Source organism: Symphalangus syndactylus, chromosome X, assembly GCF_028878055.3.
Source record: "Symphalangus syndactylus isolate Jambi chromosome X, NHGRI_mSymSyn1-v2.1_pri, whole genome shotgun sequence".
In the NCBI taxonomy this organism is placed as follows: Eukaryota; Metazoa; Chordata; class Mammalia; order Primates; family Hylobatidae; genus Symphalangus; species Symphalangus syndactylus.
The window spans coordinates 67,781,436-67,925,614 of NC_072447.2; the positions used below are offsets into that span (position 1 = coordinate 67,781,436).

At 42.9% G+C, this 144,179-nt stretch overlaps 3 protein-coding genes, 1 non-coding gene and 1 pseudogene across 7 annotated transcripts; 3 read left to right on the forward strand and 2 right to left on the reverse strand.

The window, feature by feature from the left end:
* The first annotated feature begins 1,007 nt into the window (after window positions 1-1,007).
* On the forward strand, window positions 1,008-1,601 carry LOC129475820 (phosphoglycerate mutase 1-like; annotated as a pseudogene).
* An 11,361-nt stretch (window positions 1,602-12,962) lies between these two features.
* LOC129475611 (vesicle-associated membrane protein-associated protein B/C-like) lies at window positions 12,963-13,877 on the reverse strand. 2 transcript variants are annotated; one of them, XM_063635145.1, is made up of 2 exons: window positions 13,515-13,877; window positions 12,963-13,152 (listed from the first exon to the last, which is right to left on the reverse strand). In XM_063635145.1, the coding sequence occupies exons 1-2, from the start codon at window positions 13,727-13,729 to the stop codon at window positions 13,068-13,070; spliced, it is 300 nt and encodes a 99-aa protein (XP_063491215.1). In that variant the 5' UTR covers window positions 13,730-13,877; the 3' UTR covers window positions 12,963-13,067. The 2 variants fall into 2 exon arrangements, with proteins under 2 accessions (XP_063491215.1, XP_055123745.1); XM_055267770.2 differs by having other exon boundaries at window positions 12,963-13,871.
* A 36,692-nt stretch (window positions 13,878-50,569) lies between these two features.
* On the reverse strand, window positions 50,570-93,720 carry ITIH6 (inter-alpha-trypsin inhibitor heavy chain family member 6). Its single transcript, XM_055268202.1, has 13 exons — window positions 93,574-93,720; window positions 92,407-92,561; window positions 87,465-87,575; window positions 86,376-86,623; window positions 84,019-84,188; window positions 69,583-69,699; window positions 61,406-61,577; window positions 58,615-60,645; window positions 56,672-56,764; window positions 55,587-55,622; window positions 55,308-55,421; window positions 52,659-53,036; window positions 50,570-51,760 (listed from the first exon to the last, which is right to left on the reverse strand). Exons 1-13 carry the CDS (start codon window positions 93,673-93,675, stop codon window positions 51,549-51,551), a joined length of 3,939 nt encoding a protein of 1,312 aa, XP_055124177.1. The 5' UTR covers window positions 93,676-93,720; the 3' UTR covers window positions 50,570-51,548.
* Window positions 93,721-103,111: 9,391 nt separating this feature from the next.
* Window positions 103,112-111,475, forward strand: MAGED2 (MAGE family member D2). 3 transcript variants are annotated; one of them, XM_055268219.2, is made up of 13 exons: window positions 103,112-103,236; window positions 104,737-104,810; window positions 105,155-105,646; window positions 106,257-106,565; window positions 106,686-106,749; window positions 107,010-107,089; window positions 107,588-107,682; window positions 108,374-108,453; window positions 108,552-108,594; window positions 108,922-108,984; window positions 110,121-110,235; window positions 110,708-111,150; window positions 111,341-111,475. In XM_055268219.2, the coding sequence occupies exons 2-12, from the start codon at window positions 104,766-104,768 to the stop codon at window positions 111,140-111,142; spliced, it is 1,821 nt and encodes a 606-aa protein (XP_055124194.1). In that variant the 5' UTR covers window positions 103,112-103,236; window positions 104,737-104,765; the 3' UTR covers window positions 111,143-111,150; window positions 111,341-111,475. The 3 variants fall into 3 exon arrangements, with proteins under 3 accessions (XP_055124194.1, XP_055124197.1, XP_055124195.1); XM_055268222.2 differs by lacking the exon at window positions 103,112-103,236 and adding an exon at window positions 103,770-103,867; XM_055268220.2 differs by lacking the exon at window positions 103,112-103,236 and adding an exon at window positions 104,493-104,657.
* Window positions 109,808-109,938, forward strand: LOC129476599 (small nucleolar RNA SNORA11). The gene has a single exon (XR_008655023.1). It is a non-coding gene; the product is annotated as a small nucleolar RNA SNORA11 (small nucleolar RNA).
* Window positions 111,476-144,179: the final 32,704 nt, after the last annotated feature.

Here is a 144,179-nt window from a genome sequence, read left to right on the forward strand (position 1 = left end):
AAAAAGATCTGGGGGGTTAGGGGGGGTTTTAGATTTTTCTACATGACTACTGTTGATAGGGAGAGGCAATCTGAATGATTTAAGTAACAAAGTGAAAGTTTTTAAGGGTGCAAGTTCATGTTGATGTTTCCAGTTTAACTTCAAGTCCTTTCTTTCTTACTACTATTATGAGAAATTTAAGTAATTTATTCTTTTCCTTTTTCATTTGTGCTACAATCTTTAATGCTGTTTTATTTATATTCTTCTACTAACTCAAATATATTGTTGCATATTGTCATACCAAACCATGTATTTAAATTATAATACTGTTCTGAGTTTGAGAAATATCTATTTCTTTTTTGCTCCCTGGCAAAATAGGTTTCAAAGCATACGAGTTTAGATAATCCTTTATCACCATACCATCCAAACACAAAACTGGCTGTGGAAAGAAATTTTAACCTCCTGCCCATGGAGCCTCAGGGAATTCTGAGGGCATAGGGCACCCAGCATCAAAATAGAGTCCCCATGCACTTAATGGAAGTTAATGGGAAGGACAGCTAAGCAAACACTGGCTTGTGAGGTTTTTAACTAAAACCTTCCTCCAGCTTTTCTTTCCCACGTGCTAAAACAGTCTTGGCTTTTTTCGTTTGAGCCTCACTACTTCAACTTGTTTTTTTTTTTTCATATTTTTCTTCACTGATGCTGCTGTTCATTTATTTGTTATAGGCAGTTTCAGCGCTGAACTTCAATTTTTCATAGGACCTTGACTTCTTTGTTGGCTTGAATGACTTCAAGGTTGTCCTAGTTTAAAGCCATCTAAGACAGTAAAAAAAAAAAATCCCAGAAAATACATTATCAAGAACTGTGAGCCCGCTGCCACGGCCACTGCAGGTTCCAGAGCAAGAGCACCCAGCAGACCATGAGGAGGTGAATCACGGTGGGCAGGTGCTGCCAGATGCTGGCTATGAGTTTGACATATGCTTCCCATCAGTGCAGAAGAGAGCAATCTGGACTCTCTGGACAGTGTGCATGCTATCGACCCAATGTAGTGGCCTGTAGTGAGGACTTGGCACCTCAATGAATGGCACTATGGGGGTCTGACCAGACTCCATAAAGCAGAAACTGCTGCCAAGAATGGTGAGGCCTAGGTAAAGATGTGGATGTGCTCTTATGATGTCTTACCACCTCCGATGGAGCCCTACCACCCCTTCTGTAGCAGCATTAGTAAGGATTGAAGGTATACAGACCTCACTGAATATCAACTACCCTCTTGTGAGAGTCTGAAGGATACTATTGCCAGAGCTCTGGCCTTTTGGAATGAAGGTATAGTTCCCCAGATAAAGAAGAGGAATTGGATATTGATTGAAGCCCATGACAACAGCCTTACAGGCATTATCAAGCATCTGGAGGGTCTCTCTGAAGTGGCTATCATGCAGCTGAACCTGCTTACTGGTATTCCCATTGCCTATGAATTGGCCGAGAACCTGAACCCCATCAAGTCCATGCAGTTCTTAGGGGATGAAGAGACTATGTGTAAAGCCATGGAAGCTGTGGCTGCCCAGGGCAAGGCCAAGAAGTGAAGACCATCAGGCAGACTACTGTCCTCAGAAACACCCTCCCTGCCCATCCCTTCTTCTGCCCCTCCTTCCTGTACATGTCACATTGACCACATCTGTAGGCATCTGAAGTTGTAGATGCAGATGGGGACTGATGGCTCCCATTTTCATTTCAGCCATTTGTCTCCTGCACCCACTCTCTTCATACAATCCAGTCAGGATAGCACCTCTGGGGCATGGGGCTCAGTCCAAGCCCAGGGAAAGCTCCCTTTATCCAAGAGGGCTGAGAGGTAGTGACTCGGGTTTTTACCAGGGCTTTGTGTGCAAAGGACCTGCCTTAGTGAGGGATAGGAAGAAACCATACTAAGGCATGGCCGATGAGGAGAAGCAAGAGGGCCTGTTTGCCCTCAGGAGGCAATCTTGTGTTCTTCTGTAGTCAGGCCACTTACTGGGGTACTCTAGTCATTCCAGTGGAAGATGAATATAACCTGCGTGGTGATGTAAAATAAAAAAGTCCCCAAACCAAACAAAAAAAACCCCTGTTTCCTTCCTGACCCCAGAGGAGCTGATTCCACTTGAAGGTTGAGATCAGTCCTGAATTAAATTTCTGTTGCATTTACTTTTACAAAAATAATAATATGAAACAAAAACCCTCCTGGTGTTTCTAGTGGTGGTTGAAATAGTCCCACATGTGGTTATCAGAAATAAGCCCTTCCTCACACCAATATCAGATAATCTCCTTGACTTGTAGGGGATAGGAGTGCATCCTGCTGTGTATTTTAGAATTCCTCCCTGATATGGTTTGAATTCGTGTACCTGCCCAAATCTCATGTGGAACTGTAAATCCCAATGTTGTAGAAGGGGCCTGGTGGGAGGTAATTAAATCATGGGGGCAGATTTCCCCCTTGCTGTTCTCATGATAGTAAGTGAGTTCTCACAAGACCTGGTTGTTTGAAAGTGTATGGCACCTTCCCCTTTTCCCTCTTCCTCCTTCTCCAGCCATGTAAGATGTGCCTACTTCCACCTTCACCTTCTGCCATGACTGTAAGTTTCCAGAGGCCTTCCCAGCCATGCTTCCTGTACAGCCTGCAGAACCATGAGTCAATTAACCCTCTTTTCTTTATAAATTACCCAGTCTCAGGTAGTTCTTTATAGAAATTTGAGAACAGATTAATACACCCCCCACCACCTTGTTTTGAGGCAGTGAAATGCCTCTTGATCATGTTCCAGTGTGTTTTTCATGGCCTGATTTCTTTCTGTCTTTTTTATTTCAATTGTTTTTGGGATACAGGTGTTTTTTGGTTACATGGATAAGTTCTTTAGTGGTGATTTCTGAGACTTTAGTGCACCTGTTACCTGAGCAGTGTACACTGTACCCCATATGTAGTCTTCCCCTCTGAGTCCCCAAAGTCCATTATGTCATTCTTATGCCTTTTCAATGCCTGATTTCTGAATCATGTTCTAGTTGCTTGGCCCTGCCACATGGACCCAGTACTCATTTTGGGCATAAATATACTAAATATTTTTTTTCCAGATCAGTATAATAAAGGAGTGATGTACAATTACAAAGTTGTGATGAAAATGTGCCAAATAATAATTTTAAAATCTACTTACTAACCTCATGTGGCTCAATTTCAATAAGGTCCTATAATTTTCACAACACTGGGTGTGCTTCATGAAGACCAATTCAAAAAAGACAAAAGCACAATTGAATTATCTACATTATAGTTACAATTTTACATTCTTAATATGCCCAGGTAACTCGTGACACCATTTCAAATAAGCTTCAGTCATATTTGGCATATACTGAGGCTGGCATTTTTTTCCACATGAAAGCAAATGGAAAATTGATAAAATTACAGTTATAGAGAACCTCAGCAATTCCAGGTTTGGTGCAAATATCCATATTTTTGCGAAATATTCTAGAACTGTATCCCCAACTTTGCACTGGGGATAGATGTAGAAATTATTATTTATTTACCATAGGGATAAAACCTATAGTTACTTTTGAAGAATTAAAGCCAACCCCAAAAGATTTATGCACCTAACAAGGTTTTTTTTACACTTTATTAGTTTTGTCTAAAGAAAAGGTTTTTAGTACGAAAATTTCCAGTTGTCTATGTATAAATGTAAATCTTTAAGAATCACTTAATATAAGATATTTACCAAAGATATGGGAACTGTGTAGCCCTATTCTCAGCACAGAAGCAGTGACTTCTAGTGAAGATTTAAAATGGGCTCAGATGAGAGGAAAAAACTCAGAACCCTAGCCTTGGAAAAGAACTGTTAAAAGCCCCATCTCTGAGCATGTTATCACTTATGGATCTTTCTCTTTTATCTGCTATTGAAGTATTGTGAGTTTCAGTCCAGCAAGGTCATATCTTTCTTCAAAAGAAAAATCAATGCCCCAAATATGAAAATTACACAACTTATTGACACACTACTAGCTCCCGTCCCAGTATGGCCAAATCTTTCTCTGGAAAAAAAAAAAAAGTATACTAAAATACAAAATTTCACAACCTTATTTCTGCTAACACTTTAGTTTAATTGTCACACGATTATTCAACTTCAATAACTTAGATATTTATGGATCATAGCAGAACTGGTAGTGCTTGTAACTTTGTAACTTTCCATGCATACAACCCTTCTAGGTTAAGCACATATATTTCAAAAAGAAGTTTCAAAAAACAGTTTCTGAAATAATATTAGGAATGAGAAATAAATAAAGGACATCCAAATAGGAAAAGAAGAAGTCAAACTACCCCTGTTTGTAGATGATATGATTCTATATCTAGAAAACCCCACAGTCTCAGCCCAAAGGATCCTTAAGCTGATAAACAACTTCAGCAAATTATCGGGATACAAAATCAATGTGCAAAAATCACTAGCACTCCTATACAACAACATTCAAGCTGAAAGCCAAATCAGGAACGCAGTCCCATTCACAATTACCACACACACAAAGTAAAATACCTATGACTACAGATAATCAAGGAGGTGAAAGATATCTACAAGCAGAACTACAAAACACTGCTCAAAGAAATCAGAGATGATACAAACAAATGGAAAAACATTCCATGGTTATGGATAGGAAGAATCAATATCATTACAATGGCCATACTGCCCAAAGCAATTTATAGATTCAACACTATTTCTATTAAACTACCAATGACATTCATTCCAGAAATAGAATAAACTATTTTAAAATTCATGAGGAACCAAAAAGCAGCCCGAATAGGCAAAGCAATCATAAGCAAAAGAACAAAGCTGGAGGCATCACGCCATCTGACTTCAGACTATATTACAGAGCTATGGTAACCAAAACAGCATGGTACTAGTACATAAATAGGCACAAAGTCAAATGGAACAGAATAAAGAACCCAGAAATAAGACCACATACCTACAACTATTGGATCTTTGACAAAGCTGACAAATACAAGCAATGGGGAAAAGACTCCCTATTCAATAAGTGATGCTGGGATAACTGGCTAGCCACAGGTAGAAGATTGAAACCAGACCCCTTCCTTACACCATATACAAAAATTAACTCAAGATAGATTAAAAACTTAAAGGTAAAACCCGAAATTATAAAAACCCTGGAAGGCAACCTAGGCAATACAATTCTGGAATAGGAACAAGCAAAGATTTCATGACAAAGACACCAAAAGCAACTGCAACAAAAGCAAAAATGGACAAATGGGATCTAATTAAACTAAAGAGCTTCTGCACAGCAAAAGAAACCATTAACATAGTGAACAGATAACTTACAGAATGGGAGAAAAATTTTGCAAGCTATGCATCTGAGAAAGGTCTAATATTCAGCATCCATAAGGAACTTAAACAAATGTACAAGGTAAAAACCTCAAACAACCCAATTAAAAAGTGGGCAAAGGACATGAAAAGACACTTTTAAAAAGAAGATATGCATGTGGCCAACAATCATATGAAAAAAATCTTAGCATCACTGATCATTAGAGAAATGCAAATCAAAACCACAATGAGATACTGTCTCATACAAGTCAGAATGGCTATTATCAAAAAGTCAAAAAATAACATGCTGGTGAGGTTGCAGAGAAAAAAGAATGCTTATACACTGTCTTCAACCATTGTGGAAGACAGTGTGGCCATTCCTCAAAGATCTAAAAACAGAAATACCATTCGACCTGCAATGCCATTGCTGGGTATGGAATCAACCTAAATGGCTATCAGTGATAGACTGGATAAAGAAAATGTGGTATATATACACCATGGAATACTATGCAGCCATAAAAAAGAACAAGATTTTTGTCCTTTGCGGGAACATGGATAGAGCTGGAGGCCATTATCCTTAGCAAACTAACACAGGAACAGAAAACCAAATACCACATGGTCTCACTTATAAATGGGAGCTAAAAGAAGAGAACACATGAACACATAATGGGGAACAACACACACTGGGGCCTATTGGAGGAGGGAGGGTGGAAGGAGGGAAAGGATAAGGAGAAATAACTAATGGGTACTAGGCTTAATACCTGGGTGATGAAATAATCTGTAAAACAAACCTCCATGACACATGTTTACCTATATAACAAACCTGCACATGTACCCTTGAACTTAAAAGGTAAATTAAAAAAGAATGAAAATGTTGTGTTCTCAGTTAAATATTATTAATTGTTTGCTTAAGGATGCCTTTCCAAGCAAAGGATTAATGTAAATACTTTGAAGCCTATGAACACTATTTTTTAGCCCAATTAATTAGTTTCAGTTGCTTTTGTACATGGCACAAACTCAATGTCAGAACCTCTTATATTTACTCTTATACTTCGAAGATCTAGATGCTTGCTAGCAAGCAGATAAAAATTAAGAACACACACTTTAAAAACAGAGTTACTCTCAATAAAATAATGTTTATAATGAGTTCTAGCACTCAGAAATAGTCACAGTTTAAGAACCTAGCTGCTTGTTTAAAGAAGAGCTGGAACATCATTTATTGTTTATCCTCATCACTTCCCCTTACAGTTTTCTATAGTTTTTTTTAATATATGTAGTTCTCCTTGCTTTGTGGGCCCTATGTCATCAACAAATGTCAGAGATTTCTTCCACTTTTCCTCGAGAGTTTCCTTGTAAAAGGCCGGTTCATTTCCCCCTTATCCTCAACACTTCATCCTTGGAATAAAATTCCTAAGGATCTCTTACACATATATATTTTAAAATTTCCATAGGTTTTGGGGTGATATTTGGTTACATGAGTAAATTATTTAATGGTGATTTGTGAGATTTTGGTGCACCCATCACCGAGCAGTATACACTGAATCCAATTTGTAGTCTTTTATCCCTCATCCCTCTCTCACCCTTTCCCTTGAGTTCCCGAAGTCCATTGTATCATTCTTATGCCTTTGCATCCTCATAGTTTAGCTCCCACTTATGAGTGAGAACATACGATATTTGGTTTTCCATTCCTGAGCTACTTCACTTTCTTTATCTATCATTGATGGGCATTTGGGTTGGTTCCATGTCTTTGCTATTGTAAATAGTGCTGCAATAAACATACATGTGCATGTATCTTTATAATAGAATGATTTATATTCTTTTGGGTATATACCCAGTAATGGGATTGCTGGGTCAAATGGTATTTCTGGTTCTAGATCTTTGAGGAATCACCACACTGTCTTCCACAATGGTTGAACTAATTTACATTCCCACCAACAGTGTAAAAGCATTCCTATTTATCCACAGCCTTGCCAGCATCTGTTGTTTGTTGACTTTTTAATAATCTCTATTCTGACTGGCATGAAATGGTATCTCATTGTGGTTTTGATTTGCATTTCTTTAATGATCAGTGATATTGAGCTGTTTTTAATATGTTTGTTGGCCTGAATGTATGTCTTCTTTTGAAAAGTGTCTGTTCATGTCCTTTGCCCACTTTTTAATGGGGTTGTTTGTTTTTTTCTTATACATTTGTTTAAGTTCCTTGTAAATTCCGGATAGTAAACATTTGTCAGATGGGTAGATTGCAAAAATTTTCTCCATTCTGTAGGTTGCCTGTTTGCTCTGATGTTAGTTTCTTTTGCTGTGCAGAAGCTCTTTAGTTTACTTAGATCCCATTTATAAATCTTAGTTTTTGTTGTAATTGCTCTTGGCAGTTTCATCATAAAATCTTTGCCTAAGTTTTCCAGGGTTTTGGGTTTTACATTTAAGCTTTTAATACATCTTGAGTTAATTTTTGTATAAGGTGTAAGGAAGAGGTCCAGTTTCAGTTTTCTGCATATGACTAGCCAGTTACTCCAGCACCATTTATTAAATAGGGAATTCTTCCCCTATTGCTTGTTTTTGTCAGGTTTGTTGAAGATCAGATTGTTATAGATGTGTGGTGTCATTTCTGAGGTCTCTATTCTGTTCCATTGGTCTGTATGTCTGTTTTGGTACCAGTACCATGCTGTTTTGGTTGCTGTAGCCTTGTAGTATAATTTGAAGTCAGGTAGCGTGATGCCTCCAGCTTTGTTAATTTTGTTAGGATTGTCTTGGCTATACAGGCTGTATTCAAGAGACCCAACCAACTTGCAAAGACGCACATAGGCTCAAAATAAAGGGATGGAGAAAAATTTACCAAGCAAATGGAAAGCAGAAAAATCAGGGGTTGCAATCCTAGTCTCTGACAAAACAGACTTTAAACCAACAAAGATTAAAAAAAAAGACAAAGAAAGGTATTTCATAATGGTAAAGGGATCAATGCAACAAGAAGAGCTAACTATCCTAAATATATATGCACCCAATACAGGAGCACCCAGATTCATAAAGTTCTTAGAGACCTACCAAGAGACCTACACTCCCACACAATAATAGTGGGAGATTTTAACAGGCTACTGCCAATATTAGACAGATCAATGAGACAGAAAAGTTAACAAGGATATTCAGGACTTGAACTCAGCTCTGGCTCAAGTGGACCTAATAGATATCTACAGAACTCTCCACCTCAAAACAACAGAATATATATTATTCTCAGCACCACATGGCACTTACTCTAAAATCGACCACATAATTGGAAGTAAAACACTCCTCAGCAAATGCAAAAGAATGGAGATCATAACAAACAATCTCTCAGACCACAGTGCAATTAAATTAGAACTCAAGATTAGGACACTCACTCAAAACCACACAACTACATGAAAATTGAACAACCTGTTCCTGAATGACTCCTGGGTAAATAATGAAATTAAGGCAGAAATCAAGAAGTTATTTGAAACCAATGAGAACAAGGACAAAACATACCAGAATCTCTGGGATGCAGCTAAAGCAGTGTTAAGAGAGAAATTCATAGCACCAAATGCCCACATTGGAAAGCTAGAAAGACCTCAAATTGATATTCTGGCATCACGATGAAAATAACTAGAGAAGCAAGAGGAAACAAATCCAAAAGCTAGCAGGAGACAAGAAATAACTAAGATCAGAGAGGAACTGAAGAAGACAGAACACGAAAGACCCTTAAAAAAATCAATGAATCCAGGAGCTGTTTTTTTGAAAAAATTGATAAAGTAGACCACTAGCTAGACTAACAAAGGAGAAAAGAGTGAAGAATCAAATAGATGCAACAAAAAATGGTAAAAGTGATACCACCACTGACCCCACAGAAATACAAACTACCATCAGAGAATACTATAAACACCTCTATGCAAATAAACTAGAAAATCTAGAAGAAGTGGATAAATTCCTGGACACATACACCCTCCCGAGAGTAAACCATGAAGTCGAATCCCTGAACAGACCAATAACAAGTTCTGAAATTGAGGCAGTAATAAATAGCCTACCAACCAAAAAAAAGCCCAGGACCAGATGGATTCACAGCTGAATTGTACCAGAGGTACAAGGGGGAGCTGGTACCATTCCTTCTGAAATCTTTCCAAACAATTGAAAAGGAGGGACTTCTCCCTAACTCATTTTAAGAGGCCAGTATCATCCTGACACCAAAACCTGGCAGAGACACAACAAAAATGAAATCTTCAGGCCAATATCCCTGATTAACCTCAATGCAAAAATCCTCAATAAAATACTGGCAAACTGAATCCAGCAGCACATCAAAAAGCTTATCCACCACGATCAAGTCAGCTTCATCCTGGGATGCAAGGCTGGTTCAGCATATGCAAATCAATGAACATAATTCACCACATAAACAGAACCAACGACAAAAACCACATGATTATCTCAATAGATGAAGAAAAGGCCTTTTGTAAAATTCAACATCCCTTCATGTTAAAAACTCTCAATAAACTAAGTATTGATGGGACATATCTCAGAACAATAAGAGCTATTTGTGATAAACCCACAGCCAATACTGAATAATCAATAGCTGCAGGCATTTCCTTTGAAAACTGGCACAAGACAAGGATGCCCTCTCTCACCACTCCTACTCAGCATAGTATTGGAAGTTCTGGCCAGGGCAATCAGGTAAGATAAATAAATAAATTGTATTCAAATAGGAAGAGAGGAAGTCAAATCCTTAAACTGACAAGGAACTTCAGCAAAGTCTCAGGATACAAAATCAATGTGCAGAAATCACAAGGATTTCTATACACCAATAATAGACAAGCGGAGAGCCAAATCATGAGCGAAATTCCATTCACAATTGCTATGAAGAAAATAAAATACTTAGGAATACAGCTAACTAGGGACATGAAGGATCTCTTCAAGGAAAACTACAAACCACTGCTCAAGGAAATAAAAGAGGACACAAACAAATGGAACAGCATTCCATTCTCATGGATAGGAAGAATCAATATCATGAAAATGGCCATACTGCCCAAAGTAATTTATATATTCCATGCTATTTCCATCAAACTACCATTGACATTCTTCACAGAATTAGAAAAATCTACTTTAAAATTCAACGGAATCATTCACTCCTTTCATTCCTCTTCATGAGTGCTGCAGACTGCAGCTGCTTGCAATTGGCATTTTGGCCTCTCTGAAAAACATTTTTTTCAATATTAACCTGGTATTTTGCAGCTTCACTAAACTCACATCTTAGTTTTAGTTGCTCTTTTATAAAGTGCATCGAATTTTCTGTGTAGATGATTGCATCATTTGCTAATAAATACATTTTAAATTCTTTCTTTTTAGTCTGGATGCCTTTTATTTCTTTTTCTTTCCTGATTGTACTTGCTACCACCTTCAGTACAATGTTGGAAAGAAGTAGTGAAAGTAAACATCCCTGTATTGGTCCTGATGTTGGCTGCAGATTTTTTTGAAGATGTCCTTTATCAGGTTGAGAAAATTCCTTTCTATTCTTATTTTTCTGTGAGTTTTTAAAAAACAGAAATGAGTGTTTGATTTTATCAAATGCTTTTACAGTATTTATTAGTATAATCAAGTGATTATGTGATTTTTCTCAGTTTGTTAATATGGGGAATGTCAGTGTTTGATTTTTTTTCTTTTCTTTTTTTCTTATTATACTTTAAGTTTTAGGGTACATGTGCACAACGTGCAGGTTTGTTACATATGTATACATGTGCCATGTTGGTGTGCTGCACCCATTAACTCGTCATTTAACATTAGGTATATCTCCTAACGCTATCCTTCCCCCCTCCCCCCACCCCATGACAGGCCCTGGTGTGTGATGTTCCCCTTCCTGTGTCCATGTGTTCTCATTGTTCAATTCCCACCTATGAGTGAGAACATGCAGTGTTTGGTTTTCTGTCCTTGCGATAGTTTGCTGAGAATGATGGTTTCCAGCTTCATCCATGTCCCTACAAAGGACATGAACTCATCGTTTTTTTGGCTGCATAGTATTCCATGGTGTATATGTGCCACATTTTCTTAATCCAGTCTATCCTTGTTGGACATTTGGGTTGGTTCCAAGTCTTTGCTATTGTGAATAGTGCCGCAATAAACATACGTGTGCATGTGTCTTTATAGCAGCATGATTTATAATCCTTTGGGTATATACCCAGTAATGGGATGGCTGGGTCAAATGGTATTTCTAGTTCTAGATCCCTGAGGAATCTCCACACTGTCTTCCACAATGGTTGAACTAGTTTCCAGTCCCACCAACAGTGTAAAAGTGTTCCTATTTCTCCACATCCTCTCCAGCACCTGTTGATTTCTGACTTTTTAATGATGGCCATTCTAACTGGTGTGAGATGGTATCTCATTGTGGTTTTTCTTTTTTTTTCTTTTTTTTTAATTTTGGGGCTTTATTATAATTTTTCTTTTCAAGATGCTACATAGTCAAACAGAACTGGATTGGTCTTTTATGGCATAAAATTAATTCACAGTCAAACTCTCAACTAGTACTAGAAGGACTAGCTGAAGAGTTTTTCTCTTCCCCTGCTCCCCACCCCCAACTGCTGGTGCCCTCGCTTCTAACCCTCTGCAGCCCGATCCATTCGTCCTGACTCCAAGCTAGGTCCCCGAGGGGAGGTCAGGCTCAGACTTGGGCCTGGGCGCTGGAAGTGTGAGTAATGGTTGAGAGGTGGTGTAAGAACAATCTAGAAGACTGACTACTCTTCATTAAAAAAGGTAACCTAGAGTTGACTGTCACTACTGAGAATTTCCCTCCCTATGACAGTTGTTATTTACTGATCCAGAAAAAAACACTTCCTGGCAGCTCTTCTCCAACATTCCAATAAACCCCACTCCACATGACCAGACTCTCCAGAGACAGAGGAGCCCACAGCTCTCCAGCAGCAATACCAGTTCACCCAACAGAGTTCGGCAGCATGCAGCATTAACTGTACTCTTGTGACAATAAGAAAACATGAGATGAAATACATTAAATAAGTTAAATATGCATTAAACATCTCTGAATAACAGTTCGACTTCACTACATGAACCAATACAAATTTAGCTTGGTCCCTTTAAGTGAACAAAGCACTGCCATTTATTTCCAAAGCGCTGGGTCAATCAGCCAACACACGCCTCTCACTTATGATGAGTATGTCTGATGCTGCCACAGTGCTATTCCTTTGGGCTTCTGACTCTGTTCATCAGTCCCAAGGAGCTGATGGCTTGGACAGAACTGAAGACACAGAAAGCAGCCTGGGCCGGGAGTGGGCCACGTGGGGACTACTGTGTGGAGCTGACTGCACTCCCCACCATGCTGGGCTCCAGCTCCCCAAGGGCCAGCATCAACAGGCGAGGAAGGGTGTCATTTTAAGAGAGGTAATCCAGCATCATGTACCAAGGCCTACCAATGTTTAAAATGACATTTACAATATGCCATTATGGCATTACTCATGGTTTCCCTTGTCATTAATAAAGATCATTCTTTCCCCCCCAATCAGTTACTATACATTTTTAACTTTCTAAAAGATTGTTACATTATATTTGTGTGTGTGTATCTGTGTATGTGTGTGCAGGGAGGGGTAATTTAATGGCAAGACCTGTGAGATGTCATCATACATTAATTTCTTTTCACTCATGGTTATGATAGATTTACCCATGATACGATGGATCCATCAGTCCAATTTACCATCCTGTGCATGCCACCTCTACAAGGCAATCTTCCCAATAATTACACCAACGATAAAGAACAAAACCACCAGAGCCAAGAGCCAGGTGCTAAGGCCTTCTTCCTTCCCAGTTGGGGTTAATGCTGAAATGGGGCTGTTGCTCTGCACTGTCTTCCTCATCTGCAGTCCATCTTCTTCCTTGAACTGCTTGTTCTCCTCCCGTAGCCTCTGAATTTCACCTTGCAGCATCTTACATTCTTCCATAACCTTCTTAACTTCGGTGTCATCCAAAGAAGAACTCAGAGACTTAGACACTATTGGTGTTTCTGTCTTTGATGCAGTTGTGGATATAATTTTATTTATTTCTACATCATGTGGTTTATCATTCTCTGCTGGCAATTCAAACACACATCTAAGTTTTGAATCCATAAGGTCTTCTGGTTTTGCCTCCTTCCATACTGCTTCCATATCTGAAGTGTCAGTTGGAGCAAACATAGACTGAACCATAAACTTGTGTTTACTTTTCTCACTGGGATCATAATCGAAAGGCTGTAACATCACAGATACATTAATTGACGCCCCTGCATCGATGATTCCGCTGTTGGGCCTCACACAGTACCTACTTGGTGCTGCAGTCTTCACCTTAAAACACACATTTCGGTCTGTCGGGTTGCCAAGCTTTAGGTTGGTGGTGACAACATCGGTGAAGGGACCTCGGAATTTGAGCTCGTGCTGCGGCTCAAGGCTCAGGACCTGCTCCATCTTCGCCATGTTCCTTAGCGGCGGAGCACCTTTGGCGGGGAGACCCCTGAGAGGTCACCGGGGCGGAAGCGTTAATGCTGCGCCCGCTTTAAGTTTTACAAAAAGGCGGGGACCGGTCGGGGCACGGGCGGGGGTCTTCTACGGGGTGCGTGCGCTGTGGGGGTCGGTCTAGGCGGTGCAGGTGCAGGGGTGGAGGGCGAGGGCGAGGCCGCAGTGCCCGGTGAGCTTCATTGTGGTTTTGATTTGCATTTCTCTGATGGCCAGTGATGATGAGCATTTTTTCATGTGTCTTTTGGCTGCATAAATGTCTTATTTTGAGAAGTGTCTGTTCATATCCTTTGCCCACTTTTTGATGGGGTTGTTTGTTTTTTTCTTGTAAATTTGTTTGAGTTCATTGTAGATTCTGGATATTAGCCCTTTGTCAGACGAGCAGATTGCAAAAATTTTCTCCCATTCTGTAGGTTGCCTGTTCACTCTGATGGTAGTTTCTTTTGCTGTGCAGAAGCTCTTTAGTTTAATTAGATCTCATTTGTCAAATGACATGATTGTATGTCTAGAAAACCCCATCGTCTCAGCCCAAAATCTCCTGAAGCTGATAGGCAACTTGAGCAAAGTCTCAGGATACAAAATCAATGTGCAAAAATCACAAGCATTCTTATACACCAATCACAGACAAACAGAGAGCCAAATCATGAGTGAAGTCCCATTCACAATTGCTTCAAAGAGAATAAAATACCTAGGAATCCAGCTTACAAGGGACATGAAGGACCTCTTCAAGGAGAACTACAAACCACTGCTCAATGAAATAAAAGAGGATACAAACAAATGGAAGAACATTCCATGCTCATGGGTAGGAAGAATCAATATCGTGAAAATGGCCATACTGCCCAAGGTAATTTATAGATTTTTTTTTCATAGCGCCTCCCTGCATATGCAAGTTATTCTGCTCTCATGACATTTACTATTACCTCCAAGCCATTAAATTCCATCTTTACATCTTGTACTGGAAAAGCATTAAATAGAGTTTAAATGTGTGGAGACAGAGAACATTTTGTATCAGTGGAAAGATTTTAGTTTCAAGCCCTTAAAGGGAATCCATTCTGTTTATACAAACTTTTTTCCTAAACTACTCCTCATCACAAACCATTGATAAAAGGCAGATTGCTGATGCTTCCTTTACCTCTTTTCAAAAATAATTCATGTGCAGAGGTTTTTGATGAGCTTCCAATTTTTAGCTTACTTATTTTAGTTAACTGAAGTCCATTGTTTACATTAGAGTTAACTATTTGTATTGTACGTTCTATGGGTTTGAGCAAACATATAATGTCATGTAGCCACCATTAAGTATCATACAGAATGATTTTACTGTTCCAAAAATTCCCTGTGCTTCACCTATTCATCTCTCTCCCCTGGACTCTTGGCAACCACTGATCTTTTAGTTTCTATAGTTTTGCTTTTTACAGAATGTCGTATGGTTGGAATCATATAGTAGGCAGTCTTTTCAGATTGGTTTCCTTCACTTAGCAATATTTATTGAAGGTTCTTCCATATCTTTTCATGACTTCAAAGATTACCTCTTTTTAGTGCTAAATAATATTCCATTGCCTGGATTTACCACAGCTTATTTATCCCTTCATCTACTGAGGGGCATCTTGATTGCTTCCAAGTACCAACAATTATAAATAAAGCTGCTATAAATATTTGTGTGCAGGTTTTTGTGTGGACATGAATTTTCAACCCATTCGGGTAAATCCAAGGAGCACAATTTCTGGATCATATGATGAAAGTTTGTTTAACTTTGGAAGAAACTGCCAAACTGTGTTCCAATGTGGCTGTACCATTTTGCAGTCCCACAAGCAATGAATCAGGGTTCCTGTTGTTCCACATCCTTGCCAGCATTTGATATATAGTGTTTTGGATTTTGGTCATTCTAATAGGGGTATAATGGTATCTCATTGTTTTAATTTGTAATTCCCTAATGACCTATGATATTGAGCATCTTTGCATATGCTTATTTGCCATATCTTTGTTGGTGAGATGTATATTCAGGTATTTTTCCCATTGTTAAAGTAGGGTTACTCATTTACTTATAGTTGAGCTTTAAGTGTTCTTTGCGTATTTTGGATAACAGTCTCTTTTACAAGTATTTTCTCCCAATTTGTGACTCGTCATTTCATTCTCTTGACAATGTCTTCCATAGAGCAGAAGTTTTTAATTTTTTATGAAGTCAAGCTTATCGGTTATTTCTTTTATGTATTATACCTTTGATTTGTTACCTGAAAGGTCATTCCCATAACCAATGTCACCTAGATTTTCTCCTATGTTATCTTCTAAGAGTTTTATAGTTTTGCATTTGCATTTTACTTTTAGGTTTATGATTTAGAGTTTTTTTTTTGTGAAAGATGTAAGGTTTGCATCTATATTTGTGGGTTTTTTGTGCATATGGGTGTCCAGTTATTCCAGAACTACTTGTTTAAAAGGCCCTATTTGCTGCACTCTATTGCCTTTGCTTCATTGTCAAAGATCAGTTGACTACATGTGGGTCTATTTCCGGGCTTTCCATTATATTCCACTAATGTATTTGTCTATTTTTTCATCATTACCACACAGTCTTGATTACTATAGCTTTATAGTAAGTCTTGAAGTCTAGTAGCGCCAGTACTCCAACTTTGTTCTCCTTTAATACTATGCTAGCTATTTTGGGTCTTTCACCTCACCTTACAATTTTTAGAATAAGTTTAGTAATAACCATAAAATAAAATGCTGAGATTTTGATTAGGACTGCTTTGTACCTATGGAACTAGTTGAGAAGAACTGACATCTTCACAATATTGAGTCTTCCTACCCAAGAGCATGGAATATCTCTTCATTTATTCAGTTTTTCCTTGATTTCTTTCATCACAGTTTAGACGTTTTTCCTTTCCTTTTCTTTTCTTTTCTTTTCTCCTTCTTCTTTCTTTCTTTCTTTCTTTCTTTCTTTCTTTCTTTCTTTCTTTCTTTCTTTCTTTCTTCTCTTTCTTTCTCTCTTTCTCTCTTTCTTTCTTTCTTTCTTTCTCTCTTTCTTTCTTTCTTTCTTTCTTTCTTTCTTTCTTTCTTTCTTTCTTTCTTTCTTTCTTTCTTTCTTTCTTTCTTTCTTGATGGAGTCTTACTCTGTCACCTAGGCTGGCGCGCAGTGGCGTGATCCGGGCTCAGTGCAACCTCTGCCTCCTGGGTTCAAGTATTCTTGTGCCTTAGTGATCCGAATAGCTGGGACTACAGGTGTGTGTCACCATGCCTGACTAATTTTTGTATTTTTAGTAGAGACAGGGTTTCACCACATTGGCCAGGCTGGTCTTGAACTCCTGACCTCAAGTGATCCACCCACCTCTGCCTCCAAAAGTGCTGGAATTACAGGCATGAGCCACCACGCCTGGCTGTGGGTTTTGCAGTTTTTCTTATACAGATCTTTTACAGATTTTGTTAGATTTATACCTGTGTTTCATTCTTTTGGGTACTAATGTAAATGATGTTGTGTTTTAAATTTCCAGTTCTACTTGTTCATTGTTGGTATATAGGAAAATGATTGAATTTTATATATTAAGTTTATATCCTGCAACCTTGTTGTAATCACTTATTAGTTCCAGGAGATTGCTTTTTTTTGTATCACAGAAAATATTTATTTTATATTTATTGAAACAGCACTTTGAGTTAAACAGATTTTTATCACATCAATCTTGTGCATATGTAAAGAAAATGTATGAAGTAAATTGGTTAAGTCATAATTATAACTTCATATTCTGAGTCCAACTCTTCTTACTCACTTTTCAAACCACAGTCATTGATGTCTACATTTTTTCACACAATGTCTGCCCCGGTGTTGTCAAGAGTACTGGTTATGCAGCACTTTTTGACAGAGTGCTCCAACAGTGTCTTCTGTTTAATGGCAGTGGGGAGCTTTAGACAAAACGATGTTTGATGCCTTAATAATAGTACTGCTCAACACTACTGTCACACCAGCCTCTTGTTCGTATGAATTTTGTTTCGTCAATTCACAGGGTTTTGACAATTTCTAGTTCCAGGAGATGGTTTAATGAATCTTTTGGATTTTCGACATAAACAATCACATCATCAGTGAAGACAGACAGCTTTATTTCTTCCTTCCCAATATGTATACCTTTTATTTTCTTTCCTTATCTTATTGCATTAACAATATTGATTTCCAGCATAATATTGAAAAGGAGTGTTGAAGTCTCCAACTATAATAGTAGATTCATTTATTTCTCTTCCAGTTCTATCAGTTTTTCCTCATATATTTTGATGCTCTGTTATTAAGTGCATACATATTAAGGGTTGTGTTATGTCTCTTTGAAGAAATGACCTCTTTATCATATGTAATATTTCCCCTTATCCCTGATAGCTTTTCTTGCTCTGAAGTCTTTTCTGTCTGAAATTAGTATAGCTATTCCAGTTTTCTTTTGATTAATGTTAGCATAGTATATCTTTCTCCATCCCTTTTTAAAAATCTATTAAGTCAGTTTCTCTAACACAGGAACAGAAAGCCAAATACCACATGTTCTCACTTATAAGTGGGAGCTAAATGATGAGAACACATGCATTCTAAGAGAGGAACAACAGACACTGAGGCCTATCAGAGGGTGAAGGGTGGGAGGAGAGAGGGGATCAGAAATAACAACTACTGAGTGCTAGGCTTAGTACCTGAGTGATGAAATAATCATTACAACCAACCCCCATGACATGAGTTTACCTATATAAAAAATCTGGACATGTACCTCTGAACCTAGAATAAAAATTAAAAAAATAAAGTGGGTTTCTTGTATACAGCCTATAGTTGAACCTTATTTTCTGATCCACGCTTAATATCTCTTTTATTGATATATTTAGACAGTTGATGTTTAATTATTGATAAGTTGTATTAATATCTACTCTTGTATTTGTCTTCTACTCTTTTTCCGCCTTTTGCACTGCTAATTGATCATTTGATGATTCTATTTTCTCAACTTTCTTACTATATCAGTTATACCATTTGGTTTTCTGCTTTTTCAAGTGGTTGCCTTAGACATTGCAATATGCATTTAAAACCAATCCAGGTCCATTTTCAAATAACATTATACCACTTCACAGATAGTGCAAATACCTTATAATCAAATATAATAAAAATACTATTCCTCCCTCCCATTCTTTGTATCAGTACTGTCATTCATTTCACTTATACATATGCATGCCCACACACACATACACCCATCCCTACACACAAGCATACATAATTGAAAAAAGATGCTCCTTGACTTATGATGGGGTCACATTTTGAGAGTATTGAATGTATATCACTTTCACATTATCATAAAGTTGAACATCATAAATGAGACCATCTAAGTTGGGGACCATCTGTACGTTATTACAATTATTATTTGAACAAACTGTTTTATTAGTTAAATCAATTAAGAATAAAAAAGTTTTTATTTTACCTTTACTTATTCCCTCTCCAGTTCTTCTCCTTTTTAAAATGCTGATCTGAGTTTCTGACCTAGATCATTTTTTTGTGTGTCTCTGAAGAATTATCTCTTAAGATTTCTTGCAAGGCAGGTCTACTGGCAACAAATTTCTTTCATATCTTTTTGTCTGAGAAGTTCTTTACATTTGAAGGATAATTTCACAGGGTAGAGAATTCTAGGTTGTTGTTTTTTCCTCTCAACACTTTAAACATTTCACTCTACTCTCTTCTTGCTTGCATGGCTTCTGAGAGGTCAGATATGTCTCTTAACTTTTCTACAACTAATATATTTTTCTTTCTGACATTTTCTTTATTTTTAATTTTCTCCAGTTTGAATATGGTATACCTGAGTGTAGTTTTTGACATTTATCCTGCTTGGTGTTCTCTGAGCTTCCTGGACCTGTGGTTTGGTGTCTCACGTTAATTTTGGGGAAGTTTTCCATCATTATGGTTTCAAATATTTATTGAGTCCCTTTCTCTCTTCTCCTTCCAGTGTACTTATTAATGTGTATGTTGCACTTTTTGTAGTTGTCTCACAGTTCCTGGATATTCTGTTCTTTTTAAAGTTTTTTTCTCTTTGCTTTTTCATTTTGGAAGTTTAGCTCAGAATTTTTTTCCTCAGCCATGTCCAGTCTACTAATGAGCCCATCAAAGACATTTTTTATTTCTGCTATAGTTTTTTTCTAATTTTAGCTTTTTAAAATTCTTTCTTAGAATTTCCTTCTCTGTACTTGCATTGCTCATCTATTCCTGCATGTTTTGTACTTTACCCATTAGAGCCCTTAGCATAGGTAATAGGGTTCTCCAGAGAAGCAACCAATAGGAGATACACACACACACACACACACACACACACACACACACGTGTGTGCACGTGGCCGGGTGCGGTGGCTCACGCTTGTAATCCCAGCACTTTGGGAGGCCGAGGTGGGCGGATCACGAGGTCAGGAGATCGAGACCACGTTGAAACCCTGTCTCTACTAAAAATACAAAAAAAAATTAGCCGGGCGTGGTGGCGGGCGCCTTTAGTCCCAGCTACTTGGAGAGGCTGAGGCAGGAGAATGGCGTGAACCCGGGAGGCGGAGCTTGCAGTGAGCCGAGATTGCTTGCACCACTGCACTCCAGCCTGGGCGACAGAGCGAGACTCCGTCTCAAAAAAAAAAAAAGAAAAAAAGAAAATGGCTCATGTGATTATGGAGGCTAGTCCAGTCGAGTTCCTGGAGGTAAAACTCACAAAAGTGTAGAATCTTCTCTATGCCTGGGCCCCTCTCAGGTTTTTTACTTTCAAACTTGTCTATGTTGAACTTTAGCAATTAGTCAATTAAAATTCAGGTTTTTCTACCCCTGTACTGGTTCCTGTGGAAGTTTCAGCTCATGGTTTTCTGCTTTGATAAGTTGTGATTCTTTGTCCTTGCCTGTCTGTCTCTCCAATTTTTGGGAAAATGATTTGTTGTCTAACTTAACTTCTCTGAAAGATCTAAGATGAGTTGGTGATTTTTCCATTTGTTCACCTGTTTATGTTTTGTTAGGATGGAGCAACAACTTCCGTGCTAGCCTGGCTCTTTTATTATTGTTATTATTCTTTCATCACTCCTGCATTTCCAAACATCTTATTGCTTTGAGACATGTTCTTGTTGACCAAATCATATTCATCCAATCCCCCCAAATCAATATATTTTGCTTCTGCCAGTGAAACATAATGTATGAAACATTCTCAAAATGCTTGATTACACAGAATCTCTTACAAGTACTTGTCTCATATATACTTCTGAATCTGACAAGTTCTCCTTATTTTAATATATTTCCATCCTTAGCAATGCTACCCATGAAATCTGATTTTTGCTAAACTTATGTAAGTGGCTTCATTATCTCCAAATCAGTGGTAAGAAAAGGAGCCTGTGTGGCCTTCAGGTACTGATAACTCTGTGTCCCAGAAAGGGATACTCCAACTTTACCACCATGACGAATGAGCAGAGTGAATTGAAACCTAGAAGAATCTGGGGATAGAGCTAGAAGGAGCCTGCTACTAGTGGGAAATTAGGTCCCTTCGAGATCATGTGTTTTATCTTAAAAATTTATTTAAGTTTTGTATTCTCCTTCACGCTATATCAGTGTTATTGTCATGCAAACATAATATTTTTAATGCGTCTTAATGCATAATCCTGTGATCTGTCCCAAGCATGTGTACCATAAGGTACAAACACTTTATATCAGTAAGAATATAACTATGACCACATTTGACAAAGACTCAAAATAATAGAAACTTAAACAAGACAGAAATAGAATTCTCTGTCATGTAGAAGTTCCAGGCTGATATGGCAGGTTGGCTCTGTGAAGTCTATCTGGGGCTCAGGTTTCTTCTGTCTTGTTACTCCGCAATCCCTAGGCAATTGACTACATGCAAATGATCCATAAGATAAGGGATCAGTGCAGAGGCTATTGTATTGATACAATGATGTTAGCTTGGATTAGCCCAGTGAAGGTAAAGATGGAGAAACCTGAATAGATTCAAGAGATGTTTAAGAGAAAAATAGACATAACTTAATGGTGATTGGTTATGAGGGGTGATGAGGTGAGAGACATAAAGTTACCAAGGATGTGTTTTACATGGTAAGAGTAGATGGTGATGATTGTCATAGAGACAGGGAAAGCTGGAAGAGGAACAGAGTTGAGGAAAAAGATCATGAGTTCGATTTTGAATATGTTGAGATAATACTGAGTAGTCATTAAGAACATGGGTTCTGTAAGGACAAAAACCACATGATTATTTCAAAAGATGTAGAAAAGCCTTTTGATAAAATTCAACATCCATTCATGTTAAAAACTCTCAATAAACTGAGTATTAAAGGAACATACCTCAAAATAATAAAAGCCATATATGACAAACTCACAGCCAATATCATATTGAATAGGCAAAAGCTGGAAGCAGTCCCCTTGAAAACTGGCACAAGACAAAACATGCCCTCTCTTGCTACTCCTATTCAACATAGTATTGGAAGTTCTGGTCAGGGCAATCAGGCAAGAGAAAGAAATAAAGGGTGTTCAAATAGGAAGAGAGACAGTCAAACTATCCCTGTTTGCAGATGTTTATGGCTTTTATTTTCTTTTTTTTTTTTTTTTTTTTTTTTTTTTTTTTTTTGAGACGGAGTCTCGCTCTTTCACCCAGGCTGGAGTGCAGTGGCGCGTTCTCGGCTCACTGCAGGCTCCGCCCCCCGGGGTTCACGCCATTCTCCTGCCTCAGCCTCCCGAGTAGCTGGGACTACAGGCGCCTGCCACCTCGCCCGGCTAATTTTTTTTGTATTTTTAGTAGAGACGGGGTTTCACCGTGTTAGCCAGGATGGTCTCAATCTCCTGACCTCGTGATCCGCCCACCTCGGCCTCCCAAAGTGCTGGGATTACAGGCGTGAGCCACCGCGCCCAGCCTATGGCTTTTATTTTCTAATCCCAATTCTAGAAAACCCCATCATCTCAGCTCAGATACTTCTTAAGCTGATAAGCAACTTCAGCAAAATCTCAGGATACAAAATCAATGTGCAAAAATCTCTGGCATTCCTATACATCAACAACAGTCAAGCAGAGAGCCAAATCATGGATGAAGTCCCATTAACAATTGCCACAAAAAAAAAAAATACTGAGGAATACACCTAACAAGGGAAGTGAAGGACCTCTTCAAGGAGAACTATGAACCACTGCTCAAAGAAATCAGAGATGACACAAACAAATGGAAAACATTCCATGCTCATGGATAGGAAAAATCAGCATCCTGAGGATGGCCACATTGCCCAAAGCAATTTACATATTCAATGCTGTTTGTATTAAACTACCATTGACATTCTTCACAGAACTGGAAAAAACTATTTTAAAATTCATACAAAACCAAAAAGATCCTGAATAGCCAAGGCAATCTTAAGCAAAAAGAACAAAGTTTGTGGCATCATGCTACCCAACTTCAAAGTAGACTACAGGGTTACAATAATCAAAACAGCATGGTACTGGTACAATAACAGACATGTAGACCAATGTAACAGAATAGAGAACCTGGAAATAAGGCAGCACACCTACAACTATCATATCTTTGACAAACCTGACAAAAACAAGCAATGGGGAAAGGATTCCATACTTCATAAATGGTGCTGGGATAACTGGCTAGCCATATGCAGAAAATTGAAACTGAATCCCTTCCTTACACCATATACAAAAGTTAACTCAAGATAGATTAAAGACTTAAATGTAAAACCCAAAACTATAAAAACCCTAGAAGAAAACCTAAGCAATACCATTCAGGACATAGGCACGGGCAAAGATTTTATGACGAAAACACCAAAGGAAATTGCAACAAAGGCAAAAGTTGATAATTGGGATCTAATTAAACTAAAGCGCTTCTGCACAGCAAAAGAAACTATCAACAGAGTAAATAGACAACCTGCAGAATGGGAGAAAATTTTTGCAAACTATGCATCTGAAAAAGGTCTAATATCCAGCATCTGTAAGGAACTTAAACAAATATACAATAAAAAACAACCCCATTAAAAAGTGGGCAAAGGACATGAAAAGACACTTCTCAAAAGAAGGCATACATGTGGCTAACAATCATATAAAAAAGCTCAACATCACTGATCATTAGGGAAATGCAAATCAAAAACCACAATGAGTTGCCATCTCACACCAGTCAGAATGGTGATTAAAAAGTTAAAAAATAATGTGCTGGCGAGGTTGTGGAGAAAACAAAATGCCTTTACACTGTTGGGAGTGTAAACTAGTTTAATTATTGTGGAAGACAGTGTGGTGATTCCTCAAAGACCTAGAGACAGAAATACCATTTGACCCAGCAGTCATATTACTGGGAATATGCCCAAAGGACTATAAATCATTCTATTATAAAGACACACACACATGTATGTTCATTGTAGTACTGTTCACAATAGCCAAGACATGGAATCAACCTAAATGTCCATCAGTGATAGACTGAATAAAGAAAATATAGTACATATACACCATGGAATACTATGTAGCCATAAAAAGAGTGAGATCATGTTTTTGCAGGGACATGGATGGAGCTGGAGGCCATTATCCTTAGCAAACTAACATAGGAACAGAAAACCAGATATGGCATGTTCTCACTTATAAGTGGGAGCTAAATGATGAGAACACATGAACACATAGAAGGGAGCAATGCACACTGGAGCCTACCAGAGGGTGGAGGGTGGAGGAGGGAGAGGATCTGGAAAAATAACTAGTGGATGCTAGGTCTAAAACCTGGGTGATGAAATAATCTGTTTAACAAACCCCTAGTGACACAGGTTTACCTTTGTAACAGACCTGCACATCCTGCACATGTACCCCTGAACTTAAAATAAAAGTAAAAAAAAAAAACATGGGTTCTCGAATCAGATTGGCTCAGATTGAATCTTGGTCCCACAAATTACTACATGCATAATCTAGAGGTGAGTTGTTAACCCTCTCTGTGCCTGAGCTTTATCTGCAAAATGCAGCTAATACTACTTTATGTGATTTTCCTGAGGATTAAATAACTTAGTATATGTAAAGTGCTTAGAATAGCACCAGGGACAGAGTAAATTTTCAATAGTTAGTAGCTATGATGTCAAATCTGAAATACCTTTGAGAGTTTAGTAGAGTTATCAAGTAGGCAGTTGGATATATGGGAATTCAGAGTGGCCACCAGGGCTGGAGATATAATTTATAAGTGGGCAGAGTTAAAAGAGTTAATATAGCAGGTCTGACAACGATCCTTTGAAAGGCCGTATTGCAAGGTTGGCCCTTGGCTGACATCAGAAAACTTGGATTTCAGTTTTTTCACCATTCCTAGGACTGATAAGAGCGGCTCACTGTGCCTAAATTGTTTGTATAAACAATGTGGTTTTATGCTAAATACTTGTTTTCCTCATGGGAGTCTGGAATTTTTGGTACATGCTAGGCAGAGGGTATCTATATGACCCATCTTCAATAAAAACCCTGGTCACTGAGTCTCTAAGGAGCATCCTTGGCAGACGAGATTTCACATGTATTGTCACATTTTGTTGCTGGAGGAAATAAGCATGTCCTGTATGGCACCACTGGGAGAGGAATCTTAGAAACTTGTACCTGATTTCCTCCAGAGAGCACTCTGTTATAATTTCTGTTCTTTTACATTTGCTGAGGAGTGCTTTACTTCCAACTATGTGGTCAATTTTGGAGTAAGTGCAGTGTGGTGCTGAGAAGAATGTGTATTCTGTTGGTTTGGGGTGGAGAGTTCTGTAGATGTCTATTAGGTCCATTTGATGCAGAGCTGAGTTCAATTCCTGGATATCCTTGTTAACTTTCTGTCTTGTTGATATGTCTAATGTTGACAGTGGGGTGTTAAAGTCTCCCATTATTATTGTGTGGGAGTCTAAGTCTCTTTGTAGGTCTCTAAGGACTTGCTTTATGAATCTGGGTGCTCCTGTATTGGGTGCATATATATTTAGGAAAGTTAGCTCTTCTTGGTGAATTGATCCCTTTACCATTATGTAATGGCCTTCTTTGTCTCTTTTGATCTTTGTTGGTTTAAAGTCTGTTTTATTAGAGACTAGGATTGCAACCCCTGCCTTTTTTTGTTTTCCATATGCTTGGTAGATCTTCCTCCATCCTTTTATTTTGAGCCAATGTGTGTCTCTGCACATGAGATGGGTCTCCTGAATACAGCACAGTGACGGGTCTTGACTCTTTATCCAATTTGCCAGCCTGTGTCTTTTAATTGGAGCATTTAGCCCATTTACATTTAAGGTTAATATTGTTATGTGTGAATTTGATCCTGTCATTATGATGTTAGCTGGTTATTTTGCTTGTTAGTTGATGCAGTTTCTTCCTAGCCTCGATGGTCTTTACAATTTGGCATGTTTTTGCAGTGGCTGGTACCGGTTGTTCTTTTCCATGTTTAGTTCTTCCTTCAGGAGCTCTTTTAGGGCAGGCCTGGTGGTGACAAAATCTCTCAGCATTTGCTTGTCTGTAAAGGATTTTATTTCTCCTTCACTTATGAAGCTTAGTTTGGCTGGATATGAAATTCTGGGTTGAAAATTCTTTTCTTTAAGACTGTTGAATATCGGTCCCCACTCTCTTCTGGCTTGTAGAGTTTCTGCTGAGAGATCAGCTGTTAGTCTGATGGGCTCCCCTTTGTGGGAAACCCGACCTTTCTCTCTGAAATATAACCTGTCATCTCTTTTCCAGTTGTTCTGTTTCTGCAGTGGGGATAATGAGAATATTCAGTTACTTATTGAGGTCCCTTCCAACTTAGATACCCGGGAAAGCAAGCTCCAAATATATTAACCCTCCATTCCTTGAGCTGCCCCACCCCATCCCCCATGTCAGAGTCATGCATCATAGAGTATCTTCTGGGTATTCAGCAGTCATGCAGTTGCATTTCCCTCTCTTGCTCCTGGGGCTCCTCAAGGAAGTTGAATGGCATCAGAGGTTAGAAGGGTAGTAGATGGTGTAGTAAGATGAGCCCAGGTCCCAGGTAGGGTATAGTCCAGTGTGAGTAACAACTCAAAACCTCTGCTAGGTCCTGTAGGTTAACAGACCCCATCAAGACCAATAATAGAGCTTCCAATCTTTTTTTAGAGGCAGACAGGAGGAAAGACCAATTGATAACATCATCAGCCCAGCATCTCAAGACTGGAAAAGACCTTGGAATTTATGTGAAACCAACTGCCTACCCAAAGAAGGACTGCCTTCCACTACTCCCCCAAGGTTCCAGTCAAGGAATAATCCACACTTCTATATAGCTCCATGGATGGAAACCATCATTCCAGGGGTCAGGGCCTTAGGCTGACAGGGAATTGGCTTCCAGATTTGTGTTTGGTTAGATCCAGTAATATGGACTGCCAACTGAGAACTCCCTCCCGTGGTTTTTCTGATTGATCTGTCTTCTTTGAGCTTTAAACTCCTTATCCCGTCATCCACAATACCACCTGATTCCCTTGAAAACTCTTCTCTGCCATCATAGCCTGCCCCTGTTCAGAACCATTTAGTGGTGACTCATTGCTGACAGAGTAATGTCCGCATTCTTTAGCCTGGCATTCATGCAAGGGCATAGCAAAGAGAGGACATAGGTCCATGGATGCAAGTTTATGAAAGTGCCACAAAGATGCCAGCCAATAATTTATTTCAACATTGCACTGAGTAACTATCTATAGATTTGCTGAACATCAGGTGTATGAATGCACTCTTGTTTTGCTATCTGTTTATTCTATTCTGAGCTTTTCTATCACCAGTGTAAGGAGAGAGGGCACAAACACATTACATTGAGCCTAGGCACCATTTGTGTTCCCCAATCTTTTCAGACTCACTCCTTCCAGTTTCCTTCCCTTTTAGCTGGGTTGTATGTAGGTACAAGTGCTGTGAGGGAAAAGCTACCTCCCCATCCTGCTGCAGTGGAAGAGGGAAAGAGTGAGGTGGAATGGGGCTATTCCTTTTATCTAAGTCACTTTTTTCTCGGATAATTGAATGGTTCCCTTCCTTAGCTCCTTTCTTTCCTAGCGTGAGTGACTGCCCTGGTTTGCCTAGAACCAAGGGATTGCCCAAGGCATGAGATTTTCAGTGCCAAAACCAAGACAGTGCTGGGAAAACCAGATGGTTGATCACTCCAGTTGCTCAATTGTCTACTTAACGGAGGGCTTCCCCTGACCAGCCACTCTGTCTAAAATAATGCACACTCCCTTCCCCACAATCTCTTTTGTTTTACCTTACTTTATTTTTCCACTTCAGCTCTGTTTGTTTGCTTATTTTCAGTCTCCCTGGCTGCAATGTAAGCTCTATGAAGGTGGAATTTTTTTCTATCTTGTCACTAATATATCCTTAACACATAGAACAATACCTGATGCATATACATAACAAGCAATCAATACCTACTGTTGCCTGACATTCATCCAGTTTGCTTCTAGAAAGCTTGAGATATTTTTGTTGTTTTAAAAATTGCTGAACTCCAAGGCTAGGAGGACTTACTACCTGTCATGGCTACTGGCGATCACTTACTCTGCCAGGTGTCCTACTAACAGGGTTTGACCTGTCATTTAAATGTAAATATGGCTTAGGTTCCACTCTGTAATTTTGAGCTGTTTATCCTGGCAATCCGACCTCCTTAATACCTCTTGTATTCCTCTCTTCTTTAAACCCCATTGTCCTTGCTCTAGATTAGGCCTTAATACCTCTAAAGCACTGAATCTTAGATCAAACTCATCACGCTACAATTTGGTTCTAGCTTCAGGGTTTTGCTTTAGTTATTTATTTCCTCTTGCTTAGAACATTCTGTCCCCAGATCTAGTTGTGGGTGGGCCCATCGTTTCATTTGGGTCTCAACTGAAATGTCACCTCCTCAGGGAGGCTTTCCCTGACTTACCTATCCAAATAAGCCCCAGCAGTCACTCTTCTTTTATCCTATTTCATTTTCTCCATAACATCTATTACTTTCTGAAATTAATTATCTTTATTTTTCTTATGTGGCTATTTACTGTTCTCCCTGCTACTAGCTTCATGAACACAGGATTTTTGTCTGTCTAGTTCACTATTCTAACCCCAGAGGCTAGCACAATGCACAGAACATACTAGGAGCTTCCAGGCTAGTCCCCTCCAATCCACCTTCTACAGCAGCCTCTAAAGGGCTGTTCCTAATCTGCAAATCCGATGTCAATCTTCTGCCTAAAATCTTTACAGGATCTCTTACTGTCCCTGGGATAAAGTCAAAGCTTCTCAGTCCAGTGTTCAAGGCTCTCCAGGAACTGTGGGCATGGACAGTCCACAGCTTGTTTTTGGCTTCCCTTCCCCTCTCCCCAACTTGAACCCTCTAATTCAGATGTACTAAACTGCGTACAGTTCTTGAATCCTCCAGGCTTTTGAAACCCCATATACTTTCATTCATGTTGTTTCCATTGCCTGGGATACCATTACTTTGCCTTGGCACTGAGAAAATCCCTACTCCTTCCTGACTGAAAAGAACCATGTGGTTTATGAACAGCAATCTAGTTGGAAGGAGGAGTGTGTTAAGACTTTCTTACAGTTGTATATGTGCACCAAAGCCAATGAATTTACTCATCTGGGATGTTACTGACTTGAAAATTCAGCCAAGTCTTCTTAGGATGACTTTTTAGAAGTAGCTATATTGAGGTATAATTTACATGCCATAAAATTCATGTTGTAAGTATACAATGCAAAAATTTTAGTAAATTTATAGGGTTGTGTAATTATTACTGCAATCCAGTTTTAGAACATTTTCATCACCTCCGAAAATTCCCTCCTGTTTACATTTAATCTGAACTCCCACCTCCAGCCCAAGGCAACGATTGATCTGATTTTCATCTCTATAAATTTGCCCTTTCTCTGAATTTTGTATAAATCATATAATATGTAATCTTTTGTGTGTATCAGTACTTCATTTCTTTTATTGATGAATAGTAATTCTTTTTTGTAATTTCAACTTTTATTTTAGATTCAGCAGGTACATGTGTAGGCTTGTCACATGGGTGTATTGTCTGATCCTGAGGTTTGGGATGTGAATGATCCCATCACTCAGGTAATGAGTATAATACCCAATAGTCAGTTTTTCAACCTTTACCCCTCTCCCTCCCTCCCTGCTCCAGTAGTCCCCAGTGGCTATTGCTGCTATATTTATGTCCATGAGTACCTAATGTTTAGCTCTCACTTATAAGTGAGAATATGTGGTATTTGGTTTTCTGTTCCTCTTTTAATTCACTTAGGATGATGGCCTCCAGCTCCATCCATGTTGCTGCAAAGGACATGATTTTATTCTTTTTTATGGCTGCATAGTATTCCAAGGTATATATGTATCACATTTTCTTTTTCCAATCCATGATTGATGAACACCTAGGTTGATTCCATGTTTTTGCTATTGTGAATAGAGCTGCAATGAACATATGAGTGCATATGTCTGCTTTGTAGAATGATTTATTTTCTTTTGGATATATACCCAGTAACAGAATTGCTGGGTCTAAACGTAGCTCTGTTTTAAGTTCTTTGAGAAATCTCCAAACTGCTTTCCACATTGGCTGAACTAATTTACATTCCCACCAACAGTGTATAAGTGTTCCTTTTTTGCCACAGCCTCAGCAGCGTCTGTTATTTTTTAACTTTTTCATAATAACCATTCCGACTGCTGTGAGATGATTATCTCATTGTGTTTTCATTTGCATTTCACTGATTATTAGTGATGATGAGTATTTATTTATTTAATTATTATACTTTAAGTTCTAGGGTACTTGTGCACAATGAGCAGTTTTGTTACATAGGTATGCATGTGCCATGTTAGTTTGCTGCATCTATCAGCTCGTCATTTACATTGGGTATTTCTCCTGACGTTATCGCTCCCCCAGCCCCCAACCCCGCAACAGGCCCTGGTGTGTGATGTTCCCCTCCCTGTGTCCATGTGTTCTCATTGTTCAACTCCCGCTTATGAGTGAGAACATGTGGTGTTTGGTTTTCTGTCCTTATGATATTTTGCTGAAAATGATGGTTTCCAGCTTCATCCATGTCCCTGCAAAGGACATGAAGATGATGAGTATTTTTTCATACATTTGTTAGCCGCCTGTATGCCTTCTTTTGAGAAGTGTCTTTTCATGTCCTTTGCCCATTTTTTAAATGGAGTTATTTGTTTTTTGCTTGGTGATTTGTTTACATTCCTTATAGATTCTGGATATTCGACCTTTGTTGGGTGCATAGTTTGTGAATATTTTCCCCCGATTCTGTAGGTTGTCTTTTACTCTGTTGCTGTGCAGAAGCTCTTCAATTTAATTAGGTCCCACTTGTCAATTTTTGGTTTTGTTGCAATTGCTTTTGAGAACTTAGCCAAAAATTCCTTGCCAAGCTTGAGGTCAAGAAGGGTATTTCTTAGGTTTTCTTCTAGGATTTTCACAGTTTGAGGCCTTACATTTCAGTCTTTCATTCATCTTGACTTAATTTTTGTATATGGTGAAAAGTAGGAGTCCAGTTTTGTTCTCCTGCGTATGACTAGCCACTGAATAGTATTTCATTGTATGTATTTATCACATTTTGTTAATCCATTCATTTGTCAGTGAACACTTGGGTTACTTTCATCTTTTAGCTATTGTGAATAATGCTGCTGTGAACATGGCTGTCAAATATCTTTCCAATAGCCTGCTTTAGCTTCTTTTCAGTATATCAAGCAGTGGAATTGCTGTACTGGGCAAGGATTTTTTGAGTAAGATCTCAAAAGCACAGGCAATGAAAACAAAAATAGACAAATGGACAAATGTGATTACATCAAGCTGAAAAGCTTCTGCACAGCTAAGGAAACAATCAGTAAAGTGAAGAGACAACCTACAGAATGAGAGAAAGTATTTGCAAACTATGCCTCTGACAAGGAGTTAATATCCAGAATATATAAGAAACTCATTTCAATAGCAAAAAAACCCCAAATAATCCAATTTAAAGTGGTCAAACATAGACCAATGGAACAGAGTAGAGAACACAGAAATAAGACCTCACACCTCACACCTGTAACTATCTGATCTTCAACAAACCTGACAAAAACAAGCAATGGGGAAAGGATTCCCTATTCAATAAATGGTGCTGGGATAACTGGCTAGCCATATGCAGAAAACTGACACTGGACCCCTTCCTTATACCATATACAAAATTTAACCCAAGATGAATTAAAGACTTAAATGTAAAACCCAAAACTATAAAATCTCTAGAAGAAAACCTAGGCAATACCATTCAGGACATAGGCACGGGCAAAGATTTCATGATGAAGATGCCAAAAGAAATTGCAACAAAAGCAAAAATTGACAAATGGGATCTAATTAAAATGAAGAGCTTCTGCACAGCAAAAGAAACTATCAACAGAGTAAACAGACAACCTATAGAATGGGAGTAAATTTTTGCAGTCTACCCATTTGACAAATGTCTAGTATCCAGAATTTATAAGGAACTTAAACAAACTTACAAGAAAAAACAAACAACCCCATTAAATAGTGGGCAGAGGACATGAACCAACACTTTTCAAAAGAAGACATACACGCAGCCAACAATTACATGGAAAAAAAGCTCAACATCACTGATCATTAGAGAAACAAATAAAAACCACAAAGAGATACCATCTCACACCAATCAGAATGGCTACTATTAAAAAGTCCAAAAACAACAGATGCTTGCAAGTTTGCAGAGAAAAAGGAACACTTATACACTGTTGGTGAGTGTGTAAATTAGTTCAACCACTATGGAAGACAGTGTGGCCATTCCTCAAAGACCTAAAAACAGAAATACCATTTGACCCAGCAAACCCATTACTGGGTATATACCCAAAGGAATATAGATTTTTCTATTATAAAGACACATGCATATGTATGTCCATTGCAGCACTTTTTACAATAACAAAGACAGGGAATCAACCTAAATGCCCATCAATGATAGACTGGATAAAGCAAATATGGTACATATATACCATGGAATACTATGCAGCCATAAAAAAGAATGAGATTATGTTATTTGTGAGGACATGGATGAAGCTGGAGGTCATTATCCTTAGCAAACTAATGTAGGAACAGAAAAACAAATATGGCATGTTCTCACTTATAAGTGGGAGCTAAATGATGAGAACTCATGAACACAAAGAAGGTAACAACAGACACTGGTGTCTACTTGAGGGTGGGAGGAGATAGAGGAGCAGAAAATAACTATTAGGTACTAAGCTTAGTACCTGGGTGATAAAGTAATCTGTACAACACACCTCCGGGACACACATTTACCTATGTAACAAACCTGCACAAGTACCCTTGAACTTAAAAGTTAAATAAAAAATGGTCAAAAGACCTGAATATACATTTCTCTAAAGAAAACATGCAAATTACCAAGAGCTATGTGAAAAATGTTCAACATCTCTAATCATCAGGGAAATGCAAATCAAAACCACAATGAGATATTACCTTACCCTCATTAGAATGGTTATTATCAAAAAGACAAAAAATAACAAATGCTGGTGAGGATGCAGAGAAAACAGAACTCTTACACACTGTTGGTAGTAATGTAAATTTGTACAACCATTATGGAAAACAGTATGTAGGTTTCTCAAAAAATTAAAAATAGAACCACCATTTGACCCAGCAGTCCCATTACTGGGCGTGTATCCAAAGGAAATGAAATCAGTATATCAAAGAGACATTTGTACTCTCACGTTTATTGCAGCACTATTCGCAATAGCCAAGATAAGAAATCAACCCAAATCCCCATCTAGAAATGAATGGAGAAAGAAAATGTCACACACACACACACACACACACACACACTCACACACACACACAATGGAATACTGTTAAGCCATAAAGCAGAATGAAATCCTGTCACGTGCAGCAACATGGATGAGCTTGGAGGACACTATATTAAGTGAAATAAGCCAGGCACAGGAAGACAAACACTGCATGATTTCACTCATATGTGAAACCTAAAACAGTTGATTTCATATAAGTAGGGAGTAGACTAATGATTACCAAACACTGGGAAGTGTAGAGAGGGGGGCCGGGAGAAGTTGATCAATGGGTACAAATTTATAGTTAGACAGGAAGAATAATTTCTGGTGTTCTATAACACAGTAGGGTGACTATAGCAAATAACAATGTAGTATGTATTTCAAGATAGCTGGATGAGAAGATTTTGAGTGTTGTCACCACAAAGAAATGATATATGTTCAAAGTCATGGATATAGTAATTACCCCAATAATTACTCCAATTTGATCATTATACAATGTATACATGCATTGAAACATCACACTGTACCCCAGAAGTATGTACAATTGTGTCAATTATACATTTAAAAACTAATTAATTAAATAAAGCAAAGTTCAGACTGTTTCCAAAGCTGCTCCAGGTTTTAATTTATCTTTTGAGTCACCTAGGTGCATGCACACAGCCTCAGGACAGGGCAGGATGCTTGTGACCTCTCAGGCTCCACCCAGGAATATGCTTGTCCCAACCATGACTACAGCCTCAGGATAGTAGAGCCTGAATTGTTAGGTTCTCACCCACTTGCCCACTGTCAAGCAGTCACTTCCACTGACAGTGATGCTTGTCATGGGCATTGTCTACTGCTCCAAGTCAAGTGAGATCCCATTGACAGTGGTAGGGAAACTGCAGGTGCTCATTGCCTGCACCACCCTTGCAGAACTTCTTCGCTTGTCTAGCTAAGGGATGGGGATGGGAGCAACCCAAGGCCAGAATGCCATAGATTCCCACTGTTCTTGTTCCAAGTTCGGCAGTTTTTAAAGTATAAACACTTCTTAGATTGTTGTATGCCTTTGGGCTCTGAAAGAGTTGTGTTTCATCAATTTTGTCTAGCTTTATAGTTACTTTTTTTTTTGGTAGCAGGATTTGCTGATCTCCTTATTTAGCCATAGGAGGAAATCTCTCAGGATTATTTTAGTCACACTACATAAAATTGAGAAACTGCAGTTATCTATATTGAAGAATTTAATTAATTATCATTCGATTTATGTGGGATGGATGAGCAGTTGATGGAGCTTATACTGGGAAAGGCTAATATTCCACAAAGCCACCCCTAAGCCCCTATATTACATGGTATACACACAAATCTCTCTTTTTTGTTTGCTATAGTCTGTTTATATCTTATCTCCTCTCAGGTCTTGGAATGTCTCAGGCCTAGGGATGAGGTCTGAGTGCTCTCTGATTCCCAAACTTCTCCAGCAATAGCCTAGCACAGAGAAGTTTTCCGTAAAAGTTAAGATGAATGAATCCACCAACTGGGGAAGTGACCCATTGGAGGTGTGACCCACTGACATTATCCCCACAGTGTGGATTATCCCCAGCATGACTCAGCTAGACAGGATGAAAAACAGCCTTGGAGAAGGACTTGGCAAGTTTCTCTGCCACTAACTTACTGTGAGATCCCAGGCAAAGTCTTTTCCCTCTCTAGGTCTCAGCTACTGCATCTGAGAAAGGAGAGTATTGGAGTCGAGAGTCTTTAAGGTACCTCTTACCTCTGCTTGTCTGTAAGGAATAATAACATTAAATACCATTTATGTATTGGAACTTGCGTTTGGTACTATGAATACATATATATATATAAATACATATATTTCATCCTTAAAACCCTGCAAAATAGGACTGATTCTCTCCATTTTACAAAGCAGAGACAGACTTAGAGGGGAGAGCTGACTGACCTGTAGTCACATAGCAGGGGAGAAGGAAACGATGTGTGCCCACACCTACTCGAGTGGATGACAGTAGAGGAGACTGGACACTCTGTTCTGTACCATCAGCCTTTTGTACCATATGTCTGTTTGGTCTTAGCCCTAGTGGTGCTTGAGCTCTAGCCCTGGAACCCTGGAGGCACAGGTTTAACCATCCCCTATGCATCCTAAGAATTTTCTGGCTCTAATATGAGCAGACAGTTAGTGACTAGGTAGGGACCAGATAAGAAAGAAGAGGATTAAGGATAGAGACCAAATGCAATGCTCTCTTCCACTTCTCTCGCTTTTTGAAGTCTATCCATCTCTGAAGGTCCAGAAGCTTCACTTCCTCTAGAAGCCCTCCCAGTCTTAAACCTTGTTCGAGAGGATTTGGTGCTATTTTCCTAAGCGTTCCTATGTGGGTGAAGCACTCACTCCAATCAGCCTTGAAGGAGGACAGGGAGGACATCTCTCTCGTAATCTCCACATTTTTCTCCTAGTGTTACTAGTTTACCATACTTGGGAAATGCTTATTGAGCAACTGGTCGCAGAGTATGTGGTTCCACTGTAGAAACCCTGGGTAGACAGCCATCCCATTACTGGGTATATACCCAAAGGACTATAAATCATGCTGCTATAAAGACACATGCACACGTATGTTTATTGCGGCACTATTCACAATAGCAAAGAGTTGGAACCAACCCAAATGTCCAACAACGATAGACTGGATTAAGAAAATGTGGCACATATACACCATGGAATACTATGCAGCCATAAAAAATGATGAGTTCGTGTCCTTTGTAGGGACATGGATGAAACTGGAAACCATCATTCTCAGTAAGCTATCGCAAGGACAAAAAACTGAACACCGCATGTTCTCACTCATAGGTGGGAATTGAACAATGAGAACTCATGGACACAGGAAGGGGAACATCACACTCCGGGGACTGTTGTGGGGTGGGGGGAGGGGGGAGGGACAGCATTAGGAGATACACCTAATGCTAAATGACGAGTTAATGGGTGCAGGAAATCAACATGGCACATGGATACATATGTAACAAACCTGCACATTGTGCACATGTACCCTAAAACCCTAAAGTATAATAAAAAAAAATAAAAAAAATAAAAAAAAAAAAAGAAACCCTGGGTAGAGTGACAGGCCAGATATAGTGGGTATTTTACTTCTATTTTTGGTCACCAATTCTTTTCTTGTGCTTGATAATACACTATCTTATGAGGCAGAACCTATCTACCACTAGAGAAGCTGAAAAAGCCACCTACTCACTACCCAAACTTCTTTGAAACTAGGGCTTGGGCACATGACCACACCCCACCAGTTACATTAATATATCCCTTGGAATCAGGAGTTAATGCTTAAGGAAGCAGGGAATGCTTTCATCCATCTTGAATTAATTTTTGTATAAGGTGTAAGGAAGGGATCCAGTTTCAGCTTTCTACATATGGCTAGCCAGTTTTCCCAGCACCATTTATTAAATAGGGAATCCTTTCCCCATTGCTTGTTTTTGTCAGGGTTGTCAAAGATCAGATAGTTGTAGATGTGTGGCATTATTTCTGAGGGCTCTGTTCTGTTCCATTGGTCTATATCTCTGTTTTGGTACCAGTACTATGCTGTTTTGGTTACTGTAGCCTTGTAGTATAGTTTGAAGTCAGGTAGCGTGATGCCTCCAGCTTTGTTCTTTTGGCTTAGGATTGACTTGGCAATGCGGGCTCTTTTTTGGTTCCATATGAAGTTTAAAGTAGATTTTCCAATTCTGTGAAGAAAGTCCTTGGTAGCTTGATGGGGATGGCATTGAATCTATAAATTACCTTGGGAAGTATGGCCATTTTCACGATATTGATTCTTCCTACCCATGAGCATGGAATGTTCTTCCATTTGTTTGTATCCTCTTTTATTTCGTTGAGCAGTGGTTTGTAGTTCTCCTTGAAGAGGTCCTTCACATCACTTGTAAGTTGGATTCCTAGGTATTTTGCTCTCTTTGAAGCAATTGTGAATGGGAGTTCACTCACAATTTGGCTCTCTGTTTGTCTGTGATTGGTGTATAAGAATGCTTGTGATTTTTGCACATTGATTTTGTATCCTGAGACTTTGCTGAAGTTGCTTATCAGCTTAAGGAGATTTTGGGCTGAGACGATGGGGTTTTCTAGATATACAATCATGTCATCTGCAAACAGGGACAATTTGACTTCCTCTTTTCCTAATTGAATGCCCTTCATTTCCTTCTCCTGCCTGATTGCCCTGGCTAGAACTTCCAACACTATATTGAATAGGGGTGGTGAGAGAGGGCATCCCTGTCTTGTGCCAGTTTTCAAAGGGAATGCTTCCAGTTTTTGCCCATTCAGTATGATATTGGCTGTGGGTTTTTCATAGATAACTCTTATTATTTTGAGATATGTCCCATCAATACCTAATTTATTGAGAGTTTTTAGCATGAAGGATTGTTGAATTTTGTCAAAGGCCTTTTCTGCATCTATTGAGATAATCATGTGGTTTTTGTCTTTGGTTCTGTTTATATGCTGGATGACGTTTATTGATTTTTGTTTGTTGAACCAGGCTTGCATCCCAGGGATGAAGCCCACTTCATCATGGTGGATAAGCTTTTTGATGTGCTCCTGGATTCGGTTTGCCAGTATTTTATTGAGGATTTTTGCATCAATGTTCATCAAGGATATTGGTTTAAAATTCTCTTTTTTTGTTGTGTCTCTGCCAGGCTTTGGTATCAGGATGATGCTGGCCTCATAAAATGAGTTAGGGAGGATTCTCTCTTTTTCTATTGATTGGAATAGTTTCAGAAGGAATGGTACCAGCTCCTCCTTTTACCTCTGGTAGAATTCGGCTGTGAATCCATCTGGTCCTGCACTTTTTTTGGTTGGTAAGCTATTAATTATTGCCTCAATTTCAGAGCCTGTTATTTTATTGGTCTATTCAGAGATTCAACTTCTTCCTGGTTTAGTCTTGGGAGGGTGTATGTGTCAAGGAATTTATCTATTTCTTCTAGATTTTCTAGTTTATTTGTGTAGAGGTGTTTATAGTATTCTCTGATGGTAGTTTGTATTTCTGTGGGATCAGTGGTGATATCCCCTTTATCATTTTTTATTGCATCTATTTGATTCTTCTCTCTTTTCTTATTAGTCTTGCTAGCGGTCTATTTTGTTGATCTTTTCAAAAAACCAGCTATTGGATTCATTGGTTTTTTGAAGGGCTTTTTGTGTCTCCATGTCCTTCAGTTCTGCTCTGATCTTAGTTATTTCTTGCCTTCTGCTAGCTTTTGAATGTGTTTGCTCTTGCTTCTCTAGTTCTTTTAATTGTGATGTTAGGGTGTCAATTTTGGATCTTTCCTGCTTTCTCTTGTGGGCATTTAGTGCTATAAATTTCCCTCTACACACTGCTTTGAATGTGTCCCAGAGATACTGTTATGTTGTGTCTTTGTTCTCGTTGGTTTCAAAGAACATCTTTATTTCTGCCTTCATTTTGTTATGTACTCAGTAGTCATTCAGGAGCAGGTTGTTCAGTTTCCATGTATTTGAGTGGTTTTGAGTGAGTTTCATAATCCTGAGTTGTAGTTTGATTGCACTGTGGTCTGAGAGACAGTTTGTTATAATTTCTGTTCTTTTACATTTGCCGAGGAGTGCTTTACCTCCAACTATATGGTCAATTTTGGAATAGGTGTGGTGTGGTGCTGAAAAGAATGTATATTCTGTTGATTTGGGGTGGAGAGTTCTGTAGATGTCTATTAGGTCCGCTGGTGCAGAGCTGAGTCCAATTCCTGGATATCCTTATTAACTTTCTGTCTCATTGATCTGTCCAATGTTGACAGTGGGGTGTTAAAATCTCCCATTATTATTGTGTGGGAGTCTAAGTCTCTTTGTAGGTCACTAAGGACTTGCTTTATGAATCTGGGTGCTCCTGTATTGGGTGCATATATATTTAGGATAGTTAGCTCTTCTTGTTGAATTGATCCCTTTTCCATTATGTAATGGCCTTCTTTGTCTCTTTTGATCTTTGTTGGTTTAAAGTCTGTTTTAATCAGAGATTAGGGTTGCAACCCCTGCCTTTTTTGTTTTGCATTTGCTTGGTAGAGCTTCCTGCATCCCTTTATTTTGAGCCTATGTGTGTCTCTGCATGTAAGATGGGTTTCCGGAATACAGCACACTGACGGGTCTTGACTCTTTATCCAATTTGCCAGTCTGTGTCTTTTAATTGGAGCATTTAGCCCATTTACATTTAAGGTTAATATTGTTATGTGTAAATTTGATCCTGTCATTATGATGTTAGCTGGTTATTTTGCTCATTAGTTGATGCAGTTTCTTCCTAGCCTTGACGGTCTTTAAAATTTGGCATGTTTTTGCAGTGGCTGGTATCAGTTGTTCCTTTCCATGTTTAGTGCTTCCTTCAGGAGCTCTTTTAGGGCAGGTCTGGTGGTGACAAAATCTCTCAGCATTTGTTTGTCTGTAAAGTATTTCGTTTCTCCTTCACTTATGAAGCTTATTTTGGCTGTTTATGAAATTCTGGGTTGAAAATTCTTTTCTTTAAGAATGTTGAATATCGGCCCCCACTCTCTTCTGGCTTGTAGAGTTTCTGCTGAGAGATCAGCTCTTAGTCTGATGGGCTTCCCTTTGTGGGTAATCCGACCTTTCTCTCTGGCCGCCCTTAACATTTTTTCCTTCATTTCAACTTTGGTGAATCTGACAATTATGTGTCTTGGAGTTGCTCTTCTCGAGGAGTATCTTTGTGGCATTCTCTGTATTTCCTGAATTTGAATGTTGGCCTGCCTTGCTAGATTGGGGAAGTTCTCCTGGATAATATCCTGCAGAGTGTTTTCCAACTTGGTTCCATTCTCCCCGTCACTTTCAGGTACACCAATCAGACGTAGATTTGGTCTTTTCACATAGTCCCAAATTTCTTGGAGGCTTTTTTCGTTTCTTTTTATTCTTTTTTCTCTAAACTTCTCACTTCATTTCATTCATTTCGTCTTCCATCACTGATACCCTTTCTTCCAGTTGATTGCATCAGCTACCGAGGCTTGTGCATTCGTCACGTAGTTCCCGTGCCATGGTTTTCAGCTCCATCAGGTCCTTTACGGACTTCTCTGCATTGGTTATCCTAGTTAGCCATTCGTCTAATTTTTTTTCAAGGTTTTTAACTTCTTTGCCATTGGTTCGAACTTCCTCCTTTAGCTCGGAGTAGTTTGATCTTCTGAAGCCTTCTTCTCTCAACTCATGAAAGTCATTCTCTGTCCAGCTTTGTTCCGTTGCTGGTGAGGAGCTGCGTTCCTTTGGAGGAGGAGAGGCACTCTGATTTTTTGAGTGTCAAGTTTTTCTGCTCTGTTTTTTCCCTATCTTTGTGGTTTTATCTACCTTTGGTCTTTGATGATGGTGACATACAGATGGGTTTTTGGTGTGGATGTCCTTTCTGTTTGTTAGTTTTCCTTCTAACAGTCAGGACCCTCAGCTACAGGTCTGTTGGAGTTTGTCGGAAGTCCACTCCAGACCCTGTTTGCCTGGGTATCAGTAGTGGTGGCTGCAGAATAGCGGATATTGGTGAACCGCAAATGCTGCTGCCTGATCGTTCCCCTGGAAGTTTTGTCTCAGAGGAGTACCTGGCTGTGTGAGTTGTCAGTCCACCCCTACTGGGGGGTGCCTCCCAATTAGGCTACTCGGGGGTCAGGGTCCCACTTGAGGAGGCAGTCTGCCGGTTCTCAGATCTCGAGCTGCATGCTGGGAGAACCACTACTCTCTTCAAAGCTGTCCGACAGGGGCATTTAAGTCTGCAGAGGTTACTGCTGCCTTTTGTTTGTGCCCTGCCCCCAGAGGTGGGGCCTACAGAGGCAGGCAGGCCTCCTTGCACTGTGGTGGGCTCCACCCAGTTCGAACTTCCAGGCCGCTTTATTTACCTACTGAAGCCTCAGCAATGGTGGGCGCCCCTCCCCCAGCCTCGCTGCTGCCTTGCAGTTTGATCTCAGACTGCTGTGCTAGCAATGAGCAAGGCTCCGTGGGCATAGGACCCTCCAAGCCAGGTGCGGGATACAATCTGCTGGTGTGCCGTTTGTTAAGCCCATTGGAAAAGCACAGTTTTAGGGTGGGAGTGACTCCATTTTCCAGGTGCTGTCTGTCACCCCTTTCTTTGACTAGAAAGGGAATTCCCTGACCCCTTGCACTTCCCGGGTGAGGTGATGCCTTGCCCTGCTTTGGCTCACGCACGGTGCACTGCACCCACAGTCCTGCACCCACTGTCTGGCACTCCCCTGTGAGATGAACCTGGTACCTCAGTTGGAAATGCAGAAATCACCCATCTTCTGCATCGCTCATGCTGGGAGCTGTAGATTGGAGCTGTTCCTATTTGGTCATCTTGGCTCCACCTCTGTATAGCCCATTTCTATGTAGTCCCAAGTCTGCATGCATAACTGTTTGTGTATGCCTCATTGAATGTATGTCCCAGTTTCTGTGTGCCCCAGCGCCAGTGTACCTCACTTTATGTATATCCCAATATTTGCTTGTTCCACTCTTTGTGAGCCCCAGTGTCCGTGTATCTTAGTGTTTTTTTTCATGTCCTTGTCACTGTGGGACTCAGTTTGTGTGTCTCTGCGTCAGCATGTTGTTGTGTCTCTGAGTTCCAGTGTTTGTGTGCTTCAGTCTCTGTACCTCAGTTTCTGGTGTCCCAGTGGCATGTGTGTCCTAGGTTCTGTATGTTCCTCTCTCTGTGTATTGCAGTGTCTGTGTATACCAGTACCTGTGTACTAGTGTCTGGTCCCACTATCTTCGTGTGTCAGTGTCCCTGTGTGTTCTGACATCTGTTCTAATGTCTATGTGTGTTAAGTATTAGTGCATGCCAGTGCCTCTATGTGTTTTAATGGGTGTCTATGTTTTCCAATGGCTGTATGCATCTTTTTTTTTTTTTGAGACAGAGTGTTGCTGTTGTTGCCCAGGCTGGAGTGCAATGGCGTGATCTCGGCTCACTGCAACCTGTGCCTTCTGGGTTCAAGCAATTCTCCTGCCTCAGCCTTCTGAGTAGTTGGGATTACAGGCGCCTGCCACCATGCCCAGCTAATTTTTATATATTTTTTAGTAGATACGGGGTTTCACCATGTTGGCCAGGCTGGTCTCAAAATCCTGACCTCAGGTGATCTGCCCACCTCGGCCTCCCAAAGTGCTGGGATTACAGGTGTGAGTCACTCTGCCCAGCCGGCTGTATGCATCTTAATATCTGTATGGCAAGTGTCTGGCTGTGTTCCAATGTTTACATATTCTAGTTTCCCAAGGTCTATGTGTCCCAGTGTTTCTGTGTTCTGGTGTCTATGGTTTCTTCTGTATATCATTGTCCAGTATCTGCATGTCCTTGGTTCTTTGTAAATCTGTGAGTTTTCATGTCCCATTCTTTATGCATTCATGTGTTGTACATTCTATTAGTCTCTGCATTTCACGGTCTGTACATCCTCATTCTGGATGTCCCTGGGTCTCTATAGTCCCTTGATTTTGCCATTTTCTCTGCATGTCCCTGATCTCTGTGTTTTCATGTATGTGCATCCTTGTCCTTGAATGTACTTGAGTTTTTGTATATCCTGAGCCTCTGTTCTAGTGTCTGTGTCTCCTTGTCTCTGTGTGCCTGTGAACCTCTGTCTCAGTATCTGGGAATCCAATGAACCCCTGTATTCAAATGTTTGTGCACCCTTTCTCTGTATATCACTGACTTTTTGTGAGTTCCTGATTCTTTACATGTCTCTGAATTTTTGCACATCCCTGAGTCTGCATATCCCTGAATCTTTACATGTCCCTGAGTCTTTGCATCTGATCTAGTGTCTGTCTGTGTCTGGATGTCCATGAAGCTCTGTATTCCAGTTTGTGTGTTCCTGTCTCTAGGCATCCCCAAGTCTTTGCATGTCCCTGAACCTCTGTACTCTATTGTGTGTCCATGAGTCTTTGTCTCTTTAATTTTTAATTTTTGTGGGTATATAGTAGGTGTATATATTTATCAGGTACATGAGATATTTCGATACAGGCATGCAATATGAAATAAACACATGATAGAGAGTGAGGTATCCAACCTCTCAAGCATTTATCCTTTGAGTTACAAACAATCTAATTTTACTCTTTTAGTTATTTTATAATGTACAATTAAGTTATTATTGACTATAGTCACCCTATTGTGCTGTCAAATAGTAGATCTTATTCAGGCTCTCTAACTATTTTTGGTACCCGTTAACCATTCCCACTTACACCCCCAACCTCCCACTACCCTTCCCAGGCTCTGGTAACCATCCTTCTACTCTCTATCTCAAAGTTTAATTGTTTTAATTTTTAGCGCCCTCAGATAACTGAGAACATGTGATGTTTGTCTTTCTGTGCCTGGCTTATTTCACTTAACACAATGACCTCCAGTTCCATCCACATGATTGCAAATGACAGGATCTCATTCTTTTTAATGGCTGAATCATATTTCATTGTGTATATGCACCACATTTTCTTTATCCACTCATCTATTGATGGGCACTTAGCTTCCAGATCTTAGCTACTGGGAATATAGTGCTGCAACATACATGGGAGTGCAGATATCTCTTTGATGTACTGATTTCCTTTCCTTTGGGTATATACCCAACAGTGGAATTGCTGGATCATGTGGTAGGTAGCTCTATATTTATTTTTTTGAGGAATTTCAAAACTGTTCCCCATAGTAGTTATAGTAATTTACATTCCTACCAACAGGGTATGAGGGTTCCCTTTTCTCTACGTCCGCATCAGCATGTGTTATTGCCTGTCTTTTGGATAAAAGCCATATTAACTGGAGTCAGATGATATCATATTGAAGTATTATAGTTTTGATTTGCATTTCTCTGATGATCAGTGATGTTGAGCACCTTTTCATATGTCTGTTTGCCATTTGTATGTCTTCTTTTGCGAAATGTCTATTCAAATCTTTTGCCTTTTTAGATTGTATTATTAGACTTTTCCCTATAGAGTTGTTTGAGCTCTTTATACATTCTGGTTATTAATCCCTTGTCAGATGGGTAGTTTTCAAATATTTTGTCCCATTCTGTGGGTCGTCTCTTCACTTTGCTGATTGTACCTTTTGCTGTGCAGAAGCTTTTTAACTTGCTTTGATCCCATTTGTCCATTTTTGCTTTGGTTGCCTGTGCTTGTGGGATATTGCTCAAGAAATTTTTGACCAGACCGATGACCTGAAGATTTTCCCCAATGTTTTCTTATAGTAGTTTCTAGTGTGAGGTCTTAGATTTAAGTCTTTAATCTATTTTGATTTGATTTTATATGTGGTGAGAGATTGAGGTCTAGTTTTATTCTTCTGTATATGGATATCCAGTTTTCCCAGCACCACTTATTGAAGAGACTTTCCTTTCCCCAATGTATGTTCTTGGCACCTTTGTTGAAAAGGAGTTCACTGTAGTTGTGTGGATTTGTTTCTGGGTTCTCTGTTTTGTTCCGTTGGTCTATATGTATGTTTTACATGAGTACCATGCTGTTTTGGTTACTATACCTTTGTGGTATAATTAGAAGTCAGGTAATGTGATTCCTCCAGTTTTGTTCTGGCTTAGGATAGCTTTGGCTTTTCTGGGTCTTTTGTGGTTCCATGCAAATTTTAGAATTATTTTTTTCTATTTCTGTGAAGAATGTCATTGGGATTTTGATAGGGATTGCATTAAATCTGTAGATTGCTTTGAGTAGTATGGACATTTTAAAAATATCGAGTCTTCCAACCTGTTAACATGGAATATCTTTCCATTTTTAAATAACTTCTTCAATATCTTACATCAATGTTTTACAGTTTTCATTGCAGAGATCTTTCACTTCTTTAGTTAACTTAATTCCTAGGTATTTTATTTGTAGCTACTGTAAATGGGATTACTATCCTAATTTCTTTTTCAGATTGTTTGCAATTGCCATATAAAAACGCTACTAATTTTTGTATGTTGACTTTTATTCTGAAAATTTACTGAATTTATCATTTCTAATACTTTTCTTGTGGAGTCTTTAGGTTTCTCCAAATATAAAATCCTATCATCTGCAAACAAGGGTAATTTGACTTCTTCCTTTCCCATTTGGATACGTTTTATTTCTCTCTCCTGTCTAATTGCTCTAGCTGGGACTTCCAGTACTCTATTGTGTAACAGTGGTGAAAGTGGGCATGCTTGTTGTGTTTCAGAATTTAGAGGAAAGGCTTTCAGTTTTTCCCCATTTAGTATGATACTAGCTGTGGGTCTGTCATATATAGCTTTTATTATGTGGAGGTATGTGCCTTCTATAACCAGTTTTTGGAGGGTTTTTCTCATGAAGGAATGTTGAGTTTTGTCAAGTGCTTTTTCAACATCAATTGAAATGATGGTATGGTTTTGTCCTTCATTTGGTTGATAATAATGCATCACATTGATTGATTTGCATACGTTGAACCATACTTGCATACGTTGAACCATACTTGCATCCCTGGGATAAATTCTACTTGGTGATGATGAATGATCTTTTCAATGTGTTGTTGAATTCAGTTTACTATTTTGTTTTTGAGATGGAGTCTTGCTCTGTTGCCCAGGCTGGGGTGCAGTGGCACAATCTCAGCTCACTGCAAGCTCTGCCTCCCGGGTTCATGCCATTCTCCTGCCTCAGCCTCCTGAGTAGCTGGGACTACAGTTGCCTGCCACCATGCCTGGCTAATTTTTTGTATTTTTAGTAGAGACAGGGTTTCACGGTGTTAGCCAGGATGGTCTCTATCTACTGACCTCATGATCCACCCACCTCGGCCTCCCAAAGTGCTGGGATTACAGGTGTAAGCCACCACACCTGGCAGTTTACTAATATTTTGTTGAGGATTTTTGCATCCATACTCATCAGAGTTGTTGGCCTATAGTTTTCTTTTCTTTTCTTTCTTTCTTTCTTTTTTTTTTTGATGTGTTTTTGTCTGGTTTTGATATCAGGGCAATATTGGCCTCATAGAATGAGTTTGGAAGTATTCCCTCCTCCTCTATTTTTTTGGAATAATTTGAGTAGGCTAATTTTTGTATTTTTAGTAGAGACAGGGTTTCACCTTGTTAGCCAGGATGGTCTCGATCTGACCTCATGATCCGCCCACCTCGGCCTCCCAAAGTGCTGGGATTATAGGTGTGAGCCACCACGCCTGGCCGGGCTTTTCTTTACTGGGAGACTTTTTGTTTGATCCTGTTAATAGTTACTGGTTTGTTCACGTTTGGATTTCTTCATGGTTCAATCTTGGTAGGTCGTACGTGTCTAGGAATTTGTCCATTTCTTCTAGATTTTCCAATTTATTGGCATATAGCTGCTCATAGTAGCCACTAATGATCCTTTGAATTTCTGCAGTATCATTTTGTAATGTCTCTTTTTTCTCCTTTTATTTTATTTATTTGGATCCTCTCTCTTTTTTCTTAGTCTGGCTAAATGTTTGTTAATTTTGTTGAAGTTTTCAAAAAAACCAACTTTTTGTTTAATTGATCTTTTGTATTGTTTTATTCATTTCAATTTCCTTTATTTCTTCTCTGATCTTCATTATTTCTTTTCTTTTACTAATTTTGGGTTTGGTTTGCTCTTGCTTTTCTAGTTCCTTCAGATGCATCGTTAGGTTGTTTAAGCTTTTCTTCATCTTTAATGTAGGCATTTATAACTATAAAGTTCCCTCTGAGTACAGCTTTTGCTGTATCCCATACGTTTTGGGATGTTGTGTTCCCATTATCTTTTCTTTCAAGAAAATTTTTAATTTCCTTCTTAATTTCTTCATTGACCCATTGGTCATTCAGGAGCATATTGTTTAATTTCCATGTATTTCTATAGTTGCCAAAATTTCTCTTATTGATTTAGAAATGAATAGTTTTACTTCATTGTGGTCAAATAAGACCCTTGATGTTATTTCAGTTTTTTTAATGTTTTAAGACTTGTTTTGTGACCTAACATATGGTCTTTCCTTGAAAATGATCCAGGTGCTAAGGAAAATAATGTGTACTCTGCAGCCATTGGATGAAATATTCTGTAAATATGTATCAGGTCCACTTGCTCTATAGTGCAAATTAAGTCTGAGTTTGTTAATTTTCTGTCTAGAAGATCTGTCCAATATTAAAAGTGGGATGTTGAAGTCTCCACCTGTTATTCTATTGGGGTCTATCTCTCTCTTTGCTTGTAATAATATTTACTTTATATATCTGGGTATTCCATTGTTGGGTGCATATATATTTAAAATTGTCATATCCTGGGACTCACCATTTGGGGCAGTGGGCTCTCCTTTGGCCTAAGGCAGGTCCAGAAATGCCATCCAAGATCCAATATCTGGAATTGGTAACCCTAAGAGCCCTCTTCATGCTCTACCCTGCAAGGTTGAGCTGGTACCTAAGGTGCAAGACAAAGTCCCCTTCACTTTTCCTTTCACTTTAGTGGAAAGAGTCTTGCCCCATAGCCATTACAGCTGGGAATGTGTTAAGTCTCATCTGAAGCCAGCAAATCTCAGAGTCTCACCCAAGGCTCTTGATGTAGTACCTGGGTATCACTGTTAGTTATTCAGGGACCAAGGGCTCTTCAGTTAGCAGGCAAGGAATCCTGCCACAACTGGGTCCTTCCCTTCAATGCAGCAGGTTCCCTTCTGGCCCAGGGTGTGTCTAGAAATGTTTCTGGGAACTGGGGCCTAGAAAGGGGGCCTCACAACTCTGACCAGTACCCTGTCCCATTGTAGCTTAGGTGGTATCCAAGATGCAAGACAAAGTCCTCCCCACTCTTCCCTCTTCTCTCCTCAAGTGGAAGGAAGAAGTCTCTTTTGTAGCTGCCAGCTGTGCAGCCTGGGGTTAGGGGAGGTGTTGTGCCAGTACTCCCTTTGCCACCCTGCCTAATGTCTCTGTCAGTTGAGTGCCCTCCCCTCCCCAGTCCACTGTTTCAGAGCCCAGTTTAGCACTAGGACTTGCTTAGGAGTTGCAGTACTTGTGTCCTAGACTGCCTTTCATGTTTATTTGGGGCCCCAAAACACTTTGGCCCAAGATGGTGTGGCTTGTGGGAACTCAAATTTCAACTGCTGGGATGGGCAATTCCCCTCTGGCTAGGGCTGGTTTAAATGTTCCCTCTGTATGCAGGCGTCAGCTGAGTTCGTTATTTTGCTTTCTGCTATGACAGGGCAGCACTGAGTTCAATGCCTCACTTCAGTTGCTGTGCTTTCCCTCTCCCAAGTAGCCAGATTCTCTCTCCACAGCCCTCAGCCACTCCCCTAGGGGATGGGGAGGTGGTGTCGGTGAGTCAAGACTGTTTTTCCTACCTCTTCAGTGCCTCTTTCAGTGATATGAAGTTAAAACCAGAGGCCGGGCGCTGTGGCTCACGCTTGTAATCCCAGCACTTTGGGAGGCCGAGGCGGGCGGATCACAAGGTCAGGAGACCGAGACCATGGTGAAACCCCGTCTCTACTAAAAATACAAAAAAATTAGCCGGGCGTGGTGGCGGGCGCCTGTAGCCCCAGCTACTGGGAGAGGCTGAGGCAGGAGAATGGCGTGAACCCGGGAGGCGGAGCTTGCAGTGAGCCGAGATCGCGCCACTGCACTCCAGCCTGGGTGACAGAGCGAGACTCCGTCTCAAAAAAAAAAAAAAAAAAAAACAGATACTGTCAGTGCTCACCTGATTTTTTGTTCTTAAGAAGTTGCTTTTTTTGTGTAGATAGTTGTTTAATTGGTGTCCTTGCGGGGAAGGCGGGGGGATGATAGGTGGAGCCTTCTATTCCGCCATCTTACACTGCCTCCCTCTGTGTTCTTCTGTCTGGGTGTCTCTGAGGCTCTGTGTTCCAGGGTCTGCATGTTCATACATCTGCATATGCCTCTTTCCATATGCCCTGTGTTAGCGAGTCCCCAAGTCTGTGCATTTCTGGAACTTTGCTTTCCATGTCTGTGTCTCTGTGTTTCTGTATTTATCCTCTTCTCCATCTATTTTCCCCAGCTTTTGTCAATATCTCTGTATTATTGTTTCTTTATGTTACTGTGGTTGTGTTTTAAGTTGTTCTGTGATTCAGTCTCTCTCTTTTTCAGTTCCTGTGTCTTTTTCTCTGGGTTCCCATGACTGTTGACATTTCTATGAGTCTGTTTGTCAGGGTGTCTTTCTGCATCTGTTTCTCTTTCTGTGTCACTCTGCCCCTAGTTTTGTTTTGGTCAGGCTCACCTCCTCTGTGTTCCTGCCTCTCTGTTTGCATCTGGTGTCTGGTTCCATATCTTTTTATCTTTCAGCCACTATCTCTGTGTACCTGGGTCTGATTCCCTGTTCCCATGCCTTCTGTTGTGGCCTTGGTTGTCTATTTGTGTGTAACTTTTTCTGGTGTTGCTAGGTGCATGTTGGTTCTGTGTCTTTGCATCCTTGCTTCTCTGGATATACTTCGTCACATGTTTATGCCCATTTGCTTATATTCTGTCTGTCTGATCTGTGTGTTTAGGTTTCCTTGTTCCTGTTTCTATCTTACCAGACATGTCCCTGTGTTTCTGTCTCTGTGTCTAGCCTGTGTCCATATGACTGTGTTTGTGGGTTCACATCCCTATGTCTTACTTGTTCTGGGTTCTCCATCTCTGAATTCCCAATGTCCCTCTCACTATGTCACAATGTCCCCATTTTACCTGGGTCTGCATCTTGCCTCTCCTTATGTCTCTGGCCTGAACCTTATCTCTTTTCTTGTAACTATTCAAGTGTCTGAGTCTCCATGTCTTTATCTGTGGATCTGTGAACATATGAGTCTGTGCTCCTGTCTCACTCTTAGTGTATTCCTTTGCCTATATCCCTATCTTTGTCACCAAGGCTGAGTCTGTGTAACATCTCTGTTTCTACATCTTTATATGTCTCTGGCCCTGTGTTTCTCTGTTCTTCTCCTATTCTCTGCCTCATGTCTGCAAATCAGCATGTCAGTGTATCTCTGAGTTTCTACCCCTCTGACCTTGGTGTCTTGGACTGTGGTCCTGGTCAGTGTCTCCTTGGTTACCTATGTCCCCATGTCTCTGTGTGTCTTGATACCTCTGCTCCTGTGTCTGAATCTCTATGTTTATCTGTCTCTTAGTTTGTATATAGTTATGTATCAGTGTCTTTACATTACTCATTATGTGTCTGTACCTAAGTGACCTTTTTTACTCTTTGCCTCTTTGTGACAGGGACAGTAACTGAAAACCACAAAGACACAGAGGTGCAGCCAGAGAGCATCTGTTCCTTTTTCTCCGAGTTTATGTCCCTGATTCTGCCACTCTGGCTCCCTGTCCCCATCTTTTTATGTTTCCATACCCCTATGTCCATGTTTGTTTTGTGATTCCTGTGTTTTCATAAGTGTCTGTCCCCCTATTCCCCATCTATATCTGTGCCCTTGTCACTGTTTTTCTGGGTGTGATCCTGTGTCTTTGGTTGTGAGTATGTATATATGTGTGTCTATTGCTATGTTATGGGATCCTTTTTTGTTAATTAATTAATTAATTCTTTTAACAAATATTTACTAAGCACCTATTATGTGAGAGGCACTGGGGATACATAGATGATTCAGAAAAGGTCCTTGCCCTCAAAGATCTCACAGTCTAAGTCAGGATCTAGACAAGTAAACAGATGATTACTACACAGTATAAGTACTGTGAGCGTGGAGGGGTAGGGGTGGGCTATAGAAACCCAGAGGACAGGACCAAACTCAATCTAGGGCAGGCATCAGGAAAGGCCTCCTAGAAGAGGTAACAACCAGGACTTGAAGGATGAATTACATTCACCTACAGGAACAGAGGAAGAGTGTCTCATGCAGAAGGAAAAGCACATGCAACGGTCCAGTGGTAGGAGTGAGCATGGTTTGTTAGGGAAACTCTGAGAGCCTTAAATATGCCATAGGAGTTAGGGAAAGCTGTGAGCAGAACTACTGATCATTTTTTTGTTTTACAAAAGTGACTTGTAGGGCTGGTGTGGAGCATGGATTTGGAGGGAGTGAGACTGGAGACATGAAGGACCATGAAGATGCAGGAGTCCCTGACTCTATGTCTCTGCGTGCCTATGTGTTTGTATACCCTTGTATATGTGTTCCTTAGAACATGCGTGAGTCTGTGTGTCCCTGTGTGTGCTTCCATGTCCTTGGGTCTCTGTCCCTGGCTCACCCCATGCCCTGGTTTCTGGATCTCCCAAATTCAGGTCTCCTGGCTCTGGAATTCAGAAGCCATCACAGGACATAGGAGAGGTAGGGGTGGCCCAGAAGCAGCTCTACATGAGAGCGCTTCACCAGCCAGCAGGAAGCCCAGCGGGGCAGCAGCCTTGGTGAGTCCTTCAGCAGCCTCTTGCCTAGAATCACAGGCACATCTGGGCCATGATGCCTTCGTAAGCATGGCCCCATAGGTCCTGTCACCAGTTGGATGTCTGTGTGCTGGAACTGCCCTGAGGGAGAGAGATGCAGTGCTAGTCAGGGAGGTGGCCTGAGTCCCTGCTCAGAGATCTGCAAGGAGGCTCAGCAGGAAATCCAGAGGGATTTAAAGGAGGAAGAAGGAGGGGCAGCAAAGAACCAGAGGGAAGAGGCTGGGCATTGTGGGAACTGTGCAGGAGCCAGATGGGGCTGGAGTGTAATATGGAAGTAGGGAGCCAAAGTGGATGAGATGGCAGAGAAAGGGGGACAGCCGGGCTTGGAGGAGAAGACAGGGATGATTAGAAAGAAGGAGACAAGAGGAGGGAGGAAGCCCAGAGGAGGTAAAAATATCTGTTCAACCCACTGTCACTCTTTGATGTGAGCCTCTGCCTCAGGTTCTGCCAGTGTCTCCTGACCTACAGCCTGGCTTCCTGCAACCTCCCTTCATAGCAGTCTCCAGAGGGATCTTTGTAACACCCAGATATGACTGTGTCTCTCCTCTGCTTACAACCCTTCATGGCTCCTCACTGCTTTCAGGATAAAGCCCAATTCCTCATCTTGGCATTCAACTGTGATCACTCAACTCTATTTCCTCCAACTTCCGTTCCTTTCCTCCACATTCTTGTTTAGCCTTTCAGACTCAGCGTGGGTGTGTCTACCTCCTCCAGGAAGTCTTTCTTGAGCTCTGAGGCTGGGCAAGTTCCCCCACTCTGGTTTTCTCTAGCTCCCTGGGCAGCTTTCTGTCCAGCAATGATCCCCTCCTGTGTTCACTATCCATATCTGGGTCTGTCCTCTCCCAAGATGGGGAGCTCCCCAAGGGAAGAGCCTGTTTCTGATTCCTCTTCCCGGTTGGGGATATAGGTGCCTTTCACCCTGGCAGAGTCTTTTTGGTGGCTGGTGCTCCCTGGCCCCCTCAGCCTCAGCTGCACTTACCTATCAGGCCACGGGCTGAGAGGCTGAGGCCTGAGCCATTGGCCACGTAGAACCCCAGGTGGGGTAGTTGCAGGGTACTAGGATGTCTGTAGCGGTGTCGGAGGACTAGGAACTCAAGGTAGGGCCCAAGGCGGAGGGTAAGGCGGGCTGCAGCAGCCACATAGAGCTCTAGCTGGGGCCTCTTCAGCAGGGCAGGTCGGTCCCAGGACAGGCGCAAGGTACCCTCGCCTCGCAAAGATATAGAACTGCGGCTGATGGTGATAGTGTAGGCCCGGGGTTTGTCTGTAGTGACTGTGATGATCTGGAAGTAGGTGCGAGTCTGGTCCTTGTGGCCCGGCCTTGGTGGTGCGCCAAGCAGCTTCCCACTCACATGCAGCCCTGGAGGGAGGGGAGTGTGGGCCTGGAGCGGCGGCTTTTGCATGGTCATTTACATGGTCACCCACAGCATGGGCAGATGAAGTAGTGCAGATTTGTGGCTAGAGGGCCAGCTCCTGAGAGAACTACTTCTACCAAGGTCCACCTGGCTGCTCCTTCCTGAGCAGTGTGTGGGGTGGGGGCATGTAGTATGTGTGCACATGCTTACCCCAGTGTGGTTGTTTGCATATATATGTGTGTTTGCCTCTGAGTGTGTAACATGTGTGTTTGGTTATGTTCATATGAGTAACTCTGGGCGTATCAGTACATCTGCATGTTTGGAGAGGGTGGCATGTTAGAGTATGTATTTTTGCTTGTATGTTTATGTATGTGCCTCTGGATATGTTGGTGTTATATGTCTTGGTGCAATAGTGTATGTTGTGTGTACCTGGTTATGTGTTGGTCTGTACTGATGTGTATCTGGAGTGTCAGTGTGTGTGCATCTGGATTAGTGTCATTGTTTGGCTTGGCGGGTATTTCCATGCATCAGTGTATTTCATATAACTAGTGTAGCAGAGTATGTTTGCTGCCTGTATGTGTTGAATTCCTGGAAATTGGGATTAACCTGGGGGTATTCAGTGCTTGTATGCCCGAGTGTGTTAATGTGCATGCCATTGTGTATATCTGGGCATGTGTTGTGTGTTACCATGTGTCTAGGTGCATATTTGCATATTTGTGGGTGAAAGGAGTGTCAAAATATGTACACCATGGTGTGTATGAGGAGACTTCAAAAAGTTCATGGAAAATGCATTTTATGAAAAACTATGCATGAATTTCAAAATTTTTTGCACCAAAATAAACTCATACTAATTTGTAACAACACGGATGAACCAGATCTAGTTTGAAGCATTAAGAAGGACAAGACATCGGTTTGAAAAGAGCCCCTATCAGAGCAGCATGAACTCTGCTAAAATTGAAGGAAGAACAATTTATGGTGAAGCTTGGGTGCAAGAATGGTAAAATTATTGGCGTTTTATGAAAAGTTTATAAGCACAATGTCCTAAAGAAAGCAGCAGTTTACAAATGGATAACTCGTTTTAAGAAGGGATGAGACAATGTTGAAGATGAAGAAGCCTGCAGTGGCAGACCATCTACATCAATTTGCGAGGAAAAATTCATCTTGTTCATGCTCTAATTGAAGAGAACTGGCAATTAACAGCAGAAACAATAGCCAACACCATAGACATCTCAATTGGTTCAGCTTACACAATTCTGACGGAAAAATTAAAGTTGAGTAAACTTTCAACTCGACAGGTGCCAAAAGCATTGCACCCAGATCACCTGCAGACAAGAGCAGAGCTTTCAATGAAAACTTTAAACAAGTGGGATCAAGATCCTAAAGCATTCCCTCAAAGAAGTATAACAGAAAATGAAACATGGCTTTATCAGTATGATCCTGAAGACAAAAGCACAATCAAAGCAATGGCTACCAAGAGGTAGAAGTGGTTCATTCAAAGCAAAAGCAGACATGTCAAGAACAAAGGTCATGGCAACTGGTTTTGGGAGATGCTCAAGACATTTTACTAGTTGATGTTCTGGAGGGTCAAAGCGTGATAATATCTGCTTATTATGAGAATGTTTTGAGAAGGTTAGCCAAAACTTTAGTAGAAAAATGCCTGGGAAAGCCTCACCAGAGAATTCTCCACCATGACAATGCTTCTGCTCATTTCTCTCATCAAACAACGGCAATTTTTCAAGAGTTTTGATGAGAAATCATTAGGCATTGACCTTACAGTCCTGATTTGGCTCCTTCTGACTTATTTTTGTTTCCTAATCTTAAAAAATCTTTAAATGGCACCCAGTTTTCTTCATTTTTAAATAATGTATAAAATACTGCATTAACATGGTCAAATTCCCAGGACCCTCAGTTCTTTAGGGATAGACTAAATGGCTGCTATCATTGCTTATCTTGTACTTGATGAAGCTTATGTTGAGAAGCAACGTTTATGTTTTTAATTTTTTATCATTTAATTCCATTTTACCACAAACTTTTTGAAGTTCCATCATATTTATGTGAGTTTGCCCTATGCCCTTTTGTGTGTGTATGTGAGTATCTTGGTGTTTGAGTGTATTCATGTGTGTTTTTGCGTATGTCTTGGTGTGTTCTTGTGTATTACCGTGTGTTAGTGAGGTGCATTGCTATGTTTCTGGGGTATTAACCCACAAATGTCTAGGGGTATTGACGTGGATATATCCAGCTGTGGTGTATGGTGATGGAGTTCTTGGGGCTCTTACCTGCCTTTGGGTCCTCTATGAGCTGCAGCAAGTCCCCAGGGTGCCCATTTAGTGTGAAGCAGATCTTCTCTTCTGAGTGTGGGATTTGGATCACAAAGTGGGGGTCCCCGTCCACTGCAAGGCAGAAGATACAACTCTAAAGTTAAAGGAATAAATGGAAGGGAGAGGGAAAGAGAGAGGAGGGACAGGGAAGAGGTTATGTCTATTTCCCCAGCCCCAGTCCCAGTGCACAAGCTGCCCTGTACTCAAACAGGGGAGCCATGGGGGTGACTAGCTTACCTGAGGAGGAGAAGGTGAAGATGCTAGGCAATGTGCCTGCAAAGGAGAGAGAGACTGTGTTGGGAAGGGACTAATCTATCACATTCCTAGGAATTCTGGGACCTCCTCCCAGATAAGGGCCAAATTCCTGTGTTCAGCGTTTAAGGCTTTTCTGAAATCTAGTCCCTGCCTAGCTCACCAGTCTTTGTGCTCTAGCCCAACCAAACTATTGTTATGAGTGTCCTACCTTCTCTTCCTAGTGACCCTTTACTCCTGTTTTTCCTGCCACCTGGAATGTTTTCCTTTCCCTTAACTACCAAGGATGAATTTCTAGTTATCCTTCAAGGCCAGCCCAAATGCTCTTTTCTCTTGCTCTCTGCCTGTGGTAGGTAGAATTCTAAGATGGCCCCCAGGATCCCTTAGTGTACACACTCTGCAAAATCTCCAGAGCTGTGAATATGATGAAATATCCTCCCAGAAATAGGTTATTTCATGTGACCCTATTGAACTTATGAAGGGTATATTATCCAGGTGGGCCTGACCTAATCATGTAAGCCCTTAACATTTGCATCTAGAGGTCAGAGACAGAGGAGTCAGAGAAATTTAAAGTGTGAGAAGGGTTTGGCATTAGGGGAATGCTCCATGGCTGCCTTTGAAGATGGAGGGAGACCACATGGCAAGGAATACAGGAGATTTCTAGGTACTGAGAGTGGCCCCAGGTACCTCTAGCAGCTGAGAGCAATCCTCCAGCCAACAGCCAGCAAGAAAACAGGGACCTCAGTCCCAGCAACACAAATAACTAAATTCTGCTAGCAACGTGAATGAGTGTGGAAGAGGATGAGAGCTCAGTGTGACAGACACCCTGATTTCAATCTTGTGAGACCCTGAAGAGAGAATCTAACTAAGCTATTTCTAGACTACTGACTTACAGAACTGTGAGATTATTAATTGGTGTTGTTTTAAGCTACAAAATTTGTGATAAATGTTACACAACAATAGAAAACTAATACATTACCTCCCTCTGGTCTCCCACAATGTCAATAAGAATTCTAATGGAATGGAAATGAAGGCCCAGGGGATCTTTGTCAGGGGAGCTCCTTGCTCACCTTTTGCTAACCCCACAGAACTTCCTTGAGATTCCATGCTGCCTCCAGCTCCTCCCAGGATCTCCTCAGAATTGCCATCCCAGTTTGGACTTCCTGCCAAGCACAAAAGAAATAAGAAAACCCTTCAAATTCCCGGGGCAAAGGCTCACAATCCTTCTGACAAGGAGAGCCCTCACTGGCTCTGCAGGCTGACCTGCCCATCTCCAGGACTGGGACCTTATGCTCTCCACAGCCTCTTAATCTTTCAAGCTCAGATATGTTCAAAGTTCTTCCTTACAGCATTTATACATTCATTTGTCCATTGATTGATTGATTGATTGATTCATTCATTCATTCGTTCATTCAGGCATTGCTTAGGTATCAAGTATATGGTGGTGAAAAATAGAGACATAGTTTCTGACCTGGTGAAGCTCATAGTTTAGTAGGGGGTGGCAGACATGAATGAAATCATAATTTATCACAAATGGTGATAACTGCTATTAGAAAAAAATAATGAGGTGACTGTGGGAGTTAAACAGAGACCTGAAGTGGCCTGCTTGGGGGAGGGTGGGTAAGGAGACCTGAGCTGAGATCTAAGGCATGAGCTGGAGTTTGAAGGGCAATGGAATGGATGAGGGCAGCAGGAAGGGGTAGGACAAAGCTGGTCAGATGATTATGAAGCAGAGACAGGAGCTTGAAAAAAGTCCCTGAGTGGAGATGGGGTAGGGTGTTCATTGGAGGAGCAAACTAGAGACCACTGGGGCTGGAGTTCAGAGAATGGGTGGGAGAGGGTGAGGTCATAGAGGAATGGGGGTAGGGAGCAGATCACACAGAGCCTGCTGGCCACGAAGAGGACTTTTAACTTCATTCTAAGTACGATGGGAAACCCTTGAGGGATTTTAAGTAGGGAAGGGACATGAAGTGATTTGTGTCTTTAAAGGATCCCTTTGGCTGCTGGGAGAGACTGGCCTGTAGCAGGACAGGAGAGGAAGCAGGGAAACCAGTGAGGAGCCTGGAACAGTTTTCTAGGTGAGACACAATGGTGGTCTGCTGTAGCACAGTGACACTTGGGGTGGTGGGAAGTGGATGGATTTGGTAAATATATTAGAGGTAGCATTGTCAATAACTGAGGATGGATAGGATATTGGAGGGGTGTCTGAGGAGAGAGGCATGTAGAGGATGTCATACCCAAATTTGCATCCCTGTGACTTAGGCACCCTCAGTGGGTTCTAATCCTGCCCTATAAGGTCACCTAGGAAATGTCACTCCTTCTCTTAGGAAGGCAGGATACTGGAGTGGTGAATCACATTCATTCTGTGACCAGATTGTATGAGTTCAACTCTCTGATTAGCTGTGTGACATTGAGAAACTTATTTTACCTCTCTGTGCTTCATTCTCCTCATATGTAAGATTAAGATGTCAAGAAAGAAAGATGTTTCTTGTGAGGATTAAATGAGGGACGAGTACAGTATGTAGAGCAGTACTTGTGCATAGGAAGAGCTCACAAATGTTAACGTATTATTTCATAATTTTTTTGGAAATTAAAGATAATTTTAATTATCTTCCCAATTCTTCTACCCCTGTCATTAAGCAGGACTATTCACAGAGCACAGAAAAACCAATAAGACCCGCCTCGTCCAATGATGCATTCCTCCTCTGCTTGGGAAGCATCAGCAATTCTTTGGTCCAACAAAACAAATGTCAAAGCTAACCCTTGGCCAATTTGTTTCTGTTCAGCCTTCCCAGTCTCAACACTCCTCCTCTCCCAAGGCCTCTAATTCCGTGCATGTATACTGAGGCCCAGAGAAGTTAAGTAACTGGTCCAAAGTCCCAAAGCAAGCAAGCAAGCAAGGAAGCAGCTTTCCCATCACTGGAGTCTGCATAAGCCTTGTAGATTCCCAGCTCCTGGTACTGTCCATTCATACCTCACCCTCATGGCTCGACCTCTTACCCACAACACTCACCATCTTCATCAGGAGTGAGGAAGGTATAGAAAGCTGGTGGGTTCAAGGACTCCACGTACTTGGATTCCACCATTGATTCAGACAGCAGCTCTAGCTCCTCAGGGAGAAGGAGCAGACTGATGGCCTCAGGGAGGATGCTAGAAGGCAGCAAGATTGGCAGGTTTGGAGGGCTGCCTTCTGGTGTAGGCCTGGAGCTGTTGAGTAGGCTCATTGTTGGAACTCCTGGCCTAGATGGTCCCAGAACTTGCCTGGTCCTCTGGGGACCCGGGAGCAGGTCATACTGATGCCAGAACCTTCCAGGGGGCAGAGTGGGAGTAAAGGGCATGGGGAGGGGTTCTCCAAGGACAGAGGTGGTTGTGGTACTGCTGGGACCTGTAGAACTTGAGATTGTATTTGGGAATGTGCTTAGGCTCTCAGGAAGTGGGGGCCTTGGTCTGTCAGGTCTAGGAGGTAGTGGGGTTTGGGGCATATGGGGGTTTGGGGTCTCAGGCTTGGAAAGTGATATGCTTGTGGAAATTTGGTGTGGTGGGGCACTCGGTTTAAGAGATAATGAGATTTTAGGGGTCTTGGACAAGAGGATTCCAGGCCCCGGGTGTGGCATGTTGTTTCGGGTCTTGGGAGCAGGAACCCTAGGTCTGGTGTGTGGTGGGTACTTGGGAACCTGAAGTGTAGAGACTCCAGGTACTGACTGTGGCAGGCCTTTAGGTGACTGTGATGTGAGTGCCCCAAGTTGGGGGTGCGATGGAGCACCAGGTTTGGAATGCAGTGGAGTAACACATTTCACAGTGTCAGCTTTGGGCGAGGCTGGGATGCCAGGTTTCACAGGTGGGACTTGTGTCCTGGAGTTCATGGGCAATATATCAGGATTCTGGTGTGATAGAGAGCTGGGCTTCAGAGGCAACAGAGTACCAGAATTTGAGGGCACAAGAATGGTAGGTTTTGTACTGAGAGTTGGCTGGGCCAAGGTGCCAGAATCCTGTTGTGCTGGAATTTTGGCCTTTGGGTATGTGGGCGTTGACAGGGTATGAGGGCTCTCTCCCAATGGCTCCAACTCTTTGGAACTTAGCATCTTCTTGGTAGAGGCAGTAGTAGTTGAGGATAAGTAGAACTTTGGTTTCACAGGCCTTGATTTGGGGGAGATGACCTTGGGCACCAAGGATGGCTGAGCTGTGCTTACCCCTGGGCCATGCCTGCTGCTGGATGAGGGCATGATGGTGTCTGGCCCAGCAGAGGTGGAGGTCTGTCTCCTGGTCTCCTCACTGGCCTCTTTGGGTTGCACCATGACCAGTGAAGTCAGAGGTGTGACAAAGTTGTATTCAAGGGACAGGTTGAGGACTTTGGCAGCCAGCAGGTGGCGAGTGGTGGTGTCACGAGCTTGGAAGCGTGCATCCAGCAGCTCTCCAATGGTGACATAGGCCCAGAGGCGGCGGATGAAGTGGGCCACATTGGGGGCTGGCTCCCCTGGGCAACCAAAGGCCTTCTGGCTGTTGGTGGCCCCTTCACTGTGGTGGGCCACAAGAAGCTGATCCTTGGGGCCACGGGCTGCCAGGTGGATGCCCAGTTCCTGTTTGCCTGGCTGCACCTGTCCTGCCACCACCAGCTCAGAGCCACCAAAGTAGTTGGGGAAAACGGCCCAAGGAGAGGCCCCAACCAAGCCACCCAGGTAGTTCAGACGCACATCTGCCAGCAGAGGCATGGAGATCTCCTCATAGAGGCCCTCCAGCTGTAGGGCTGCATCAGTGTCCTCATATATGCGCTGGGCTATTCCCCGGTTTTCCAGGGACAGGCGGCGCAGCAGTGTAAAGTCAGCATCATCCCCAAAGGCCAAGCCGAAAAGGGATACCCTGTGGCCTAGCGCCTGACGGACATTGGAGAGGATCACACTGGGGGTCGTCACGCCGGCCGTAGGCTCCCCATCCGTCAGGAAGATGATAAGAGGGATCCTCCCCACACTGGGGCCCCTCCCAGGCTCCTGGTTGCTATGGTTCAGCACTGAAGCAGCTGCCAGCAGAGCTGAGTTGATGTCTGTCCCTAATTGGGGAATAGATTGTGAGACCATCTTCTCTGGTCACTTCTACCCCCATTGCAGACACACTGGGCACCTCACCAACCTCCCAGGCTCACAGCTCCTTATCTTTGCTCAGGCTGTATCCACTGTTTCTCCTTCCTAACTTCTCCACTCCCACCCAGACTTGCTGAGATCTGACATTGGGGCCCACATGTCCTTGGCTTTTATCACTCTCTGTCTCACATTGTTCTTTGTCTGTTTCCTTGGTGGTGCAGGGTCGAGGGGGGAGATGTCTCATTCCTGAGCCAGACTGGCAGGCTCCCAAAGCTAGCACCCCCACCCCCGCCAACCTTCTTGCTACAGGGGAAGAAAGGACAGAGTTGACAGGAAGCAGTGGGTAGAGGAGACTTCAGTAGTTGTCAGAGACGATTGCTTAAAAGCTAGAATCAGGGCAACAGCTTCCTCAAATGCTTGGAAATAAATATCTAGATTATTGATTTAAAGAAAGTTTAGCAAATTCTCTCAAGTGTTTGCTTTAAAGAGGAGGAAACTGAGGCCAAAAAGAAATGTGCCCTAAGATACATGGAGAATCAGCTGCGCTCTTTCTACAAGGAAAGGGTGATGAGAGAACACAGAGGACAAAGGACCGTATTTGTGTGAAATGTAGTCTTGATATTTCAGGCACTGTGAGAATTGAGGAGAATGGGGGAATGAAGAGAGGGTTTCAGGAATTTCCCATATCACCACAGCCTGCCCATTTGGGTGGGTAGATCTAACACTTACAGCCATCCGCTTCCATGCAATGCAGGTAGTCCTTGGCACTGTGGACATTCTGGATGGTGGCCTGGATTGAGCCTCCAGCTTTCCAGACATTAACTGTGTCAGAAAAGGAGATGATGTTGAAGTAGTCATTGGCTTTAAGGTCACTGAGGATCACATTCATGGCCTTTTTAGTCTGTGGGATATGGATGAAATGAAGAGAATGGGACAAGACTTGAGGTCTATGAGATTGAAAGGCTTTTTCTACACAAGGCATTAACATCTAAGTGTTATACGGTTTTAAGACCCTCTGACTGCAGGACTCTGTGAATCTAGGATTCTCAGGTGAAAAGACTCTTATGGGTTCCAAGGCATAGAACTGCATTGTTTAATATGGGAGCTAATAGTCACATATAGGTACTTACATTTGAATATAAACTAGCTAAAATTAAAGAAAAATTCAAACATTTAATTCTTTACTTGCAGTAGCCACGTTTCAAGAGTTCAATAGCCACATGTTGCCAGTGGCTACTATATTAGATAGCACAGAATTTTAGATCATTTCCATCATCACGAAAGTCATATTGGACACTGGTCGTCTAAAAGGTTCAAGCTCCATGTTTTTAGAGCTCTAGAATTCATTTGCTATATGGTTCCTGGGCTCCATGACCCAGGATTCAATGATGTTTAGGACCTTTATGATCCCAGGTCTTTTTTTTTTTACTATTACACTTTAAGTTCTAGGGTATGTGTACACAGCATGTAGGTTTGTTACATATGTATACATGTGCCATGTTGGTGTGCTGCACCCATTAACTCGTCATTTACATTAGGTATATCTCCTAATGCTATCCTTACCCCCTCCCCCTGTGCTACAACAGGCCCCAGTGTGTGATGTTCCCCTTCCTGTGTCCAAGTGTTCTCATTGTTCAATTCCCACCTATGAGTGAGAACATGTGGTGTTTGGTTTTTTGTCCTTGAGATAGTTTGCTGAGAATGATGGTTTCCAGCTTCATCCATGTCCCTACAAAGGACATGAACTCATTATTTATTATGGCTGCATAGTATTCCATGGTGTATATGTGCCACATTTTCTTAATCCAGTCTATCATTGTTGGACATTTGGGTTGGTTCCAAGTCTTTGCTATTGTGAATAGTGCCGCAATAAACATACGTGTGCATGTGTCTTTATAGCAGCATGATTTATAATCCTTTGAGTATATATCCAGTAATGGGATGGCTGGGTCAAATGGTATTTCTAGTTCTAGATCCCTGAGGAATTGCCACACTGTCTTCCACAATGGTTGAACTAGTTTCCAGTCCCACCAACAGTGTAAAAGTGTTCCTATTTCTCCACATCCTCTCCAGCACCTGTTGTTTCCTGACTTTTTAATGATCACCATTCTAACTGGTGTGAGATGGTATGTCATTGTGATTTTGATTTGCATTTCTCTGATGGCCAGTGATGATGAGCATTTTTTCATATGTCTGTTGGCTGCATAAATGTCTTCTTTTGAGAAGTGTCTGTTCATATCCTTCACCCACTTTTTGATGGGGTTGTTTGTTTTTTTTCTTGTAAATTAGTTTGAGTTCATTGTAGATTCTGGATATTAGCCCTTTGTCAGATGAGTAGATTGCAAAAATTTTCTCCCATTCTGCAGGTTGCCTGTTCATTCTGATGGTAGTTTCTTTTGCTGTGCAGAAGCTCTTGAGTTTAATTAGATCCCATTTGTCAATTTTGGCTTTTGTTACCATTGCTTTTGGTGTTTTAGACATGAAGCCCTTGCCCATGCCTATGTCCTGAATGGTATTGCCTAGGTTTTCTTCTAGGGTTTTTATGGTTTTAGGTTTAACATGTAAGTCTTTCGTCCATCTTGAATTAATTTTTGTATAAGGTGTAAGGAAGGGATCCAGTTTCAGCTTTCTACATGTGGCTAGCCAGTTTTCCCAGCACCATTTATTAAATAGGGAATCCTTTCCCCATTGCTTGTTTTCATCAGGTTTGTCAAAGATCAGATGGTTGTAGATGTGTGGTATTATTTCTGAGGGCTCTGTTCTGTTCCATTGGTCTATATTTCTGTTTTGGTAGCAGTACCATGCTGTTTTGGTTACTGTAGCCTTGTAGTATAGTTTGAAGTCAGGTAGCGTGATGCCTCCAGCTTTGTTCTTTTGGCTTAGGATTGACTTGGCAATGCGGGCTCTTTTTTGGTTCTATATGAACTTTAAAGTAGTTTTTCCAATTCTGTGAAGAAAGTCCTTGGTAGCTTGATAGGGATGGCATTCAATCTGTATATTACCTTGGGCAGTATGGCCATTTTCACCATATTGATTCTTCCTATCCATGAGCATGGAATGTTCTTCCATTTGTTTGTGTCCTCTTTTATTTCATTGAGCAGTGGTTTGTAGTTCTCCTTGAAGAGGTCCTTCACATCACTTGTAAGTTGGATTCCTAGGTATTTTGCTCTCTTTGAAGCAATTGTGAATGGGAGTTCACTCATGATTTGGCTCTCTGTCTGTTATTGGTGTATAAGAATGCTTGTGATTTTTGCACATTGATTTTGTATCCTGAGACTTTACTGAAGTTGCTTATCAGCTTAAGGAGATTTTGGGCTGAGACGATGGGGTTTTCTAGATATACAATCATGTCATCTGCTAACAGGATCCCAGGTCTTTATAGCTGCCTTTCAATGACTTTGCATGCTTTGGTTCTGCTGTAATCTGCTCTTCTGCCTCACCCTCCACTTCTTCCAGGCTAGTCTCACCAGCCCCTAGAAAACTCAGGTTCCAGTTTAACTCCATAAACCGTGCTCTTTTGCGCTCTTTAGATAGCATACTCTCCAACTTCCCTCTATTTGTTCACATCTTTACTGTTCTTTCAGTTGCTCCTTCTCTGGAAAGTTCTTCCTTAAGTTGCCAACCCTGACCCCTGCCCTTCACACTTAGATATTCCCTGTCCCAGTCTGTTAACTGACTGTTTTACATGAAATATTTTTACTTTCTATCCAAATATTGAACCCTTTCAGAGAAGGGCTTATAATGCTGCTGCTTCTTGTCTCCCTTCTCCATGGCAATACTAGCATAAGGCTAGGCCCATAGAAGATTCAGGGAATAGAGTATATGGTATCTACTATTAGGTATCATTTACAGGACACTTGCTATGTTCCAGGCACTGTGCTAAATCCTTTCGATGCATCAGCTCACTTAATTATCACAGCAACACAATGAAGAAGGTACTAATACTATCCTCATTTTACAGGTGATGACACTGAGACTTAGAGAGGTGGTTACTTGCTTAAGGTCACACAGCTAGTCATTGATGGACAAGGGATTCAAATCCACATTTGGGAGGTTTTAAATCCAGTGACCCTAAGCACACTATTATGCTTTCAATCCTTTATATATATATGGATTTCAGAGACCACAGGAAGGACACTTGAGACCCACCTTTCTCTATACCTTAAACTGATAGGAAATATCTTGAATGCTTCTAAGTGGATTAGAGTCTTTCCTGCCATAGGGAGAGCTCTGGGGATAGGTCATATATTCTGGGACAGGGAGCTAAGCATCATACTCTTGTTTCCATTGAGAGGGAAGAGACTTAATAGGATTGCCTTTCCTGAGAAGAGCAGTAGAAAAGTGAGAGCCTATGAGGTCCTAGAAGTCAGAACCTCTTGTTGACCAGGAATAGACTGTTTGTAGAAGTGTGCTGTTAAATCTCCAATTACTTTGAGATTTCCCAGCTATCTTTCTGTAATTGAATTCTAGTTTAATTCCATTTGATTTGAGAGCATACTTGGTATGATTTATATTATTTTAAATTTGTTAAGGTATGTTTTAAGGCCAAGGATATGGTCCATCTTGGTAAATGTTCCATGTGAGCTTGAGAAGAATGTGTAATCTGCTTGAGAAGAATGTGTAATGTTGTTGAATAAAATATTCTAGAAATGTCAATTCGATCCAGTTAATTGATGGTTGTGTTCAGTTCAACTATGTCCTTACTGATTTTCTGCCTGCTGAATCTGTCAATTACTGATAAAAGGATGATGGAGTCTCTAATTATAATAGTGGATTCATGTATTTTTACCTTCCAGTTTCGTCAGTTTTTACTTCATATATTTTGGTATGTTGTTGTTCGTTGCATGCACATTAAGGATTGTTTGTCTTCTTGGAGAATTTCCCCTTTACCATTATATTTGTTTTATTGTTATATCATATAATGCAACTGTTTATTGCTGAAAATTTCCTTGCTTTGAAGTCTATTTTGTCCAAAACTGATACAGCTACCCCAGCCAGCTTTCTTTAATTTGTGTTAGCATGGTATATCTTTCTCTATCCCTTTGCTTTTGATTTATCTGCATCTTTATATTTAAAGTGGTTTTCTTATAAACAACCTACAATTGGGTCTTATTTTATTATCCACACTGAGAGTCTTTGTCTTTTAATTGGTATAGTTAAACCATTTATGATTACAGTCGTTACTGACATAGTTGGATTAATATTTGCCATAGTTGTAAATATTTTCTATTCTTTTAAAATTCTTTATTCTTATGTCTTCCACTTATTTTCTGGCCTCTCTAGTTTTAATTGGGCATTTTACATGATCCCGTTTTATCTTATCTCTTAGCATATGCATTAGACTTAAAAACTTTTAGCAGTTCCCCTAGAGTTTGCAGTATACATTTACAACCAATCCAAATCCACTTTCAAATAACACTATACAGCTTTATGCATAGTGCAAGTACCTTGTAACAGAGTATTCCCAATTTTTCCCTCCCATCCTATACAATATTACTATCATTTTCACTTATTCCTAAGCTACATTCACTAAATACATTGTTATTTTGAAAAAAATTATCTGTTAGATCAGTTAATAAGAAAACTATTTTATTTTACCTTCATTTATTCCTTCTCTAACACTTTTCCTTTCTTTATGTAGATCCAACTATCTGAGATATACCATTTTCTTCCTCTATGTAGAACTTCTTTTAACATTTCTTGCAAAGCAGGTTTATTGGTGACAATTCCCAACATTTTTGTTTGTTTGAGAAAGTATTTTTTTTTTCACTTTGGAAGAATAATTTTGATGTATACAGAATTCTAGGCTGGTGGGTTTTTTCCTTTAACACTTGTAATATTTCACTCCACTTTCTTCTTGCTCCCATGGTTTCTGAAGAATAGTCTGATATAGTTTATATCCTTGCTCCTCTATAGGTAAGGTAAATTTTCCTCTGGCTTTTTAAAAGATTTTTCTGCTGTCTGAATGTGATATGCCTAGGTGTAGATGGTTTAGTATTTATCCTGCTTTGTGTTCTCCTAAGCTTCTTGGACCTGAGGTTTGGTGTGCATAATTTATTTTGGAAAATTTGTATCTATTATTACTTCAAGTATTTCTTCTGTTCCTTTCTCTCTTTCTTCTCCTTCTGTTATTTCCATGATGCATATGTAACACTTTAAAAATTGTTCCACAATTCTTGGATATTCTAGAGTGTTTCTTAAAATTCTTTTTTATTTTTGTTTTTTAGCTTCAGGAATTTCTATGAATGTATCTTCATGCTCATTGGTTCTTTACCCAACCATGTCCAGTCTACTGATGAGTGAATCAAAGGGATTTTTCATTCTTGTTACAGTATTTCTAATATCCAGCATTTCCTTTTTATTTTCCTAGAGTTTTCATGTCTCTGCTTACATTACCATGTGTTGTCCTTATATGTGGCACACTCTATCCATTAGTGCCCATAGCATATTAATCATGGGTTTTAAAATTCTTGGTTTGACCCATTAAAAAATTGGCAAAGGACATGAACAGATACTTCTGAAAAGAAGACATACATGTGGACAACAAGCATATGAAAAAAATACTTAACATCACTGATCATTAGAGAAATGGAAATCACAACCACAATGAGATACCATCTCACACCAGTCAGAATGGCTATTATTAAATAGTTAAAAAAAAACAACAATGACAGATGCTGGCAAGGTTGTAGAGAAAAGGGAACCCTTATACACTGTTGGTGGGAGTGTAAATTAGTACAGCCATTGTGGAAGACACTGTGGCAATTCCTCAAAGATCTAAAAACAGAAATACCATTTGGCCCAGCAAACCCATTACTGGGTATATACCCAAAGGAATGTAAGTTGTTCTACCATAAAGACACATGCACATGTATGTTCATTGCAGCACAATTCACAATAGCAAAGACACGGAATCAACCTAAATGCCCATCAATAGCAGACTGGATAAAGAAAATGTGGTACATATACACCATGAAATACTATGCAGCCATAAAAAAGAATGAAATCCTGTCCTTTGCAGGAACAGGGATAGGAACTGGAGGCAATCATCCTAAGTGAATTAATGCAGGAGCAGAAAACCAATGCTACATATTCTCACTTATCAGTGGGAGCTAAACATTGAACACACATGTACACAAAGAAGGGGACAAGAGACACTGGGGCCTACTTGAGGGTGGAAGGTCAGAGAAGGGTGAACATTGAAAAATGATGTATTACATACTGTGCTTATTACCAGGGTGACAAAATAATCTGTACACCAAACACCTGCAATACTAAATTTACCCATGTAACAAACCTGCTCATGTATCCACTGAACCTAAAATAAAAGTTGGAAAAAAATATTTCAATCAAAAATAAAATTGTTTGATAACTTCAACATATCTGACATATTGAAGTCTGGCTGTGATGTGTGTTTACTCTCTTCAGACAGTGTTTTTCTCCTTTTAGCATGCCTTCTCATTTTAGCTTGAAAGCCAGACATGATGTATCAGGTAAAAGGAAATAAACTAAACGACATTTAGTGTGGGGTTTTAGGTTTATCTGGCTATGAGTTAGGTAATGTTTCCTGTTTGGAGCAGTTTTAGTTGTCAGAGGCTAAAATTACTACTTTTTTTTTTGACAGGGTCTTGCTCTGTTGCCCCAGCCTGAGAGCAGTGGTGTGATCTTGGCTCACTGCAAGCTCCACTCGCTGGGCTCAAGCCATTTTCCAAATGCAGCCTCCCGAGTAGCTGGGACTACAGGTACGCATCACCACACGTGGCTAATTTTTGTATTTTTAGTAGAGACAAGGTTTTGCCATGTTGCCTAGGCTGGTCTCAAACTCCTGGGCTCAAGTGATCCACCTACCTCAGCTTCCCTTCTAGTGTCTGTATTTTTGTTGCTTCTGTTGTCTTTGCTTTTCTCTAGGAACATTTTCTTATATAGGGTTTGGGCTTGTAGTTCTATCAGCTGTAACTTTCCGTTATTGCCAAGGAGCCCAGTTGATGTGGTGATAATGTGTGGAGTGAGAGGAAGCATTCTATACTCTTATGAGGAGGTCTCAGTCTTTTAGTGAATTGGTGTCCCTGAGATAGAAACTTCACAAGGACTTCTGAGATTTTACCCCTCCTCAGTGAGACAAGAAGGCTAGAAAGGGCTGGATTTGGGGAGATCCCTCCCCCTACACTGGGGCTCGGGAGCTGGCTTGGGTTACTACCCATTTTTCCTCAGGTTGCTCAACTCTGGTAAAACAAACTCAGCCTTAGGTCCCAAGGGCTCTGTGATTGAAAGATTAAGGAGCAAAAGCTATACAATTGCAAGACACCGGTACAAAAAGCTCCAGGGTATTATGGTATGAAATGCTGCCTGCAGAACTTTATGGATTCAGGGGCTAAAGTCAAAGCCTGCTTGGTCTACGGCCTCAGAACTCTGACCCATGGGCACAGTGGTAGAAGTGCAACAAAATTAAAATCGATATGGCTCCTGACTCTACGGTTTCTAATTCTATAATGCTAGTACTCTATACTATTAGGCCTTTAAAGTAAAAAAAAAAATAACAAAGACCTAAAACCTTGTGGCCTCAGGAAAACTCAGAGTCTTTCTGACCTAAGGTTTTCTTGCTTCTGGATTCTAGGATCCCAGGGTGCTCTAGCTTGAGGGTCCTATATGACCCTGGGCTTTTGTGGTTGAGGGTCTCAATGGTTTCACAGTGACCAATGTGTCAATGTTCTTAGGACTCTGTGGCTCCCGGTCCACAGTCTCCTGTTAGGTAAGATACCAGGACCCTAGGGTAGGCCCAAGCCTGTAAGACTCAAGGGTCATGGGATGGTGGAATCTCTTCTCCCAGAGCCCCATTGTTACCACGCTCTCTGCTTTCTGGGTCTTTTGATACTAGGACTAAGAAAGGTTTCCAGGATCCTTGTTACCTGTTCCATCTTGGTACCAAACATGGAGCCGCTTACGTCAATAACAAAAACCACATTCTTCTCCATAGGTGGAAGGCCTCTGGGGGCAAAGTAGTGAATGAAATAGTCATCGTAAATCTGGACCAAAAAAAAAAAAAAAAAGGTAAAACCAAGAAGGACAGTGAAAGCCAATCTAAATCAGGTCCCCTCTTATTTTCCTGCATAACACTGTGCTTTGTTCCCCAGGACTTCTCACTGTTTCTAAACAGGTCTGTGTGAGACTGTTTGCTCACTGTCCATCTCTTTCACCAGAACCGTGTCTCAGCTATTCAGACCTTCATCCCGGGGCCTCCCCCAGAGCTGTGGAGGGAATGAGACTGGCTTGTAGCCCAGGACTCCAAGGATCAGGATCTCTGTAATATGTGAGTTCCTGTCTGTGAGAGAGTTGGGCTTGTACAGCCTTGAGGGTCCCTAGGGATATTTTGCCTGGGCTGCAGGAACTCCAAGTATTGTTTTAACCTCCCTGTATAGAGTGAGCCTGGGGCCCAGCTCTTTGCTGCCAGGGGCTGGGAGTTGCAGGGCCTCCCTCTCCTCCTAAAACCTCCTTTCTGCTGTTGCTGGGCAGAGCAGCGAGAGGAGGAGGGAACCTAAGCAGAGTGAGCTGTTTATTCAGAGGGGATTGGTTACACCAGGTACAGATGCCTTGGGCTGTCCTGGATGTGATTGGCTGCTGACTCCCCTCCCCCACTCCATTCCTCCCTCTGCAGAGCCTCTGGGCTGGGACAGCTGAGGGAAGGGGAGGGAAGGGGAGGGGAGGGGGTCTGGGAGGGCCCCTCAGGACCAGTCTCGGCTCAGCTCAGGGATGTCTGCGCTGGTTGAGGGTCTGTGCTACCCTGAAGCTGAAGCAGGCTCTGCCCAGGGCCACAGGCTTTTGCTCCTCTCTGCCCTTCAGGCACTCTCTGACCATTAGGCTGTACACTACCTCTTCCCTCTCAAGACGAAAGAGGAGATGGGAAGACATCTGCTCTTCCCCCTCCACCCCAGCCTTTGAATTAATTCTCATGTGCAATTGCAGCCTCTGTCTCTGCTAATCCTGGCACTCTGGTACAGTTCAAAAAGGCCTGTGTCACCCACACTACAACTGCCCAAGCCAACAGCAGAACCCAGTGGCCTCTGCACACCTCCCATACCTGGGCTGGTGAGCGCTCCTGGGAAAACCATGCCTACCTTTGCCTGATCCCATGCCCACCAGGGCCCCCACTTCCTATCACATAACTCAAGGGCAGGACCTTGCTCACCAGCCTTTCCCAGTCACTTTAGCAGTCATTCCATCCTACCCACCTGACTCAGGAAGAGAATTAAGAGCACGGAGCCAGGGACACTTTGACTGCCCACCCCACCTTTCTACAGAGTCCACATCACCATACGCCTCCTCCCTCAGCCTAAGGAAAGGAGGTCCTGCCTTGGACCCCATGCACTCCAAGTGCCCATCCCCTCCAGTACTCCTCAGGTCCCCTCTCTCCAACCCCATTTAACATGTACCCCACTGGGTCTTCTTGAAATATAGAATTTTTTTTGTCTTTTCCATGCACTAAGACTAGCTCTTGTCCCCAGTCCACTCCCAAACTTCTCTCTAGCCTCTTTTTTCCCTGAAGCATCACAGGCTGAGAAAGTGGGCACCCTCAATGGGCTCAAATGCAGATGACTCCTGGGGACCACCACAGACTGGCTACCGTGCCCACCCCGCATAGACACTTCCCTCACTAAAGGCAACCATGACTAGCTTGCCTCCAAACTCAATGGCTGGAAGAGGGGTGAAGCGAGATGGTGGAATAAAAAGCTCCACTGATCGTCGTCCCCCAGGAAGGACACCAGTTTAGCAACTATCTACACACAAATAAGCACCTTCAAAGGAACCAAAAGCTCAGTACCTGGTTTTAACTTCATATCAATGAGAGAGGCACTGAAGTGGTAGAAAGAACAGTCTTGAATTGCCAACACCACACCTACCCCACCCTCCAACTCTGCCCCCAGCGGAGGAGGCACGGTGTGCAAGAGCATTTCTGTGTGTTGGGGGAGGGAGAGCGCAGCTATTGTGAGGCATTGACCTCAGTGTTGCCCTCTTAGAGCAGTAAAAAAAAAAAACAAAAAAAAACTGAACCAAACTCAGCTGATGCCTGCATATGGAGGGAGCACTCAAACAGCCCTAGCTACACATGAATTACCCATGTCAGCATGTCAGCAGTTGGCACTTGAGTTCCTGCAAGCCTCACCACCATGGACTAAAGTGCTCTAGGGCTCTAAATAAACTTGAAAGACAGCCTAGACACAAGGACTGCAACTCCTAGTAGGGGCCTAGTGCTGAACTGGGCCCAGAGACAGTGGACTTAGGGGGCACACAACCTACTGAGACAGCAGCTAGGGCAGCTAAGTGAGTGCTAGCATCACCCCTCCTCTAACCCCAGGCTCCACAGCTTGTGGCTCCAAAAGAGACCCCTTCATTCTGCTTGAAGACAGGAGAGGGAAGAGTGGAAAAGACTTTGTCTTGCCTCTTGTATACCAGCTCAGATGCAGCAGGATAGGGCACCAGTAAGAGTTGCGAGGCCCCCTTTCCAGGCCCTAACTCCCAAACCACATTTCTAGACACACCCTGGGCCAGAAGGAAACCTGCTGCCTTGAAGGGAAGGACCCAGTTCTGGCTGCATCCTTCACCTGCTAAATGAAGAGCACTTGGGCCCTGAATAACCAGCAATAATGCCCAGGTACTACATTGAGGGCCTTGGGTGAGACTCTGAGACTTGCTGGCTTTAGGTGATGCACATTCCAAGCTGCGGCGGCTATTGGGAGAGAGCGCTTATGTTTTATGTTTTTACAAAAGCAGAGGAGAAAGTAAATCGGACATTGTCTTGAAGCTTAAGTACCAGCTTGGCCACAAGGGTGTAGAGCACCAAGCAGGCTCTTGAGGACCTAGATTCTAGGCATGGGCTCTTAGATGGCCTAGAATCCAACTTCTGGGCCTGACCTAGGCCAGAGAAGAGCCTACTGCCCTGAAAGGTGAGGCTAAGGATAGGCAGCATATGCCACAAGCTGACTGAAGAAACTTTGGGCCTTAAGGGAACATCGGTGGTTGTCTGTCAGTACTCCTTGTGAGCCTGTGGTGGCAGTGGCCATGAGGTGAGGCTCTTCTGCCTTTGAAAAGGGAAAGGAAGCGTGAGAAGAAGTGTATTTTGTGGTTTGACTGACAGTTTACCAGCAGGACAATAGAACACCAGGTAGAATTCTAAGGAGTTTGACTCTAGTCTCTGGCTCCTGGATGGCACCTCTGGATCCACCTAGGGCCTGAAGGAACTCACTATCCCAAAGTGAAGGACACAGGCCTGGTTGTTTTTGACACTTTCTGATTGTACAGCCCCAGGGTCTTGAGTGAACATAGGCGGAAGCCAGGATGTGGTTACAGCAGGCCTTGGGTGAGACCCAGTACTGTGCTGGCTTCAAATCTGACCCAATGCAGTCATAGGTGGTGGCCACAGGAGTGCTTGTGTCAATACACCCCCTGCTTCAGGTGGCTCACAACAGAGAGAGAGAGAGAGAGTCTGTTTGGGAGAAAGTAAGGAAAGCGAATTAGTCTGCCTGGTAATGGAAATAATTCTCCCAGATATTGTCCAAGACCATCAAGACAATACTTCTATGAGTCTGCAAGAACCACAGCATTACGAGGCTTGGGGTGCCCCCTAAAGCAGATGCAGCTTAGATCACAACATGTACGTACATTTAAATATCTGGAAAGCCTTCCCAAGAAGGACAGGTACAAGCAAGCTCAGACTGTGAAGACTATAATAAATACTTAACTCTTCAATGCCCAGACACAGAAGAACATCTAAAAGTATCAAGACACTCCAGGAAAATATATGACATTACCAAATAAACTAAATAAGTCACCAGGGACCAATTCTGAAGAAACAGAGATATGTGGCCTTTCAGACAGAGAATTCAAAATAGCTGTGTTGAGGAAACTCAAAGAAATTTGAGATAACACAGAGAAGGCATTCAGAATTCTATCAGATGAAAGTAACAAAGAGATTGCAATGAGATTGCAATAATTTAAAAGAATCAAGCAGAAATTCTGGAAAATGCAATTGATATACTGAAGAATGCACCAGAGTCTTTTTTTTTTTTTTTGACAGAGTCTCCCTCTGTCACCCAGGCTGGAGTGCAGTGGCACGATGTTGGCTCACTACAACCTCTGCCTCCTGGGTTCAAGCGATTCTCCCGCCTCAGCCTCCCGAGTAGCTGGGATTACAGGCATGTGCCACCATGCCCGGCTAATTTTTGTATTTTTAGTAGAGACAAGGTTTCACTATGTTGTCCAGGCTGATCTCAAAGTCCTGACTTCAAGTGATCCACCCATCTCAGCATCCCAAAGTGCTGGGTTTAAAGGCATGAGCCACTGCACCTGGCCTGCACTTGAATTTTTTAAAAGCAGAATTGTTCAAGCAGAAGAAACAATTAGTGAATTACAAGATAGGCTATTTGAAAATAAACAGTCAGAGGAGACAAAAGAAAAAAGAATAAGAAGCAATGAAGCATGCCTACATGATCTAGAAAATAGCCACAGATAGGCAAATCTAAGAGTTAGTGGCCCTAATGAGGAGATAGAGAAAGAGATAGGGGTAGAAAGTTTATTCAGAGGGATAATAACAGAGAACTTTCCAAACCGAGAGAAAGATATCAATATCCAGATACAAGAAGGTGCCAGAACACCAAGCAGATTTTACCCAAAAAAGACTACTTTGAGGAATTTTATAATCAAACTCCCAAAGGTCAAGGATAAAGAAAGGATCCTAAAAGCAGCAAGAGAAGAGAAACAAATAACAGACAATATATCTCCAATATTTCTGTCAGCAGACTTTTCAGTGGAAACCTTTAAGGCTGAGAGAGTGTCATGACATATTTAAAATGCTGAAGGAAAAAACTACTTTTACCCTAGAATAGTATATCTGGAGAAAATATCCCTCAAATGTGAAAGAGAAATAAAGAGTTTCCCAGACAAAAAAAAAGAGCGGAGGGATTTCATCATTGCCAGACCTGTCCTGCAAGAAATGCTAAAGGGAGTACTTGAATCAGACAGTAAAGGATGTTACTGAGCAATAAATAATCACCCGAAGGTACAAAACTTACTGGTAATAGTAACTACACAGAAAAACACAAAATATTATAACACTGTAACAGTGGTGTATAAACCACTCTCATGCTTAAGTAGAAATACTAAATGATGACCTAATCAAAAGTACTAACTAAACAACTTTTCAAGACATAGCACAAGAAGTTACAAATAGAAACAACAAAGAAATAAAAAGCAAGAGGATGAAGTTAAGGCATAGAGTTTTTATTCATTTTCTTTTTGTTTGTTAGTGCAAACAGTGTTAAGTTGTTATCAGCTTAAAATAATGGTTAATAAGATAGTATTTACAGGCCTCATGGTAACCTCAAAACAAAAAACATACAACAGATACACAGAAAATAAAAAAGTAAGAAACTAAACCATATTACCAAAGAAAATAATCTTGCTAAAAGGAAGACAGGAAGGAAAAAAGAAGAAGGACGAGCAGACCACAAAAAAATAAGAAAACCAATAACAAAATGGCAGGAGTAAGTCCTTACTTGTCAATAATCACATCGAATGTAAATGGGCTTAACTCTCCAATCAAAAGACATAGAGTGGCTGAATGGATTAAAAAAAATAAGACCCACTGATCTGTTGCCTATAAGAAAAACATTTCATCTATAAGACACACATAGACTACAAATAAAGAGATGGAAGATGATATTCCATGCCAGTGGAAACAAACAAACAAAAAAGATGAGGAGAAGCCATACAGAGACAAAATCTATAAGAAGAGACAAAGAAGGTAGCAATATAATGATAAAGGGGTCGATTTGGCAAGAGGATATAACAATTGTGAAAATATATGTACCCAACACTGGAGAACCAAGATATGTAAAGTAAATATTATTAGAGCTAAAGGGAGAGATAGACTCCAACATGATAATCGCTAGAGTCCTAAAGACCCCACATTTGTCACTGAACATCTTCCAGGCAGAAAATCAACAAGGAAACATCAGACTTAATCTGCACTATAGATCAGAAACCTAATAGATATTTACAGAACATTTCATCCAATGGCTGCAGAATATGCATTCTTTTCTTCAGCACATTGTTCATTCTCAAAGATAGACCATATATCAGGTCACAAAGCAAGACTCAAAATTCAAAACAATTGAAATACCATCAAGCATCTTCTCTGACCACAATGGAATAACACTAGAAATCAATAACAAAAGGAACTTTGGAAGATATAGAAATACATGGAAATTAAACAGCATGCTCCTGAATGAACAGTGGGTCAATGAAGAAATTCAGAAAGAAATTGAAAAATTTCTCGAAACAGATGACAATGTAAAGACAACATACCAAAACCTATGAGATACAGCAAAAGCAGTTCTCAGAGGGAACTTTATAGCTGAAAGTGCCTACATCAAATAAGAAGAAAAATGTAAACAACATAATGATGCATCTTAAGGAACTAGAAAAGCAAAAGCAAACCAAACCCTAAATTAGTAGAAGGAAACAAATAATAAAGATTAGAGCACAAATAAAGAAATTGAAATGACGAAAACAATAAAAAAGATCAAGGAAACAAAAAGAGTTTTTTTTTTAAGTTTAACAAAATTGACAAACCTTTACCCAGACTAGTTAAAAAAGAGAAGAGCCAAATAAATAAAATGAGAGATGAGAAAGTAGACATTGCAAAGTGATACTGCAGAAATTCAAAGGATCATTAATGCCTACTATGAGCAATTATATGCCAATAAGTTAGAAAATCTAGAAGAGGCTAGAGAACCCAGAAATAAGGCCACACACCTACAACTATCTGATTTTCAACAAACCTGACAAAAATAAGCAATGAGGAAAGAGTTTCCTATTCAGTAAATGGTGGTGGGATAACAGGCAAGCCATTTGCAGAAAAATGAAACTGGACCCCTTCCTCATACCATATACAAAAATTAACTCAAGATGGTTTAAAAACTTAAACGTAAAACCCGAAACTATAAAAACCCTGGAAGACAACCTAGGCAATAGCATTCTGGACATAGGAAAGGGCAAAGATTTCATGATGAAGACGCCAAAAGCAGTTGCAACAAAAGCAAAAATAGACAAGTGGGATCCAATTAAACTAAACAGCTTCTACATAGCAAAGAAAACCATCAACAGAGTGAACAGACATAAGAAAATGTTTGCAAACTATGCATCTGGCAAAGGTCTAATATGCAGCATCTATAAGGAACTTAAGCAAACTTACAAGAAAAAAACCAAGCAGCCACGTTAAAAAGTAAGGAAAGGCATGAACAGACACTTCTCAAAAGAAGACATACATGCGGCTAACAACCATATGAAAAAAAGCTCAACATCGTTGATCATTAGAGAAACACAAATCAAAACCACAATGAGATACCATCTCACAACCAGTCAGAATGGCTACTATTAAAAAGTCCAAAAACAACAGATGCAGGCAAGATTGCAGAGAAAAGGGAATGCTTAAACACTGTTGATGAAAGCATAAATTGGTTCAACCACTATGGAAGACAGTGTTGCAATTCCTCAAAAACCTAAAATCAGAAATAGCATTTGACCCAGCAATCCCATTACTGGGTATATAATCAAAGGATTGTAAGTTTTTCTATTATAAAGACACATGCATATGTATGTCCATTGCAGCACTATATACAATAGCAAAGACTTGGAATTAACCTAAATGTCCATCAATGATAGACTGGATAAGAAAATATGGTACATATACACCATGAAATAGTATGCAACCATTAAAAACAATGAGATTATGTTTTCAACAGGAACAGAAAAGAAGGTGGAGGCCATTATCCTTAGCAAACTAACACAGGAACAGAAAACCAAATACTGCCTGTCCTCAATTATGAGTGGGAGCTAAATAATGAGAATACATGGACACATAGAGGGAACAACACACACTGGGGCCTGTCAGAGCACCCTCTGGAGGGTGGTAGGAGAGCGAGAATCAGGAAAAATAACTAATGGGGTTGGACGCAGTGGCTCATGCCTGTAATCCCAGCACTTTCAGAAACTGAGACAGGCAGATCACCTGAGGTCAGGAGTTCGAGATCAGCCTGACCAACATGGAGAAACCCCACCTCTACTAAGAATACAAAATTAGCAGGGCATGGTGGTGCATGCCTGTAATCCCAGCTACTCAAGAGGCTGAGGCAGGAGAATCGCTTGAATGCAGGAGACCGAGGTTGTGGTGAGCCGAGATTGCGCCATTGCACTCCAGCCTGGGCAACAAGAGCGAAACTCTGTCTCAAAATAATAATAATAATAATTAAATAAAAATAACGAATGGGTACCGGGCTTAATACTGGGGTGACAACATGGGGTGTCTGTAAAACAAACCCCCATGACTGACATTTACCTATATAACAAACCTGTATGTGTACCCTTGAACTTAAAAGTTAAATTAACAAAAAGAAAATCTAGAAGAAATGGACAAATTCCTAGACACATACAACCTAACCATGACTGAAGCATGAAGAAATTCAAACATGAACAGAACAATAACACGCAACAAGAGCAAAGCCATGATAAAAAAATCTCCCAGTAAAGAAAGGCCCAGGACCTGATGACTTCACCACTGAATTCTACCAAACAGTTAAAGAAGAACTAATACAAATCCTACTCAAATTATTACAAAAAATAGAGGAGGATGGAATACTTCCAAACTCATTCTACATGGTCAGTATTGCCCTGATACCAAAACCAGACAAAGACACGTCAAAAAATGAAAACTATAGGCCAACGACTCTGATGAATATGGATGTGCATGTCCTCAACAAAATACTAACAAACTTAACTCAATAACACACTCAAAAGATCATCATGACCAAGTGGGATTTATCCCTGGGATGCAAGGATGGGTCAACATATGCAAAGCAATCAATGTGATACATTATATCAACTGAATGAAGGACAGAAACCATATGATCATTTCAATCAATGCTGAAAAAGCATTTAAAAAAACTCAACATTTCTTCATGACAAAAACTTTCAAAACACTGGGGATAGAAGGAACATACCTCAACATAATAAAAGCCATATATTACAGACCCACAACTAGTATCATACTGAATGGGGAAAAACTGAAAGCCTTTCCCCTAAGGACTGGAGCATGACATGGACGCTCACTTTCACCACTGTTATTCCACAAAGTACTGGAAGGCCTACCTAGAGCAGACAAGAGAAAGAAATAAAGGGCATCTGAATTGGAAACGAATAAGTCAAATTATCCTTGTTTGCAGATGATATGATCTTATACTTGGAAAACCCTAAAGATCCCACAAAATACGTTAGAACTGATAAACAAATGCAGGAAAGTTGCAGGATACAAAATCAACAAAATAAAATCAGTAGCATTTCTATATGCCAACAGTGAACAATCTGAAAAAGAAAATTAAAAAGAAACCCCATTTATAATAGCCACAAACAAAATTAAATACTAGGAATTAACTTAACCAAAGAAGTGAAACATCTCTATAATGAAAAGTATAAAACACTGTTAAAGGAGATCGAAGAGGACACTAAAAAATGGAAAGATATTCCATGTTCATGGATTGGAAGAATCGATATTGTTAAAATGTCCATACTACCCAAAGCAGTCTACAGATTCAAAGCAATCCCTATCAAAATCGCAATGACATTCTTCACAGACATTGAAAAAACAATCCTAAAATCTAAATGGAACCAGAAAAGACCCAGAATAACCAAAGCTATCCTAAGCCAGAAGAACAAAACTGGAGGAATCACATTATCTGACTTCAAATTATATGGCAGAGCTATAGCAACAAAAACAGATTGGTACTGGGATAGAAACAGACAGATAGACCGATGGAAAGGAATAGAGAACCCAGAAACAAATACACTAATCTATAGTGAACTGATTTTCAACACAGGTGCCAAGAACATACATTGGGGAAAGAACAGTCTCCTCAATAAATGGTGCTGGGAAAACTGGATATCCATATGCAGAATAATGAAACTAGACCTCTCTCTCACCATATACAAAAATCAAATCAAAATTGATTAAAGACTTCAATCTCAGACCTCAAACTATGATACTATTAATACTATGAGAAAACCTTGGGAAAATCTCCAGGGCATTAGTCCGGGCAAAAATTTCTTGAATAATGCCCAATAAGCACAAGCAACCATAGTAAAAGTGGACAAATGGGATCACATCAAGTTAAAAAGCTTCTACACTGCAAGGGAAATGGTAAACAAAGTGAAGAGACAACCCACAGAATGGGACAAAATATTTGCAAACTATCCATTTCACAAGGGATTAATAATCAGAATATATAAGGAGCTCAAACAACTCCATAGGAAAAAAGTCTAAAAATCCAATAAAAAAAGGGCAAAAGATTTGAATAGATATTTCTCAAAAGAAGACATACAAATGGCAAACAGACATGAAAAGGTGCTCAACATCACTGATCATCAGAGAAGTGAAAGTCAAAAACTACAATGAGATATCATCTCACCTCAGCTAAAATGGCTTCCATCCCAGAGACAGGCAATAAGAAATGCTGGCAAGGATGTGGAGAAAAGGAACCCCCATACACTGTTGGTGGGAATGTAAATTAGTAGAACCATATGGAGAACAGTTTGGAGGCTCCTCAATAAACTAAAAATTAGAGCTTCATCATACAATCCGGCCATTCCACTTCTGGATATATACCCAAAATAAAGAAAATCAGTGTATCCAAGAGATGTCTGTACCCTCCTTTTTCTTACAGTGCTGTTCACAATAGCCAAGACTTGGAAACAACCTAAGTGTTCATCAACAGATGAATGGATAAAGAAAATGTGGTACATATACACAATGGAGTACTATTTAGCCACAAAAGAGAATGAGATCCTGTAATTTGCAACAACATGAATGGAACTGGAGATCATTATGTTACATGAAATAAGTCAGGCACAGAAAGACAAATCTCGCATTTTTTAGATCACTCATCAGTGGGATCTAAAAAATGAAAGCAGTTGAACTCATGGAGGTAGAGAGTAGAAGAGTGGTTACCAGAGGCTGGGGGGAGTGGGGTAGTGGGGAGATGGGGAAGGGGAAGGCAGGGATGGTTAATGGGTACAAAGAAAAGTGAGAAATAATGGATAAGACTTAGTATTTGATAGCACGACAGGGTGACTATAGTCAATAATAATTTAATTGTACATTTAAAAATAAGTAAAAGAGTATAAATGGATTGTTTATAACACAGGGATAAATGCTTGAGGGAATCGGTACCCTGTGATGCGATTATTACGGATTGCATGCCTATACCAAAACATCTCACTTAACCCATAAATATATACACCTACTGTGTACCCTCAAAAATTAAAAGTAACAACTTTACTAAAAAACAAACCCAATGTCTGTATTTTGAGTCTCTTGGGACTGCCTTCCCCGCCCATGAATGTCACAGTTGAACATGGATGACTTCTGCTGTCTTCAAAAGTCGTTTCCCCTGCCATCTGCGACAGTGAACTCTCCTTATTCTCCTACCGCCTCTGTCTGCCCACTCCCTTCGCAGTGCTTCCCAATATTTGTCAGGTCAAAGCATGAAAAGAAAATGATTATGCTGGTGCAGCTCAATGGAGTGAACTGCTGGGGACTGGGGCTCTGGACAGGTTGTGTGCAGTTGATGGAGCAGCTGAGGGTATCCATAGCTGCTGGATTGGGCTGCTTCACCTTAGCTTTGCCTTCAGGGATTTTCCCTTCTGGCTCCACACATGCTCCCTGGGTGACCTCCCTCTGTCACTTGGCTTCCACCACAGAACCCCTATCAATCACTCTGCATCTCTTCTCCCGTCTAGGGCTCCCACAGTTGCCCCTCACCAGTGGGTGCACACTCACTGTTGGACATGTGCCCCAGGATGTTTCAAGAAGCCTCTGTTGCATCCTGCCCAAGCAGTGAATTCGTTGTCCTGCCCCCACGTGGCCCTTTTATGCCTTCCTGGTCAGGGGCACCATCATCCACATGGTCACTCTGGAGACAAATCTGAGTGTTGCCTTCAACTCTCGGGTGGCCCCCATTCTCCGCAGCCAATCAGTCTCCTGTTGCTTTTCTCTGCTGGATACTTCTCCAGGCCACCCTCCTCTTCATCCCTAACTGACAAAGCCCAAGCTCAGGCCTCATTCGTCTCAGCTTTCCTTCTTCTACTGCGACCTCTCCCATCCATGCTGCTTGGAGGCAGTGGCTGGGACCCTGTAAACACGACCTCACAATGTCATTTTATCTCATGGCTTCCTGGTCACCTACAGGACAAATCCCATGTTCCTTTCGTTGCCCTGCAGGACTCTCCAGCCTTCTTTGTGGCTCTTTGGGTTTTTCATCTCAAATCTCTGCTCCAGAAAGCCAAGCTATTTGCAATTCCATACACACGTTTGGTGAATTTTAGCCTGTTTCTTTTTTCTTGCAGCCCCCACTTTGTCGGAATGCCTTTCCCTCCCACAGACCCCCTCCCATGGCCCACTTTTATTCATTCCGTAACACACAGGTCAGCCTTGGTCGCCTTCAGGGAGCCTTCTGGAACTGCCTTTCCTCTTCATTATGGCTTCCATCTTACCTTGTGTGTCATGGAAAGGGCACTTCTACCTTAGTGTCAGTATTGGGTTTCTGCATCTCATTCAGAGACGATAAGTAGGCTGTGTGTGTGATACCCTTCTGGGTTCCCAACATTGGCCAAAACAAGGTATGACACAGATTAGGTGCCCAGTGAGCCCCAGCGGGGTGGATGATCTGATGATGTACTGGGCTTTGAACGAAGGGCACACTCAAGTAGGAAGTGGGAGATGAACTGAGTGTTCCTGGCAGGGTGTCAGGAGGGGTAAGGGCTCACGGTGCATGGGAGTTCCTGGTTGTACTGGTCAATGCCTTCCATCTGTATTTCAACTGCAGGCAGCTGTGTTAATGGTAAAGAATAAACTAGCAGAGGAATGCCTCCATGAGCTAAACACACCCACATGACAGAACACCAGGTTAAAGCCCCTGCTGCCACCTGCTGGCAAGGTACCCTCGGCTCCTATTCTGGCAGGAGAATAACTTTTATTCCCCCTGCACAACAGACTGAGCCACACCTCTGTGCCTCTGCACATGCTGTTCCTTCTCTCTGCATGTCTTTCCCTTCACCTGATCGACTGACTTGCAGATATATCCAATTCATTTTTCCCATGCTTACTTAAATTCCAACTCCTTTAGGATGATGGCCCTGAAACCCTCCTCCACTGGCACCTCCACAGAATCCATGACACACTTAAACACAGCACCTAGAACATTTGATGACCGTCAAGGCTCTGTGTATCTGGGTGCTTCAGGATGGGGTGATGGCAGAGGGAGATGAGTGGCTGTATCCGACTCACTTCTGAGTTGTCAGAGTCAATGAGTACACGACTGGCCTAGTCCAGATATTCATTCAACATGTGAATGAATGAATGATGCATGAGAAGAGGTTTAACCATGGGACACTTTTAGTCCAGGGCAGACAAACGAATTGTTGGTGGACTGGAGTCATCAAGGAGGAGGTGTTTCGGCAGTGTTTCAGGAACACGAGGATGCTGAGCAGTGGAGCAAGGAGGAGGAAGTCATTCTCAGGGCAGCGGCCACCATGAGCAAATGCTCACACAGAGAGGCAGGCTCAGGTGTTTTGGAGAAAGGTGTGGTGTGGTGTGGTTTGGGGCAGCTGGAGGGTGGTTTGTGTGCTGGGGTTGAGAGTCCTGTGGTGGGAGAGGCAGGGTGGGACCAGATGTCTCAGGCTGCACCGCCATCCTTGTGCTCAAGCCAGGGCCTTGGGATCAGTGCTCTGTGCTTTCCCATCTGGGAGAGTGTGGGACCTCTGCTCTTTCTTCATGAATGGGGAAACTCAGAATTGAAGGGCTCCCTGTTTAGGCAGATGGCTCCACTGAAGCAATAAGGATTATTAAAAGCCGAGAGAGAGCAAGGAAGCCCAAGACAACACAGGAGATTATAGGAGCTGCAGAACGCGTGAGAGTCCATGAGCATGGGTGCCCAATTAGTGGCCAAGGGTTTACTTTGCAGAAGGACTGTTTTCGGGTAGGCTATGACTTGATTCAGTTAGGGATGGGTCCTTTGGGCACTTGATTCACTGGAGACAGTTCCAGGTCTCCAACCCTTTGGGGGATTCGATGTGCCTCCCAAGGTTGAAGCCATGTGTCTTTTCACATCAGCCTATCCTTGTTCGCTAGCTCTCGCTTATCCCTAGGGAAACTGGAGTGAACAGCTGGAGAGGCCCGAGCATTGCTCGGGCCTGTCTGACTCCAGAGCCCATCCTCTCTCCCCTTCCCCAGGCCCCCTCACCTGCACGTCTCCAATGATGTCCTCCATGACCACATCGTACTGAACCAGGAAGTCAGCCATGATGCCTGAGCCAGAGATGGACGACTGATCTTGCAATGTCGGGCAGTAGGTGATTCGGACACAGGTCTCTCCCCTCTCGATCCTGGTGGATGGGGGTGAATCCACCTCACCTGTATGGGTGGGGAGAATCAGGTGGGGTGGTACAGAGGACTCGCAAGACAGAAGAACCAGGGAAAGGGCAGCACAAAGGGTGCTATCTGGGGAGGGTGAGAAGTCTAACTCCTCCCCAAACCTCTGGTGCCTCCTGCCTACATCTTTCTACCTGCCCCCCGCTCCTCTCCCAGTCCCACAGCCGGCTCCTCTCTGCATCCTCCATTGAGCCCAGCTGGACAGACTCAACCTGGCCATCAGCTCCCAGGCCCTGGTAATGTGGCCCTCACTGGCAACCTCACCCTGCCTCATTTTCCATGCAACCTGGGGCCAAGTCTTTGGAGGCGTGGCATGTCCAGAGGTACACCAGCAGCCAGTGCCTCCTCCCAGAGAGGCAGTGCAGTGAGTGTGTGTCCAGGAGACAGACAGACACACAGACAAGGTCTAGGTCTCCTCCCATCCCCCCACTGCTGTGGGAAACAGCAGCCTAGCAAGGTTGTCCTCTGGATTGGATTTCATATTTCTTCTTCCCTCTCTTCCTTCTGACTGTGGGCATCATGTGTGTGAACAAGCCTTTTAGAGTCTCATGAAATCACAGATGGATCTTTAGTCCCAGATGTTTGCTGAGCTGGCCACAAGATCAACTCCTCTGGAATCCAAGACAAATGTCCATTTAGAAATGTCACTGTGCCTCCTTTTTTTCCAGAAAATGGAAACTTGGGAATTCTGCTCCCCCTCCTTCCTGCCACAGCTGTCAGGAAGCTCAGGGGCACACTGAGCCCCATACTCTCTGAGGCGTCTGCTCACATACATTCCCTTGGCTTCCTTCCTCTCAGAGCTCTTTGTTCTGTTTTCTCCCCCACAGGATTGGTCCTACCCTCTGTTTTAACCTTTAAGGAGAATGGGGGAGGGACCTGCCATTTATAGCTTAGGGCTGAAGAGTGCATGCAGGCTGCAGGGACTCGGATGGCCTGTGGGCCCAGGTTCCAGCTGCTGCTGTGTGTCCCTGGACAAGCGACTCATTCTCTCTAAGCCTCTGGCTCCTCATCTACAGCACAGGCATGACCACAGCTCCTACTTCATAGGCAGTGCTTGTGGGAACTAAATGAGGCCATTCATGTAAAGCGTTTGGAGCCATACCTGCATCTCAGTGAGTGCCACCTAATGCTAACGAGTAGAATGATCGTGCAATCTTCTCTGCACCACATAGTTGGGAGGGAGGAATTCTCTCAAAGTCTCACAATGGTCCTGAGCTGTAGATGGCATCTCGTCCATTTTACAGATGGGAAAAGTGAAGTCGAGCAATGGAGTGACTGGCTTTGATCGTCCCACATTAGGGGAGTGTCAGCACTGGGATTTGAATCCAGTCTGTGTGTCTGTCTGTGTCTGTTACATCCACTGTCCACCCCAGTGCCTCTCTGGGTCAACAGAGTCGAATGAGTTGGGACCTCCAATGCTAAACAGCTTTGGAGGGGCTGCCACATGAGCCAGGGATTTCTCTGCGCCTGTCCTCTCATCTCTCAGATGAGGTGGACAGGCCAGCTCCGTGATTCTCCAACCTGGCTGGACGTCAATGTCGCCTGAGACTGGTTGACGACACAGCTTCCTGGGCCCCACCCCCATGCTACTGAACCAGACCCTGAAGGCTGAGCTCCAGGAATCTGCATTTCTAGGAGCCCATGTTGTGATTCTGATGTAGCCAGTCTGGCCTTCCAAAACCTCTGGGTGATATTTGAAGCAAACCTCTGAGGCAGGATGCTTCTCTTCCCTCCAGGGCCTGAGATGGTGTCCTCCAGGGAGCCTGCACTTGCTGTGCGCTCACTGTCCTGCCATTCTCAGTGGGGATTCAGGGAAAAGCACGATTTGGCCAGTGTGGCTTCTACAGCCTTCAGCATGGTTAACATATGATTTAATTTCATTAGCCCACCCAACAAACCCTCCCTTATCACTGTTTTTTTTTTTTTTTAGGGAAATCAAGAGTCTGGGAAGTTTCTAATGTGCCAGGTCATACAGCCTGTAAGGACCAGGCCAAGGTTAAAATCCAAATATTTTCACCTTCAAACATGCCCTCTTCTCACTGAATTAGGAAGGAACTTGGCAGTGAATACAGAGCAGAAGTGGCACTAGAGGGAAACCCAGTGGAATCGATAAGGTTTTCATTCAGTGAAGGCCAGTCTGATGGGTGACCCGTAGTGCTGCCCACATACTTGCATGGGCATTGGTGCGCAGACGGCTGGTCCTCAGGGGTGGTATGTGCACATAGGAGATGCCTGTCCTTTCTGACACTGTAACCTCTACGCTCAGCCTCTTCACCAATTGGCCGGGCCTCAGGCTCACCACCAGCTGGTACTGGCCCTGGTGCCGCTGAAGCAGTTCCTCATAGGCCAGGGAAAAAGTCACCTCTGTGCCTGCTGCCAGGCTGGTGGAGATGTGGAACTTCTCTGATTCCCGGTCCCTGGGCAGGAAAGGGAGGATGGTGGGAAGAGAAAGGGATCTTCTGACGAGTACAGGGGCTGTTAGATGACCTAGTTTTGCTCCCCCCAACCCTGGTCCCAGCCGACCTGACTAGGCTTCTGGTTCAACTGAGTCACTGGCCCATGGTCCGTCATCCATGCATCCACTTATCAATCTCTCTCTCCCTTCCTCCCTCATTCAGCCTCCTAAATATTCTGCTTGAGAAATTATCTCACAGGTCGTCCACCCTTAAGGGAAATTTGTCCATGAAGATCTGAATATAGAACAGACCAACTAGGGTCTAATGATTCATTTTACAAGAGAGTTTTCAATTTACATACAATGCCTCAGCCCCTTCAAATAGACCCTCCCACTATCCTCTCCCCTATGCTTTCGAAGGAGCTTGTTCATATGGCAATAACTCAGTTTGCTGGAGCCAAAGCTAAAGTTTTCGCTCCATGAAACTCTCTTGGAAGCTGGGAGGAAACACTGAAGGAAGACAATACATTTCTGCCCGCTGAATGGAACTCAGGAAACAAAATTCAATTTAGAAAAATCTCACTTGCATGTAACCTTCCTGGAAGGTGCCAGTTCTTAAATAAGCCACAATCTGCTGACAGTAGAGAAGTGGAAATGGGGAAGTAAATTTCCATTTATTGAACACCCACCCTGTTACAGGCTTTGATATTCATTAACTCACATCATCTTCACATAATCCTATGAAGTAGAGGTCATGTCCCCACTCTGCAGAGATGGAGACTGAGGACCAGAGAGAACGTGCATCTCCCCTAAGCACACAGCTAAGATGATTAAGTCATGTTTTGGACTGGATGGGGTCTTACCTGATGCCTATGTGAGCAGCTGTCTTTCCCTGCTGATGGGCTTCTTCATAGATTTTCTTTGCCTGGTGCTTCTCTTTGACTTCTGCGATGTAGACTTTATTGTTGATGGTCCTAATGGGGCAGGAAAGAGGAGGGACAGCAGAGACAGAGAAAATAGTTGGTCAGAGACAGAGAAAGAGACACATGAGGTAGAAAGAGGAGGACAGAGATAGGGAAAGAGAAAGAACAACACAGTGCCATAAAGCCCCAGTGTGAGCGGCAAGAAGAGAAGAAGAGGAAAGGAGAGGGAGATAACAGAGTGAAGTAGTTATCATTATCTCCATTTGTCAGATGGGGAAATAGAGTCCACACAGCATATGGTGGATCTGGTGTTAGAGTTTTGTGTTTCCCAGAGTGTTGAATGAATTCTACCTTTTGGCACACAACATAATTTTAGGTACGATATAACCGAATAGTTTTATTATAATTGTTATGTATTTACAGTAATGTTTATTAAATTACAACTAGCACATTAAACCCATGATCTCATAGATATTGTTGCTCAGAATAAAGCTAACTCAGATCATCTCAGAAAGTATATCTATTGAAAAAATATATTGGGTATATAATATGGCCATATTAATATAAAAATATATTAAGTAAATACTATGGGTGGTATAAGTGGTAAAAATTGTGAAAGAAGTGTGCAAATTGTTGCAAAGTCTTCTGGGCCTGACTAGGGAGGAGGCCTTGTCCTCGGGGAGCTCCGAGACTGATGAGTTACAAGCAGACTTGCTTACCCCCATTTTCCCCATTTCTCTAAGGAAGGTAATAAAGTGAAAAGAAGCTCAAAGAAGGGAGAGAACACTTTTGCCCAAGTCTTCAGGAAAGGGTCCTAGAGAAGGTAGCCTTGAAGCTAGGCCTGAAAGACAGGGAGGATATGGATAAATAATCCTCACTGGCCATGCCTTCTCAGTTTCCTCTGTTGGCTCTTTCTCTTCCTAACCTCCAAATCTTTGGAACACTCCAAGGCTCTGTTGTCAACCTTTTATCCTCTCCCCTCCCTCCCTCTCCCCTTCTGTCCTCTACTCTTTCTACATTGGCCTTAAATACCATTTATATACAGATGCCTCCCAAATCTGTATCTCCAGTGTGGACTTGTGCCCTGAACTCTAGACCCATCCAATTTCTTACTTGACATCTCCACTAGAATATTCCATAGACACCTGAAGCTGAACATATCCAAAACTGAGCTCCTGACAACTCTCCCCTCCCAAATCTGTTCCTCCTCTGGTGTCTTTGTTTCAGGACATAGTTGCTCAGCTAAAAATCTTAGAGTCGTGTTGGATTCTCCTCTTTGTTTCAGAATCCACATCCAATCCATCAGGGATTTTCAGCTCCATCTTTAGAAGACATCCACAATCTGACTGACTTCTTACCACTTTATTTGCTGCTGTACCCCTGGTGCCTGGAATATGGCTTGGCACAGAGGAGGTACTCAACAATTATTTGTGGAGTGGACATCCTGGACAGACAGCAGGAAAACACAGAATGTGTTTCAGGGGACAGCAAGTAGTTAAATTTGACTGGAGTGGAGGGGCAGGGAAGGGAGGTATGGAGAGAAAGTTGGAGTGGATGAGTGGGCCTAGAGAATAGGGGTCTTTGAACACAAGACTCAATGAGCTCATACAGCAGCAAAGACTTTTTGCCATGGAGAATGGAGAGTCTTGGACAAATCTTGAAAAGGGGGAGGATGGATCAGAGCTGGCCTTTGAGGAGTGATAGTTGGGTGTCCTAGAGAAAGTTAGTGCAACTCTGTAGGACGCAAGTACAACAGTTTCCATTTTACAAGTGGAGTAACTGAGGCACAGGTATCAGGAAACTTGCTTGACCAAGGCAGCAGCTTCCAGGAACACTGGGGGAGGATAGGCTGGTGGCAGAAGAGACCACTCAGGGAAGAAGTGTTTCTAGGCAGCTGAAACAGAGTGTTGCTGTGGCTGGGCTAGTGTGGGGGTGGGCCGAGCTGGCACCTCCCCAAGGTCTCCTGGGGGGTGAGGGGGGTAGGGTGGAGCTGGTCTGGCAGCAGGACACTGGGGCCTCTGTGTGTGTGCTGCCTCCAGCCAGCATACTTTCCACAGAGTCTGCCCAAGAACATTTCCTCCAGCCAGCTTTGCTTAATTTTTTTTTAAAAAAATCTGTTGGTGTTTTTTTCAATTGAAGCAAAAATCCAAATTCTGCCTGACTACTTGGCCCTTACATCATTTGACTGCCAGCTTCTCTGGTTAGACCCCCATACTCCAAACCCACGCCTGCTCTTTTTTGGTCCTTGATTCCCCTGGGTCCCAACATGCAATGATCTTTGTCCCTTCAAATCTTACCCATGTGAAAATCCTGCTTTCAGGGAGCCCTCCTTGACTGCCTCAGCACTTCTCCCCCAAATTCCTTGGCTCTGACTCCATACCAGTCCCCTCCTCTAACCCAATCCTTCTCCAGGGGACGTGCCAGGAGGTTCTTGGTGGCACAGCCTAGGCCCACCCCAGGGCTGCTGTTTGAGGTTGTACAGATTATTGATGGCACAAGAACCTCCTCCCAACTAACAGGGACAAGCGGGGCTGAACAAGGGTGGATATTCTACTTGTGCTGGGCTCACTTATCTGGTAAATCTGATAGTCCCTCTTCCCAAATCCAGGGGCCTTTTTGTAATTCATACTAAAGTGTGATACTGGCTACTGAGGCCCCACTAAGCTTTCCCTTTATCTGCTCCAGCTCCCTTATTTATCACCTCAACAGGGTACTGTCATCTACCAGGTCTAACAAGCCGAAAAAAGGTAAACACCATCTATATTTACTTACTCTCCACTACAATCAGGTTGTTTCTCCCTCGATAGTCTCTCAGATCCACCACCACTGTCCTGCTCCCACCTTCAGCATCCCCTACGTGGCCCTATTCTCTAGGCCCACTCATCCACTCCAACCCCCACTCATCCACTTCAGCCCCCTATTCTCTAGGCCCACTCATCCACTCCAACTTTCTCTCCATACCTCCCTTCCCTGCCCCTCCACGCCAGTCAAATTTAACTACTTGCTGTCCCCTGAAACACATTCTGCCCCTGTTTGCCTACTCAGCTCCTGGCCACCTAGCTGGCCCCTCCAGTCTGCTACCACTTCACAATCACCTCTCCTTGCTTAAAACCTTGCCATGTCTCCTTATTATGGCCCACGCTTATTTCTAAAGAGGGGTGCACATGTCACAGGGGATGCTGGAGACAAATCGAGAGGGAGTGGAAAAATAATATTCATACTCTATTTTAGGGCTTTTTCCTTATCCTTTAGGGATTAATATTTATATGCTTCATAATGTACCTAATATATTTGCTCAGCAGTATATTCATATAATGCATAAATGAATAACTATATATGGATCAAGTTTTTCCTGATAGGTGTGCAAACACATAAGATGGTTTGGAGACCATTAAGTGAGACCCAAGGAGGTGCTCTAACACTGGAAGTCCTCCACAGCCTAGTCTTTCTCTGCCTCTCACCTCTCATTTTTTTTTTTTTTTACCACTCTTCTACCTCTTGTCTGTCCCTGACAGTACAGTGACACAGAAGTACTTGCAGTTCCCCTAATTGAGGGAACATTTGTGCCTTTATTCCTTTTTCCTGGATTCCTCCAGTCCTGCCCTCACTCTGGTTGCCTGGTGAAGATGTCCTATTTCAAGCCTCAGTTTAGGTGTTATCTCTCTGAGGTTTTCTCCACCAGCCTGGGAATAGGAAACTCACCATTGTCTTCTGGTCCACCTCACCATTACAACCATTCCACATTCAGACTTCTCTTTTTCCCCAGCATACTTTATTAAAGTAATCTACTCACTGCTTCCCAACCCAATGCTCTTTTTTAGAGGCAGTCTCACTCTGTCACCCAAGCTGGAGTGCAGAGATCATAGCACAGTGCAGCCTCAACCTCCCATGTTCAAGCAATCCTCCTGCCTCAGTCTTCTGAGTAGCTGAGACTATAGGCATGCACCACCACACCCTGCTAATTTTTATTTTTTTTCTAGAGATGGGTTCTCCCTATATTGCCTAGGCTTGTCTTGAACTCCTGGCCTCAAGCAATCCTCCCCCTTCAGCCTCCCGAGGCTCTGGGATTACAGGTGTGAGTCACTGTGCTGGGCCAGTTTCCTTTTTTATATCCCCCCTTAAATTGTGAAGTCTCTGAGACTAGGGACTATATGCAGTTCATCTTCCTCTTTCTGTTGGACTCAGCACAGTGTAAGTCACACACTCAGCACCAGGAAATGTTCGTTTAAAAAGCAATAAAGCTAATATTATCAACTACTTAATATGTGCCTGGAGCTAATTTTAGCATATGTTTCCATGTATATTAGTTCATTTAATCCTTGAAAGTGAGTTCTGGCCGGGCGCGGTGGCTCACGCCTGTAATCCCAGCACTTTGGGAGGCCGAGGTGGGCGGATCACGAGGTCGGAGATGGAGACCATCCTGGCTAACACTGTGAAACCCTGTCTCTACTAGAAGTACAAAAAATTAGCTGGGCGTGGTGGCATGCGCCTGTAGTCCCAGCTACTTGGGAAGCTGAGGCAGGAGAATCGCTTGAACCTGGGAGGCGGAGGTTGCAGTGAGCTGAGATTGTGCCACTGCACTCCAGCCTGCACAACAGAGCGAGACTCCATGTCAAAAAAAAAAAATGGAAAAAGAAAGAAAGAAAGAAAAAAAGACAGTGGGTTCTAATTTTATCCCCATTTTGTAGATGTGTAAAATGAGACTCCCAGAGATGAAGTAAGTTGCCCTGGGTCCCAAATTGGCAGAGCCAGGATTCAGACTCAAGAAGTCTGATCTCAGAGTGCATTCTCTTAATCACTATGCTCTGCTGACAGAATAAGCACAAGAATGAACAAATATATGCACAAATGAATGAAGTGGTGACTTTGGAAGCAGACTTACATAGTGAAATTGGAGATAAAGGCAAGATGAGGCAGATCCAGGTCAAAGATGGCTTCATGGGCTTCAGCATGCGGATTAAACAGGACAGAGGTGACCAAGGTGTGGGCATAGCGAGACACCACCGTGGAGCGCATAGAATAGCTTGTCATTAACAGCTGAGAGAGAAGACAGGAGGAGGTGTTTTAGGTAGACTATGTCCTCAGCCTAGATGGGCTAGTATTTGGGAACCCAAGATTCCTACACAGGCCTCAAAATATACAGGTGGATAAACTAAGGCCTAGAGAGGGAAAACAGCCTCTGTCATCCATTTGGTGGATCTGCCTGATTACTTCAGCAAGCTTTATCAAGTCTCAGAACCCAAGACTCACAGAAGATTAGAGATCAAGGGACCTCTCTGGACAAGCACTTCTCTAACTTTGATGTGCACATGAATCTCCTGGAAAGCTTGTTAACATGAAGATTCTGATTCAGCAAGACTAGGGCGAGGGCTGAGATTTTATCTTTCTAAAAAGCTCCCATGGGATGATGCTGCTGCTAGTCCACAGATTTCACTTTGAGTAGCAAGGCTTTAGAATATAGCAGAGCAGCCGCCATTCATTGAATCCTACTCTGTCCAAGGCACTGTGATAAGTATTGATTTTTTTCTTCTTTAGGATCTCAGGTGTAAAGAATTGCACTTATAAGCACAATCGTGCACTGCAAGCATGGTAAGTATCTGGCATCCATGATGAGGGCACACAGCAAGTACAATATCTATCTTCTTCCTCTCCTTTCTTGAGACAATGGTCCCTCTATCTACCCATACGTGATGCAGAGCTAGTTCCTTCCCAGTGTGGGGCAGTGGGAAATGAGGACAATTTGAGATCAGACGGTTCTGCCACTTCCTAACTGTGTCTTAACCTTGGAACCTCTGTTTTCTCTTCTCTATAATGGGGATAATAATATAGCCCAGCTCACAGAGATGCTGTGAGGACTAAATGAAATAATAACTCTGGGACCCCTGGTGCAGCACCTGACATGTGCTCAGCAAATAGTACCTCTTTTCTCTGGCTCTAGCTTCTCAGTCATAGGACTGAAGAAACACACTGAATAACCTTCCCAAATTTCCCCCAAGAAGCTAATTTTATCACAAATCCCCAAGCTTTGTTCCCTCATTCCAGAACTGACCTTTGTGCTTGATGAAGCGGGGACAGGGGGTCCCTGGTATGTCAGTTCAAGAAGAATGGTCAGCAAAAAGCTGACACAGATGAGGTACCTCCACCCAGACATGATGCCACCTCTGGCCTGGATCTGTTGTTCACATCCAGAAGATCTGAGCCCGATCTCCAAACCCTTGCTCTTTTAAACCTCCAGGTATCCCTTCTCTTGAGAGGGAGGGACCATCCTGAAGGGTGGGGAAGGCTCTGAATGTGGCATTGAGGCTCACACAAGCCAGGATTGTCCAGGAGCTGGGGCTGGCATCTTGCCTGGAGAAGGGCCAGTTCCATGCTTCCTTTTTTCCCCTCATCCAGCTGTAAGATGAATGGAAACTAAACATACCAGAGTGCTGGGTCTGTCTGTTTGCTGTGTTGGCTCAGGGTGGGGTTTTTCTTTCCTATAAACATCCACAGGAGCCCAGTAACTGGGGCCGGAGAAAGGTCACTTAGCATTGATCATCTTAAAAAGGTAGTGGCGATGAGAGAGGGATTGGCAAGGCAAGCCCCCAATACTGGTCTTCCCTGGTATTGACTTTAGCCTAGTGCCGGGAGGGACTTACTCAGGATCCCATAACAATTTAGGGGTCCCATAGACATAATAAGACTTACAATCTCTAGAATAGCCAGAGGCCAAGACAGGCTGGGGCAGGACTGAGAAAGAATATAACACAGTGGTTTCAAAATACAGGCTCTAGACTCAGACCACCTGGGTTTGAATCTCAGTTCTGCCACTTACTGACTGTATAATATTGAGCAAGTTAATTAACCTCTCTGTAGCCTCAGTATCTTCATCTATAAAATAAGAATAGTAATAGCACCTACTTCATAAAGTTCTTATGAAGATTAAGTGAGTTTGTACTTTTAGAATGCTTGGCACATGGTAAGTGATCAGTAAATAGCTGCTAGGAGGAGGGCAGGATGAGGCATGACAGAGATCAAAAGTCTGGAAAGCTCCCTGTCCTCAGAGACCTGAGTGGAGGGAGAAGGGTGGAGCTGAGGTGCTCTGGACTCAGGATCTGCAGGTCTTGTGGAGGGTGGGAGTGAGGAATGGGGCTGAGAAAAAGGAAAGTACTTGAAGGTCTGCACAAGGACTATCAGCCTCAGTCAGAATCCTGCCGCCCCGGCCCTCCCGCCTCCACCTATCCACGCAGGGAGCACAGACAGCTCCAGTACTTACTCTCAGGGGTAAAATCTCTGATGACATTTTACAAACTGCCCCAGGAACACTCAGATTTGTCCTAGGGCATTTGGCATCACAACAAAGTCTTCTCATTCTGGCATCTGTGGGTCCCAAAACCTGTCAGTTGCCACCTGCCACAAGTCCGCACCAAGTTTCCTCTCAGGATTTCCTCACGAGGGAGAGTCCTAGCTAGAGAACAGCTCTGCTTGTACAGCCACAGAGAAAACTCCTATCAGCTACCCAGTCCTTTTCTCTTAAATATGAATGAGTAGCCAAGGAGCCTCAAGCAAATTAAGGAAGCCTGTAGCATGAAAGCAAAATACTAAAAGAAACAAATAGAACAACTGACCCTAGAGCAATTTGAGGATCTGGGAAACAGAACTTCAGGGCAAAAATTGATACTGTTCTGAATAAGATTCAAGAAGATATAACATGCATAAAACAAGAACTAGATGCCATAAAACAGGAACAATCAGAGAAAACAGAGATTCCTTAGAAATTAAAAATAAGTTACTGAAATAATAAATTTCCCAGGACCGGGAAATGAGGAAATCTCCCAGAATGCAGGGCAAAAAAGCCAAGGCAACAGAAAATGTGAGAGAAAATTTAAGAGAGAGGGATTAATCTAGCAAATTAGACATTCAAATGATAGGAGTTCTAGATAGAGAAAACAAAACAATGAAGGAAACTTTATTGAAAACATATTAGGCCAGAAGTTGTGGCTCACATCTGTAATCCCAGCACTTGGGGAGGTTGAGGCGGGAGGATCGCTTGAGGCCAGGAGTTTGAGATCAGCCTGGCTAACACAGTGAGACCCTGACTCTACAAAAAAAAGTAAAAAGAAATAGCCAATCGTGATGGCTCTCATCTGTAAATCCCAGCTACTTGGGAAGCAGAGGCGGGAGGATTGCTTGAGCCCAGGAGTTTGAGGTTACAGTGAGCCATGACTGTGCCACTGTACTCCAGCTTAGGAGACAGAGTGAGACCCTGCCTCAAAAAATTAGATATATTAGAAGTTATAATAATTTCCTACACCTGAAGAAGGATCTCCAGACAGGTGCCCAGAACAGTGAATCCAGGAAAGAGTGAATCCAATTCAAGCAATGACTGCAGCAGCCTCCTTACTGGTCCTCCTGCTTCAGCCTTCATCATCCCCTTTTCTGCCTCCCACCAGTATATTTTTACAACAACCAGAGGGATCCTTTTGAAACCCAAGTCAGATCCTGTCCCCTTTTTGCTCAAAACTCTCCTGTGGATCCCGCTTGTGGCTTACATGGCCCTATGTGAGAGGGGTCGGTGAGGCAAGCCCTCATTACCCATTTGACCCCATTTCCTATTACTTCCCTTCCTGCCTTCCTCCATCACTCTAGCAACTCTGGCCATTATGTTCTTCAAAAGTGCCAGGCATGGGAAAAAAATGCCAGGCATGATCCTGTCCCATGGCCTTTGCAATGACTGTTCTTTCTGCTTGGAATGTTTTCTCACCAAGTATCCACTTGGCTAGTTCTCTCACCTTATTTGCCCACATGCTACCTTTTCAGTATTTCCCTGACCAACCTATTTACTTATTTTTTAATTTTTTTGTTATCGATACATAATATTTGTACAAATTTATGGGATACGTTGATATTTTGTTACATGCATAGAATGTGTAATAATCAAGTCAGAGTATTTAGGGTATCCGTTGCCTTGAGTATTTATCATTTCTATGTGTTGGGAACAGTTCAACTTACCTTTTCTAGCTATTTTGAAATATATAAAACATTGTTATGACCACCCTATTTAAAACTGAAATTTTTCTCCATAGCACTTATCACACATTTTAATTTGGATACATTTTACTGATTTATCTTATTATCTTTTCTCTCTCCCTTACTAGAATCAGCTCTATGGGGGCTAAGGATTGCTATCTGTCTTCTTCACTGCCCTAGCTTAATCTCCTAGAACAGTACCTGGCACGTAGCAGACACTCAAAAAATACTTGTTGAATGAGTGAATACAATAAAAGCATATAATTCAAGGAAAAAAGAAAGGCTTTTAGAAACTGTGTGTGTGTGTGTGTGTGTGTGTGTGTGTATGTAATTATTCAAGAAAGTCTTGGCCAAATACAAAGCAAAATAAAATGTTATATGATTATGAGCAGCTGATAAGAGTATAAGAAAGATTCCATTTGACCTTGATGCTAGAAACATTCTCCTCTGAGAGGCCCAAAGATTGTGACATTGAACTTGAAGAGAAGGAAGTGTATTCCAGGCTCACTACTTGGCTAGATTTTGAAAAATATTTACATAGCCATGATAATGTGAATGCTGTTTATTGGGTTTCAGGTCATAGAGTCAACCTGGGGAGACAAAGCAGGGAAGATCTGATTGTGGCAGCAGAACAGAATGTAAACGTTAATAACCAGGGCAATGTAAAAGGAAAGATAAAACTGACAATGTGGGACACTGAATGGGCAGGAGGAGGGTTGTAGCCATAATATCCTTGTCTTAAAAAATGGGGAATCAAAATTATCTGTCAAAATGGATGGAATACAAAATAGAGGTCTGAGTATATTTTTTTCAAGTGATAAAATTAACCAAAAACAAAAAAAGAACGTCGGTGTTAACCATTGCAGGGGAGTAGAGGGAAAAGTGAGGCACAGTACATAAACAAAATCCTTACTGCCATCTCTGGGAGTCAATAGGATATTGTCTAATTTTTTTGAAAAAAGAAACATTATATACATATTATCTAGAGTTGTAAAGGGAACCAACAGTAGAGCTAAAACTAAAATCTGTTAAAAGTTGGCTTTGAGGGGGTGGGATGGAGATGGGGAGGGTTGAGGCAGGGGACTATTCGTTTTTATCATATGATCTTCTGTACTGTTCCATTTGTTGTCATGTACAAGCATGAAATTCATAAAAATCAAATGTTAAAAACTGCATGTTGATCTCAAAACAATGAAATAGTTATATTTCCTATGACGCTTATGACAATATCTAAATGGGCATATGGATATTCAGTTAGACATGCCTCCATAGATGAAAAACATACTGTAATGTGCCTAGCATATGTCTCTGAAGAGTGTTGGAAAGGATATTCTGGGACTTAAATCATTGGACAAAGTATAGTGTAGTGGTTAAGTCTTTGGTATTTGATATTCCACTGACTTGGGTTCAAGTCCTCTCTGTGCCACTCATTGGTCGCCTTGCCTTGGGCAAGTTACCTCTCTCACTTTTAATATTGCCATCTGTGAAATGAGGCTAATGTTCACACAGTATAAAAATAAACCCCTTAAGAGCAAGGGCCACCTCTGTAGAGGTGTCTAATACATAGTTGGTGCTCATTTTCTGTTGAATGGCCTAATCATAGCTCACAAGCTTGTGCTGAGGAAGGACTCAATATACAGAGAACAGGGGAGAATGAGGGTTAGTCCAAAAGTGGGTAGCAGGTTTCCTCATCTATGGGAAATTTGTCTTTTGTTTGACAAAATGTCATTTTTGCTGTGGAAAGGTAACCCTTAGGGCTTAGAGTGAAACAAAGTTAACTAAATTGCCCTACATATAAAAGGGGAAAAAATGAGATTTCACCAGCATCTCAAGAAAGAAGACATAGGCCAGGTACGGTGGCTCATGCCTGTAATCCCAACAATTTGGGAGGCTGAGACGGGTGAATCGCCTGAGTCCAAGAATTTGGGACCAGCCTGGGCAACATGGTGAAATCCCATCTCTACCAAAAATACAAACAAACAAACAAAACCCCAAAAATTAGTAGGGCGTGGTGGCATGTGCCTGTAGTCCCAGCTACTTCTGGAGGCTGAGGTGGGAGGATCACTTGAGCCCAGGAGGTGGAGGTTGCAGTGAGCTGGGATCACACCACTGCACTTCAACCAGAGTGACGGAGTGAGACCCTGGGGGAGGTGAGGGGGAGAGAGAGAGTGAGAGAGGATATAGAAGCCTGGAAATGGAAAGGAGAGAAGTTGCCAGCATGCTGGGGGACAGAAAGGGTCCAACAGGGGTGGGGCATGGGCCGTAGGAGAAGGAACAATTATTAGGCCGTTCCCAATGGTGGGAATGGTTATGGAAATCTGAAGAACAAGAAAGTCTGATGTCCAATTTAAAGTTGATTTCTATGCTGAGCTGCATGGTTTAAATGACTAAAGAAGTGACAGGCAGCCTTTTATTAAAAGGAAACCTTTGCTACCCTCTCCCAAATTTTCCAAAATTCAGAGATACGGATTCTGTATAGTTTGGGAGAAGGTAAATGTACTAGGATAGGATTGGTGGTGGGGATATTCTGGGCTTTCCATTTGAGCTTCAGGAGTCTGGAGTCTTGGATGCCTGTGGGACTAGACAGTTCCGTCTCGACATTCTGCACTAAGCAATCCTTAGCCTGCCTTTCCTTATCTCCAGAACAGAGCTGCCTGATGATAACAGCCTTTCATCTTTCCTCTTAGTTGATATGTAGGATCTATATGGTCTCAGATATTTCTCTACTGATCTATGGGTGCTAGAAATGGGCCTGAGACCCAGTGACCTAGGTTCATCAGAGTTTATGGGTGGATGCTGAAGATCAAGATTCCAAGAGTTCACAAGGAGAAGGTGGGAGGAAATCTCTCTGGTCAAAGGGTAAAGATTAAGAACTAATTTGTCTTTTCTCCCCCGATAAGGTTGCCACCTATCCTCTGATCCCCAGGTCATAAGATAAGGGTGTTAATGGTATTATATTATGAAGGTGGTGGAATTGAGAGGGGTCTGGGGAAGTTTGGGTTTGACAATCTTTGGGAATGCCTCTCTGATGGATTTGGACTGAGATTTTTCCTGACTTCCTGAATCCAATAATATCTCCTAATGTTCTGACTCTGTATTCCTTTAAGTTACCCCAGGATCCCAAAGACCACAACTGGGACCTAAAACATTGTGAAACTTAAAATGTTGGTGGTTGTAACCGAGCGTAGATATACCAGAAGGGTAGTTGTAGCAGAGGGTGTTCCCCATGGGGACAAAATTGCATAACAAAGGCCCCTAGGCAAGAGAAGGCAGGGCATATCTGGTAATAGTGAAGTGTTCTGTTTAGGTGGAATATAGGCAACTATATCTAGAACTCTCAGAAAAACAGCAGGAAAAGGGCTGGAAAAGCAGTCAGGGCTGGATTTTGGGAAAGCCTTGAAATCAAGCTCAGGCGTTTCTTGGGAAAGCATTCCATACCCATTGTCATGTATACCTCACCTGCTATTCATATCTCAACTCACTGCAATCAGGAAACTGCTGCATGGAATAGACTCTGAAATAACAATGGCTTAAATAAGACATACATCTGTTTGCCGCACCTAAAAGAAATCCAGAGGTAGGCAGTTCACGTTGGCTTCATGAAATTGTTACGGATCCAGGTTCTTTTTAGTTTAATAATCCAGTATCCTTAGAGTGTGACCCTAGTCCTCATGGCCTTTATTCTGGGAGGCTATGTATCTAGCTAAAAATCAGATGGCTTATTACTAACGAAGAAGAGGAGGATGGATATCAGGGTAAGCAATTAGCAAGCTATGCCACAAACATGTGCACTGAAACTATTCCTTCCAAGGTCACCAGAGACCACCACTTGATCATCAAAATCCCCGGACATTTTTTCAGGTCTTACTTTTCTTGATTCTTGGCAGCATTCATCACTATTGACCTTGACTCCTCCCTCCTTTTGAAACAATCTCTTCCCTTACTTTTGTGACACTCCTTTCTCCTGTTTTTTGTTTGTTTGTTTGTTTGTTTGTTTGTTTGTTTTGATGGTGTCTCGCTCTGTCACCCAGGCTGGAGTGCAGTGGCACAATCTCGGCTCACTGCAACCTCTATCTCCCGGGTTCAAGCGATTCTCCTGCCTCAGCTTCCCCAGTAGCTGAGACTACAAGTGTGGTCCACCACACCCAGCTAATTTTTTGTATTTTTAGTAGAGATGGGGTTTCACCGTGTTGACCAGGCTTGTCCTGAACTCCTGACCTCAGGTGATCCGCCCACCCGGCCTCCCAAAGTGCTGGGATTACAGATGTGAGCCACCATGCCCGGCCCTCTCTTGTTTTTCTCTCTGCCTCTTTGGTCACTCCTTATCAGCCTCTTTCATGAGTTTCTTTTCCTCCGCCTATACCAAAGATGCTGTTGGGCTGCAGGGCTCTTCCGTGGGCCCATGTCTCTTCTAGCACTACGCATTCACCAGGGTGCTGTTACCCTTTCTCATGAATTCAAGAACTATTTATGTACTAATGACTCTTAGATCTATAACCTCAGCCTAGACCACTTCTCTGAGCTTCAGACGTGTATATTCAACTGCCTGTGGTACATTTCCACCTAGACATGCCACAGGTGCCTCAAAAGCAATGTTCAGTTCTCGTCTAACCTGCTCCTCAAACCCGCTCTTCCTTCAGTATTCCTGATCTCAGTGAAAGGGGTTACCATTCACACAATCTCTCAAATCAGATCACCAAGAGTTCCCTTTGACACTCCCCTCCTCCTTGCCCTTCTCTTCACAATCCAGTTACTCAAGTCCAGTTACTTTTTACTTCTTTACTATCTCCTCGATTCAATCACTTCTCACTATCTGCCACCACTCTAGGCCAAAGCACAATCATTGCTTACCTAGATGACTACAAAAGTCATAAGTACTCTCCCTGTTTCCAAGACAACACCTAATCCATACTCCATATAGCAGCTAGGTGTTCTTTCTAAAACACAAACCTATGCTGTATCCTTGCCTAGAATCCTTTAATAACTCCTGGGTGCTCTCAGGATCAACACCAAAGTCTTCATCTTGGCATTCAAAACTTGCCAACTTGCCATGATTTGGAAGGGGTGGGGAATTTGAGATGCCAGAAGTAGAAGAAAGGGAGGGGCTATGTCTAGTGTGGATGAGGGAGAAAATCTAGGAGGCAAGAACATGGTGAACTGGTATCACACACTTGGAGAAAGCAATAATTCACAGAAAGAGAAAAGACAGGAAAACAGAAGCCTGCCTTGAATATGCAAGAAATTTGTGTGTTTGTCTATCTTGAATTATCCATGGAACATAGGGATTCATGATATGTTATTTGCATAGTAAAAGGTGACCACATAAAGCAGAAGACTTGTGTCCATTTGAATTACATTTATATGTGGAAAGGCACTGAATATTATTTCTGCAGCTAAGAGTTGTGCTGAATTTTATTATGGTTTCTAATAACTTTTTAGTTGATGCTCTTGGGTTTTCCAGGTCTGCATTTATATATTCAGTAATTAATGATGATTTGTCTATTTCCTATTATTTTACATCTTATTTTGTTCTCTTGAATAGATCCAATTGCTTATGTGAATTTATTATGTGATAGAGGTGCCATTTCAAAGCAGAGAGGGAAAAGATGGATTAGTTTGCACATGACGTAGGGGTAAGAGACTATGATTTTGAAGAGTAATCAAGCTGAATCCGTATAGAAAATAAATTTTGAAATGATCAAACATCTGAATGTAAATAATAAAGCCACAAAAGTGCTTGAAAAAAAAAACGGGGTTTGTTATAGGAGTGTGAAAAGCATCTTTAAGCAAGCAGCAGAAATTCAGTTGCGATGAAGGAAAAATGGATATATTTGACTACATAATAATTAAACATTTTTGTTTGGCAAAAATTATCATAAATAACATGAAAAATATTTGTAATATGTGACACGTACACGAGAGACATTGCTGGTGGGAATGTTATTCCATGTACTTTTTAGGAGTAAGTTGACAAATTTTGCTTCAAAATGGAAGACTTTTTTGTAGCATTTGAGCTAGCAAAAAATACCATAAATAACAACAACAAAAAAGTGCCCCAAACAATCTAAATGTACATGTGTACTGGACTGGTTCAATAAATTATGGGACATCTATGCAAGAAAAGATCATGCAGCTGTTTAGAAAAATGTGCACTAACGGAAAGATGTTTTATATATAACTGGAAAAAAACAGGTCGCAGAACAGAAGGTATGTATAGTGTACCATTTGTCGGAGAGAGAACCTGAATAATTAGTATACGAATAGAAAAAAAATCTGGATAGCAAAATGTTAATAGTGGTTATTTCGGGGAGATGAGTGGCCTTTCATTGGTGTGTTATATATTACTGCATTGTTTGAATTTTTACAACAACAACAACAAAACAACAACAACATATTACCTTTGTAATAAGAAAAAATGAAGATATAAAAATAAATTCAATGAATGACTTGCTTTCAGGGGGCGGTTTGGGTTGGAAGAGCTTCAGACTGAGTCTGGTACAGTGGCATAAACATGGGCTTTGGCGTCAGACAGCCCTGAGCGGGGCCCCATTGCCCCACCCCCGAGGAAGGCGAGGGGGGGTGGCAGGGGGCTGCGGAAAGGGGCTGGGCTGGGTTGGGCTGTCTGCAGCTCTAGTCCAGGAGGCTGAGACTTCGAGAGGGACTTAGAGAAGGCAGACGCATCCCGAACTCGCTGGAGGACAAGGTGAGGGGCGTTGAGATTGGGGTTTTATGGAGGTCAGACAGTGGTTCCAGACCCCTCGAACCCATAGCCAGGCAGATGAGCAATTCTTACTGCACCACTGCAGCTGAAGCAGAGGTGACCTGGAGTGGGGTGCAGGCAATGAGGACGACTGAGAAAGTAGTAGGCTGTACAGACTGGGAGCAGGGACTAGCGGAGGGAGGAGGGGAGAAAAACGGGGAACTAGGAATGTTGGGAGGGGGACGAGGAATACAAGGAGGGAGGGGAACACTGAGGGGGAGTGAAGATCCAGAGAAGAGAATCGGGGATGCAAAGAGGGGTTAAGGAATACTGAGAGGCAGGGTGTGCAAACGTAACACGGAGGAGGATGTAAGGAATGGGAAGAAGGAATTCTGGAGTAAATAGGAAATGTGAGGCAGGAATAGGGAGTAGGGAGCCAGGCTAAGGGAATACGGAGGGGGGCATAAGGAATGAGGAGCAGGGAGCGGGGGAGGGGCAGACAGGCTGGGACGGAGGCCCCCTAGGGAGGCGGAAAGGGGCGGGACCACTTCCGGCCTAGAGAGGGGAGGGCAGTCTCTGAGTTTCGGAGGGGCTTGGAGTGAGTGGACGCACTCGGGAATTGTAGGAGGACGAGGTGAGCAGCCGGGCCGGCTTTTGGATGAGAGCCCCGCTAGGGGTCGGCCCCACCCTCTGGGATCTGGAGAAAACCTGCCATAAGGACTGGATCGTACCGGATCCATCCGGCTGGGAAGGGAGGGGACTGGACCCGGTTTGGCCGGGCCCAAGATGGAATCACTAGCTCAATATTTATTTGAGGAGGGGGTGTAATAGGGAAGGGGCGGAACGAAGATGCGCCTGTTTGGAGGGGGGCGTGTTAGGAAGAAGGGCGGGGCCAAGAGACACTGGACTCGGTAGGGCGTGAGTAGGGGAGGGGCCGGGCCCACCAGACACTGCGACAATTTTGGAGGAAGGCTTGTTGGGCAGGGGGCGGGACCGAATGGTACTGCGGACCTGGAGAGGGGCGTGTGTCGGGGCAGAGTGCCAGACTGAGACCACGACCATTGCGCATGCGCACTATGTTTCGCTAGAAAGGGGCGTGTTGAGAAGGGCCAGCACTGAGAAGAGCCAGCTGCTGAATGCGCATGTGCACGGTGGACATCAAAGAAAGGGCTCGTGCTGGGAAAGCGGGCGGGGCTGAGAGCGGCCCTGCACCGAGGCGCATGCGCTCTATCGACTTGCGGCTGGGTGGGGGGTGCACTGGGAAAAGGGGCGGGGTCCTCAGAGCTGCCGCGCTGGCACATCTTCCTGGAGAAGGGGAGGGTGCGGCTGCAGAGAATTGAGACTTAGAAGCTTTGAATTCCTGTATCTGAGAACGGAGTCGTTGAGGGTGGTGGGGGGGGGTTGGAATTGGGGACCTACGGAAGGTGAGGATCAGCCTCCAGGCACAACAGGGGAGAGGACGTTCAGTGGGCTTCAACTTGACCCAGGCCTTCTCCCCTTCAGGCTCAGCTCTTGCCAGGCCAAACTGAGACATGTCTGACACAAGCGAGAGTGGTGCGGGTCTAACTCGCTTCCAGGTAAGGCCTCTTTCTGTCCTTTCCTCAGCTGTTTTTCCTCTCCAGCCCTTGTTGCTGCCCCAAGTCCCTTGGTTCTTCCCCTCTCATCCTTGTCCTTCTCCACCTACTTTCCTGCCTGGGTGTCCCCCTGCCCAGTGGAGGGAGGGAGAGAAGGTGGGCGGGCCCCTCTTCTGCCATCAGTTCTTGCTCAGAGGAAAGGGAGGCCTTGTTGGGCTGAGGTGGTCAGAGCACACCGCAGGTAGGAGTCAGTACAGGTCAGAGAAGTGTGGCCTTGGAATTTTGGAGCCATTTGCTTAGTTGGGGGTGGGGAGAAGGTCTGTGAACTTCCTTGCTTCCTCTTGCAGGCTGAAGCTTCAGAAAAGGACAGTAGCTCGATGATGCAGACTCTATTGACAGTGACCCAGAATGTGGAGGTCCCAGAGACACCGAAGGCCTCAAAGGCACTGGAGGTCTCAGAGGATGTGAAGGTCTCAAAAGCCTCTGGGGTCTCAAAGGCCACAGAGGTCTCAAAGACCCCAGAGGCTCAGGAGGCACCTGCCACCCAGGCCTCGTCTACTACTCAGCTGACTGATACCCAGGTTCTGGCAGCTGAAAACAAGAGTCTAGCAGCTGACACCAAGAAACAGAATGCTGACCCGCAGGCTGTGACAATGCCTGCCACTGAGACCAAAAAGGTCAGCCGTGTGGCTGATACGAAGGTCAATACAAAGGCCCAGGAGACTGAGGCTGCACCCTCTCAGGCCCCAGCAGATGAACCTGAGCCTGAGAATGCAGCTGCCCCGTCTCAGGAGAATCAGGATACTCGGCCCAAGGTCAAAGCCAAGAAAGCCCGAAAGGTAAGACCTCTGCAGTCACCACCCTTGGTTTTCTACTCCTCTCCTCTCAGTTGGTTCATTTGTTCTACAAACATTTAGAAAGATCCCTGTGCTCATCAGGGCTGTGGGGGGCACTGAGAGTAATGTGATGTAATTCCTGTCTTCAGAGAGTTTGCAGACTGATGGGGAGGTGCAATCTGAATATAATGCAGTTTATGTTTACATAGTAGCTGCCCTGTATTAGGCCTTGAGCTAAGCACATTTATGCAGGTTATCTCATTAAATCTTGAAAGTAATTCTCATAGCCCCAGTTTTATGGAGAAGGAAGCTGAGTTCCAGAGAGGTGAAGCGGCTTGTCTAGGATGGTTCAAGCAGAGCCAGTAGTGGGCACAGAAAGAGCAGAAAACTCAGCCTCCACCCACCCTTGGTTTGCTCCTGGCCTGCTAGGCAGATGAAACACCTGCTTGGAAGTCAGTGAGAGACAAACCGAGGGTTCAGCATGGCCAACATCTATTGAGTCAGGCTGTTACTACAGGGGTGGGATTAGCGGGTGCTTCCTGGAAGAGATAGGGAGAGGAAAAGGACCACTTGCTTCATCTGGTGATGTTGAGCTTCCTCTCTGTTGATGCAGGTGAAGCATCTGGATGGGGAAGAGGATGGCAGCAGTGATCAGAGTCAGGCTTCTGGAACCACAGGGGGCCGAAGGGTCTCAAAGGCCCTAATGGCCTCAATGGCCCGCAGGGCTTCAAGGGGTCCCATAGCCTTTTGGGCCCGCAGGGCATCAAGGACTCGGTTGGCTGCTTGGGCCCGGAGAGCCTTGCTCTCCCTGAGATCACCTAAAGCCCGTAGGGGCAAGGCTCGCCGTAGAGCTGCCAAGCTCCAGTCATCCCAAGAGCCTGAAGCACCACCACCTCGGGATGTGGCCCTTTTGCAAGGGAGGGTAAGAACTCTGTCATTTTTACTCTGCCTTTTCTACTGCCTTGGCTGCCCTTTTCTTTGCTATCGTCTCAAGTTTTCTGCAAACTTGTTTTGGTCTCTCCATCTTTTTCTACTCTGCCAGGCAAATGATTTGGTGAAGTACCTTTTGGCTAAAGACCAGACGAAGATTCCCATCAAGCGCTCAGGTAAAGTCCTACCAATCCTGCCTCTGCGCTGAGCTCTGCCCTCCATTGCCCTTACACCATTGTGCTGGGGATATCCCCTGCTCTTATGCTTATATCTCTGTCCACCCAAAGTTCTAATTTGGCAGTGCTAGCATCTCTGTTGACAAGCACAGAACCAGGTTATGCCATCCTTGGTGTGGTTGGCGAAGAGTCTTTAGCTTGGGCATCAGGGCCACCTGGCATCTCTTCAGTCAGGTGCTCACAACACTCTCCCCTTGCAGACATGCTGAAGGACATCATCAAAGAATACACTGATGTGTACCCTGAAATCATTGAACGAGCAGGCTATTCCTTGGAGAAGGTGAAGGGGCAGCCCTGGGGGATGGGCACGGTGGGGAAGCCTTGAATTGAACAAAAATGTACAAGTCCCTTCTCGGGGGAACCAAAGAGACCTGCTAATCCAGCTCCATCACTATGCTGAGGGGCAGACAGTGGCCTAGGGAGGGGTGTAGATTAGCGATGGGTCACACAGCAAGTCAATGGTAAAAGTACAGCTAGGACCCAAGACACCCAACTTAGTCCTGGCTTCTGTCCACAGCTCCTGCCATGTATTTGAGATTTCACCTCTCCCTTTCATTCCCCATTCTCTGTCTCCCTAGAGTCCTACTCATCACAAAGATGATGATGACAGTAGTACATTTGCAGCGTGTTTACCGGGTGCCAGGCACTTAGCTATGTACTTTGTGTGCATTATCTCACTGATTTCTCACACATGCAAAACTCCTAGGTACATAGGGAGCTGCAGCATGCCCCGGAAGCTGAATTTTGTCATCTCACAAGCTGTTCTCCCCATCCACAGGTATTTGGGATTCAATTGAAGGAAATTGATAAGAATGACCACTTGTACATTCTTCTCAGCACCTTAGAGCCCACTGATGCAGGCATACTGGGAACGTAAGCTGGGAAAGGGCTGAGGTGTGGGGGCTTCTGCTTTGGCCATGTGCTGCTACCCTTTCTTTGTCCTACTTCCCCCATCCTCTCTAAGAGTCAGGAAAGACAGGGTCTCAAAAGCCCCGTCCAAGTTCCCATGCATAATTGGAGCCCTGCTCACAGTAGTGGCACCTGATTCTGATTGACTGAAGGGTGTAGGAGCCTGGGGTGGGACATTCCTGCTGTCAGGTTTGCTGTCTCTGTAGAACCTTCCCAGGAAAGCAGGTCTTTCGTTGCTTGCCTCTTCCTACTGGGTGCCTGGCCTGGCTTTGGCAGAGTGGTTCTCAAGGAGGGCTTCCTGGTGTGGGTGGATCAGGATGCATGAAGCACAGGAGTGTCAGTGGGGCTGAAGGTTCTGGGACAGAAAGAAGGGACTCACATTGACTGAGTGCTTGTGTTGTACCAGGTTGACAGCCATTCTTCCATCTTCTTGGAAACCCAGGGAAGGGAAAATAAGATTTTTCTATTTTACTGAAGAGTAGACTGAGGCTTGCAAGTCTAAGTGCCTTGCCAAGGGTGGCATAGAGCTGGAAGCAGAGACTGGGCAGAATTCTGTATCTGAGGAATCTGGGAGAGGCTAGCCTAGTGAGTTGGCTGGTGTGTCTATTGCAGATGGCTGCTGAACATAAACCTCTGTGTCCTGTTATTTCTCTAGGACTAAGGACTCACCCAAGCTGGGTCTGCTCATGGTGCTCCTTAGCATCATCTTCATGAATGGAAATCGGTCCAGTGAGGGTGAGTGGTTGGGCTTGCAGCTCAATGGGTGGCTGTGGTCTGGATTCCATGTGTTCAATTTCTGTCCCTGTCTCCTCTTGCCTCCCCTCCCCTTGCAGCTGTCATCTGGGAGGTGCTGCGCAAGTTGGGGCTGCGCCCTGGGTATGATTGGGCTCTCTCAGCGCTTGCTGTCCGTGTTGTCCTTTGGCAAGAGAGGACGGTCCTAGGATTGCATCAGTCTGGTGGTCTGGTGGAGCGGGTGGGGTGCTGGACTGGGTGGAGGGCCCAGGGTTCTGACCTGGGTGGATGATGGGCGAATGGTCCTGAACTCTCTGCTCCCTCTCTCAGTGTCTCTTGGGCTTCTATGGAGCTTCCCTCTTGTGCTGGAAACCTCTTTTCCATCTTGGAAATGCCTCTGCCCACATCTGGGAAGTGCCACAGCCTTGAGTGAATTTATTTGTTTATTTATTTTTCTTTTTTTTCTCTCAGGATACATCATTCACTCTTTGGGGACGTGAAGAAGCTCATCACTGATGAGTTTGTGAAACAGAAGTAAGTATCTCTGTCTGGTGTTCATGTGTTCCATGCATTTGGCCTATTTCAGAACTGAGTGATAAAGCCATGGCGCATGCATGCATGTGTCTATGTGCATATATATTTGCATATTTGCATGTATGCAGGTGGGATTATTGCTTGGGCGGTGATGGGAAACAGGAGCAGCACATGTTTCCTGATCTGTGACATATACCTCAACATTTGTCTTGAGACCAGTTCTATAAGGGAGGGATTATCATTACCATCATTGTACGTATGCAGAAACTGAGGTTTGAAGAGGTGAAGTCATTTGGTCAGGGTTACACAGGTAGCAAGTAGAAGAGTTATGTTTAGAACTTGGCTCCAAAGTCTTAGTTCTTTTTACTCTGCTAACTAGAGCTTCATAGAAATTAATTTCCGTAAAGAAATGACATAGAATGGTAGCTTCAGGCAACCGGGTACCATGCTGGGGAGTTGACTTGTACATCTCATTTCATTTTCATAACTACCCTGCAGCTGTCATCCCATCCCCGTTTTACAGTTGAGGGACCTGGGGCTCCAAGAGGGGAGATCTGAGCATGGCCCACAGCTGGTATGGGGCTGGAGCCCAGTCCTGTTGAATTTCTGGCCAAGGCTCATCTATCCTCGGTCCTTGGAGGACATGCGAACACTCACACAGCCACACGCATGTGCACACAGAAACACACACACACAAAGGGTCAGGAATTCAGCATGTGTGAAGCATGCTGCTATTGGCTGTTCTTCCTCTGTAGTCTTTCTGGTCATTTTCTGTGGTGGACCTTTCCGGGCTTGGCCAGGCTGAGGCCAAGACACTTGCAGTGGGGTGTGCTCAGAGCAGGGGGCCCAAAGAATGGCTCCTCTGTTTACAACACACCCAACAGGAATCTGGGGTCATTGTGATGAGGGCCTCAAACTTGTGGCTTCCCTATAAACAAATGTCCCCCTACACCTCTATGTGGCTTCTGGGCAAGACCAGTGGGACAGGGCTCAGTATTGGAAGAAAGACTGTAGTAATTAGTGGATAATGTTGCCATGGATAATGGCATTACATTAGTGGATAATGTTGTCCAGTCTATGCATGGGTAGGCCATGAATGGTCTTAGAAATAAAGGCTTCGAACTTCTCTTTCCAAGGTACCTGGACTATGCCAGAGTCCCCAATAGCAATCCTCCTGAATATGAGTTCTTCTGGGGCCTGCGCTCTTACTATGAGACCAGCAAGATGAAAGTCCTCAAGTTTGCCTGCAAGGTAATTGGAGAGCTGCCTGAGCTTGGCAAGTCAAGAGCATGGGGTGCCCCTGGCTGGGGCAGGCTGTGTGCAGAGCAGCCTGCAGTTCAAATCTGAATGTTTTGGTGCTTCTGTTAATTGTCAAAACACTGTAACAGGCACTTTATCTGAATCATTTAAGCCTTACAACCTGATAGGTCATTGCCTTGTTACAGATGAGAAAACTGAGGCCCAGAGAGGTTGGTAGGTGACATGTCCAAAGTCATGGAGCTAGTAAGTGTCAGAGCAAGGATGGAATATTAGGTGCATAATTACTGGTAATACTGTATTATTACTATTATCTTTTTACACTAAGCATGTAGCATAGTGCCTAGCATAAAGAGTGATGCTTAATCCTCTTATGCTCCTTCTGATGGTTATTTACATAGTAATACTGTATTATTACTATGGCTTAATCCCTCTGTGCTCCTTCTGATGGTTATTTTTGTTTCAGGTACAAAAGAAGGATCCCAAGGAATGGGCAGCTCAGTACCGAGAGGCGATGGAAGCAGATTTGAAGGCTGCAGCTGAGGCTGCAGCTGAAGCCAAGGCGAGGGCCGAGATTAGAGCTCGAATGGGTATTGGGCTCGGCTCGGAGAATGCTGCCGGGCCCTGCAACTGGGACGAAGCTGATATTGGACCCTGGGCCAAAGCCCGGATCCAGGCGGGAGCAGAAGCTAAAGCCAAAGCCCAAGAGAGTGGCAGTGCCAGCACTGGTGCCAATACCAGTACCAATAACAGTGCCAGTGCCACTGCCAGCACCAGTGGTGGCTTCAGTGCTGGTGCCAGCCTGACCGCCACTCTCACATTTGGGCTCTTTGCTGGCCTTGGTGGAGCTGGTGCCAGCACCAGTGGCAGCTCTGGTGCCTGTGGTTTCTCCTACAAGTGAGATTTCAGGTATCTGCCTTGGTTTCAGTGGGGACATCTGGGGCTTACGGGGCTGGGATGAGGAGCTGGATGATTCTAGGAAGGCCTAAGTTGGAGAATGATGTGGAGAGTGTGCCAAGACACTGCTTTTGGCATTTTATTCCTTTCTGTTTGCTGGATGTCAATTGACCCTTTTATTTTCTCTTACTTGTGTTTTCAGATATTGTTAATCCTGCCAGTCTTTCTCTTCAAGCCAGGGTGCATCCTCAGAAACCTACTCAACACAGCACTCTAGGCAGCCACTATCAATCAATTGAAGTTGACACTCTGCATTAAATCTATTTGCCATTTCTGAGTTTATTGCTTTTTTTGGCGGGCTGTCACATTTTGGTGTCACATTTAAAAATCAGTGAGTTGGGAAAGTTTCCACCTCAGTCTGTGTTTAGTTTGAGGTGATATTGTTGGTTTCCTAGGATCGAGATTAACACACCTTTCTGGGATAGATTGGGCCTCACGTCTAGCCTTCAGGGTGGTGGGATTTTAGTGGGGTGGAGTTAAAGAGATTGTAGTTACAGAGGACACACTTTGAAGGAGAGGCTTGAGGTCGGCAAGTCTGGAGCAGAAAGCGTAAGTAGAGGAGAGTGGACATCAAATATAGAATCTCTTTTTGAGAAATTTGAATGAGGAGAGAGAGGTACAGAGCTAAATGGAGATACAGGAACAAGGGACCATTTTCTTGGGGAAGGAGAGAGAGACTTGAGTAGGGAGGAGTTAATGGAGAGGGAGAAGTTGAATGTTGACTTCTGCAGCCCAGTCCTGGAGGAGGTGAGAGGAGTTGGGTTGTGGGAAGGCCTGGGAGAAGGGACTACTCGGATGGGACTCAGAGAGGGGGACTATGAGAGGATGTTGAGCAGTAGGGAGGCCCCAGTAGAGGATGGAGCCCATGATTTTTGGGGGAACATAGCAAGGTGCTCAGTAATCTTGGTATAGGAACCATGAAGATGAGTGTTGGTTTATTCCAAGGTTTGGGTTCTGCTGTTTGGATCTGGAATAAGAACACAGGACCAGGGCAGTGACTGGATGAGTCTGTACCTTCACCACTGTGTCCATGGTACCTGACATGTGGTAGTTGTACACAGAGTGGTGGAAGAAATGGACCATGGGACCCAGGCAGGCTTGGGGAAGAGGGATGAGGAGAGTGTGTGATAGATTGGGGGACAGTGCAGGAGTCTGTGGATATCTCTGTGAGTGATGTGCATCTGACAGTGCAGAAGTCTCAGTGAAGTCCTCATTAGGAGTGCCTGCTATATGTCTGGCAGCATTCCAGGTATCTGGAAAGGGGTATTGAGAGAATAAGAAGTGTGATCTGGGGGACTAGTCAGACAGTGGGATGATTGTATTTAGGAAGTCACAGCACAGAGAGCTCTGGGAGATGGTGAGGTTCAGGGAATGGGTAGTCGAAGGGTAGAGATGCTTCCTGTGGATGTGGAGTCAGTGGTCTGGGAGGCCAGGGTATTGGTTGGGTTATCCATGTGGACAGTGAAATTACCCAGATGGTGGCAGGAGGTGGGAGAGAGGGGAGCATTATGAGCCAGGTGCCAAAGTGCCCACATGTGGTGTCCTCTCAGCTACACTGCTCACTAAAGGACAGGGCCCTCAGGCTATTAGAGATCCACCTCCCTGTTTTTGGGGGGTACTGCCCTGGACTACCTTTCTCCCCACAAAGCCCTCACCATCTCCAATCCCAACATTACTGGGCTTCTAATCACTGGGACGATCTTGTGGACAATGAGCCCCCGGTAATGGCCACCTCTCCTCTCCTGTAGAATCTATAAGCAATAAAGGAAGGATGTTTATTGCTTAGGGAGCAGAATTTTAAAAAGAGAAACACAGCTCCATGTGCAGCAAGACAGCCCCTTACCTGTGGCTGTGAATTGAGACCTGCTGAAGTGATCGTCACTAGAAGCAGAGGCTCTTCCATTGAAGACTAGGATATGGTCTCCTCAGGGCCTGGGTAGTAGCCAGGACAGGTAGACAAAATCACAGGCAGCTTTGGCCTCCTAGGAAGGACTCTCAGTGGGTACTGTGTCTAGGACCCCCTCAGATTCTCTAGTGATGTCCATCTGAAAATGGAAGGGGTGGGCGATGATGAGGTGGTGAGGAACTCAGGGACTGTGATGCTAATAAAAATGAGTTCCAAGTGTTTGATAGAGTTAAGTGTGAATCATAGTCGTGAAGAACTCTCCTTTCCTCTTGCCTTCCCTCCACAGGACACTGGGCTTGCAGAGCACCCACCTCTTCTTCCCTTCCCACAAAGCCTAGAATTTGACAGGAGAAAGGGTTGGCTCTTCCTCACTCCTCACTCCCCGCTCCTCAAGTGTCAGACTGAAGGCAGGTGGGACAGGGAAGGAGAGAGCAGGTCTGGTCCCAGGCAAGCAGGGGAGTGTTCCGAGGAGGGGGAGGGAGTGGCAGGGGAAATGAAGACAGACCCTTGTTCATGTTTTTGCCATCTTTATCAGCCTGGAGGCTGTTACTGTGATGAATGAACTCCCACAACTTTCAGTTTTTTTCTTCAGTATATCATTAAGTAAATTCCAAATAATTCTAGATTGTATCATGTATCTTCCCCTTGGCTAGTGGTGGCCAGAGCCCCTTTAGCAGCTGCTCCACCTATTTTTTTTTTTATTACCACCCTCTAAGAAGCCTTTTTAGACATTTTTATCCTAATTGTCCTTCCCCATGTAGTTTTATTTACACAGATATACTGTAGATATCTATTTAATAACTATGTATATTTGTGCTTTATACATAAAAAATAAACCTTACTCTTTTTATTCAATACAGGGTTAATAATGAATAAAATATATAAGTAAAAAGTTAAATGTGAAGGTAAATCAATGTTGAACTGGTGCATAACATCCATCTGTTCTACTATGATAATTTTGTTCATTGGCTCATTGAACAAGCACTGGGTATCTGGAGAAGAGGTTGACAGACTTCCATGGGCTGGGTAATTATGCACCTTTTGGTGAGCACTCACATGGGACACAGATATCCCCACACAACCCATCCTGAGAGATCTGTCCACTTGCTCCTCATATATATGCAGGCAAAGCAATTAGAACTGTGCCTTGCACATAATGAGTACTCTAAGTATTTTATTACACGGTCATTATTGCTATCAATTCTCCAATCTTGTTCCTTCCCAGTCTCTATCTGGGAGATGCAATCTGTATTGATCAGTGCCCCTGGCCAGGTCGCTTTCTGGACAGAGACCAACCACATGCACAGCTGTTGAGTTTTTTTTTTTTTTTTTCTAATGCCAAATATATATTTAATATATTTATACATGGAGATGATAGAGTGGTCTCTTGTCCTGACATCCCCAGGAAGCTAAGTTACTGACTGTATATTTTAATCCTTCAAATACAGCTGTTGAGTTTTGACTCCGAAGAGGATTTCCTTTTTTTACTTCCCGTCAGGGTCACACCTGAGTGCGGCTGTTGCACCACAGCTCAGCCTCCAGCTAGTTCCTGCTTATCATGTGTGTCATTTGCAAACCATGCTCCTGGGCTTTTTTCCTTATTTGGGAAGCTGGTTGTTGGGAACTCCGCACAAGGCCCTCGGTGTGAGCTGAGGGAGGGCAAGCAATGCGGCAAGAGAAGGTGTTATGGGGAGGGTGAGCCTCCCGTAACTCACTTGTGCCTGCAGGACCTGCTCCGGTCTGATCTCCTGTGACCACTGCCCTTTGGTGACGAAGCATTGTCATTGCGTGCCTGACTTTATGGTTTGGTGGATAAGATGGCACAGGCCCAGGGTGCGCAGCTCAGGTGCATGGTCACTTGGGGTCCCGTGGTTAAGTGCTCATACTCTACCAGGAGCCAGTAGTTCAACCTTGTTGAATTAATCGTCAAGTGCCAAGTGCTGCTTCTCAGAAGGTGAGCGGTTATTTGATGAAGAGAGCATGGCTTTTGCTCCAAAATGCTAGAAGCTCGTGCTTTGATTCTCCAGATGGGGCTTGTCACAGGCTCCACACAGCATCCCAATCTGTCAGACATTTATTTGTTCCTTCAACTGCCATGTATAGTGACTGCAGGGTTCCATGTAGTGAGCACCCTGTGCTGGGTGCTGGGGTGTTCCTGTTCTCAAGACGGCCAATCCAGTGAGGGAAACACTGGCAGCACCGAGGGGAACCATAAAGGGCTGTGGGAGCCGAGAGGAGCTGGTGATTCGCTCCTCTGTGTATAGGTGTGTTGTTAACCGCTGATGGAATGTGTTAGGAACATCTGCACAGGTGCATAGGTCCAGGCACACATTTCTATATGTGGCTACAGGCGTTTCATGCATACATTTCATTATGGACATGAGTCAGCAGTCAGCGTGCTCTGGTGGAAGGAGCCCTTGACTGGTAGGAAGGAGCCGTAGGGCAAACTCCCCCAGCTCCCTTACATGGTCCCTTGTGCCCTCGGACACGTCCCTGCCCCTCTGTGGCCTCATATCCAAAGAGCATTGGCTCATCCGGCCTGCTCTCTGGGGGCCGCACTTTAGATGGTGGGGAGCACCCAGACCGTGGCCTGGTACACGGTGGGTGCTGCGCAAGTGAGAGCTACCTCGACGGGGAGGTGCTTTGTAAACTGGGCCTGGTGCTCTGTGATGAATGTGAAGGTGGCGCCGGCTGTATGCATGCACACACAGGTTTGTGTGCAGGGAGGCATGCCCTGTGGAGACGGCCACATGTCTAGCTGGGCTCCAAGCTGTGTGGGCAAGGCCGGGCTGGCTCCAACCAAGATGGCCCTGGCTGCAGGGGCTGCCATGGGCCAGGATCACGCCTCTAGTGGCCTCTGACTCTGCTCTGAGAAGTGGGCCATGAGGGAGTCACAGGTCAGAGTCTACCTTGAGGGGAGGCTGTCAGTCTAGAGAGAACAGAAAGGGAGCCACGAGGACGGGGCCATCCATCAGGGCAGCGACTTGCCTGGGGCACCCCCACCTCTCCAATGGCGGAGCTGAGGGCAAGCGGGTAGGCCAGCTTTCAGTCCTCGCTCTGTCTCATCCTGGCCGCCTGCCCTGGGGCTGCTCTCTGCTTCTTCATCCATAAACCAGTGGCAGGAATGCCCACCCCATAGACTCGTGGTGAAGATGAAATGAGCCACACATGCGGAAGCAGATGGCACCGTGACTGTGCATAGGTGTCCAATAAATGACAATTATGACAACTGTCCTTCCTGCACCCATTTTCCCACTTGTCCCACCCCCAACCAGTCCTGCCAGCAGGAACAATACCTATGCTAAGAAGCCCAGGTGCAGGAGTAAATGCTGTGGAAATGGATCCCTTTATTCAGCCAGCACCCAGAATGTGCAGGTCACTGTCCTGGGCTGGGGAGAAGAGACTCGGGCCAGGAAAGCCACACATGGGCCAGAACTTGGAGAACTGAAGCCCAGGGCACAGCAACCTGCCTGGGAGGGAGGAGAGGATGAGGAGGGCTTCCTGTATCACACCATGGAGCCAGTGTTGGGCCTTGGAAGGGAGTGGGGAGGGCAAGAAGGACACAGTCATGGGTGGGGACAGGGCTGCCAGTGTGACACCTATGTTGGGGTGAGGAGGGGAGAAGAGTGGTTCAAGGGTGAGTGTCTCAGGGCAGCTGTCTGTGTGACCCGTGATGATCACCTGCTGACAGAGGGGACAGAGGAGGGCCGTCTAGGTGGGGGAGGTGCACCAGCAAAGGCACAGAGTTGTGAGAAAGATGAGGGGACCAGTCAGGCAGAGTCAAGGGGGGTCACTGTCATGAAGCAGCTGGCTTTGGGTAGGGCTTGGGTGCCGGGGCCAAGCTCTTAGACCTGCAGAGCAGGTGGCATTGGGAGTCATTTGGTGGCTGGGGCAAGACTGAGTAGCTGAGAGTGGAAGAGCAAAAGTGACAGAATCTGTCTCCCACCTCAGGACCCAGGCAGTGGCCACCCCTACACCCCCAGCCCACCTGGAACAGCTCAGCCAACCCATCTGTGTGTGTGGCCCTCCCTACCTGCTGGCCACAAGCTGAGAGGCAAGAGTTGCCTCCAATGCGGCCTCTGAGGTTGAGTTTGCTCTCACCATGCATGCATAGGTAGATAGAGTGGGGCGTGACGGGATGTTCATGAGGTAGTAGACTGTGCGGCTGGATGTGCTCTTGCACTCAGTTACCATGTAGCGTGTGCCCACGATGAAGATCTTGAGGTGGGACAGGTGGCTGGGCCAGACCCAAGCAGGAGCAAGGGCTGCTCAGGGGCTAATGGTGGGGGACTGTCTTCGTTACTCTCCACTTGCCCTTCTAAATCCACTCCCCATCTATGCCTGTCCCGCTCTGTGCTTCAGGAGACTGACCGTTGCTGATTGTATCATCTGGGCTCCTTGTCCTGCAAGTGAGAGCCAATGGCACCCAATGCATGGAGGTCACAGCGAACGCTTTCAGGTATTTATCCCTATGCCTCCCTATCTGCTAGGTTGTGCTTTAGCTGTCGCGAGGCTCCCCTAACTCAGGCCATCAGTTCCCGTGGGCAGCTCTTCTTCCGTGGCTGTAACTCTTGCCACTTTCTTTTAACTGCCCTTGCACTTTGACCCTTCAGGGCTTGAGGTGGTAATGGCTTTTGGTAGATATAGTTCCTCCATCTCTGCCCATCCCTTGTGGGTCCTTCAATGCCACCTACCTTTGTAAATTATGTCCTCATGAGTTTACCATCAGTTTGCCCATGGAGTTTGCCATGCGTTTTGGGACAGCATTCTGCCTGACACAGAGAGTGAATGTGAGTGTAAAAAGGAATGAATAAATGTGAGTGAAGGAAAGAGTGGGTGAAAGTAATGCCAGTAAATGCATGAATGAATGAGAAAATAAGTGTGAATGAGGAATTTTTGTGTGAAACTTTCCCTGTTTATTTTGCTGAGGTTGTAGAAGCCACACTGGCCAAATCCTGCTTATCCCTGGATCCCCACTGAGAATGGCAGGACAGTGAGCGCACAGCAAGTGCAGGCTCTTTGGAGGACACCGTCTCACACCCTGGAGGGAAGAGGACCGTCCTGCCCCACAGACTTGCTTCAAATTTCACCTAGAGGTTTTGGAAGGCCAGACTGGCTACATCAGAATCACAACATGGGCTCCTAGAAATGCAGATTCCTGGAGCTCAGCCTTCAGGGTCTGGTTCAGTAGCATGGGGGTGGGGCCCAGGAAGCTGTGTCGTCAACCAGTCTCAGGCGACATTGACGTCCAGCCAGGTTGGAGAATCACGGAGCTGGCCTGTCCACCTCATCTGAGAGATGAGAGGACAGGCGCAGAGAAATCCCTGGCTCATGTGGCAGCCCCTCCAAAGCTGTTTAGCATTGGAGGTCCCAACTCATTCAACTCTGTTGACCCAGAGAGGCACTGGGGTGGACAGTGGATGTAACAGACGCAGACAGACACACAGACTGGATTCAAATCCCAGTGCTGACACTCCCCTAATGTGGGACGATCAAAGCCAGTCACTCCATTGCTCGACTTCACTTTTCCCATCTGTAAAATGGATGAGATGCCATCTACAGCTCAGGACCATTGTGAGACTTTGAGAGAATTCCTCCCTCCCAACTATGTGGTGCAGAGAAGATTGCACGATCATTCTACTCGTTAGCATTAGGTGGCACTCACTGAGATGCAGGTATGGCTCCAAACGCTTTACATGAATGGCCTCATTTAGTTCCCACAAGCACTGCCTATGAAGTAGGAGCTGTGGTCATGCCTGTGCTTTAGATGAGGAGCCAGAGGCTTAGAGAGAATGAGTCACTCGTCCAGGGCCACACAGCAGCAGCTGGAACCTGGGCCCACAGGCCATCCGAGTCCCTGCAGCCTGCATGCACTCTTCAGCCCTAAGCTATAAATGGCAGGTCCCTCCCCCATTCTCCTTAAAGGTTAAAACAGAGGGTAGGACCAATCCTGTGGGGGAGAAAACAGAACAAAGAGCTCTGAGAGGAAGGAAGCCAAGGGAATGTATGTGAGCAGACGCCTCAGAGAGTATGGGGCTCAGTGTGCCCCTGAGCTTCCTGACAGCTGTGGCAGGAAGAAGGGGGAGCAGAATTCCCAAGTTTCCATTTTCTGGAAAAAAAGGAGGCACAGTGACATTTCTAAATGGACATTTGTCTTGGATTCCAGAGGAGTTGATCTTGTGGCCAGCTCAGCAAACATCCGGGACTAGAGATTCATCTGTGATTTCATGAGACTCTAAAAGGCTTGTTCACACACGTGATGCCCAGAGTCAGAAGGCAGACAGGGAAGAAGAAATATGAAATCCAATCCAGAGGACAACCTTGCTAGGCTGCTGTTTCCCACAGCAGTGGGGGGATGGGAGGAGACCTAGACCTTGTCTGTGTGTCTGTCTATCTCCTGGACACACACTCACTGTACTGCCTCTCTGGGAGGAGATGCAGGCTGCTGGTGTACCTCCGGACATGCCATGCCTCCAAAGACTGGGCCCCAGGTTGCATGGGCAATGAGGTAGGGTGAGGTTGCCAGTGAGGGTCACACTGCTAGGGCCTGGGAGCTGAGGGCCAAGCTGGGTCTGTCCAGCTGGGCTCAATGGAGGATGCAGAGAGGAGCTGGCTGTGGGACTGGGAGAGGAGCGTGGGGCAGGTGGAAGGTGGTGTAGGCAGGAGTCACTGGAGGTTTGGGGAGGGGTTAGACTTCTCACCCTCCCCAGATAGCACCCCTTGTGCTGCCCTTTCTGTGGTTCTTCTGTCTTGCGAGCCCTCTGTACCACCCCGTCCCAATAGTCCCCACTCATACAGGTGAGGCTGATTTGCCCCCATCCACCAGGATCGAGAGGGCAGCCTGAGACATCTGGTCCCATCCTGCATCTCCTGCCACACGACTCTCAACCCCAGCACACAAACCACCCCTCGGCAGCCCCACACCACACCACCTACTGCCCGACATTGCAAGACCGGTGGGCTCAGGCATCATGGCTGACTTCCTGGTTCAGTACGATGTGGTCATGGAGGACATCATTGGAGACGTGCAGGTGAGGGGGCCTGGGGAACGGGAGAGAGGATGGGCTCTGGAGTCAGACAGGCCCGAGCATTGCTCGGGCCTCTCCAGCTGTTCACTCCAGTTTCCCTAGGGATAAGCGAGAGCTAGCGAACAAGGATAGGCTGACGTGAAAAGACACATGGCTTCAACCTTGGGAGGCACATCGAATCCCCCAAAGGGTTGGAGACCTGGAACTGTCTCCAGTGAATCAAGTGCCCAAAGGACCCATCCCTAACTGAATCAAGTCATAGCCTACCCGAAAACAGTCCTTCTGCAAAGTAAACCCTTGGCCACTAATTGGGCACCCATGCTCATGGGCTCTCACGCGTTCTGCAGCTCCTATAATCTCCTGTGTTGTCTTGGGCTTCCTTGCTCTCTCTCGGCTTTTAACAATCCTTATTGCTTCAGTGGAGCCATCTGCCTAAACAGGGAGCCCTTCAATTCTGAGTTGCCACATTCATGAAGAAAGAGCAGAGGTCCCACGCTCCGTCAGATGGGAAAGCACAGAGCACTGATCCCAAGGCCCTGGCTTGAGCACAAGGATGGCGGTGCAGCCTGAGACATCTGGTCCCACCCTGCCTCTCCCACCGCAGAACTCTCAACCCAAGCACACAAACCACCCTCCAGCTGCCCCAAACCACACCACACCACACCACACCTTTCTCCAAAACACCTGAGCCTGCCTCTCTGTGTGAGCATTTGCTCATGGTGGCCGCTGCCCTGAGAATGACTTCCTCCTCCTTGCTCCACTGCTCAGCATCCTCGTGTTCCTGAAACACTGCCGAAACACCTCCTCCTTGATGACTCCAGTCCACCAACAATTCGTTTGTCTGCCCTGGACTAAAAGTGTCCCATGGTTAAACCTCTTCTCATGCAACATTCATTCATTCACATGTTGAATGAATATGTGGACTAGGCCAGTCGTGTACTCATTGACTCTGACAACTCAGAAGTGAGTCGGACACAGCCACTCATCTCCCTCTGCCATCACCCCGTCCTGAAGTACCCAGATACACAGAGCCTTGACAGTCATCAAATGTTCTAGGTGTTGTGTATAAGTGTGTCGTGGGCTCTGTGGTGGTGCCAGTGGAGGAGGGTTTCAGGGCCGTCATCCTAAAGGAGTTGGAATTTAAGTAAGCATGGGTAAAATGAATCGGATATATCTGCAAGTCGGTCGAGAAGGTGAAGGGAAAGGCATGCAGTGAGAAGGAACAGCATTGCAGAGGCACAGAGGTGTGGCTCAGTCTGTTGTGTAGGGGGAGTAAAAGTTATTCTCCTGCCAGAATAGGAGCCGAGGGTACCTTGCCAGCAGGTGGCAGCAGGGGCTTTAACCTGGTGTTATGTCTTGTGGGTGTGTTTAGTTCACGGAGGTATTCCTCTGCTGGTTCATTCTTTACCATCACCACAGCTGCCTGCAGTTGAAATACAGATGGTTGGAGGCATGGGTTTAGGCATTGACTAGTAGAACCAGGAACTCCCATGCACCGTGAGCCCTGACCCCTCCTGACACCCTGCCAGGAACACTCAGGTCATCTCCCACTTCCTATTCGAGTGTGCTCCTCTTTGAAAGCCCAGCACATCACCAGATCATCCACCCCGCTGGGGCTCACTGAGCACCTCATCTGTGTCATACCTGGTGTTGGCTGACGTTGGGAACCCCAAGGGGTATCACACACACAGCCTACCTATTGTCTATGGGCGAGACACAGAAACCCAATATTGGCACTAGGGTAGAATTGCCCTTTCCATGACACACAAGGTAGGATGGAAGCCATAATGAAGAGGAAAGGCAGTTCCAGAAGGCTCCCAGCAGGAGACCAAGGCTGACCTGTGTGTTAAGGAATTAATAAAAATGGGCCATAGGCGAGGGCCTGTGGGAGGGAAAGGCATTCCAGCAATGTGGTGGCTGCCTGAGAAAAGAAACAGGCTAAAACTCACCAAGTATGTGTAGGGAATTGCGAACAGCTTGGCGTTCTGGAGCAGAGATTTGAGATGAAAAACCCAAAGAGCCACATAGAAGGCTGGAGAGTCCTGCAGGGCAACACAAGGAATATGGGATTTGTCCTGTAGTTGAACAGGGAGCCATGAGATAAAATGACATGTGGGGTAATGTTTACAGGGTCTCAGCTGCTGCCTCTGAGCAGCATGGATGGGAGAGGCCGCAGTAGAAGAGGGAAACTGAGAAAAATGAGGCCCGAGCTTGGGCTTGGTCAGTTAGGGATGAAGAGGAGGGTGGCCCGGAGAAGCACCCAGCAGAGAAAAGCAATAAGAATTGGAAGTTGATTGGCTGCAGGGAATGGGGGCCACCTGAGGATTGAAGGCAACACTCAGATTTGTCTCCAGAGTGACCATGTGGATGATGGTGCCCCTGACTGCGAAGGCATAAAGGGCCAAGTAGGGGCAGGACAACGAATTCATTGTTTGGGCAGGATGCATTGGAGGCTTCTTGAAACATTCCAGGGCACATGTCCAACAGTGAGTCTGCACCCACTGGTGAGGGGGCAATTGTGGGAGCCCTAGACGGGAGAAGAGATTCAGAGTGACTGGTAGGGGTTCTGTGGTGGAAGCCAAGTGACAGAGGGAGGTCACCCAAGGGAGCATGTGTGGAGCCAGAAGGGAAGATCCTTCAAGGCAGCAGCTAAGGTGGAGTGGCCCAATCCAGCAGCTATGGATCCCTTCAGCCACCCCATCAACTGCTCACAGCCTGCCCAGAGCCCCAGTCCCCAGCAGTTCACTCCACTGAGCTGCACCAGCATAATTATTTTCTTTGACCTGAGAAATATTGAGAAACACTGTGAAAGGAGTGGGCAGACAGAGGTGGTAGGAGAATAAGGAGAGTTCACTGTAGCAGATCGCAGAGAAAACGACTTTTGAAGACCGCAGAAGTCATCCGTGTTCAACTGTGACGTACATGGGTGGGGAAGGCAGTCCCAAAAGATTCAAAATACAGACATTGGGTTTTTTTGTTTTAGTAAAGTTCCTATGTTTAATTTTTGAGGGTACACAGTAGGTGTATATATTTATGGGATAAGTGAGATGTTGTGGTACAGGCATGCAATCTGTAATAATCGCATCACGGGGTACCCATTCCCTCAAGCATTTATCCCTGTGTTACAAACAATCCATTTATACTCTTTTACTTATTTTTAAATGTACAATTAAATTATTATTGACTATAGTTACCCCGTCGTGCTATCAAATACTAAGTCTTATCCATTATTTCTCACTTTTCTTTGTACGCTTTAACCATCCCTGCCTCCCACCTATCTCTCCACTGCCTGCTGCCCCTCCTCCCTCAGCCTCTGGTAACCACTCTTCTACTCTCTATCTCCATGAGTTCAACTGCTTTCGTTTTTTAGATCCCACCGAGTGACAACATGTGAGATTTGTCTTTCTGTGCCTGACTTATTTCATGTAACATAATGATCTCCAGTTCCATTCATGTTGTTGCAAATGGCAGGATCTCATTGTTTTTTATGGCTGAATAGTACTCCATTGTGTATATGTACCACGTTTTCCTTATCCATTCATCTGTTGATGGTCATTTAGGTTGTTTCCAATTCTTGGCCGTTGTGAACAGTGCTGCAACAAAAAGGAGGGTGCTGATATCTCTTGGATACACTGATTTTCTTTCTTTTGGGTATATATCTAGAAGTGAGATGGTTGGATTGTATGATGAAGCTCTAATTTTTAGTTTATTGAGGAGCCTCCAAACTGTTCTCCATATGGTTCTACTAATTTACATTCTCACCAACAGTGTATGCAGGTCCCTTTTCTCCACATCCTCACCAGCATTTCTTATTGCCTGTCTCTGGGTTAGAAGCCATTTTAGTTGGGTTGAGATGATATCTCATTGTAGTTTGATTTTCACATTTGTGAGGATAGTGATGTTGAGCACCTTTTCATATATCTGTTTGCCATTTGTATGTCTTCTTCTGAGAAATATCTATTCAAATCTTTTGCCCTTTTTCAATGGGATTCTTAGATTTTTTTCCTATGGAGTTGTTTGAGCTCCTTGTATATTCTGGTTATTATACCCTTGTGAGATGGGTAGTTTGCAAACATTTTGTTCCATTCTGTGGGTTGTCTCTTCACTTTGTTTATCATTTCCCTTGCAGTGTAGAAGCTTTTTAACTTGATGTGATCCCATTTGTCCACTTTTACTATGGTTGCTTTTGCTTATTGGGCATTATTCAAGAAATTTTTGCTCAGACCAATGCTCTGGAGATTTTCCCAAGGTTTTCTTGTAGTATTAATAGTATCATAGTTTGAGGTCTGAGATTTAAGTCTTTAATTCATTTTGATTTGATTTTTGTGTATGGTGAGAGAGAGAGGTCTAGTTTCATTATTCTGCATATGGATATCCAGTTTTCCCAGCACCATTTATTGAAGAGACTGTTCTTTCCCCAGTGTTTGTTGTTGGCACGTGTGTTAAAAATCAGTTCACCATAGGTGAATATATTTGTTTCTGGGTTTTTTTATTCTTTTCCATTGGTCTATGTGTCTGTTTCTATCCCATTACCAAACTGTTTTTGTTGCTATAGCTCTGCAGTATAATTTGAAGTCAGGTAATGTGATTCCTTCAGTTTTGTTCTTTTGGCTTAGGATAGCTTTGGTTATTCTGGGTCTTTTGTGGTTCTATATAAATTGTAGGATTTTTTTTTCAATCGGTGAAAAATGTCATTGCAATTTTGATACGGATTGCATTGAATCTGTAGATTGCTTTGGGTAGTATGAATGTTTTAACAATATTGATTCTTCCAATCCATGAACATGGAATATCTTTCCATTTTTTAGATATAAAAATGTCCTCTTCAATTTCTTTTAACAGTGTTTTGCACTTTTCATTATAAAGATGTTTCACTTCTTTGGTTAATTCCTAGCATTTAATTTTATTCATGGCTACTGTAAATGGGGTTTCTTTTTAAATGTCTTTTTCAGATTGTTCACTGTTGGCATATAGAAATGCTACTGATTTTGTTTTGCTGATTTTGTATCCTGCAACTTTCCTGCATTTGTTATCAGTTCTAATATTTTTTGTGGGATCTTTAGGGTTTTCCTAGTATAAGATCATATCATCTGCAAACAAGGATAATTTGACTTATTCCTTTCCAATTCGGATGCCCTTTATTTCTTTCTCTTGTCTGATTGCTCTAGGTAGGCCTTCCAGTACTTTGTTGAATAACAGTGGTGAAAGTGAGCACCCGTGTCATGCTCCAGACCTTAGCAGAAAGACTTATCAGTTTTTCCCTTCAATATGATACTAGGTGGGGGTCTGTCATATATGGCTTTTGTCGTGTTGAGGTATGTTCCTTCTATCCCCAGTGTTTTGAGGGTTTTGTCATGAAGAAATGTTGAGTTTTATTAAATGCTTTTTCAGCATCAATTGAAATGATCATATGGTTTTTGTCCTTCATTCAGTTGGTGTACTGTATCACACTGATTGCTTTGCATATGTTGAACCATCCTTGCATGTCAGGGATAAATCCCACTTGGTCATGATGATCTTTTGTGTGTGTTATTGAGTTCAGTTTGTTAATATTTTGTTGAGAATGTGTGCATCCATATTCATCAGTCATTGGCCTATAGTTGTCATTTTTTGATGTGTCTTTGTATGGTTTTGGTATCAGGGCAATACTGGCCATGTAGAATGTATTTTGAAGTATTCTGTCCTCTTCCATTTTTTGGAAGAGTTTGAGTAGGACTGGTATTAGTTCTTTTTTAACTGTTTTGTAGAATTCAGAGATGAAGCCATCAGGTCCTGAGCCTTTCTTTACTGAGAGGCTTTTTGTCATGGCTTTGATCTTGTTACTTTTTATTGGTCTGTTCAGGTTTTGAATTTCTTTTCTTTTCTTCTTCTTCTTTTTTTTTTTTTTAGACAGTCTTGCTCTGTTGTTCAGGCTGGAGTACAGTGGCGTGGTCTCGGCTCCCCGGAACCTCTGCCTCCTGGGCTCAAGCAGTTCTCCCACCTCAGCTTCCCGTGTAGCTGGAATTACAGGTGCCCACAACCACACCAGTCCAATTTTTATTTTTTTAGTAGAGAGGGGGTTTCACCATGTTGGCCAGGCTGCTCTCCAACTCCTGATCTCAGGTAATCCGCCTGCCTAGGCCTCCCGAAGTGCTGGGATTACAGGCGTAAGCCACCAGGCTTGGCCTTGGTTTTGAACTTCTTCATGCTTCAGTCTTGGTAGCTTGTATGTGTCTAGGAATTTGTCCATTTCTTCTAGGTTTTCTTTTTGTTAATTTAACTTTTAAGCTCAAGAGTACACATTCAGGTTTGCTACATAGGTACATTTGTGTCATGGGGGTTTGTTGTACAGATTATTTTGTCACCCTGGTATTAAGCCTATTACCCATTAGCTATTTTTCATGATTCTCTGTCTCCTCTGCTCTCCACCTCTGACCAGCCACAGTGTGTGTCATTTCCCTCTATGCTTCCATATGTTCTCATCATTTAGCTCCCACTCATAAGTGAGGACAGGTAGTATTTGGTTTTCTGTTTCTGTGCTAGTTTGTTAATGATAATAGCCTCCAGCTTCTCTGTTCCTGTAAAAAACATAATCTCATTGTTTTTAATGGTTGCACACTATTCCATGGTGTATATGCACTATGTTTTCTTTATTCAGTCTATCATTGATGGGCATTTAGTTTGATTCCATGTCTGTGCTATTGTAAATAGTGCTGCAATGGACATATGTATCCATGTGTCTTTCTAATAGAAAAATTTGTATTCCTTTGGGTATATACCAAGTAATGGGATTGCTGGGTCAAATGGTATTTGTGTTTTAGGGCTTTTGAGGAATCGCCACACTGTCTTCCATGGTGGTTGAACTAATTTACACTCTCACCAATAGTGTATAAAAGCGTTCCCTTTTTTTCCACAATCTTGCTGGCATCTGTTGTTTTTGCACTTTTTAATAGTAGCCATTCTAACTGGTGTGAGATCGTATCTTATTGTGGTTTTGATTTGTGTTTCTCTAATGATCAGTGATGTTGAGCTTTTTTTCATATGATTGTTAGCCACATGTATGTCTTCTTTTGAGAAGTGTCTGTTCATGCCCTTTGCTTACTTTTTGATGTGGCTGTTTGTTTTATTCTTGTAAATTTGTTTAAGTTTCATATAGATGCTAGGTCTTTGTCAGATGCATAGTTTGCAAACATTTTCTTACGTCTGTTCACTCTGTTAATAGTTTCCTTTTCTATGTAGAAGCTCATTAGTTTAATTGGATTGCATTTGTCCATTTTTGCTATTGTTGCAACTGCTTTTGGTGTCTTCATCATGAAATATTTGTCCATTCCTATGTCCAGAATTGTATTGCCTAGGTTGTCTTCCAGGGTTTTTATAGTTTTGGGTTTTACATTTAAGTTTTTAAACCATCTTGAGTTAATTTTTGTATATGGTGTGAGGAAGGGGTCTAGTTTCAGTTTTCTGCAAATGGCTTGCCAGTTATCCCAGCATCATTTATTGAATAGGGAATCCTTTCCCCACTGCTTGTTTTTGTCAGGTTTGTTGAAGATCAGGTAGTTGTAGGTGTGTGACCTTATTTATGGGTTCTCTATTGTCATCTAGATTTTCTAATTTATTGGCATATAGTTGCTCACAGTAGCCACTAATGATCCTTTGAATTTCTGCAGTATCATTTTGCAATGTCTCCTTTTTAATTCTAATTTTATTTATTTAGTTCTTCTCTCTTTTTTTCTTACTCTGGGTAAAGGGTTGTCAATTTTGTTGAACTTTTTTTTTTTTCAAAAAAACCCTTTTTTCCTTGATCTTTTTTTTTTCCTTCTCATTTGCTTCCTTTTTTTAATTATTATCATACTTTAGGTTTTAGGGTACATGTGCACAATGTGCAGGTTTGTTACATATGTATCCATGTGCCATGTTGTTTTGCTGCACCCATTAACTCGTCATTTAGCATTAGATATATCTTCTAATGCCGTCCCTCCCCCCTCTCCCCACCCCACAACAGTCCCCGGAGTGTGATGTTCCCCTTCCTGTGTCCATGAGTTCTCATTGTTCAGTTCCCACCTATGAGTGAGAACATGCAGTGTTTGGTTTTTTGTCCTTGTGATAGTTTACTGAGAATGATGGTTTCCAGTTTCATCCATATCCCTACAAAGGACATGAACTCATCATTTTTTTATGGCTGCATAGTATTCCATGGTGTATATGTGCCACATTTTCTTAATCCAGTCTATCATTGTTGGACATTTGGGTTGGTTCCAAGTCTTTGCTATTGTGAATAGTGCCACAATAAACATACATGTCCATGTGTCTTTATAGCAGCATGATTTATAGCCCTTTGGGTATATACTCAGTAATGGGATGACTGAGTCAAAGGATATTTCTAGTTCTAGATCCCTGAGGAATCGCCACACTGACTTCTACAATGGTTGAACTAGTTTACAGTCCCACCAACAGTGTAAAAGTGTTCCTATTTCTCCACATCCTCTCCAGCACCTGTTGTTTTCCTGACTTTTTAATGATGGCCATTCTAACTGGTGTGAGATAGTATCTCACTGTGGTTTTGATTTGCATTTCTCTGATGGCCAGTGATGATGAGCATTTTTTCATGTGTTTTTTGGCTGCATAGATGTCTTCTTTTGAGAAGTGTCTGTTCATATCCTTTGCCCACTTTTTGATGGGGTTGTTTGTTTTTTTCTTGTAAATTTGTTTGAGTTCATTGTAGATTCTGGATATTAGCCCTTTGTCAGATGAGTAGGTTGCAAAAATTTTCTCCCATTCTGTAGGTTGCCTGTTCACTCTGATGATAGTTTCTTTTGCTGTGCAGAAGCTCGCATTCCCTTTGAAAACTGGCACAAGACAGGGATGCCCTCTCTCACCACTCCTATTCAACATAGTGTTGGAAGTTCTGGCCAGGGCAATCAGGCAGGAGAAGGAAATAAAGGGTATTCAATTAGGAAAAGAGGAAGTCAAATTGTCCCTGTTTGCAGATGACATGATTGTATATCTAGAAAACCCCATTGTCTCAGCCCCAAATCTCCTTAAGCTGATAAGCAACTTCAGCAAAGTCTCAGGATACAAAATCAATGTATAAAAATCACAAGCATTCTTGTACACCAATCACAGACAAACAGAGAGCCAAATCATGAGTGAACTCCCATTCACAATTGCTTCAAAGAGAATAAAATACCTAGGAATCCAACTTACAAGGGATGTGAAGGACCTCTTCAAGGAGAACTACAAACCACTGCTCAATGAAATAAAAGAGGATACAAACAAATGGAAGAACATTCTATGCTCATGGGTAGGATGAATCAATATCATGAAAATGGCCATACTGCCCAAGGTAATTTATAGATTCAATGCCATCCCCATCAAGCTACCAATGACTTTCTTCACAGAATTAGAAAAAACTACTTTAAAGTTCATATGGAACCAAAAAAGAGCTCGCATCGCCAAGTCAATCCTCAGCCAAAAGAACAAAGCTGGAGGCATCACGCTACCTGACTTCAAACTATACTACAGGCTACAGTAACCAAAACAGCATGATAGTGGTACCACAACAGAGACATAGATCAATGGAACAGAACAGAGCCCTCAGAAATGATGCCACATATCTACAACTATCTGATCTTTGACAAACCTGACAAAAACAAGAAATGGGGAAAGGATTCCCTATTTAATAAATGGTGCTAGGAAAACTGGCTAGCCATATGTAGAAAGCTGAAACTGGATCCCTTCCTTACACCTTATACAAAAATTAATTCAAGATGGATTAAAGACTTAAATGTTAGACCTAAAACCATTAAAATCCTACAAGAAAACCTAGGCAATACCATTCAGGACATAGGCGTGGGCAAGGACTTCATGTCTAAAGCACCAAAAGCAATGGCAACAAAAGCCAAAATTGACAAATGGGATCTAATTAAACTAAAGAGCTTCTTTGATCTTTTGTATTGTTTTCTTCATTTTAATTTCTTTATTTGTGCTCTAACCTTTATTATTTTTTTCTTCTACTAATTTAGGGTTTTGTTTGCTTAAACTAAAGAGCTTCCTTGATCTTTTGTATTGTTTTCTTCATTGTAATTTCTTTATTTGTGCTCTAACCTTTATTATTTTTTTCTTCTACTAATTTAGGGTTTTGTTTGCTCTTGCTTTTCTAGTTCCTTAAGATACATCATTATGTTGTTTATGTTTTTCTTCTTATTTGATGTAAGCACTTATAGCTGTAAAGTTCCCTGTGAGTCCCACTCTTACTGTATCCCATAGGTTTTGGTATATTGTGTTTCCATTATCATCTGTTTTGAGAAAATTTTCAGTTTCTTTCAGAATTTCTTCATTGACCCACTGTTCATTTAGGAGCATATTGTTTAATTTCTATGGATTTCTGTAGTTTCCAAAATTCCTCTTGTTATTGATTTCTAGTATTATTCCACTGTGGTCAGAGAAGATGCTTGATGGTATTTCAATTGTTTTGAATGTTTTCAGACTTGTTTTGTGACCTAACATATGGTCTATCTTTGAGATTGAACCATGTGCTGAAGAAAAGAATGTGTACTCTGTAGCCATTGGATGAATTGTTCTGTAAGTATCTATTAGGTCTGTTTGTTCTATAGTGCAGATGAAGTCCAATATTTCCTTGTTGATTTTTTTGTCTGGAAGATATCCAGTGCAGAATGTGTGGTGTTGAAGTCTCTAGTGATTATTATGTTGGAGTCTACCTCTCTCTTTAGCTTTAATAATATTTGCTTTATATATCTTGGTACTCCAGTGATGAGTACACATATTTTCACAATTGTTATATCCTCTTGCCAAATTGACGCCTTTATCATTATATTTTTGCCTTCTTTGTTTCTTGTTACAGATTTTGTCTCAGTATAGCCCTCCTTCTCTTTTTTGGTTTCCACTGGCATGGAATATCTTCTTCCATCCCTTTATTTGCAGTCTACATGTGTCTTTATAGGTGAAATGTGTTAATTGTAGGCAACAGATTGATGGGTCTTTTTTTTTTTTTAATCCATTCCACCACTGTTTGTCTTTTGATTGGAGAATTTGGTCCATTTATATTCAGTGTTATTATTGATAAGTAAGGACTTACTTCTGCCATTTTGTTATTGGTTTTCCTATTTTTTGTGGGCTGCTCTTCCTTCTTTTTTCCCTTCCTGTCTTCCTTTTAGCAAAGGTTTTCTTTGGTGATATGATTTAGTTTCTTACTTTTTTATTTTCTGTGTATCCTTTGTATGATTTTGTTTTGAGGTTACCATGAGGCTTGTAAATACTATCTCATAACTCACTATTTTAAGCGGATAACAACTTAACACCAACAAACAAAAAGAAAACTAATAAAAACTCAATGCCTTAACTTCATCCTCCTGCTTTTTATTTCTGTGTTGTTTCTATGTATATCTTATTATACAGACTATGTCTTGAAAAGTTGTAGTTAGTAGTTTTGACTGGGTCATCATTTAGTCTGTCTACTTAGAGTTAAGAGTGGTTTACGCCCCACTGTTATGGTGTTATAATATTTTGTGTTTTTCTGTGTATTTACTATTACCAGTAAGTTTTGTACCTTCAGGTGATTATTTATTGCTCAGTAATGTCCTTTTCTTTCTGATTCAAGTACTCCCTTTAGCATTTCTTGTAGGACATATCTGGCATTTATGAAATTCCTCAGTTCTTGTTTGTCTGGGTAACTATTTCTCCTTCATGTTTGAAGGATATTTTCTCTGTATATACTATTCTAGGGTAAAAGCATTTTTTTCCTTCAGCATTTTAAATACGTCATGCCACCCTCTCTTGGCCTTTAAGGTTTCCACTGAAAAGTCTGCTGACAGAAGTATTGGAGACTCCTTGTCTGTTATTTGTTTCTCTTCTTTTGCTGCTTTTAGGATTTTTTCTTTATCCTTGACCTTCGGGAGTTTGGTTATTAAATGGCTCAAGGCCGTCTTTTTAGGTAAAATCTTCTTGGTGTTCTATCACCTTCTTGTATCTGAATATTGATATCTTTCTCTCTGTTTGGGAAGTTCTCTTTTATTATCCCTTTGATTAAACTTTCTATCCCTACCTCTTTCTCTATCTCCTTTTTAGGGCCACTAACTCTTAGATTTGTCTGTCTGTGGCTATTTTCTAGATCCTGTAGGCATGCTTCATTGCTTCTTATTATTTTTTCTTTTGTCTCCTCTGACCATATATTTTCAAATAGCCTGCCTTGAAACTCACTATTCTTTCTTCTGCTTGATCAGTTCTGCTCTTAGAAGATTCTGGCGCATTCTTCAGTATGTCAATTTTTTTTTCACCTCCGGAATTTCTTCTTGATTCTTTTAAATTATTTCAATATCTTTGTTACAATTCTGAATTCTTTCTCTGTGTTTTCTTGAATTTCTTTGAGTTTCCTCAACACAGCTATTTTGAATTCTCCGTCTGAAAGGTCACATATCTCTGTTTCTCCAGAATTGGTCCCTGGTGGCTTATTTACTTTATTTGGTGACATGATGTTTCCCTGCATTTTCTTGATACTTTTAGCTGTTTTTCTGTGGGTGGGCATTGAAGAGTTAGGTATTTATTATAGTCTTTGCAGGCTGGGCTTACATGTACCCATCCTTCTTGGGAAGGCTTTCCAAATATTTGAATGTATGTACGTGTTGTGATCTAAGCTGTATCTGCTTTAGGGGGCACTCCAAGCCTAGTAATGCTGTGGTTCTTGCAGACTCATAGAAGTATTGTCTTGATGGTCTTGGACAATGTCTGGGGGAATTCTCTCCATTACCAGGCAGAGACTCTTGTTCTCTTCCTTTACTTTCTCCCAAACAAAAAGTCTCTCTCCCTCTGTTGGGAGCCACCTGAAGCTGGGGGTGGATTGACACAAGCGCCCCTGTGGCCACCACCACTATGACTGCACTGGGTCAGACTTGATGCCAGCGCAGTACTGGTTCTTGCCCAAGGCCTGCTGTAACCACGTTCTGGCTTCCACCTATGTTCACTCAAGACCCTGTGGCTGTACAATTAGAAAGTGTCAAAACCAGCAAGGCCTGTGTCCTTTGCTTTTGGGTAGTGAGTTCCTCCAGGCCCTAGGTGGGTCTAGAGGTATTATTCAGGAGCCAGAGACTAGAGTCAAATACCTTAGAATTCTACCTGGTGTTCTATTGTCCTGCGGCTTAGCTGACAGTCAAATCACAAGAGAAAGTCCTTACCACTCTTCCCTCCCCTTTTCAAAGGCAGAAGAGCCTCACCCCATGGCCACTTCCACCACAGCCTTACAGGGAGTACTGACAGACTACCACTGATGTTCCCTTAAGGCCCAAAGGCTCTTCAGTCACCTTGTGGTGAATGCTGCCTATTCTGGGCCTCAACTTTCAGGGCAGTAGGCTCCCCTCTAGCCTAGGGCAGGCCTGGAAGTTGGATTGTAGGTCATCCAAGAGCCAATGCCTAGAACCTAGGACCCCAAGAGCCTTCTTGGTGCTCTACACCCTTGTGGCCAAGCTGGTACCTAAAGTACAAGTCAGTGTCCCATTTACTTTTCCCTCTGCTTTTGTAAAGCATAAGGACTCTCTCCCAATAGCCACTACAGCTTGGAATGTGCATTACCTGAAGCCAGCATGTCTCAGAGTCTCACTCAAGGCCCTCAATGTAGTACCTGGGTATCATTGCTGGTTATTCAGGGCCCAAGGGCTCTTTGTTTAGCATGTGAAGATTGCTGCCAGGAATGGGTCCTTCTCTTCAAGTAGGTTTCTTTCTGGCCTAGCGTGTGCCTAGAAATGTGGTTTGAGTGTTAGGCCCTGGAAAGTGCATTTCACCACCCTGATTGGTGCTCTATCCTGCTTCAGCTGAGCTGGCATACAAGATGCAAGACAAAGTACTTTCCACTCTTCCCTCTCATCTCCTCAGGTAGAATGAAGGGGTCTCTTTTGGAACCACAAGCTTTGGAGCCTAGGGTTAGAGGACTGGTGATGCCAGCATTCCCTTAGCCACCCTACCTGGTGTCTCAGGTTGTGTGCCCCCCTCAGTCCACTCTCTCTGGGCCCAGTTCAGCACTAAGAGTCTCGTAGGAGTTGCAGCCCTTGTGGCCTAGACTGCCTTTCAAGTTTACTTACAGCCCTGGAGCACTTTAGCTCATGGTAGCGAGGCTTGTGGGAACTCATGTTTCAACTGCTGACATGGGTAATTCACCTGTAGCTAGGGCTGTTTTAAATCCTCTCTCCATGTGCAGGCATCAGCTGAGTTTGGTTCAGTTTTTTTCTTACTGCTGTAAGAGGACAGCACTGAGGTCAATGCCTCACAATTGTTGCACTCTCCCTCCCCCAACACACAGAAATGCTCTTCCACACCATGCCACCGCTGCTGGGGGCAGAGGTGGAGGGTGGGGTAGGGGTGGCATCAGCAATTCAAGACTTCTTTCTACCACTTCAGTGCCTCTTTCACCGATATGAAGTTAAAATCAGCTACTGAATGCTCATCTGATTTGTGGCTCATTTGAAGTTGCTTTTTTGTGTAGATGGTTATTAAATTGGTGTCCTTCCTTGGTGGGGGGGGGGGGCAATCAGTGGGGACTTCTAGTCTACCATCTTGCTTCACCTCTTTCCCAGCCATTGAGTTTGGAGGCAACTAGTCACAGTTGCCTTTAGTGAGGGAAGTGTTCATGTGGGGTGGGCACAGGAGCCAGACTGTGGTGGTCCCCAGGAGTGATCTGCACTTTAGCCCATTGAGGGTGCCCACTTTCTCAGCCTGTGATGCTCCAGGGAAAACAGAAGCTGGAGAGAAGTTTGGGAGTGGACTGGGGACAAGAGCTAGTCTTAGTGCATGGAAAAGACAATAAAATTCCATATTCCAAGGAAGACTCAGTGGGGTACATGTTAAAGGGGATTGGAGAGAGGGGACCTGAGGAGTACTGGAGGGGATGGGCACTTGGAGTGCATGAGGTCCAAGGCAGGACCTCTTCGTCCTTAGGCTGAGGGAGAAGGTGTATAAGGATGTGGAGCCTGTGTATGGGTGGGGTGGGCAAAGTGTCCCTGGCTCCGTGCTCTTAATTTTCTTCCTGAGTCAGGTGGGTAGGATGGAATGACTGCTAAAGTGACTGGGAGAGGTTGGTGAGCAAGGTCCTGCCCTTGAGTTATGTGATAGGAAGTGGGGGCCCTGGTGGGCATGGGATCGGGGAAAGGTAGGCATGATTTTCCCAGGAGCGCTCACCGGCTCAGGTATGGGAGGTGTGCAGAGGCCACTGGGTTCTGCTGTTGGCTTAGGCAGTTGTAGTGTGGGTGACACAGGCCTTTTTGAACTGTACCAGAGTGCCAGGATTAGCAGAGACAGAGGCTGCAATTGCACATGAGAATTAATTCAAAGGCTGGGGTGGAGGGGGAAGAGCAGATGTCTTCCAATCTCCTCTTTCGTCTTGAGAGGGAAGAGGTAGTGTACAGCCTAATGGTCAGAGAGTGCCTGAAGGGCAGAGAGGAGCAAAAGCCTGTGGCCCTGGGCAGAGCCTGCTTCAGCTTCAGGGTAGCACAGACCCTCAGCCAGCGCAGACATCCCTGAGCTGAGCTGAGACTGGTCCTGAGGGGCCCTCCCAGACCCCCTCCCCTCCCCTTCCCTCCCCTTCCCTCAGCTGTCCCAGCCCAGAGGCTCTGCAGAGGGAGGAATGGAGTGGGGGAGGGGAGTCAGCAGCCAATCACATCCAGGACAGCCCAAGGCATCTGTACCTGGTGTAACCAATCCCCTCTGAATAAACAGCTCACTGCCTAGGTTCCCTCCTCCTCTCCCTGCTCTGCCCAGCAACAGCAGAAAGGAGGTTTTAGGAGGAGGAGAGGGAGGCCCTGCAACTCCCAGCCCCTGGCAGCAAAGAGCTGGGCCCCAGGCTCACTCTATACAGGGAGGTTAAAACAATACTTGGAGTTCCTGCAGCCCAGGCAAAATATCCCTAGGGACCCTCAAGGCTGTACAAGCCCAACTCTCTCACAGACAGGAAATCATATATTACAGAGATCCTGATCCTTGGAGTCCTGGGCTACAAGCCAGTCTCATTCCCTCCACAGCTCTGGGGAAGGCCCTGGGATGAAGGTCTGAATGGCAGAGACATGGTTCTGAAGGAGACGGACAGTGAGAAGTCACACACATGCCTGTTTAGAAAGTGAGTAGTCCTGGGAAGCAAAGCACAGAGTGTTATGCAGTAAAATAAGAGGGGACCTGATTTAGATTAGCTTTCACAGTCCTTCTTGGTTTTACTTTTTTTTTTTGTCCAGATTTACAATGACTATTTCATTCACTACTTTGCCCCCAGAGGCCTTCCACTTATGGAGAAGAATGTGGTTTTTGTTATTGACATAAGTGGCTTCATGTTTGGTACCAAGATGAAACAGGTAACAAGGATCCTGGAGACCTTTCTTAGTGCTAGCATCAGAAGGCCAAGAAATCAGACAGTGTGGTAACAATGGGATCCTAGGAGGAGAGATTCCACCACCCCACGACCCTTGAGTCTTAGAGGCTTGGGCCTACCCTAGGGTCCTGGTATCTTACCTAACAGGAGCCTGTGGACCTGGAGCCACAGAGTCCTAAGAACATTGACACATTGTTCTATGGGGACTGAAACCATTGAGACCCTCAACCACAAAAGCCCAGAGTCATATAGGACTCTTAAGCTAGAGCATCCTGGGATCCTAGAATCCAGAAGTAAGAAAACCTTAGGTCACAGAGGCTCTGATTCTTTCTGAGGTCACAGGGTTTTGGGTTTGATAATTTTTTTAAATTTTACTTTAAAGGCCTAATAGTGTAGAGTACTGGCATTACAGAATTAGAAACCATACAGTCGGGAGCCATATCGATTTTAATCTTGCTGCACTTCTACCACTGTTCCCATGGGTCAGAGTTCTGAGGCCATAGACCAAGCAGGCTTTGACTTTAGCCCCTGAATCCATAAAGTTCTGCAAGCAGCATTTCATACCATAATACCCTGGAGTTTTTGGTTCAGGTGTCCTGTGATTTTATAGCTTTTGTTCCTTTATCTTTCAACCACAGAGCCCTTGAGACTTAAGGCTGAGTTTGTTTTACCAGAGTTGAGCAACCTGAGGAAAAAAGGGTAGTTCTCCAAGCCAGCTTCCAAGCCCCAGTGTACGGGGAGAGATCTCCTCAAATCCAGCCCTTTCTAGCCTTCTTGTCTCACTGAAGAGGGGTAAAATCTCAGAAGCGCTTGTGAAGTTTCTATCCCAGGGACACCAGTTCACTAAAAGACTGAGGCCACCTCATAAGAGTATAGAATGCTTCCTCTCACTCCACCCATTATCACCACATCAACTGGGCTCCTCTGCAATAATAGAATATTACAGCTGATAGAACTACAAGTCCTACACCATGTTTAAGAAACTGTTCCTAGGGAAAACCAAAGATAACAGAAACAACAAAAACACAGACACTAGAAATAATTTCAGTCTCCGTCACCTATAAATGTTCCAAACAGTAAACGTTACCTAAGTCTTAGTAAGAGTTAGGTAATGAGTTAGGTAATGCCAACACTAAAAGCCTTTACCAACACTAAAAGCCTTTTAGTTTAGTTCCTTTTACCTGATACATCACGCGTGGCTTTCAACCTAAAATGAGAAGGCATGCTAAAAGGAGAAAAAGATTGTCTGAAGAGACAAAAGAAACATCACAACCAGACTTTGATATGTCACAGATGTTGGAATTATCAAGCTGAGAATTTAAAAAAACTCATGATTTATATGCTATGGGCATTAATCGGTATGGTGCACAACATGCAAGAACAACTCATGGTAATGTAAGCAGTGGTATGAAAATGCTAGGAAAATAAAAAAGAAATGCTAGATATCAGAAACACTGTAACAGGAATGAAAAATGTCTTTGGTTCATCAGTAGACTAGATAAGGCTGGGGAAAGCATCAGTAAACTTGAGGGTATGTCCATGGAAATTCTCTAAGCTGAAAACCAAAAAGAAAAAAAAAATTCAAAGATACCCCAGAATATCCAAGAATTTTGGGTCAATTATAAAAGTGTAACATATGCATATTACTATGAGAATAATAATTATTTTTATGAGACTAGAGAAGGAGAAAGAAGAGAGAAAGGAACAGAAGAAATATTTGAAGTAATAATAGATACAAATTTTCCAAAATAAATTATGGACAGCAAACCTCAGGTCCAAGGACCTCAGAGAACAATAAACAGGATAAATGCTAAGAAATTCAAACCCAGGCATATCATATTCTCATGATGGAAAAATGAAAGACAAAGAGAAAATCTTTTAAAAATCCAGAGGAAAAAAGTACCTTATTTATAGAAGACCGAGGATATGAATTGCATGAGACTTCTTTTCTGAAATCATGGGAGCAGGAAGAGAGTAAAGTGAAATATTACAAGTGTCGTAGGACTGAAAGTAGAAAGATGGCTGATGTGCTTGTATTAATGCTAGAACAAATATACTTTGAATCAAGAGATATTACCTTATATAAAGATGAATATTTTTAATGATAAAGGGATCAATTCAGTTGTAAGACATGTTTATAAACTTGTATTCAACCCTATCAATAGTTGAAATATGTAAAACAAAATTTGACAGAAATAAAAGGATAAATGAATAAAATTGCAGTCATAAGTAATGATTTAAACATAATTCAGTAACTGATAAAACAGTTTAGTTAACAAATTTGTAAGGATATAGGTAATTTGAACAAGAATGTTTAACAGTTTGACATAAGTGATATTTGTGGACCACTGCTCGCAATAACAGAGTTTACTTTCTTTTCTTTTTTCATTTTTTGACAAACAAAATCGTACATATTTAAAGGGATACAACACGATGTTCTGAAATATATATATGTGTGGAATGGCTAAATCAACTGTTTAACATATGCATTACCTCACATCATTTCTTTGTGGTGAGAACACCGAAAATGTGCTCTTAGCAATTTTCACATATACAGTACATTGTCATTAAGCATTTATCACTGTATTGTACAATAGATATTTGGAACTCATTCTTCCTGCCTAACTGAAATTTTGTATTCTTTGAATAACATCTTCTAATACCCCACCTCTCCAGACCTTGGTAACCACCATTTTACTTTCTACTTCTATGAGTTCCACTATTTTTTTGTGAGTGAAAGAAAGTTTAAGAAAGTAGAAGGATATAAGAATGGCTACTTCATAAACAGAGAAGCCCCGAGGGCTGCTGGTTGCCCATTTTTATGGTTATTTATTGATAATATGCTAAACAAGGGGTGGATTATTCATGCCTCCCATTTTTAGACCATATAGGGTAACTTCCTGACATTGCCAAGGCATTTGTCAACTGTCATGGCTCTGGTGGGAGTGTAGCAGAGAGGATGACCAGAGTATACTCTTGTGGTCATCTTGGTTTTGGTGGGTTTTGGCCACCTTCTTTACTGCAACCTATTTTATCAGCAAGGTCTTCAAGACCTGTATCTTGTGCCGACTCCTATCTCATCCTGTGACTTAGAATGCCTTAACCATCTGGGAATGCAGCCCATTAGGTCTCAGCCTCATTTTACCCAGTTCCTATTCAAGATGGAGTTGCTCTGGTTCACACTCCTCTGACATTTCCCCCACCTCTTTTATAAAAGAACCCATAATCCTAAGGGTTGCAGAGGGAAAAAGATCCATCTTCTATAACTTCTTCAGGCTGAATAAGGGTGATGACATTCCTGCCTATTAGGGTCTCTTGTGTTCAGGGTAGAGAGGAGCTCAGTCAGAACGCATCAGTATGGTGAGGGCTGCTCATGATTCTTGGTGATATCTGGAAGATCAATAAGCGTTCAGTTTAAGAAAACATTCAGGCATTTGCTAGCAAGATGGCTGAATAGGAACAGCTCCGGTCTGCAGCTCCCAGCGAGATTGGCACAGAAGGTGGGTGATTTCTGCATTTCCAATTGAGCATTTGCTGGTGATACCCAGGCAAACAGGGTCGGGAGTGGACCCCCAGCAAAGTCCAGCAGACTGGCAGCAGAGGAGCCTGACTGTCAAAAGGAAAATTAATAAACAGAAAGGAATAGCATGTCCACTCAAAGACCCCATCTGAAGGCCACCAACATCAAAGAAGAAAGGTAGATAAATCCAAAAAGATGGGGAGAAACCAGTGCAAAAAGGATGAAAATTCCAAAAACCAGAACACCTCTTCTCCTCCAAAGGATCACAACTTGTCACTAGCAAGGGAACAAAACTGGACAGAGAACGAGTTTGACAAACTGACAGAAGTAGACTTCAGAAGGTTGGTAATAACAAACTCCTCCGAGCTAAAGGAGCATGTTCTAACCCAATGCAAGGAAGCTAACAACCTTGAAAAAAGGTTAGACGAATTGCTAACTAGAATAACCAGTGTGGAGAAGAACATAAATGACCTGACGGAGCTGAAAAACACAGCAGGAGAACTTCGTGAAGCATATACAAGTTTCAATAGCTGAAATGATCAAGCAGAAGAAAGGATAACAGTGATTGAAGATCAACTTAATGAAATAAAGACAGAAGACAAGATTAGAGAGAAAAAAATTAAAAGGAATGAACAAAACCTCCAAGAAATATAAGACTATGTGAAATGAACAAATGGTGTTCAATTGGTGTACCTGAAAGTGATGAGGAGAATGGAACCAAGTTGGAAAACACTCTTCAGGAGATTATCCAGGAGAACTTCCCCAACCTAGCAAGGCAGGCCGACATTCAAATTCAGGAAATACAGAGAACACCGCAAAGATACTCCTCAAGAAGAGCAACCCCAAGACATACAATTATCAGATTCACCAAGGTTGAAATGAATGGAAAAATATTAAAGGCAGCCAGAGAGAAAGGTCGGGTTACCCACAAAGGGAAGCCCATCAGACTAACAGCGGATCTCTTTACAGAAACCCTACAAGCCAGAAGAGAGTGAGGGCCAATATTCAACATTCTTAAAGAAAAGAATTTTCAACTCAGAATTTCATATCCAGCCAAACTAAGCTTCATAAGCGAAGGAGAAATAACATCCTTTACAGACAAGGAAATGCTGAGAGATTTTTGTCATCACCAGGCCTGCCTTACAAGAGCTCTTGAAGGAAGCACTAAACATGGAAAGGAACAACCAGTACCAGCCACTGCAAAACCATACCAAATTGTAAAGACTATCGACATTGTGAAGAAACTGCATCAACTAATGGGCAAAACAACCAGCTAGTGTCATAATGACAAACTTGATGCAAGTAACGGGGAAAAGATTCCCTGCTTAATAAATGGTGTTGGGAAAACTGGCTAGCCATATGCAGAAAATGGAAACTGGACCCCTTCCTTACACCTTATACAAAAATCTACTCAAGATGGATCAAAGACTTAAACGTAAGACCTAGGACCATAAAAATCCTAGAAGAAAACCTGGGCAATACCATTCAGGACATAGGCATGGACAAAGACTTCATGTCTAAAATACCAAAAGCAATGGCAACAAAAGCCAAAATTGACAAATGGGATCTAAATAAACTGAAGAGCTTCTGCACAGCAAAAGAAACTATCATCAAAGTGAACAGACAACCTAGAGAATGGGAGAAAATTTTTCCAATCTGTCCATCTGACAATGGGTTAATATCCAGAATCTACAAAGAACTTAAACAAATTTACAACAAAAAAACAAATAACCCCATCAAAAAGTGGGCAAAGGATATGAACAGACACTTCTCAAAGGAAGACATTTATGCAGCCAACAGACATGTGAAAAAAAGCTCATCATCACTGGTCATTAGATAAATGCAAACCAAAACCACAATGAGATACCATCTCATGCCAGTTAGGATGGCGATCATTAAAAAGTCAGGAAACAACAGATGCTGGAGAGGATGTGGAGAAATAGGGACACTTTTACACTACTGGTGGGAGTGTAAATTAGTTCAACCATTGTGGAAGACAGTGCGGTGATCCCTCAAGGATCTGGAACTAGAAATACCATTTGACCCCAAAATCCCATTACTGGGTATTTACCCAAAGGGCTATAAATCATTCTACTATAAAGACACATACACACGTATGTTTATTGTGGTACTATTCACAATAGCAAAGACTTGGAACCAAGCCAAATGTCCAATAGTAGACTAGATAAAGACAATGTGGCACATATACACCATGGAATACTGTGCAGCCATAAAAGGATGAGTTTATGTCCTTCGCTGGGACGTGGATGAAGCTGGAAACCATCATTCTCGGCAAACTATGATAAGAACAGAAAACCAAACACTGCATGTTCTCACTCATAAGTGGGAGTTGAACAATGAGAACACATGGACATAGGGAGGGGAACATCATACACCGGGTCTGTCAGGGGGTGGGGGACTAGGGGAGAGATAACATTAGGAGAAATACTTAATGTAGATGACGGGTTGATGGGTGCAGCAAACCACCATGGCACGTGTATACCTATACCTATGTAAAAAAACTGCACGTTCTGCACATGTACCCAGAACTTAAAGCGTGTATACATATATATATATATGTAATTCAGTAAGCTTATTCTGCATTCCTACATGAAGAGTACAACAGCAATATGTTCCACAAGAGTAAAGCAAAATAAGTAAAATTATCCGAATTAGAAGACTTTTCATGAACTGGGCAACTGTTGGAACCAAGCTGATATGGGGTTTCCAGATGATTCCAATACGTGCCCAGGATTAGAATACTGATCCAGATTTTTACATTATCCATCCCTCTTGTTTCTTCTGAGCAGCAGTCAGAGATCACTTGTTGGTTCACAGGAATAAGCAAGGTTAGCCCTAAATTCCAGAAACAAACTTAAAAACAACTGATGAGACTAGAATTTAATAACAAGTGTACCACAGTCATTGAAACATAATATTTCTCACCAGTTTCCCATTTTTACTAGAGACAAATTTTGATGAAACCAATTTGCTGTATTATACCAGGCCTGATTATTTGTATAAAGTGCAGCAAGAAAAATTTTTTTCACATAAGCTCTTTGTAAACTGGCCTTGAAGGAACTTTGTTCCATAGAAGGAATCTTAGATAAGACTTTTTAAAAGCTGAGCCCAGCCATGGGTTTGTACCCTCAAATACCTATGAGTTGAGTAGGTTCCTCTCCTCTTGTGGTCCCAAGATAACTTGGGGCTCCTGGACCTGTTAGAAAGAGACATTCTTTACTTAGGTCAGACACCCTGTACAGAGACTGTGTAGGCAAGGTATGAGGCCAGCTCCCCAAAAGGATTTTAATGGCTTTACAAGTCAAGTTTGATTCCTAAAAGGAAAGCATGTCATTCCAATCAAAGCCTTGGTGAAATAACCAATTTCTCCAATTATGTCCTGTTGGAAAAGAAAATAGACTCTTATTGCACTTATGCAAATAATGATATTGCCATAAATTAAGAATACTCTCACAACTAGTTTTCAAATTCTGGAGAAATCAGGTAGAAACAAATATGCTCTAAATTTTGTTCACAGAAGCTGTAAATAGCTCACAATAAAATTTCCTGGACTCTGAAAAACAAAAAAAGGATTAACAATGTTTTAAGCAAAGTTAAAAATATTACTTCAGACTTTTTTGGCTTAGTTTATGCAGTTAACTCCTGTTCTGCTTGATATTTGTGAACACTTCAGCTCTCCACGAGAGTTCTGAAAGTTGTTTCCTCACTCTAATGTCACAATTTTCAAAGTTACCAGAAATCTGCATGTAAGAACACCTGTTAGAGTCCTATAGCTGATTAGAAACCATCTTTTGAAGAAAATTAAAACAGACAATACTTGCCTGTGGATGATAAAAAGTCTTAGGACAGCCACAGTCAAAAACACAATTGACAAATTTGGTTACCTCTGTAGCATACAATGATTTTATGTAACAATTATTAATAACATACACTAAGTTATATCAGAATTATAGGAATTTTCCATGATTTTGGAATACATACCAATAACATAGTTATACAAATACAGCCTAAAGAAAACTAAGCACCATTTCATGTTTGACAATGCTTCCTGTATGATTTTTGTATCAAAAAAGCCAAATATCACTGTTGCATTAGTACATTATTGATGTCAAAGCCAATTCTTAATAAAACCTTATAGAAAAATGTATTTAATCTTAATCAGTTCGA

Excerpts from the sequence above, each read along its gene's own strand:
- LOC129475611 (XM_055267770.2), bottom strand. The coding sequence starts at position 13,729 with ATGGCGAAGATGGAGCAGGTCCTGAGCCTTGAGCCGCAGCACGAGCTC.
- ITIH6 (XM_055268202.1), bottom strand. The coding sequence starts at position 93,675 with ATGTCTGGGTGGAGGTACCTCATCTGTGTCAGCTTTTTGCTGACCATT. Across the intron at positions 92,562-93,573 it reads CCGCTTCATCAAGCACAAAG|CTGTTAATGACAAGCTATTC; the intron begins GTCAGTTCTGGA and ends CTTCTCTCTCAG. Across the intron at positions 53,037-55,307 it reads CATAGAGGACCCAAAGGCAG|GGCTGCATGTGAGTGGGAAG; the intron begins GTAAGAGCCCCA and ends CCCTCCCTCCAG.
- MAGED2 (XM_055268219.2), top strand. The coding sequence starts at position 104,766 with ATGTCTGACACAAGCGAGAGTGGTGCGGGTCTAACTCGCTTCCAG. Across the intron at positions 108,454-108,551 it reads TGGAAATCGGTCCAGTGAGG|CTGTCATCTGGGAGGTGCTG; the intron begins GTGAGTGGTTGG and ends CTCCCCTTGCAG. Across the intron at positions 108,595-108,921 it reads AAGTTGGGGCTGCGCCCTGG|GATACATCATTCACTCTTTG; the intron begins GTATGATTGGGC and ends TTTTTCTCTCAG.